Source organism: Dromaius novaehollandiae, chromosome 1, assembly GCF_036370855.1.
Source record: "Dromaius novaehollandiae isolate bDroNov1 chromosome 1, bDroNov1.hap1, whole genome shotgun sequence".
NCBI lineage: Eukaryota > Metazoa > Chordata > Aves > Casuariiformes > Dromaiidae > Dromaius > Dromaius novaehollandiae.
The window spans coordinates 52357184-52501362 of record NC_088098.1 but is presented as its reverse complement, the minus strand read 5'-3'; the positions used below and the strand labels follow the sequence as shown (position 1 = coordinate 52501362).

The window sequence follows — 144179 nt, the reverse complement described above, 5'->3', positions numbered from 1 at the left end:
ACATAGTGGGAAAAGAAAAAAAAGCAGATGGGAATATAAGCTGTTTAAGACAGCCCCACCACTAAAAGAAACGTCTGTGTAACCACATCCTCTGTTTTCAGCCTCAGTTCAGCAGTATGTCCAGCAGGAAATAATTAGATTTGTCCTTCCCAGAGTAGGTGTTTGATGGTTTCAAACTGCTGAACAGTCGCTTTTTCTGCTTCCTCTTCAACAGTTTCTCAGGAAAAGACAATGACCCTCAGGACATCTTTGATAAAATTCTTTAAAGGAAGAGTATTGTGCAACTATAATAAGATTTACTAATTGTTACCTACACAGAGGAAATTAACAGTGCTCTTCAGAAGAGATCTTATGTGTAATACTGAGCTGTCGGAATGAAAAAGATACTGAGACAGTCAGATTGCATCATCTGGAGTACAGGAAGTACAGCTGAGTACACAAAATAAAGATGGAGGACTCTTGGAATTACTATAAATTCTTCTTCTTAGGTAAAAAGTATATATGGAGACATACCACATACTAAGACAACTCATCCATTCCAAATGAGCAAACAATTTCTCTTGATAAGGTTCTGAGGTTTTGACATACATCCTAAGGATTTATCTGCTTTCTGCTCTACCATCCAAACCTTTTAAGTTTGTTCTGATCCTCCTATCCCTCCTCCCTCAAACAGCACACAATAATGTAATCATGGCTCAACAGTGAAGGAAATCTGAACTTTTTTTTTTCCTCTCTCCAATTTAGGTGTATTGTGATTGCCTGAACCCCTGGAGATTCAAGGATAAATGAGTTTGTGCAAAATGCCTCTGCTTTACCATACCAGCAGAAGCAAGTTATAAAAACAGCCACAAGCAAGCACTCCTCTCCAAGACTGCCCTACTATTTCATATTCAAAGGCAGGAAAATTTAACATTCTTTGAAACAGTACTTTTGGACAACTACCATATTCACCTAGCCCCATATCAAAACGTCTTCTATACTCCCTTTCTTTGCATTGTATTTAACAATCTGCTTGTTGCCCTAAGATTCTTTGTTTTGTTTTCAGAAGAAATGTTATTTCCCACATGATGATAAAGTGGCTGGCCTTAGCTAAATGGAAATGAAAGCTAGCTATTTCTGTAAAAGTTGGAACCAGCAAACACAGTGCTACTTACATTTTGTACATAAAAATATGATGTCCAGTAAGCAATAACTGACAATATTTCACTCTTTTTGTGAAATCCTACTTGATATCTACATTATAAATGAGGAAGGACTGAAAAGGAGGCAGTAAGTTACTATGTAGTGACTGAGAAGCAGTAAATTCTCCCACTTGTGAAAAGCTTATGGCATTTACTTTCAATTGTGAGCCTCTTTCTCCTTTCAGCAGAAAGCAGGAGTCTAAAGAACAGAAAAAGGAATTCACAGTCAGCTTCAGATCATATGCTTATTTTTAAATCTATTATTAGATTGTATTTAATCACAACTATTAGATCACTCATTTAATCACTGCAGCAAACAGGAACGAATGGGTCTCCCTCTCATTTCTCACTCAGCAAAGACTGAAGTATTTTTGGAATGGGATCCTTCCTATCCGAAGTCTCAAAGGCATCATATTTATAGCACTTCTACAGTATGGATTGTGACAGTGTTTTTACAAAATCTATTTCCCTTACTGATGTTTTAAGTGCAAGCAGCAAGCTATACTTTGAAATGAGTGCTGAAATTCATGTGTACAGTTATCTGAAACTAAAACCAACTTTCAGAATTACACTTAGAAAACTACACTTTCAATAAGTCAGCTATGGCAAGGCTAACTAACCCAGAATGTCAAATGCAAGTTTAAAATAAAGACAGAACTGTATACTGATTTTTCTCAATCCCCATGCTGATATGTTGGGGTAGATCCTCTCAGCCCAGAATAGCTACAGTTTATCTTTTCCAAATATTCAGGGCTCTGCCTTCAAACCCTACCAAGAAATGAAAGCGTGTTTTGATTACCATGATCCAGGAAAGAAACTACAGGCTTAAACAGAAACATTTTTAATGCCTTGACGATATATTTTCTGTTTAGGGTGGACTAAGATGCAGTTGATGACAGAGGCCCTGACATTGTCTATACAAATATGATACCAAAAGGAAGTGCTATGAACAGCAGCCTACCTGAAAGCGCATATCCAGCTCACTCAAGGTTCATCTTGTAAAACAGAACCAGAGCAGGAGCATGTTTAACACAAAGTTTGCACGATAGGAGTACACAAATGCAGTCACAAAGGTCTCTGGGGGATATTTTGCTGAGAAATATGTTTTACAACACTTGTGGATATTTCCACTTATACGTAAGACATGCTCACAGTTTTCATCTCTGATCAGCAGGATATACGAAGATATGGTGCTCTCTCATACAGGTTTTTACAGCCACAGGGAAGGAGGTCCCACTGGACTAGACAGACATCCAGGACAAATAGATGTCTGAGTTATCCTAAATACACATCTCACCATAGTACAGGCAAGCATCTTTTCAGGGGAAAAACTAACCCTGTGCAATACAACCTGGTACGTGCATGAAGCAGTGGGGATGCCAGGAGACTGCTGCTGCACAAACCCTATTAAACTACTGCCACCATTACCAGGCCTATAAAATGGGAAAGGGAGACCTGAAGAAAAACAACATCCGACTTACCAAGAGCCAGGAGCCCGTAACAAGAAGAGGGAAAACGATGCGCCGACCCCCCGTCCGGGGGAGAAGGCAAGGAGAGCCCGGAGCGGGGAAGAAACGAGCTGGGGCCGAAGGGGAAGCAGGCGCGGGGGTCTTCTGCGGGGGCGCAGCCGGCCCTCCGCGCGAGGGGGCGGCCCGTCCGGGCGGGCAGGGGCCCCGCGGAGCGGAGCTGTCCAGCCGCGCCGGGCACCCGCCTCGCCTCGCCCCGCGGCGACCGTTGGGGAGGGTGGGGGAGGGGGCGCGCGCTCCTCCCCCCGCACCAACCGCCGCCGCTGAGGAGGGCTGCGGGCGGCGGCGCGAGACCCAACGTCCCAGCGCCGGGGCGGGTCCCCCCGGCGCGCGCCCACCCCCCCACACACACACCTTTCCCGGCGGAGGTCGCAGCACAGCCGCCGGCCGAGCTGGCGCTCCGCACTCACCTGCTCACGGCTCCATGTCGCGCCGCCGCCCGCCCAGAACGCGCTTCCCCCAAGCGGGCGACGCGGCCTCGCCACCGCCGACCGGCGTCTCGCAACCGCGGAAGCTCCCGCCCCGCAGGTCCCTCTCTCGGCGACTCGCGTCGGGCTCCGCCAATCAGAGTGGAGAGGGGAGGATGAGTGACATCAAGACCCACCAATAGGCCTCGAGCAGCTTGGGAAGCTAACGGACCTGAGGCAGGGCGAGCGGGCGCGGGGCGGGCCGGGCGCGGAGTGCCTGACAGGGCGGGCAGCCAGTCGGAAAGCAGAAATGATGTCACCGGCGGTGGGCGGGGGTGGGGCGGTGTGTCCCGGGGGAGGCGGGGGCGGAGAGAGGGGGCGTGTCTGCGCTCTTAAAGCGACAGCGGTGCCCGGGGGGCGCTGGGTCGGGCTTGTCCCTTGGTGCGGGGAGGGTCTCGTGGGGCGGGCCAATGGGCGCCTGGCTTGATTTAATTTTGTTTTTAATTTTTTTTTTTTTTAGTTTTTATTTTATTGGGGGGAGGAAGGGCACTGTGGGCACTGCATGCGGTCCCCAGCCCGGTGTGGCCACAGGTGGGTGCCTCCCTCGGCCCCCAGGCCGTGAATTTGGGGTGGGGCCCACTGCCAGAGGCCGTTTTGGGGGGCACAGAGACGAAGGCAGCACCGCTGCGGGAGGGAAACCTACCTGCCCCTGCCCCCGCCCCCGCAGTGTTTGCCCAGAGTGGCCCCATAGCCTTAGGGCAAGCTGGGGCTGCACAAGAGATAGCTGGAGACACCCGGTGGCATTTTGCTGTAGCTGTCTGCCCTTTATTATTTTTAATTATTTTATTATTTTATCCTGGCTTTTAGTGGCTGAAATTTCCAGCTTGGTCTTGTTCACAGCACAGCTATGAGGAAGGGAAAAGTCTAAGTGTGGGGCTGGGACGCCGGGTGTGTTTGCCCATAATTACAGCTGTACTCAACGGTCGTTTTTCCATGCCAAAGGCTTTTCTTTTCTTTCTTTTTCTTTTTTTTTCTTTTTTTTTTTTTTTTTTTTGGAAAAGAGCAATGTTTCTTGATTTCAAATTAATTAATACCAGCTGGGAAAAGACGCTGCAAATCAGTGAGCTGCCCATAAGGAAAACTTGGGTTAACTGGGGAGTGAAGAAAGCCGAGGAACGATGCCATACATAAAGAATAGGATAGAATAGTTGGAATACTGTTGTATCATTATAAATAATTGATGCATTCTTACCCGCAATGCTGTTCTTACTTCTGGTTATTGTATCTCGAAAGGATGTTTTAGACATAAATCATGACAGAGGCTGTAAAAATGCCTGGTGAAGGATTGTCTTATACTGAGAAGCTGAAGAAATTAGGATCATCTTTCAAAACAAAGAAGAGGGGGCATGAGGGAGGTATAACATAATAAATGGTATAAAGAAGGCCAGACTGGGCTTTCTTTATTCTTTTCTATAATCAAAGAACTAAGGGACATGATATAACTGCAAAGAAATGTATGTGAAGTAGTTAGGAAAAAATGTTTGTGCCATGCACAATTAACCTATGAAACTCATGATAAGAAGCTTGATGATACAAGAATGTTAAGAAGCAGCAGATGGCATAGCCAGTTACTGCCAGCCAGCCAGCCACTATCTCACCCTGGTTCCCAATCCTGACATTTACAGCTCTTTGCTTTTCATTCCCAAGATCCAGTTCAGCTACGGCTACGCACATAAATCTTGATATAACATAATTCTTCTCCATGCTCTTTGACAGGGTTAGCCCTCCAGAGGTAGTTTAGTGAAAGAGAAAAGTCAAAAACGTGAAATTTTCCCATGGATGATGGTATTTCAGGGAGTTTTAGGTTTAATGGCGAGTCAGGAATATTTACCTTCCTCTCCTCCCATGCTTTCTAAAAATAGCACTTTAGGACTCTGAGAGAGTAGCTCCAAACAGATGAGAAAGCAAGGGTGTCCTTCTGTCCTACATTACTGCTCTTAGTAACACTGGTGTATAACTAGTTTTTGAAATCATTTGCTTAGGAGACTGGTTAATAGATCCATTTACAGTGGGGGAGAAAAGGTGTGTCCAAGGACGTTCAACAGTTTGGCAGCAGACCTCACAGCAACACCCAGATTTCCAATTCACACACCAGTGTCTTACACATCAGGCCCTATCCCCCTTCAAAGAGATGAACATTTGAGAGGGAGAAGTCTTTATCTTTTTTCTGTGCTTAGATTTCATCGTTTTGCTAAGGTCTCTAATGCAGTTGTAATGTGACAATACTACTGATTGTTTTCAGTATTTATCACTACATATTTCTGAAGTTCCAAAGATTTTTACAGACTCTAATAAATACACAGGCGAGATAAATAGGAAGAAAGAAATATGCTTGCCCGTAAAAGCTTACTGTCTTCAGCAGCTATAATAAAAAGTGAAGAACAGATATTACATATAAACTATATTTTTTATTTTACTTTTGAAGGCCTTTTTGTTATTTTCAGTAGCTTTCAGTTTCACTAAGATTTAAAATGAATAAATTAAATTCATGTTTTATTAACATGCATAAGAACAGTCTACAGTAATGGTGAAAGCAGCACATTATGTTACATCTTCCATTTGATTTACTGTTAGATGAAGGTTTATATTCAACAGAGAAAACATCAGAGAGATATACTGGAATATAGCAAAATTCAACCTAGTTGCAGTGGGGCTAATTCTAAGTGTATTTGAATAGTTTTTTCAAAGTTCTGAACACAACTGCATGATTACAAAATCAAGTTACTTTTGGCTACCTACCATGAGTAACTAAACTTGGACTCTTGCACAGAAATACTTAGATTTTCCAGACTTGATGTCTTAATCATCACTGACTTAGCATTTGCACTCATTTTTGCATTTGGAGTTCCCATCTTTTTAAAGAAAGGCAGGAAAAGAGGGAGGAAAAAAACACTAAAAGGTGCCCTTAAGAGTGTTTCTAAAGATAAAGTGCTTAAAATGGCTCAGCACTAAGCTCAACCTTAAAGGCTGAATGGCCTTCAGCCATTGAAGATGACTCTGCTTAAAACCATAAGCTATTGAAGAAACCTTAATGCCCCAACAACTCAGAACATGCCTAATAATGTTTACTGTCTTGGCTTTAGGTTAATGGATAGATCAAATGAAAAATAACCTGGTGGGCACAGCTAACTATTCCAGCTTGGAACATTAATTTATGTGAAAGTAATTAATTTTGCTAACTAGGCTTCTCTAACTAACTAGTTGTATGCATCTTTTCAGTTCAGTAGTTCCCAAAATTCCCAGTGGTTTGCATGGGCCACGGTAGCAGCTGCTTGTGTGTGTCTGTGAGTGTGTGTGCATGCACACACATGTGTGTGTAGGGGCTTTCCATGGCCCTGGGGAAACTCCTCCCGGAGGCAGCAGTTGAGTTTGGAGTTGCATTGTAGAACTAGGAGATGGTAGGTTCTCAGCCATGTTTAATCAAGTCATGACAAGCAAGCGCGAGAGATGATCGGGGGAAAGGACTGACATAGAGGCCAGTTGCTTGCAGATTTTTAACAGAATCAGATTCTTCACACGGATTTGTTCTTGTCTTCTGTGTCCTGCACATCAGTGTCTGGCTGCTGTCCTGCAATCCCCACAGCACAAGTGCCTCTTGAGAAGGGATTTAAGAGAGGACATGAACATCTTAGAGAGGTATTTTAGTGGCTGTGTTCAAAGCATAAGAAACAACTGTTTTTCCTGTCTTACTAAGGATTTTCTCTTTGAAGTTGGTCAGCTGTTTTAGTCTGGTGAACACTAACATTGCTCTGTCAACGTAAGCTTTGCTGGGCAAGGGATCTGCCTTCCCATCTGTCTTTTCAAGAAGAGGATTTTGTCTGCTCACCTAATCAGAGAAATAGCAACATATAGGAAAAGGAGGACAAAAGCAGTCGAAATGTAAAAAAAAAAATGTTCTTTTGGCAGACACCAAGTGCAAGAATTTCAGCTAAAGAAATTGTTTGAGGAAATGGTAAGTGCATAAAGAAAGTGACTGGACTAGTATCAAAGTTCAGGCTTAATAATCACATTGTATTCTATCAAAGAATACATAAATTATGAACTTAAGGCTGTAGTTTGCAAGTTGTGAGACACATGGGTGGATAAGTGTTTACCATCTGTCCAAAAGTGCAGTGATAAAGATACACTGTGTTTCATGAAAGAAGTTGAAAGGTGGCCATAATCTTTAGGTCTGAAAGGAGTGGACCTGACAGCCCGTCACGAACGAAATTCTGCGGTTATTGTAGTATTTTACTACTTCCCATAGATGGAGCCAAACTCATATAGTCCAGCTGCATGCGGCTTGCAAGTGATGAATGCAGCAACCCCAAATTGCAGAGTAAAACTGTAGTAGGAGAGTTTGGGTCATGTAACTCCAAGCCCCATACCCTGCTCCTTCCCCTAGACTGACTTGCTAACGCTGTCTCCGAGGTCGGTGCCCACAGTTCAGCAGCAGCAGGCAATGAGACAAGAAAGCCTAATCCAACATCAACCTTCCCACACAGCTTAAGGGGGAACGTTTTTCAGATGTTGTAAATATTACCTTCTGAACTAAATGTTATCTCAACGCTTTGGCTATTGGTCCATTCTTCTGCATAATTGAATGGATAAGGCATTAGAGGAGGGCCTAGGAAATGTGTTTTAGAGATTTCTTCCTGCCACTGCTTCATTGTGATCTTAGGCAAAATCATGATTTACCAGGTCTAACGATTCTGGCCTTTTCCTGTGAAATGTTTGGGCTCTGTAGAAGAAATACAATGACTTGTAATAGAAGATAGGAGCTTACGAGAACAGAGAGGAGGACTCTACTGTTTCTGCCACTTGTAAAGAGAGAGCTAAATTACATCTATTTGATAAAAAAAGGGTACAAGGAAAACAGGAACAACTATCAGCCAAACAAGGATAAGAGCATTACAGGGTAAGAAGTGAGTATTTCCAGCCTTCGGACTTAAAAAGTTATTGATAGCTTTCTGACAACAAATCAAAGCTCTTTGCTCACTTCAAAAGCAAAGGAAGGCATCTTACATCTTCTGTCTTCAGAACAGTGCAAAACAACTCATGTCCTAGTAATGGACAAAGTAAATATTTCCACACTGATTTTATTGATCTGGCAACAGCTCTCATTGCCTTTGACTTGAAAGTGTTGTGATGGTGTCTGAGGCAACTTACAGAGTGCCCTTTTGCTAGGCTGACTTTTTACTTTTAGCAAGACATAGACAACAAAGTAGCTAATTTTCCCCAAAGGCCTTCAAATTTAGAGGGCCAGTCTTGTTATCCTACTACTCAGTGCTCATACTGAATCACAAAAGAAGAATTGAAACATTGAGACTATGTGTCAGCAATATCCTGCTGATACAAATATGTGACCACATGGAGAAGAGGTCTGTGTCCAGTTTATGTCCTTTTGGTTTCATGCCTCCAGTTGCATTTACAGGAGTCTCTATCGTTTATCCATTGCACAGAGGCACACGGCGTGCAGCAAGAGCTGGTGGCAATCGAGCAGTTGAGGGAGTTGGGAAGGGTTTTCATGTGCCAGACCAGTCTTTGGGATGGAGCCTCCTCCCCAGTGGCTTGCTGTGAAGAAAGAAGAGGTGCTGGAGCCTGCTCTGGTTCAGTACATTATCTAAGGCCTGATGATTTTGTTTTTTTCCCAGCCGACATTCTGACTCCGAAGTCTGATCTTGAAGGATTTATGTTCTCCAAGCAAGAGAAGCCATTTCCTTGCAAGAAAAGGTGCAGCTGGAGGATTTGGAAAGAGGAGATCCGATCCCAGCGCAACCCTGGGGCTCCCCAGAGAGGTGCGTAATCAGCTTGGGGAGAGGAAGTGTGTCACTCTCGCATGTTTACTTTGTTTAGATGTCTCCGATGCAGCAGTGAGCACAAGAGGCTTTTCAGATTTCTCTTTGCAAAGCCTCTCTTTCTGATCTCGGCTGCGATGTCATCCCAAAAGAGCTGACTCATCCGCCAGGGCTGCAGTTCCAGGGAGCATATGCAGAGGCTGGGAAAGTTCAGAGTTATTTTCAGAGCTCGAGGGAGCTGCACCGTGGGGTCCCTCTTGCTGGAAGAGGTGCTGGACAGAGGACATGCCGTCCAAGAGCGTCTGAGAGGCCCGCTTAGAAACTGGAGGCTGCCATGACCCCATGGGCTTCAAAACAAGCAGACCGCGAAGGCAGAAATCAGTGCAGAACAATCACCATCCACTAGGAAAGTCTTTCTTTGGTGTTTTGGTCTTGCCTATCACCTTCAGATCACTTTGCTGCATTAAATAGTCCCTGGAGCAGCATCTGGCAGTGCCCAGACAAATACGCTTCATACAGAAGCACAAGAAACTGGGTGGCACAACTAAGGAATACAGTGAGTATGGCAGGGATTTACCAGCTTGACTGCAGGCTCACCTTCTGCCTCAGTTTATCTGTTTACATAAAATCCAACTACCCTGTCTGGTATTTCCGAAACTCTCCCTAGTCTGGGTAGGGTTTATTAGCATAATATTTAGACCTCCAGCCTTAGTACCAGGATTTACAGTTGCGAGAGTAAACATTTTAAGCTGTGATTTAAAATATATATTAAAAACAGTGGAAAGAAAAGCTCTGGAGGGAAATCTGAATATTCTGATTTGTGTCTGAGAAGAGAGAGATGAATCAAATGGAAGGAAAAAAGAAAGAGTGCACAGTAATATCTGGGGAACATAGTAGAGGCTTCTCAGACAGACCTGATTTTCCTACAAAATAACAAATACAGGAACAAGCACCCCAGAAAAAAAGAGGCAAGAACTAAGGAAGCAGGAATGAAATTCACCTCTAAAGAGAATATAAACCAACTCTTTCTCTCTGACATATCGGAGCTGCTTTCCACTTTTCTCTGCCCCTACTCAGAGCTACATTGAAATTGAGCAGATGACACCATTTGAATTTGTTTCCAAAGAAAGGTATCCTTGAGTGGCAGCATTGCCCATCAGACTCCAAAGACTCTTCCAGCTGCAGGAATGCCACAGCTGGAGCAGAGAGCAACTGGCCAGGGCTCTCTCGATGGCAGCTCCTGTGAACTGGAGAACCAACCATTTGTGGGTGGTTAGTTAATGCTGGGGACTGTTCAGCATCCCCAATGGTGATGCTCTGCAGCTCCATTTGCTTGTAGGGAGCCATTTCTTAGGGTTAGAGTTAAATGTTGAGTTAAAGGGCCCAATGATAAAGGGCTCTCTGCAGAGCTGATTTCTCCAGAAATGTGTTTGGTGCCATTATATAACGTCAGGAGGCAGCTTTGCCTGAAATATCCTGGGGATCTCATTTCAAAAAAGGATACTGGAAAAAGAGAATAGGTTTGGAACTGAATGACAGATATGATTAAAGGAATGGAGAGACTGCTACCCCTGTGACTCTTGAGTTTACAGAGAGACATGCAGAAAAGGGAACATAATAGAAAAACAGAAAATAATAAAGACTATAAAGATGCTCTACTGGCTGCTGCTTACTCCTGTACAGAATGAGGACTCAGAGGATCTGAAAGCTGACACATTTTAAAATGGATAACAGGAGATATATTTATTACGGAATAATATTATGTGTGTACAGGAGATATATTTACTACAGAATAATGTGTGTGTGAATTTTTCAGCCTATCATTGAGAACAAGAATTAGCTTAGGTCTTAAAGAGGATTAGAATAAAAGAAAAATATATGTAATTAGAGGCTGTTACTTTTATTATCTCCTTTATGTTTGAGGGATAAAATCCCACTTGCCTCAGGGCACAGAATAACCTTGGAAAGCCCAGGATTAGAAATAACTTCTTTTGTGGGCAAATTATCCTATCCTTCTCTTGAACTTTTCCTGGAGTAATCTTTTGCTGGTTTCCACCATAGGTAGGACAGTAGCCTGCAGGGGTATTTTTTCTATATGCTCCTTACTACTGCGGCGCATTAGTAGAGGCTTTGACCTATACAGTCCTTATGCCAGTTTTTCCAGTCTTTCACCCTTCATCTTGTGCTCATTGCCACTGCCTGCATGCTGATATGCCAAAAAATAAAGGCTCATGTTGCCCCACCTCAGCTGAGGGTGAAGTGAGCCACACACACTGCAGATGCTGTATGTCTGATTTTCTTTATCTGCTGGGCTATCACTTGCTGTAGCTATCACTTGCTATGCTGGATACCTATACCATCGGACCCTTACCTTCTACAGTCCCTTAAAGGTACCCATCATCCTGGACTATACAGCCAGCTGGCTCATCCCTCCATGTAGACTGTGCTTCATGAGACCTGTCACTAACACTTGGGTCTCTCAGACAAGTTAGTGGCCCAAGACTGACTGCGATTGATCACACTTTCACAAGGAGGCAGCAAGTCAAAGACTAGAAGTATTCGATATAAAGAGATATCATGTATTGGGTACAGGTGCCTCAATTCCAGGGAGACTTTAAAGGGTATTTAATTTTCCTTTGTGAATCCATGCTTTAAAATGTCTCAACTAGTCAAATATATAATTTGGTTGAATGACAACCATAGAAGAGAATGTGATGATTATTCATGAAACTTTGGAGGATATAAATGTCAAGGAAGGAGGATTGTTTATTATGCTACTTGTATGATAGTTTGGAGGACTCAAGTGTAGTTGAGAAAAGGAAAACTTTGGCTCAATACAGGGAAGAAAAATATCAGCTAAATAAAGCAACCTAAAATAAGTAACTTTACAAAGCCTAAGAAAACCAAACAAAACCTTTTCTCCAAGGTTTCCTTTTCTTCTCTCTGGTTATTTTGAAAAAGGAAAAGTACCAGATACTACATTAAGTTCTTTATGAACTTCACGCTTGTTATGAATTTTTATATGGGAGTCACTCAAAAATTATGGTGACAGTGGCTGCCTAAAATGGAAGGAGCTGACAATAATCTCTGCTTGATTTGAATAATCCCTGAAAGGGAGATGCTGAAACCCCTTAGAAGCAGTAAATTAAAACTGAACAGAAACCTGGCACATACAGTAAATGACGCATATAGTGAATGGCACAATCTTCTGTTGGGCATTGCGTGCAGAGGACAAATACATCATGATTTTCCACTTCTACAATCTGTTGAGTCTATAAAAAGTACTTCTTCCAGTTATGGAGACAAATAATTTTGACAACAGTGATTTGTCTTCTTACTGCAGAATCGATCCACTCTTTTTCTCTGTTTGTTTCCTCCTTTACCTGGTGAGCTTTAAGTGCAGAGAGAAGGTGTCTGATCTGTATAAGAGTTTGGCACAGATGAGGGATCTGAAACTGAGAAAATACCACTGCCTTTCACATCTAGGGCACTCTCTCTTCATTGGAGTGTTTCTGGGTCTTAAAGGCTGTGATAAAGCAGATTCAGTCCAAGTGGAGGAAATGTTAAAACTTCAGATAAGAACAGAAATAGATAGTCATTAAATTCATGCACTGTATTAGAAAAATGTAGCAGTAGCTAAAGAAAATGTTTAAATAATATTTAAAGTGGAAATTTAAAGTCAGCTTAATGCTCAAAAATTATTATTTGAAGGTCAAAGTTGGGCTTCCTAGGCAGACTTTCCTCTTTCCATTTTTTGTTAACAGTTTTTAAACGAAGGCTGGAAATATCTGCTTAACTGATTGCTGTGCTTTGGCAGACGGATGTGTAAGACAAGGCTTGTCACTGGATCAGCAGGACAGATGCTGTCAAGGGGAGCCTCCTCCTCAGCTTTTAATATGCGTTGGCTCCTGTGTGAGTGGGGAGGCAAAGAGCTGCTGAGCCATGTTTGCAGTACTTTAACTGCTGGTATTTTCAGTATGTACCAAAACCAAAATCAAATAATTCCACTGTTAGGTCATGCTAAAGTGATCTGCTTCCCATTTCTGTGTCACATAAAAGTTATCTGCATGCTGCAGAGGTGCTGGCCAAATCAAACACCCTACAATGCACAAAAGTTTTAAACTAAATAAATTCCTTGCCTCTTCTGGCCTTAAAACAGGCAAACAGGCAATCAATGAATACTTGTTGCTCTGTATTTAAGCTCTGATGAAAAAGCTTGGCGTTCACTTTGGAAATGACAGATGCCAGTTTTAAAACAGCACAGTGCAATAGCTGGCAGTAATCCCTGGACCACTTCAACATACCTGCTTTGCCCAAGCTCTGTGCTTCTCACCACTCGTGTGTTTTTGGTACTGAAGCCCAGCTTGCTAAGCACTAGGGCATGTGTCTCGGCAAGGCTTTGCACTGGACGCGGTCGATGGCTGCTGCAGGTCGGCAGTTGCTGGCAGAGAGGAGGTACGTGATGATAGCGCACCACATCGGGGCACTCCGTGTTCCCTTGTGTTTGTGTTTTTGAGCTTTCAGACATTTTGTTTCAAGGCCAGCGTTCTCAGGATGTTTTCATTAATATGTATTTCCAGATGTAACTGTGTGCCAAATGATGTGCCTTTTTTTATCTGGGAAAATCCTTGGGCTTTTTATGAGAAGGACATATGAGGCCGAGGGAACTACCAGCACATACTAGCGTCTGCAAGTTTACTTTGGATAAGGCTGTGGGGCCAACCCTCACCATCCAGTCTGAGATAGCACAAGGCAGGCTCAAAGCTGTGTCTGGGCTTTTTTTTCCACACGAGAGACTCCCCAGCTGGCCCCAGGCCAGAGCATGCAGCCCTGCCCCAGCCCTGTACCTTCGGCAGCGGAGGATTCATGGCTGTGGCGTCCTGCTCATTCTCTGCTTGACAGGGCAGCCCCGGGATGACATTGCTGCTGCTACATTAGCGAAGTCTCTGGACAGCTTCAACATACATAGCGCTGAGGAAATGAACTGCGGTGCCCCATGAATTGGCAAAGCACCGCAATGCCGTTAAATTATCTTTCTTGTTGCACCACTGAGTCCTGTGTCGTCCCCTCTCTCCCACACCCTGTCTTTCTCTCCCTTCAGATCTTGTTTATCCTCTTCACTCTGAATTTCTAGCCCTGATTTTTTTTCCCTGATTTTTGTTTTATCCCTTCCATCCTCCCTCCCACACACCCAGTACCTACACTTGGACACAAACACTAGGAGTCCTGACTGCACCACACAGAGTCTCTCTCAACGGAATAGTAATTATTACTATCAATATAATATGACCTAATAATTACAATAATGTCGTATAATATAGGTAACATAATACCAATAACATAACAGAATCCTGCATCTGGGAGGAACGATTTCTGGGAAAAGCTCTGCTCAGTCCAGGGATGGCGCATGCTCTGGGGACGCTGCCTGCATGTGCCAACCGAGATGTGGGCACAGAGGCGCAGGCACTCTGTGTTTTTCTTTAAAAGCTCATCACCTCTGCAGATATGAGATGGGACAGTAGGGAGACCAGCCTCAAATCTGAAGTCCCTGCTCCAAAGCACCAGCAGTGCTAGAACTTCTTAACCAAAAAGGATGTGGTTTTGTTTTTGCACTAACAAAGCTTATTTTCCTTGGTCAGGTTTGGAGAAATAGCTGAGTTGTTTAGCCGAAACTTCCCCCACACAAAACAGGCCACAGATACCCAACACGGAAACTTTCTGCCTGAACTACTTGGAAATGTTATCAGCAACTTTAAGCAGGACTTGATAAGGAAAAGGGTCAGGTAAACTCAGCTATTTATACTTTATATTTATACTCAGCTATCAGTTTGTCTTATGGCACTGCCTGTGGCTCTTATAATTAGACCCAGTCTTTTTGGCTGCCAGATCTGCAGTGATATAGCTAGGCAAGACACCGGAGCCACATGTACCTTCAGAAAGCTATACTGTATATTTAGCTACCCTTTTAGTTTTGTGGCGGAGGCAGCAACGCAAAAGGACAAAGCTAATTTAAACTGAGATATCCAATCATACAGGATGGCTTGCGGCGTGGAGCAAGAACACTTACGTCCTCTCTGAACACTCACCTGTGTTATTGCTACTAGCGATGGATCTGTAACACTGATGAATTAATTATGGGTTGTGTGCTTGCCAGTGAAAACGCGACCATGGAAGTTGCTGGATGCGGCCTACATCAGAAGCTTCTTGCACAGCAGAAATAAATGTGCCTGCACATCTTTTCTTGCTGTTTCAACAGGGTACACCCAAGGTATCCAAAGAAAAACAGGCACTGTCCAAAATAGGCAAAGTGTTCTTACGTTTGCTCGTTCAAGAGCTGGCTCACTAGCAGTATCAGCAGAGAAAACCCAAATGTCAGTGAGGTCAGGGTGTCTCAATCCATGCTTATTTGTGCTTTGGGATTTGCTGTGAGCTGGGCTACGTGATGCAGCGGTACGAGCGCCGGCAGCCCGCTCTCCGCAGGAACATCCACCACAGCTGAGCAGGGGCCGCTAGCAGCGCTGCCCGCGTGGGAGGCCTTGAGGGGAAGCTTGGCAGTGGGGACCACGAGTGGAAAAACAAGGGTGGCTGCGTTTAACATAGCTAGTCGATCAGCTCACTGCATGTGATGCTGGTGCAGATTTGCTCATGCCATCTGTGCTCTGGTGATTAAAAATGCCTGAACGTTACCGTATTTCCCAGATAATATCTCTATAAAAATAAATGTTTTCTGTCACGCTCGGTGGCTTTATTTCTGGATCTGTATGATAGTTCTCTGGACATAAATCTGAGGCCATTAGCTCCTGATTCAAGGTCCTCAGTAGCAATAACTGGCTGATGGAGTCACTGCTTCCCCCCTTACGTCTCCAACCGTTCCTTTTCTCAGCTACATCTCAGCACACCGCCACCTCTGTGGTGCCAGCGTGATAGTTTATAGAGCCAAGTGTTGCAGCAGATTAGGGATCTAAAAACAGTAAGTAGGAAGAGAACTGGTGTTGCCACAAAAAGCCCTTAATGAAAATAAAGTCCCAGAGGTTCAAACAGTTCTGCCTGGAAGCAATAGCGTAGGACTTCCATGTTCCTGCCTGCATTTCCCGAACAGAACAAGGTAGGACGCAGGCACAGCATGGTCTGTGGCTGTACTGGTGTTTCCAGATGTCCTGAAGCTGGGTCAGGGCTGCAGCTGGAAATCTCAGACAAATGCTCATAGTCCATCCAGATAACAGTTCAGGAGGGGGGACAAATGCATCAAAAGAAAACCCAGGAGCATGGTTGTCCCACTTGTTCTATTGACTAAGTATGTTCCAAGTGACGGTACATAGAGGTAATCTTCAAATGGAAAAAAAGAAAGGGGGGTGTCCACTTTTTTTGCTACTCAATAAGCAGAAGTGATCAGAAAAGTGCCCTTCCTCACCTACAGTTTTTTTCTGTGTCTGAGACTGACATCTTATCAGGTTGGTTTACTTGAAAACTTGTGGTGATGGGAGGAAGAACAGTTGTGTGAGAAACCAGCAGTAACAATATTCAAGGGAAATCTGAGGAAAGGGAAATAATTTTACCGACATTACTTGAAGACCTATATGCAACTGAGGAGCCTTATGAGCAACTGGAGAGAGTCAGTGAAAGATAATTTTTCCGAGAGCAAGACAGAAGAGAATAACAGGAAAACATTCAACGCATGGGATTTCACTGGTAATTCCTCTTTGCAAATACAAAACTCCCAGAAGCAGATGGCATTTACACTGTTACATATTAATAAAACCGTTCTCTCAAATCACAGCCACAGATCCCAACTCTAATTGCAGTTGTGCTTCCTTTTACGGAGCTTTTGGGCATCCCATCACAGACACAGCTGACAGCTATCCTTGCTTCTCACCCTTCCGCAGCCTGAGCTCTGCTTACTCAGTCAGTGAAAAGGTTGTTGAATGTGGGGGTTTTTTTTTAAAGCATGCCACCCGCTTAAACCACAGTCCTGAAAGAGCTGCCCACACATGGGCGTGGGCTGAACCCAGGGCAAAAACTGTTGCTAGAATAGCCAATGATAGTAAGCGCTCCCCACGCTAGAGTTAAAAAGCAAGGGTCATAGCAAAAGCAAGAGTGCAAGTTTTCATGATGAAAAGGAGCAGTAGATTGAGCTTTAAGCACAACATGTTTCTCTTACACTTAATTTAGCACTCGTACTGACAGCTCCTGGAGATACAGAGCTTTTATCTGCTGGCTGCAGCCTCTCCCACAGCTGTGACTCAGCTGGCCCTTGCCTACATGCCTTGTTTGAGTGGGAACATCTCCAAGCAGCCCTAATAAAGTTTAGCCCCCATGGCCCCGACCACTTCTGGCTTCTCTAGGGACAATCGGGTCAAGCAAAGCCCAGCAGGAGGTGGTCTGAGTTACTCGTTGTTTAGGAAGGGGAGACACACTCCTTCAGAGCTAGTCTCACTTGTGGCCAGGAAAGCACCTCCTGGCTGGCATTACTCTGTCCTCTCCATCCCGTTCTCACTACCTTTCTCCCAGACTGGCATTGCATTTGAAGGTCTGCATTTTTTTATTACGTCAGTACCACTCAGGGAATTGCGCTTGCTAGTACCTTCATGTTGGATGGGAGAGGCAGGGTAAAACAAAGCCATGAAGGCTTGATGGTGCTCTTGTCCATCATTCTGCAGGTAAAAAGTTTGGTTTGCAGATCAGCATATTAGCGTTTTCTTTGTAAACTGGCTTTCTGCTCATCATTATGGCCTCCCAAACTCTCCCTCTTGACGGGAGAGCTCTGCCACAGAAAGACGGTTCCCTGCATATCTCCTTTCCTGGCCATCGTGCCCCTTGTGCTGATGTTGCCACCTGCTTGATCCCATGGTGAACCAGTCTGAGTAGTTAAAATACAATAAAACAAAAAAGTTAAGCAAAACTTTAAAAAAACAAACAAAAAAGCTTTCTGTCAGGTCTGTTCCTTGGACTGACCCATTAAAGGCTTCAGTAAGGATTACACCCAGCTGAAGGGAAGAGCAGTGGTACTGCAGCCAGGCTGTGCAAGTCCAACTAAAGCAGCCCCACTGCTCCCTCTTCTGCCCCCTTGCTCGTGGCCTTGTGTCTCCCTTGTCCTGGGCCTGCACAGCCACCCACTGGGTTACACAAAGAGATGCAAAATAAACCAGGCAAAATTTTGGGGCCAGGACACTGTGAGATGTTTGACCACACAAATGCTCAGGACAGCTCGAAGGTGGGAGCAAAGGACTGGGGAAGGGGCATGACGATTAGCTTCACTCCCCAAGACCTGCCAGAGACGTTCCTGGAGCCGTGCTGGGGGACTCCTTGTGTGCCGTAAGACAACAGCGCAGCCTGCAAACCTGGGAATGGGCTCAGGGACCCTAAAGTTTGGTTGATGCTTTTTCCCGCAACTCTGTGTGTCAGTCTTATACAAGATATGATGCCTCTCCAAAATCTTGCCTGCACTCCTCTGCTGCCTAAAGCCATTAATCTCAGCTTAAAGGTCTTTTGGCAGGGAAACGAATGCGATTGCAATGGTTTGGCTGTGATGCCCTGCCTCCTCCAGCCGTTAGCATCTCCTCATTCAACTAAAGGACTGTCAGAAAGGAGAGCACCTACGGACCCTTCCAGTATCGCTGTGCCCACGACAGTACTTACTACATGCTGTGATGGACACAGAGGGATAAGTAAGGGCCAGCAGGGCCATAGCAGCACCTAAAGGACCAGACTGAAATCTAGTTGTCTGCAAACCCAGCAGACTCCCTCACCGGCCAAGGCTTCGTGCTGCCGCAGCAGGAGCCAAATATTTCAGCGTGCCTCCCCTCGTGAGCAGCACGAGGGCCCCTGGTTCGGCTCCCATGCTGCAGGCTGCCGCTCCCGCCAAGCCCATCTGCGCCGTGGGGACAGATGAATTTCGGACCGAAGGCAAATGAGGTAACGGTCTTCAGCGAGGATCTGCGCAGCCCTTGCCTAACACCACCACACCGGGGCCGACTCTCTTCATTTGCAGCCACGGACACGTCCGTATGCAGCTCAGTTCCTGACCCAGCTGGTTTGCTCCAGACAGGAAGCTAAGCAATGCGTTTACTTCTTCCGCAGAAAAAGAAAAAGAAAAAAACAGAAAAAAACAGAGCAAAAGCCTCCCCTTGTCCCTTTGGGATTAAAAGAATGAAAGCCAGGCAACAGGAAAGATGATTTCCAGTGCTGGGAAATGCAGTCGTTATGGCAACTGTTGGAGATCACGCACGGAGGTTATAAATGGGATCGGGCTCAGCGTGGTGGCCTGCACCAGCCAAACCTTAAGGGAAGGGAAAAGAGCTCATGGCTGGTTTCACTGGCATGCAAACGTGGATGGCTCCCAAGAGGATCCACCACCAGCATCACCCACGGGAGACATCTGCACTGAACCTGCCGTGACACTCACCCTCGTAGCTGGTGGCCAAAGGAGAGGCTGTCACCGCGAGCACCAGGGCCGTGACGCAGCTGGGCACCAGCCGAAATCCCCACCACCACGCCAAGTGCACGGTTTGCCCTCAGAGGGGAACAAGAGATTACCCGGGAAAACCCTTTGCATTAACCTTCTCGTTTCATACGCCACTGAGCTGACATCCTGTTCAGCCAAGCCCGCGATAGTGCCAAGGAGAAAAAAGGAAGCAAATGAACTGAAATAGGTGAGTGTCATGAAAACCATGGGCTACGGCGCTTGCACTGGCTGGTGGTTTCCCTTCACTTGACACAGATGAAGAAAAGCCACCAAGAAACCACGGAGGCTCCTCGAACAACATCCATGATGACTACTTGCCCGCTGCAGCCACTACCTCATTGACCTCTGCCGGTGACTGAAGCATAAAAACCCCAGTGGGCAGCTTTGCTCCAAACAAGTGTCATAAAAATGCCAGTTGCAACATCTTGCAGCAAAGAGAATATGCAGATGGGGACCCTGCCCAGTCACAGTGCTAACAACTGCTGATTTTTGCATCCTAGAGAAGCTGGGAGGATGATGATCTGCCTTTAAAGAAGATGATAAAATTACAATCACTGTTGAAAAACTAACCTTAAATAGCAACATCCTTGCAACAGCTTCACATACGCTAGCAGAGACCATACATGCTTGTTTTCAAGGCAGAGAAGCAACGTTTGCAGACAGGTAAACAAAAACTTTTCACAGCTTTCTTAATAAACAGGTTTCTTAATACAATAAAGAATGAGTTTGTCCATATTTGGGCTAGTTTGTTGGAAATAGATATTAAATAGTTCAGAGGTTACAGAGCATCCAGGCTGCGCTAGCTAACTGAGGCTCTGACTGCAGGAGCGAGAATTTAAGGAAGGGCAAGGATCAGCATAGGGACTTCAATGGAAACCCAAGGAGGGGCAGAGCTGTCGCAGCCCTGTGCCCACACGACCCACTGCGCACAAACTACGAACCTGCAGCTTCAGCTGCCGAGTTACGTCTGCTGAAGATCGGGCTATCGATCTGCACCGTGCACAACTCGCCGGCCCCTCTCCAAGTGCGGAGCTGTGCCACACCACAAGGCAGCCAAAGACCAAACAGCTTGAAAGCACCTCAACTCAAAATACGAACTCTGGGCCCAGCTGCTCTCCTGCTTAATTTTATCCGATCTTTTGCTTGCTCACACATCAGATGTGAAGGATTTTCAATGTACTGGAAGTAAATACGCCAGTTAGAGTGACTTTGGGACAGAGCTGACAGCTTAACTTCTTTGTCACACTCATCAAATGTGGTGGTGATGGTGTGCCTTTAAAATACAGAGACCTATTACTGTGATATTGTGTCCTTCGGCACATCCCTGTGTTCGTGAGCTCTGCTACGTGGTCTTCCCCAGGAGAGCAGGGAAAGGGCGATGCCAGCAAGTGTGGAATTATTTGGCTTTGTTCATAGTACGTATTTCTATCCTTTGCTGTAGAGCTATCATTTTGTTTTCCTACCACTAGTTAAAAATTAATACAAATTAGTTCTGTTTAAAGTGACAGGAATACTGGCATCATACGGGTTAAATCTTGGCCCTTCCCCACCCCTTATTTAGACAGATTAAGTTACTTAGAAAACTGCATATAATTAATAACAACCAAAGGGCATTTTAAGCAAGAGCATCTCAGCAAAACAAACAAAGGGAAATGTTGTGGGAAATAAGCTTCACTTTTATTGTTAAAAAGACGATTTGAACAAAAGTATTAACTTCATCAGTGATGTCATGGCTCAAACTAACAATAAAAAATGCCAACAAACTCCCTCTGCTATTGTCTAGCTGCCCTGAGGAACTTTTGTCATCCTGGCGGCCGTTGCACTGGGACGGCAGCGGTCATCAGGAGAAATTGCTTTAATCTGGCAGATGCCTTGAGCAGCCAGACGCATAGTTGCTATTAGAGGAGCGTGGGGCTTGCAACACGGGCAGGCACAGCGCAGCACTGCCCCCGGGCACCCAGTGCCCGGCAGAGCAGGGGGAGAAAAGGAGGGTCAGAGCACTCTTCCTGCTTTCTGGTGCGGCCGGTCCCATGTCATCAGATGGGACTGCATAGGCCCCTGCACCGAAAAACGGGGTGGGAAAATGAGGAGCCCACTCTCGTTTTTTCCAAGGGGAAAGCAGAGCCTGCCAAAGAATAGCAGCTCAGCCCCTAAAGCCCCCCAGCCTTGTATTTGAGGCAGTAGGAATTCATCCCAAGGTCTCCAAGCATCACTTGGCTTTATGCAGGACGCTCCCTTCCAACGTCTGGGAGATGCTAAATGAGGGGGTTCACACAGCCTTCTCCTCAGCTGCAGGCAGGAGGTCGAAAGGGAAGAGCTGGTGGGACACAAGTTCAGTGTGCAGTGGATGCCCTGGGAATGCACCTGGTAAAGCTTCTTCAGGAGAAACCTAGAAACCACCCAAAGAGAAATCAAGGTGACGGTACTCCCTTCCTTTAGACTGCAACCATTTGAAACCAAGGCCCATAGGAATTATTTAGAAGACAGACTGGGCAAAATCTGGTCAAACATAAAGACATTGAAGGCAGTCTCCCATGGAGCAATGGCATAGAAAGAGCCCGTGGAGATGAGGAGGTGAAAGTCCCAGCCTCATTGCCGATGCTCCTGGACGAGGCAGCGCGCGCTCCCCAGCCCTGCACTCCCCTCCTCCCTTCCCCACCTGCCCCTGGGCTTTTCACTCGTCTCTTGCTCCAACCTGCCGCTTCGCCCACCCTTTGCTGAGCCAGTGCTACCCTTGGTGGGTCTAAATGAGCTTGGCTTTCTTCCCCAGCCTGCTGCCCTCATCTAAGCATGTTCCCGAGCCTCAAAACAGGCTTCAGCTGCAGAGACCACAACCCTCCTCCATGCAGCGTCCAGCAAACTGGGAACGGTTCCCCGACACAGGTCCCTGGTGCAGGAACGACTGGCACGCTGCGGCACGGGTCTGACACCGCTGGGGCGGGTGGCAAGGACAGGAATCCCTCCAGCTGCGGCCAACCTCCTGCGTTAAAACGCAGATCCAGCGCCACGCCTCAGTCAATACCTCTGTGTCAGCACCAGGCCGGAGCAGGGACCACTCCTTCCCCCAGTATCAGACAGTGTGTTTCCCAGGCCTGTGAAACCTGCCTTTTTAAATTTTTATTATTTTTCCTCTCCTGCTGGGCCTTCACTCAGAGTCCCACAAGGACGGCGGTGGCAGCCAGCCCCAGAGAGAAGAAGGATTTCAAATATAGTACAGGTCTCATTGCCTCCAACTGTTTGGCTCCGGTTTCTCCACGGTCTGCTATCTGGCATTGCCTTCGCGAGTGCCCTTTTCTAACACAGCATACGAAGGACTCCCCTTTGAGGCCCAAGTGTCTGAACACCAGGGCTCAGACACCTCTACACAGCCACCTGCAACGCCGTGGGGACCCAGGTGCTCCCGCCAAGGCGACACGTGAGTTAGTCCACACAACTGGTACTGACCCAACAACGTGATTTTCCTTCTGAAGGCCTCTGCTGTTTGCCCTCCCCTCTGCCAGAGCCTGAGGATGGCTCTCAGTTTCTAAATCACTGGGAACTGCTGAAGGTCTTTTTTGAAGACCTCTCACACTTCATATTTGCCTTTGCTGAAGTAATAACAGGTCCCAGCAGCTGTTACAGCGCTGGAAAATGACAGGAGCTGTGAGCTCTCAGCTAGAAGTTGGGTTTTCCGTTGCTGATAACTGGAAATTACTGGGCAAGTTAATCCTGGAAGACAAAAAGGGGAAAAACAGCAGGGGAAAAGATCAGTGTGTTTCTGTGTCAGCACTAGCAGGCCCTGCTAAACCTGCTAAGCAGCACTCCTGTCAAGAACGGCTGAACTGGCAAAAAAATAAATGAGGGAGAGAAAATGAGAAAGGGAACAGGAAAGCAGAGGAGGGATGAGTGGGAAAAGGATGCTGCAACAGTTCCTGCAATCAGCCCCCAGAACACACCCCCTGAAGGACTCGGTAGGCTCTCTCCCGCTTGCCCTCACACACAGACTCAAAATTAAAAGTGATATAAAGATATTGTACAAAAGCATTACTTCCTTCTTTCCCATCACTCCGAACCTCAGCTAACTCCAGGCCCCATCACAGAGCTCCTGCACAGCTTAGGCTGCAGCTACTGTTGCAGCATTTTGAATATTGCCCCAAGACATTGCAGGCATGTTTGCAGGGATAGCAGGATGCCTCTCAGACGGGAGCGCAGGGAGGCGCAGATTTCCCCCGCATGCCGTAGCTCTGTCTCCCCCCAGTCACGGCCAGGCACACCGCTCTTGCACTTCCCCCTCAGCACAGTCCTTGCACGCTCCGAGCCCCAAAACTCACAAGTTTGAGTTGAGCCCCAGGGAGACCTTCCACCACCATCTTTGTACCAAGCCCCCAGCAAAGGGAGCCAGAATCAGCCCTGGCAAGGGTATGCATTAAAGACGAGCTACCCAACCGAGTCAGCAGCACGGAGAAGGGGCTGCAGTCACCTCCCGCTAGCGCTGCCCGGCTCCCCCCATGCCCTGTGCGTGGGATGGGAGGCCAGGCCCTCCTGTTCAAGCCTCCTGGTCACTTGCTTTGAAATGCCTACGGATCCCCGTTTCCCACCATGCCCTGCTTGTGATCAACAACTCCAACACGACAAGGGAAATAACAGGCAAAGGGAGTCAAAAAACATGCAGACAAGGTGCCCACCAGCTCTCATCAGCCTTCCCTGCCTCCTTTCTTGCTCTCCTTCCTCCTTAACAATGCAGCGAGTGTTTTGCAGTGAGGATGTCCAACACCTGCTGAAATAGAACTGGCCTTTTCTTTAAGCACATCCTTCTTGCCAGTTGAAGGGCTACCGGCACAGTGAGGGAATGAGTCCGCTGATTGCCCGAGAGATAAAAGAGTATCACGCTATGAAGCAGAATTAGCAAGAGAGTAGGCTGGGACAGAGGCAGGAGGAAGCAAAGTTGTATAGGTGTGAAATGTAAAGAGCGCTCAGTGATGGCTATAATAAAAACCCTTCTTCATCCATTATTAAGAATAGATAAAACGGAGAGGATATCTGCCTTTTAAATTCAGAATGCAGAAGAAGAAACTCATCCTTTCGCACCTTTCAACCATCTGTGCTTTCTGAGGCTGCTGGTGGAAGTACATGGCTGCAGTGTCGAATTCCACAATCGAAAATAACTAGTGATGACAATACCAATAATGTGCCCATCAGGTTGACACCTCCAGAAAGGCCAACAAACTCCCCTGGGAAACGGAGCGACAGATGCCATAGGCGAGGGACGAGAGGTTGCTCGAGCAGCAGAGAATTGGGGAATTCACGGTGGTCAAGCAGGCATGAGGCAGCTCGGGGAAGGAAGGGAAAGATGCTCACACGCAATCGTTCCTCCTCACTGCTTCGAAACAGCTCCTGGGATCCACCAACGCTTGTTCATCCAGCATCTGCAAATGTTACAGGAGTGGGAAACCCCACAGTTGCTTAAACCAGAGGGTCAGGCTGCCCATGGGCCCTGGCCGCCCTGCACTACACATTCGGATGTTGTAGGGGCTTGGTGGAGGGACCACAGGCAGATGGTATGCTCGTACCTGCAGCTGCTGATGCCTTTGCAGCAGGTTTTTGTTTTCAGCTGGGTTTACGTTGGCATGAGCGCCCAGTGGCAGTGCATTTTGCAAGGTGCAACAGGCAGTTGATCGGTCAAGGTTTTGAGCTCCCCCTGGGATTCTTGCTTGCTTGAGGAACTTCCATTCCTCTTTCTAGAGGTGGCCGCTTGTCTAAGTCAGTGCAAAGAAATAAATATTGACCTTGGGCAGCAACCTTATGGCTGGTTTTGACTTGTGTAGCATTTTGTGGTTTATGGCCCATTTTCTTTAATTTTTGCCATATTATATTGTTTCAGTTTCCAAGCACAACAGAGCCAGCAATGCTGGGGGTTCCCTTAAGCTACAAGAGAAGGCTGCCTTAAAAGTGTTCAACAGAAATGGCCCTTGGCAGAAAGCTAGGAGCTCCTTCTGGCCCCAAACAACTCAAATATACTGCTTTACGGGGGAAACCATGAAGCTCCTCTAGGACAAAGGGTTGTTAATGAGCCAGGTGTGGCAGAAGGCGAGGTGCAGAGGACCAGGCTTTCGCTGAAAGTTTTCTTGTTACACTACAACGCCAGTTGTATTTTAATAGTAGACACTTGGCAATACGCTTAGGTGGGCGTCAGAATCACGTGAAAGTCCTTCAAGCCATGCATTGCGCAAATGGAGCGAGCGACAATCCCTGCCTCCGCAGAGCTTCCAGGTCAACAGGCAGGACCTGGCAGGTGAAAGGAAGCAGCGAGCAGGCAAGGGGTAAGAGTACATGGCAGAAATAACTGGAGGTGTTCACACAGATTAGCTGCTTGCTCACATTACAGACAATCAAGGGGACAACTTGCCTTCTATCTAGCTTCATCTGCTGAGAGCTTTCAGCACATGGCACATTTGAGGTGAAATTTAAGGATGCAGATTCAGCCTGGCACTATTCCTACAATAAGGAGTGGGTGTAGCTGTCAATTTTCTATAGGTGGCAAATGTGCCCAGAATATTGATTGGGCAGTTTGCTTGGGTAGCATTTTACAACAAATAGGAACACCTATAACAGCCAGCAGCAAAGAACTACCACGGGCAGCGGTGCTCTGTGTGACTGGCTTGAAACCGGTGCAAACGTCCACTGCAATGAAACAATGAGGAGGCCAACACTGCGTACAGTAGTTTCCAAAAAGGCGGCTTTGGTTACCTTCACTTATTTAGTTTTTCCTACATGTTTGCACGTTTCCAGAGGGAAGGTTTGTGGGTTTTTGGCTTTTTTACAATTGGATAAATGAAGTGTGGGCTATGAAAAGGAAGGGCCTAGAAAAGGCAGAATGTATCACCTCTTTCAGGTAGTGAGAAAATCTGTCTCACCCTACCATGGGGCTGATGGTCTTTGCAGATGTGTCCATCTGCAAAAGTTTACGAGAATTAAAGACTAGTGTGAATTTAAACTAACTACTTATGTGGGCTCTGCTGTTCCTGAAGTTATGCAGCTACTCAGGAAATTAATTTTCATCAACTGCTCCTAAACAAGTCCCCATGTAAACAAAACCTAACCAGGTTTCTTTCCTCTGATATCATTTAGGAATCTCAAAGAGGACGAAACTATAACTCGCAGTCCCCTGAAGGTGCTTTGTGCAATCGCAGCAGCGTAAACGGACCTTTGCGTAAATGGGAATTGGATTCCTTCCCCTTTTATGAATTACCTTCCGCCACAGCAACCTCTCACTTACAGCTTTCCCACTTCCTCGGAGATGGAAAGGGGGAAAGGGCCATGTGTCTGTGGACTGGAAGGCACCAGATCCTTTGGAGGATCCCATCCTTGGGCTGGAGAATCAAGCCTAATTCCCGCCCACTGAAACCCAAGCTTTCGGATAGCATGTTTGGCCACATGAGAGTGTTTGCAGGAATACAAAAGGCTGCTTCTTTTGAGCATGCTTGCGCACGCCTTGCCTGGATATAGCGACAGTTTGCCTGTCTCACATGTGCTGGCTCCGTCCACCCGGTACTCCCGGCCTGGCATGCCAACACCTGTCTTAGGTGTAGATAAGCTTTAGCAAACAACCAATATACCCACAAATTAGACTTGTCAATGTTTTGACAAGTGCTTTAAGTTGTGAAAGGGGAGGAAATCATACGTATGTAACTGGCCAAGAGATTTTGGAATAATCTTACATTTAAAAAATATTTAAATTACCTGATGTGATTTTTTTTAATCAGTTTTCTACACATAATATTTAAATATGAGACTGCTGACTGCTATCTGATTTTAATCCAGAGAACTGGCAGTAAATTGATCCAGAACAAAAAGTACCTGTTTTGATTTAAAATACGTTAAAGTTGCACCTAAAAAGACTTGCTCTGGAAACAGATTAAGCTTGGAAGAGGCAGCAGTGACACCACAACTTTGCTCAAACAGCATTACAAATTACATTGGGAGCCATTCAATATTTTTCACTGAAGAGCCCAAATTTCACAAGACTAACTCCCACTCCACATCAGAGTCCCAAACTCTTCTGCATGATTTAGAAGAAGCCACAGATTTATTCTCCTTTTCTTTTCTGATGTATATATAAAGTTTTAGAAGTCAACCAACAATCCAGTGCTAAGAGTTTTCAGGCATTTCTGGCAGGGAGACCCTCCCCTTTGGGGTAAAGCTTGCCTCACTGCCATGGAAGGAGGCAGAGAAAGCAGATGGTTCCCATCTCTTCAGCTCCGGAAGCAGCTCGGCTCCTGTCTATAAGCAAACTGTTCAGCTCTAAGAAAGGCTCTGCAATTCCCCTGTCCTGGCTCAGTAGAAAGCCTGAGAGGAAGGCAAAACGGATATAATAAAGAAGCTGGATGTGAAACATTAATAGTGAGTGCAGCGAGGGGGCACACGAAAATTTTTCATGTGAGTGTGTAGGAAATAGCATGAGTTTATTAGTTAGCCCGTACTCTGCAGGGTTTTTTCTTTCCTGTCCTGGGACGGTAAGTCCTCTCTTTGTGCGAAGCAACAGAGGAACACTCCATTCTGATCAGTCTTCGCCAAAATCACCCTTAATGCATCCCAGCTGGTGTATGAAAGATCAGTCTGCAATATTGTGACTCCCTTGAGTGCTGTGATAACCCAGATAACAAAGACCACAAGAAAAACGCATAAGTATTTTTAGCTCACATCCTATTTTTGCTCTGCTCGCTGTGAAAAAGGACATGGGCAAAGATTACTCAGTAGAAAGCTTTTCTCTCCAGGGGAGAATTAGTTCAGCCAAGTGACTCCCCCTCACCCCCATCCCCTACGCTCTTTAAGAGTGAAAAGTAGAGAGCAAAATTAAACCTCTATTTTGCACAAGTAACTCCAGCCATTGAGAAATAAACTATATATATTTTGTTTCCTTTTATGCATAGTGCCAATTCTATCGAAGTGACATATGGGGGGAAAAAACAGGAACTTGACATTAACTTCACCTTTGAAAGAGTCTAAAGCTTAAAGTTTCAACTAATTAACATGGTAAAAAGGGATATGTACAGTAAGGGTAGAAAGAGGAAAGTAGGCCTTTTCTTCCTTTTCTAATAATTTTCTTAAATGAACAATATTAGAGAACAGTACTATAAAATAACGTAGAGCCTGATAGAGACTATCATCATTCCTGAAAGATCTTTTCTCAATAAAAGAGCTAGAAAGCAGATCTAAGACATCAGTCTTCTGCATAATCAGCAACCCAAAATCACCTTTGCAGAGATTAATCATGGGGAGAGACTGCTTTACTGAAAACAGTCATACAGGAGTTCAAATTACTTCCATTTCTTGCATTTATAGATATATCCTATAGCGGTAATCACTACAATGATGGACAGAAAATATGAACTTACCATAAGAGGCTGTATCACACATGGCACACTCACTAGGAGACCAGGAGGAAGGTAGCTTTCACAGTCCCTTTAGCTTTTGGCTTCCCTTCCCACACTCCTTGCAAGACAGGGCAGGAATAAATCATTACCAGTCATAACGGTGGTGGCACAGTGTAGACTCCTGTCCAGAAACGGTCAGCTGCAACTAACAACTCAGTTAACATAGGTCATCAAAGCAGCCGTCACAGGGGAACTCCTTTGGCTGCGACATCTGTGGGCAGAGTCGAGGTTGCGGAAGTCTCCTAAAGATCACTTACCAGCTGAGGAGGCTCACCACACTTTCCCAGCCAGAAGTTGCATGATGGCCAAGAGAAGAAAAATGTTAAACTGCCCTCCTCAGCTATTCAAAGCTTCTCCTGGTGCTCATGCTAGGCTTTTCCAAACACCTCCATATGTGGTTAGAAAAACAGGAAATACTCAGGTCACATCTTTCACTAAGTGTATGGTGGACAAGGGGAACAAAGAATTAGGAGTGAGTATTAAGCCAAAATTCCTGCTTTGTCTCATCAATAGTACCACCAGCTTAGACAAGGTTATGAAAGTATGCCCGTACGCTGTCAGAGATGGACTTAGTTTTCTGTAATCTGCCCTGAACTTGGTTTGGCCACATCTGTGCTAGCCGACGGTATTTTATCGTCAGTCATTGCTCCAAGTACCATTGTTGAACAATCTTACTTTTTGAGATTGAAAATAGTTCACGCTCACACGGCATTTGTGTTAACTCCAAAGCACTAAACAATGAAATTATTTTTATAAAGTCCCCTCCTCTCAGCCAGTGTGGTCAGATGCTATCCCTATTTTACTAATGATGAGACACACAAAAGGACCAGATCTGGTTGGGGAATCAAGCACTTATTCCTTTTTCTATACAAACACAACACTAAGGGATTTGCCAAAAGAGAGGAGAGAAATGGGTAACCCAGAAGATAACTATATGGACCGCATGATATCTATATGCCTCTCTGTCTTTGCCACAGAACAGTTCTCCTCCTGAAAATAAACCTGTTTTTTTTAACAATGTGACTTACTGTATGTTTTTAAAAGCTAGGCTGGCAAGCATTCCTCACTGCTGCCAAAGCTGAGGCCTTAACCAAAGGCATCTTCTGCTCCCTTCCCCCTCCCAACACTACTGTTTTTATAGACTTGTCAGGGCTGTTACTGCAAGTGTCCCTCAATCCACTGAACTTCCGCATTCCCGACTGCCTGCCAGCATGAGACACCTGGGAAAGGTTTACAACATGATCTGAACTGAAGTAAAAAGACTGTAGGATAGCAGAGCCCAAGCTGTCAAGCAGGGTAGTCCACATACCTCCCTAAGGAGACACTCAAGGTCTCTTCACATGGACTGAACCACACTGCATGTCCCCATATGCAGGAGTTTTGTATCCTATGGAACAGCCGGTGGGATGTTGGACAATGAGGGCAGTTATCATCACGTGGCTCAGCTTGTACAGGGATGCCAGTCATTTAATGGGACCAGTCATCCTCACACCACAGGTGACAGCTTCACTTCTGGTTATATATTGGGTAAGGGGCTCCAGAAAGAGGGCTGCAGAGAGGAGGCAGTTGAAATCAGTAATTCCTCCAGCCTGTGCCTCAGAGATGCCTAAGAGAGAGTGGCAGGGAGCAAACCAAGGGCAGAAGTCATTCGGGAAGGCCACGGCCAGCCCTTTGGATGTGGTTGGTGCTGCTGCTCTAGGGAAGCTGGCCGAGCAGCATCTGGGTAGGCTCTACCACGGTGGTGTTGCCGCCGCCACCTGCCAAAAGTGGTCTAAAGTTCTTCTGTGCAGCACTCTAAAACTGTGCTTCATACTCAGACATCACATCATACATCACATTAGCCACTCAAGTAGCTTGGAAAGGACAGTCAAGGTTCATTAACGCTGCTTTAACTTTAATTACATTTGTAGAGCACTGCTGCAGAGAAGCCTTTTGACAAGCACATCCTTGGCTGACATATCGAGGTCCTGGGAGGGTGAGGCTACTTTGTTTTTCCTTTCTTTGCCTACAAGAACTACATAACTGTTTTCAAGAGTGTAAATCTGTCAGGACTGAATAAAGGAGTTCACAGTCATTGTGCTGCCCAGTTAGCAGATGATTTTGATTTTTTTTCACCCATTTCTTCTAATGTATACAATAAAAGAAAACTACTGCATAAAAACTAACTAGCTTTCCTAAATCCCATTAATTTCTGAAAAGCAAATGGGTTGAACTTGAGAGATGCCTGCATGGGACTGCTCTTATTGTGAAGAATCAGTTTTCTTAACACAGGGCTTTGAAGTCTTCACCTGCTGCCACAAATGAGGGAAGTTTGGGACTGTAACGGTTCTACAAACTGCACAGGCTTTTACAGCTGAAAAAGTGTGTTTCTGCAGTTATCAGGCCATATTATTTCATTCAACTCAGACTTTTTAATGCAACTACAAAGCATATTCCTCAGAAAAAGGAAGAATCCTTAGTCAGGAGGGTAAGAGCTGCAGTGAGGTTGTAGAAGGGCAGAGAAGGGATTACTCAGGTCCAGTTCATCTCAAGAGAGTCAGAAAATAATTGCACAAACCAGAAAACAGAGATGGAAATCACTAGAGCTGGTGGCACTGTGAAATTGTCTGGTGATATCTTTAAGCCAAGTGTTAGTATGAAACTTGCCCAAAACACAAACACACAGTCACATGTAGCAACAATATATAATTTTGCCAGCCAAAGTAATTGGGTATGACTCTTGCAAAATCATGCCAAATCCATGAAACAAAGATTACACTGAAATGTGCTTACAGGTTTTGGTGGTGGTGGCACCGCTATAAAAATACCATCCCCACCACATCCCCAGACTCTCCTGAAGTCAGACACAACATTTAGCCAGAATCACCTTACAAATGCGTTGTCCTCACAACTTATTTCTTCCATTCCAGATAACCCCAGGGTCTCTGATTTTACACTCACATCTGAAACGCCATACACTGGAACCCATCACTTTGCTATTTCTTTTTCTCCCCACCAAACTGTCCCACACTGGAATCAACATATATATACACCTAACTAGAGCATTTTTTTTCAGGAGCATTCAATGCAATAGGTAAAATATTCAGTTTGTTAACATTCGGACAAGCATCTAGCAAAATTTTGCTCATATTTAAAACAAAGCTCTTAACTTCATCTAGGATTTTAATTCACTGACTGTGCTGTAATCACGTCATGGAAAAGTTTAACCCCACAAGGCTAAGGTTCATGGTTCATGAAAATCCCCAGTCAGCACAGTTTCAAGATCATAATTTGATTTCTTTCTGATCATCTTAAAGTCCCTCTGCATCAACTTTAAGGGGAAGACAACTAGTGACTCTTTTCCCTGGAAACACTGCCCACGCAACCCAGGCTGGGAAGCAGGGTTTGCCTGCCATCTGCTGGTACGAAGGGCTTTTTCCTCCTATGCACAACACCAACCCCCCCCCCCAAGTTTAATAATACATGCATCACCCTTCAGCTCAAGGGATGAAGACTCCTCTAAATCAGCAAGAATAAAGACGACTCCTCAAGGAGAACACATGCATGATGTGGTTGCCGAGCTTCAAAAGTTAGTACAGCTTTATAATCAGCCATGAAAGCTAGTGACATGCTACAGAAAGTTAGTATCTCACAGACAGGAGCTGCAAGGTCTCTGGAGTTAATTTTCATTTTTAAAAGGTAAGTCAAAAATACACCTTCTTTAAGGTGAGTCCAACACATAACTGTATTACAAAAGCAAAGGACTTCCATGAATATTTCTTCCTCAACTGTTGATAAACCCCGTATGTATTTGCTACAGAGAAAAGCAATGAGGAAATGAGAGCTTCCCCCCTCCCCATTTCTTTGTGCTCTTCCCTACTTATGAGGAAAGGAAGAAATTTTCTCACTATCATATAAGCTAAATACAATATTGCAGTTTTATTGGAACATTTATATTTTATTCCTGATAAATATTTTAAGAGTTTTGAAAGCAGCATATAAATCTTCAATCTGTATCATTTGAAGTATCAAGGAAAGAGTAAAATGCAACAGAAATAAAAAGCAGACTTCCATTGTGAAAAATTTAAAGAACCCTGTACATTGCCTACTGTGATCTGGTGAATTTTAAAACTATAACACATAGTATCAAGATATTTTTTCATGTACAATGCAAACCAAGGAGAAATAATTCAGAAGAAAGGAAGATATTTAGTTTATACACACCAGCTCACTCTGAGGCTTGAAAAGACGATGAGAAAAATCCATCAAATCAGTTTTCTCACATCAGCATTCAGGAAAGAGAGTGCTTTATAAAAATTTCACATTGGCAAGTCACCATAGGTCCTGAAGGATGTTAAAAAAAAATAAATTAAAAAAAGAAACAGCAAACTTCCCAAGAACAAGATAGGCAAGATTTTTTTGTCTGGGCCTCTCAATGTTGCATCACTCATGAGATAGGATATGTAACTAGGCCCTATCACATCTCTCTAGTCCACACAGATGTACTGAAATCTTCTAATGATCACAGGTTAGGATTAGATAGGCCAAGCCAAGAAACTTAAAGTGACAATTTTCAGTAAGGGAGCTATAATGAAATACACCAAGAGACTGGTCAGCATTTGTCTCTTAATTCCAAGTAAATCCTATTGAAAAGAAAACTGCACGCTCCATATCTGGATGTAAGCATACAGAAGAGATTAGCTGTTACCAAAAATAAAAGCAACATCCACAGTGAGGACAGCTGGATAACAAGTGCTAACGATCACCACTCTTACAGTGTAAGCGGATCACTGGGTGAGGTCAGAAAAATGTGTTTTCCTGGGATAAACCAGGACTGATCCCACAACACTTACACTAACAGGTTTTGATTCCAGGCTCTTTGTGCACAAATGTCTCAAAAGTGCAGCATACGTGTATCCAGCTGGCACTCAGCATTATAGATAAATCTATGAATGCAACATTTTGAAAAAAGATCTCTGTTGTTAAACATCTGTTCATCCAAGATGCTGTTCCCAATGCGACTAGCAACTGTGCGCTTTTAAATCATTTCAAACTCAGTTACACAGCTTAGCGTATCGTTGTTGTGGCGAGACCTTCCAAAGAACTTAATGCAACTTGGGGAGCCCAAACTCCACATGAAAATCCTGGGAATCTGGGCACACACATTACTTCCTCCAGCTACTTTGAAAATCACAGCTGAAATGTATTGAGCAACACTGTAAATGGAAAGCACAAAGTAATGAGGCATTTTGCAAGAAAAAAATCCCCATCCAAACCATTACAGCACCAAATTAAAAGGATATACATCCAGTTTTTCAGGCAGCGATTGTAAAATCTTATTAATGAAGATTTTTGCAGCTGGTACGGCTCAGATTAAGATGTGAACAGTGCAGTTCTCTACTGCTTTGATAGCATTTCTGTGAGCAGGTTCCCACTGCATAAATGCCACATCAGTATCTTTTAACATGCTGAAGTTGTACATCTGGGAACATCTTGTAAATGGTGCTTGCCCTTGCTATCGCATGCACATCGCCACTGCTGCTTAAGTGGTGGCAGACTGTTCTCTTGCTGAGCTTTCTGATCTGGACCACTGTCAAATTTTAATTCTTCCCTCTTCCTCCAACTGCAAAAATGGTACTGGTATCTCCAGGACGCACAAACAAATTTATCTTTGCACAACCTTCTGCGCCTTACCTTAAAACAATCGCACTGTACTCCCAGCCATCTTGACAGATTCATTAGTGTTAGGAACAGCAGAGAAAACCGTTGTTAGCCAAACAGGAAGGTAGACACAACTTTTATTAAAATTACTCTTTTCCAGAAAGTTCTGGAGCCTGTTTCTTTAAAACACAAACCAAAGAATAGAGCCATTAAAAGTAATACTGTATCAGGCAATTTATTACATGGTGCAGTGTGAATTCAAAATGAGCTCTATTTTGCTATTTTTATTGAATCCTAAAACTAAACCATACTTTTTTTTTTATCTAGTGCTACCAAAAAGTGTAAGCTATAGATACCATTAAGTGAATGACACCCTAATACTGTACACTAGTAAAGTTATACATTGGGTGTATGAACAACCTCATACATATTATATAGTGCAGCTTTATTGTTGTAACAAATTGATCTTAGCCCTCTCTACATCATGAAAACTTGCTTTGATGCTGCCCCTGTAGCCTTCTCTGTCTGAGCAGGCCCTAGCAGTGAGAGAGGGGCTTCTGCTATAGGAGCCAGCAACCAGAAAAGGCAAAGAAGTTTGTTTCGCACAGGCAATCCTCCACAACTTAATATTAAGCAGCCTTTCTAGACACAAAATTCAGCCTTTTAGATAAGATGATTAAAGCAATTGTAAGAAACCAACTGTTTTAGATGTCCTGCCTTCCCACCTAACACTGCAAATCATATTGAAATCACGTCTACTAAAAAAACAAAAACCAAAAACCAAAAAACACGCACGTAAGTGCCTCTTAAGAGCTTCATCTCTCCCAAGCCTCTGAACTCTCCTTCCATGTGCTCCTCAGCTGAGGAATGTTTTTCACAAGTTATGGAAAAATAATTACTTTGATGGCAACGACTGAACTTCTCAACAGACTCCTGTGCCAGGACTATCCCCATCTTGAAGATTCACCTGCTTTTCTATGAATGGATTGTATTTCTCTGCCTTCACTACAAAAGGCCTGCAAGGAGCAGGTTCAGCACTCCCCTTTCCCTTCCTCAGTGGATGAGTAATGAGATACATAATGGAAAAATTAATCTCTACTAGAAGCTTTGCAGTGCAGCACACACTATTCCTCTTGGATAGACTGGAGGTAAAGCTCGTATTTCTTCCCCCACAGCTTTCATGTTTTAATAGTTTTGTTTGGTTTAGCCAGCAAAGGCAAACTGCACAGTGGAATGACTCTTTCTTCCAGCAAATTACAAGCAGCTCTGGAACAGATACTACTATTCAGCAGCATTCAGCAATTCAACAACATTATTTAAGACAAAAAGCATACATTATACGCTCAGCTCTCAACATCTCATCTGAGGCTTACTACTGGTCTACAGAGAAATGGCCTGCAAGAACTAGCAGGTTACAGGGTACTGGTCCTTCCAGGTTGCAACTTTTGAGTAATATTAAAAGAAGCTAAAATGTATTAAACACAATCCCAGTATTATTTACCAGGCAAACAATTAATGTACTCATGAGAAACATGTGCTAGTATACAAGCAGGAACAAAATTCATCCCTGACTTCACAGATCCTACGCAGGGAAGCGGCTCCTCAGGTAAGTGCCTCAGATAGCACTAAGATGCCATAGGGGTCTCCTAACTTGAGCCAAAAGGGGGTGTGGGGGGACAGGGATTAAATTTAGATCTCCTAAACTGAGTCAAGGGCAGATCCATGATGGAACTTGGCTAAGACAAAGGACCTACTCTACTACCTCCTTTGTGACAATTGCTCCCTTTTTCCTCCCCTCAAAAATAGTAAAAAAAAGTCAGTTTTTTCACTTTGAGATTACATTATTTTCTGTAAGGTTCTCTAATAGTGAATTAACATGATTTTTTGGCCAGAACATGCAGTTATGTACCAGACACACAATGGAAATGCAGTGCGCTAGCAACAGTAATCCCAGAATCCAGGGTTTCATTGCAAGTGCTCATGGCTAGACCTTCCTGCGTCACAGTGCATCATACTCTGTGTCTGCAGCTCTGAATGCCAAAACTGCATTGATTAGCAGTCCTGTCTGCCAAAACCAACCCTTGAATGTTTTGTGCTGTTTGTCATGTAAATGATCAACTGTTCTCCTCTAGCGAAATCTTCAGCGAAATGACATAATTACAGAGCCAGATTAACAGAGCAATGACATTATAATAACAACACCCAAAGTTAGTACATTTGCTTGTCTGGTGGGACATCAGGAACTGATATTTTATCTTGGCATTTTATTTTATTATGGTGCTACTTCTGGACAGTGTATTTTTCTACCATGGGTGACCTGCAACTGTTAAGTACAAAGATTAGAAATACTGCTTTACATACTTTGTTTTCTTTGATAAATTATGCTTTTTTAATCTCAAAGATATTCACATACTCCTTTGAAGTCTGAAATGATTTTAGCAATTCTAATTCTGAATTTCATCATCAGTTCAAAGCACACATAAAAGTTTGGCAAAGGTACCACTTGAAACATGAACTTTTACCTATTGATTGAACAAATGACTGGACTATTCCTCAGCTCTCTTTGATTTTGCTCAGTCATCTGTGGTTAAGCAGCTTTTTAGTAGACTCAGTCTAATGTCTAAATCAATACTCCAAAAAGCAGAAGAAACGAAGTTTCAAATATCACGTGCACAAGGATGTATCTTGTTTTATATAATCTATCACTAAAGAGTTTAGATACATTCGCACCCTCAGTCACTTTTGCTTTCATCCCACTATGAAACTGCTTAATTAATACAATTGGTCAGGAGAGCTGAGCAGAGAGTTTAATGCAAAATTTCTCAAGCCAGTGTCTAAGAGTAACAAAGACACAGCAAGGGTGAGCACTCCACTCCACAGTTTTACTGTATCTGGCTTTTTTGCAAAAGTGTCAGGTACTGTTTTATTCCTTTGAAACCACACTGGCTGATAGGTAAGCACTTATCAGCTAGATAACAAGTATTTACTTTCTTCTTACAGGTATAGCAGCCAGAAAAAAAAATTGCTCCTTCATGCCATACAGACCAAAATATGAGACACTGAATTAAAACATCTAGCAGCCACATAGATTTCAACCAAGATGCCATCAGAACTACTTTGCATTTGAGTAAAGCTAACAGTCTTTCAGCACCTCCATAATGATTTTTTTAAGCAACAATCTCCCAAATAACATACTGAGGTAGTCTATCAGAGCAAGAGGTTATATGTTCCTCCTAGTAGCCTCGTATGTAGACTCAAAATTTGCTAGGTGGAGTCAAGAAGGCAGCATGCCCAATCACTAGTAACCTACGTTCTAGGAGTTCAGAAATCTCACCACCAGGTATTTTTGTGGCAAGGAAAGATATATCATCCCAAATATATTGGAAGTTAAATGAAAACTATGTCAAGAATCTTGTTCTTTATGAATTATTTTAATGAACCAAAATCAAGTGACATGAACACCTTGCAAGGAGAATTACATGAAACCAAGTCCCTGACAGCTGTTGATTGACAGTAAACATAGAAGAATAGTTGAGGACAGTTTGAGGGAAAACAAGAAAGTTAAGGATAGTAAGAGGTATCCATTTTTATCAAGAATGTCAACTAAATCATATAATAGTAGAAATTTCACTTCAAGTGCTTAAATAAGGTTTCCATTTTGCTTCTTAACACAGCAAATCCACAGAAAAGGAGGGAATGAGCTATCCCCAAAGGGATGGCAACAAGTCCCATAGAATTTACTTCAAATTTCTCCAAATAATGGAGATGGAGGTGACTACAAAAGAGAAATAAAGAGAAAGTGAGGACCCTGTGTTACCCAGGCTGGTCTCTAAAATGGAATGTGCCTCTCTAGACCCCATATATTCCTTCCATGCCCATTCTTTGGCACAGGTTCCCTTTTCAATGCCTCCGCGAATGCTTTAATCCCATGACTGTGAAGGTTGCAGCAGTAAGTTTCTCATACACTAGAAACATAAGTGCGGCAGTAAGGACTGTCTGCAGGAGCTTTGCTTCAAGGCCTTTGTAGAGTCCCATTAATCCAAAACGCCTAAGAAGAAAACAAAAATGACAAGTGTAGAGAGCTTTCTGTAAGTAAACAGGAACACTAGAAAGAAGTACTCAAATTGATACTTCAGGAGCCTAACTCCCCTTTTATCCTCTGAACATACTCATCAGTACAGCAAACTTCCTGCACACTTTGCCTAACCAAGATACTCTATATTTGGCAGAGAAGAATAGGAGAGACATTGTAACATTCTATTTTTGGTGTCTGCACAGAAAGTGACAGAAAGCAAATTGCAATGCAGACATGAGTTTATTACAAACTGAATTGACACATTACATAAGATTTAAACAGCCAGCTCCCTAAAACAGCAGTGATCTCCATTAACTACTAGTCAACAAACAAACCCGTAAGTTAAACTAATAAGACAATATAAAGAATCTTACAGCCCTTAATAATATTTTAAAGAGAAAATTCTGCAGAAGGTAAGTCTTTTGTGCAAAAAACAGCTTCTTTTCAAGGCCAGAGGAGAATGAACTGGTATCTGTAGATATCCTTGATAGCAATTAGCATACAGATATGAACAAGCAATTACTTGGTTTTGTGTATTCTACAATGTACTACGAAAGACAGCCTGAATCAAATAGGGAGTTCAGGCAAGAGGTGATGGAAGGCAAAAAGAAACAAGAGTTAGATTCAGCAAAGTTTTCAATGTATTACTAATACTCAGTCTTTTATATCATGTGAGAAAAAATTAAAAGCTCACCTCACTCTCTGTTGAAGAAGGTAAAGAACATTTTTAAGACTACCTAGAGTCCGGTTTTCTGGGTTCAATCTGTGTCGTCCAAACTGAAAAAAAGGAAGAAATAGCAATTCGTTGGTACTATTTCCCTGTGTTACTAAGCAGAGACCCCAATATATGGGTAAAATTTGAAGACTCTATCCTAAACCTATTTTAGTATCTTCCAGGTTGTACTATCCATCAATGAAGAAGTACAGCCAAAGCTTACACTACATTTTACTGAACCTTGTGTATCAACCATTAAAATATCATTTGCTGTAATAAGATGGGTTCTAAAAAAGTGTTACACAGAGCCAGGTTCACTCTCTTTTGACTGCTCTAGAGGAAAACAGTTTTCAGGATTCTCCAGCTACCAGACCTGCATAGTCTTAATAGGAATATAAAATTCAGAACAAGTACTTTCTGGCTTGTGCAGCCTTCATTTAACAGAGATTCAAAGCCTCATATATCTGAAAACCATTATTTCTTTGAGATTGCATAGGTGAAACCAAAATTTATATGCCCAGCAATGGTCTTTGAGGAATATATCTACATGCGAAACTTCTGCAGAAGAATCCAAAATTGTTTCGTCTACCCAGCTGGCCTAAATCATACTTTCTTTTACTCAGTATGTTTACATGTCCCCAAACTGTTTTCAAGTAGAGCTGCTGCTCTCATTTTAAGTGTTGGTGTTAAACTAGCAATTTCAGCAATTCCTTTTCTCACATCCACTGATACTCTTATATGACACAGATCAGTAGCACTGTCAGCAAACTGTAACCATAAATTATTAATATGCAAGGTTGCCACATTTGCATTTATAATGACATAGCCAAATAGCTTTTGGAGTCTGTATTATGCTACTGTGTCAAAAAGAAAGATGAAATCAAGTAACTGCTTGTAGATGAATTTCTCCCAGAATTTATTCAGGCAACCGCTGCTTCTTAGGTTTAAGAAACTACCATTGACAATAGATAGAATGTGCGAGTAGATTTAGGAAGTCCAGAAATTATAAGAAAACACCAAGATGACACTGGTCACTTTGCTAAACGCCTTAAGAGCTCAAATGAAAACAGCAGCAACTGAACACTGTTGGAAAGCTCCCTTCTTTAGGACAATGTGTGCAATACCACTCTCTAGAAGCTCACAGACCATGAGTTTCCCATCAGCAACTAAGTGATTTGACATTGACAGATCAATAATAGAGATTATTGTCAAAAACTCAGATGCACCCCCAAAAAATGCTAACTAGGTTCCAAGTTACAATGCCAATCACTGCCCAGGTTACCCAGAGATTTCCAAACTACACCAGCATCAGGCATTTCCTTCTCTCTTCTCTACCCATCAGACTATTCTGTTGTACTGTGAACAAAGGTTCATCGAAGAAAAAAAAGCTTATTTCTCCCTGGGACATCAATACTTCATTGATTAGTGTGGAAGATTTCACAATGAGACTAGGATTCTTTACACTAAAGAAAAGAGGATTGAGTTCTAAAGAGAATTTTTGCTTCCACAATCACTAAGAACACTAACAGTATTGCCATTTCTCCAGCGGGAAATTCCATTTATCCACTGCTTTCTGACACACAGGCTAAAGAAGCTGTTTCACTGCATAATGAGTAACTGCAGTGGCATGTATTTTTAATGACTGAAAAGGAGATGGACATACCAAATGGCACAGCTCGAAGCTGCTTAGCACTATCTATTACACAAGATAACTGGTCCTTTTATGCAAGCCAGGAAAAGAGCTTTGCTGGTGAGTGGCAAACAAAGGTGTAGAGACTTTATTAGGAAGAATCCTTATAACTTTCAAACAACAAGTTTCTAAGGGTTTAAGAAAAAAAGAAAGTCCTTTACGTCTACTTTGAGGGCACAACTTAATTTTGATGTATAAGTTTTCATGAATTGTGCAAAGGTTATATTAGTTTGCGAGTAAGGCTGCTAACATTGCTTCAGAAAACCCAATGACTGTATGACTTGTATGAAATATACTTTGTACAGAATCTTAGTTTTGAAAATACTAAGCCTTTATTAACTTTTGTTTTGAACATCACAGTGCGAGTGACGAACACTTCATCAAATTTAACAATGCAAGCTTTAGATCAGAAAATACACCGTAAAGCAGTGCAAACTTGAACTGCATAGCACAGATATCTGATATGCTTGAAGTCCCAGATGCATGTTTGTGCTGTTCTCACCAGAAACTTTCAGGATTTCTCCTTGTTACTTCTTTTATAGAGCAAAAGGGAAAAAGTAACCCCTAGTAACTGCAGAACTAGAGATAAGGTTCTTGTATTCTCCATCACCACAGGGCAGAAAAGGACTGGCATGGAGAAGTAGTATATCAGCCACTATTTCGCAGTGGGCCACTGAGAAGAAACCCACCATCACCAGGACACCGATGCTTAGCCTGTGCTCTAACACAAAGGCAGCCCATGACTGCTTAGGCCAGATAGCAGTGATGCTAGACGACTTAGGCTGAGGTAAGCAGTAAGCAGCAGCAGCTGGAGGAAAAGTTTGTACATTGGGTTAGCAGCACAACTTACCAGAGCTGCCCTTCTCTTAAGAAATGATACTGCCGCCAAAAGAAAGAAGAATTTTGTTCAAAGCCAAAGGGGGGTGAGGGGAATGAAGTGACAGTCACAAGATTGGAACGATTTCTATAGCAACTGTGGAAGAAAGCGAGGGTTGGAGTTACATGGGTTTTGCCCCACCAGAACCGTACTGCTGTGCAATGCTCGAGTTGAAATAGAGCACTCCACTTTCCTTCTAGTTCACCCTCATACCAGCAGAAAACATATCACAAATTAAAAACAGACTGATGTTACAACTGATCCAAACAATGTAAAATTTGCTTAGTATGCGTTTCTGTACCTGTCACTTCAGTAATAAAAGTCTGTATTACCAGTTTAACTGCTGAGACATGCCCAGGCTGTTAACATAGAATCACATGGGTTAAGACAGGGAATGAGAGGGCACTGGGTCAGCTGATAACTGACAATTGATAACTGAAAGTTATGAAAATTTCTGAAAAATGACTGCTGAAAAACTTTATGTCTATAGCATGGATGTCATTTTCTGTACCAGCAGGGCAGTGAAGTAAAAGGGAACCGAAGTTCCTTCTACATAAAAGCCATGAAAAAGTTTTACCAAACATCTTTCTAGAGTAGTAACAAACACAGTAATAAAATATATTCAGTTCCTGTTGGTTTAAAATATAGCATCCAAACTATCTTTTTACAGGCTATGAAAAATCAAAATATATCTAATCCACACCCAAATTAGAGAGAAGGAAAAAAAAAAGAATTGCAAAATTTGCATGAAAATCACTTTAATCCAGAGGAACAACAACAAAAATCCCTATTAGACAAGCCTGAAAATTGATACCTTAGCATGGAGAGCTTGCTTTCTATATATTCAATTAATTCTCCAAATTTACACAAGTTCTTAAACATATATAATGGCTTTACAGTACATCCACAATTAGAGCTTCTCCTTATTTAGCAAAAATTGCATTATGTTTCATGTGGAAACATTTATTAATGTTTTAATGGTTATTAAATCAACAAGAAAATCTATAAAAAGTAGATTAAGAAGCACAATAATTAAGTTAGAGCACTTGCTTATGTAAGGTCAGGGTTCTTTTTCCCACAGAACCACTTGGTTTCATTCCAATATTACAACTCTATTGACACACAGTGTTGACAGCAGCATTACCAAGCATGGGTACAAATTGCAAGTGAGAAAAAATGCAAGTGTTTCCATTACCACTACAATTAGCGTACACGGCTGGGCAAGTGGTTAAACACATTATTTATGAGCAAGCTCAGCTTCCCCTAATGAATCACATTCTGGCTACTGATGAGGTCAGGCAGTCATCTGAATAAAACAAAACTCATGAATAGAATTTTTTTGGATTTACCCTAGGTCATCCGGAAACAAATTGGGCTTAAAGGATTTAATTTTCATTTCCCATTTCACATATTTTCTATTTATATTCAAAGAACTGAACCTACATTTTTGCAAGGCCTTTAAGTAATATGATGCCATCAGCTCTTGGGAGACACCATGCTGATGCATTATACTGTCAATCCTACAAGCTAATTGATATTAGTTGTGTGCAATTCTTTCAAGTTTAACCACAATCCCTTAGTGTGGTATCAGAGGAAAAAGGTGTCCTTGCCCATGACCTGCATTGCTCAAAAAGGCTCCCAAAAAGAGGGGTTCATTACTTCAGGAAAAACAAGGCATGTGAACAGGCCATGCATTTTACAGAACAAGTCAGATGTAGTTACCCTGATATGGAATGAATACTTACCCGCAGAATTGACTGTACTGTCTGCAGGGGGTAAGTGAGCGTGGTGGCAACTGCTTTGGCTATTGCACCAATGACAAAAGCATCCAAAGATGTGAGCTGTTGAGTATAAAATGAAAACATTACTTCCACATAGCACTAAATCTGCCAGTTACCTATATGTGTGTTTGAGTATTCTGTACTGATACCTGCTACCGGCATATCAGTTATCTAAGCATCTTAGGCATAAAAATTCCACAGATTCTCTGGCTCTTCTTTTAAGAGTTTAATATTACAGTCCAGCTCTCTAGCTCACTTTACCACAACTAAAGGTTATATGTAACTTCTACCTGCTCACAAGCTTTTATATTTCTCACTTGTTCACTATAACTGGGTTACTGAAACACAGTGAAGATAAAGCTAAATAACTACATCAATTTAAAGCACTGCAAGTGGATAAAACAAAAGGGAAATTGCATTAAACATATCAGTCCATAAGCATTTCAGATTTTGCAATGTTTAGACTAACAAGTCACATGAAATGCTCTCACTAGAACCGTGGTGTATACTGAAAAGACTCCTTAAACATCATTCTATAATCCTGAGCTATAACCACTATGTTATCCTGCAGAATTTTAGTCTTGATGACACAGGCTAAAAATCTCATCCTCTATTAGTTCAGCACTCTTGTTAGAACCCCATCTTCACCCCCAAAACCCACAATGTTCCACAATGCATCAAATTAGTTGTAATCAACTTAGGCTATAACACTGTATTTCAGTCTAACAGATAATATGAATTAATCAGTGAAAATTAGTAGATGTCCATATCAAAATACACTCCAAATTCATAAAATAAGTCAATTCCAATCAGAAATACACATACACATGCAAGTCTTAAGGAGGTCAACCTGCCATACTTGACCATCAGGAGAAAGTTAAATGAGAAGAAAAATGTTGGCCAAAATAAGCAAGCTATGGAAAGACAGCTGTAAGGGAAAAGGTGCTCTCCCCCTCCCCTTTCCATAGACATAACATATCCCAACTTAAAGTAGTAGCAAGTTATTTAAAAGTAACATAAGCAATGAAATATGGGAATGTGGAGTAGTGCCAACAGGCAATTAAAAACGCAGAAAGTGAAAAGGGAAGCTAGCCACTCAAAAGGTACGTTGTCCATAAAGTAACTGGATAGATCCATCACACACAAATCAAGTGCTACAGCTGCAGTATTGACTAAAGATGGTAAACAACCCTATCCTTAATCATGATGCAATACCTGATTTAAAGATATTTTCACTGTCTTGAGAAAAACAGGATGGCTTGGTAAAATATTCATATGACCTGATATTTTAACATAGCCAAATACATCTAAAGTCACAAATTAACAACAAAGCATTGCAGCTTAAAGATATGTTACTACATTATCCTAGAATGCAACAACACAAATGCTTTTATTTTGCTAGAACATAAAATGAACATCAGTTCAGGTGAAATGCTTTATCTAACAGGGGAAAAAAAAGGTGAGGGGGAGGGCAACCACCAAGTGGCAACAGAATAAGTAATTCTATAAGTAGAATAAGTAATTCTACCTCTATTTTACAGAAATGGGGAAAATCATGACTGCAATGCTATGTTCAATTCTAATGCCCATCCTAAGAAAAAGGATATTGAAAAATTGAGGGTTTCAGGAAAAAGTGTTATTATAACAACAGGGTCTAGAACAAATCTGTGAGACTTCAGAAGCTCAATATACTTCATTTACTGGAGAGAAGGTTAAGAGGTGACTTCAAAACAGTCTGTAAATACCTAGTTATGAAAGAGATTTGTTAGAACTGAAACCTCAATTTAAATCAAGAACTGAAAACTATGCCTAAACAAACGTGGACTAGATAAGAGGTGCAGATTTATTTTTACAAGAAGAGAAATTCATCACAGGAATAACTTACCTAGGGACATAAAAGATTCGTGCCTCACTTGACTTCATGATTAATACATCTTTTAAAAAGATAAGTAACTCAAAAATAATCTTTAAAAAATAAACCAAAACCAAACCCATACTTCTGAATTTGCTCAAGTAACAGATGTCAAAGAACCTGTCTTACAACAGAGAATTGTCCATCATCTGTCCTCAAAACCTACTCACTTGCAGCTGCTTTTTCAAAAGCTTCCGTTTAAAGCCTTCATAAAACATGAACTGTATGGCAGGATTGAAGACCAGCAGCAGGGAGGGGAAAGTACCATTCCATAAAGCTAAGACTCCTTCATCTCGTATTATCTGATGAAAGGCATCTGAGAAGAAAAGTGGGAAAAAAAACCCACATTTTGAGTAACATTCTGACTGCAGAAGACGGGAAAAGTTACACTGTAAAGGCTGATATTCAGAGTGTATAAAAAAACACTTTTAGGCTCTGCAGTCTTATGTGATGTACACTTTTATCTTCCATCCTAATCAAGAAGTTAATGGAATAATAGTGACAGAGCAGGTTCTTGTTCACACCACCATTAACATAACTAAAGCTTATCCTTTGTGCATATGTCGCGCTCTTTTTCATAAGAGCTTAGCATCAGTACTCATCCTCTAAGCCCTCTTCAAAACCACCGGCCAAGCTGAAGGCAAATCACACTCAATACCCTATTCTTTCTAGGAGCTGACTGAGAACACTACCTCTGCCAAGCTCTGCTACCACCAGAATCGAGGGACTAAAGACACACCTAAACTCTCACTTTAAGTATGAGTTACCTTCACTTAAACAGTTTTTAAACATTCTGTACATTTCTAGTGATACAAGCTTGAAATGTACTTGTCAGGAAGCAAACCACCAGAAAACTTAAGTGATCAATTCATCCCTGTCCCCTAGCATCCAGGATTTTCAGGAGACAGTGATTTTTAGGAGACCGATTTTTCAAACAAGAGCACTGCAGTGTTTGTTACAGGGACTTTACAAGAGATTGATATGTTCTCTTTATGGACAGCAGAGACAGTGGTGCCAGCCACCAACTGGGAGTTCCACAAGTATGTCACTAAAGATCTAAAGAATGACAAAGCACAAGTACTCAACAGAAGAAGTGTTCCTGTGAATCAGCATTACGTGAAAGCCTCTGCTGGGCTTTTGTTTAAATTAGGAGATTTAAAACCAGAAATCTTGGAATTGCTCCATATGATAAGTATTTTTTTCACCCACTGGTAGAGCAAACCGTGAGAAAGGTAATGTATGTTCTTCCTCCTCCTCCATAAGAAGGGGGACAAACAGAAGAACCACTTGATAAAGTTCTCTGACCTGAAAGCTGATTTCAGAAGAAGTTGCTTTTAAAGAAAGTTCTCTAAATTAGCACTGGCCTTTCAGGAGGACTCCCTGACTCCTAGAGAACTAGTCTGCCTGTTAACAGTGCACAGATCTAGGAGAAGACTGGGAAATTGCTGAATTCTGCAAGAGTGAACTTACCTTGATTAGTATACAGTTGCCAGAAGGAAAGCTGCCAGATTCCTGAAGAAGAACTAGCTGTCTGACTTAACTAAAAGCCCCTGGAGGAATAGACTTAACAGGCTTAAGTGTCTGTATTGCATGAAAGAATTCATGGAAAAACATCCCTCCCCCCCCCAAAAAGGGGATTCTGGAATTACTCTTTTGCAATTTCCAAGAGACAAGTGAGGGCCACAGGACCACTGTGCCAGAAGAAAGCAGGCTTTGGGATGGTGCCTTGGCATAGATATGTGCTAGAATTCTCAAGAGGCATTTAAAAATTGCCTCCCATCTTATACTGCTAGCAAAACATTTACTCTGATACCCACGGAAATAAACAAAACACACTTTTTTTTTATTTAAAAGGAAGACATCTTGAAAGAGTGGGTGGTCAAGGGACTAAGATGAGTAAAGTTTTAATTTGCAAACTGTCAGTCTAAAGTTAGACTTCCAGTTACCACATTCCAGGATTATACTGTGCCAGGATTTGTGCAAGTAGACACATGCCTTTGCAAAAGGTCTTTGGGTTACAGGTGTGCATTCTACAAACTCTTAATTACTATCAAAGGTGGCAAAATGAGATTTCCTGTCAATCTCAAAAAACAATCCAATAACTGAACATGTGAAGAGGACAGTACAGCTCCTTTTTCAAAGCATGACTGCAAAGAGACAGGGAAGCATAGAGAATCTAGAGTGAAATCTATTACATGAATAGATGTCTTTGATCTTCAGAATCATCAATATGGTATTTCATGTAATGAACTTTTATTTGGCTACAGTCAACAACAGGTGCTTACCTACTATGCCTTTATAATTGGTTGGTACAATGTCTTCATTTCTAAATTTTGCTCCCTGCAGCTTCAGACGTGTGTTCACTACCCACAGAGGAGTTGTCAAGAGTACATTTACTACACCTAATGAAAACACAGCACAAAGAAAAGAAAATCAGCAAGAACCACAAGGTTTCAAATGTTTTCATATCCACTCCTATCATAATCCACACACTACAGAAATTTCTGTTAGGAAGAGGGAGAAGAAAAAAACCACAGCATACAGCAAAAGTAAACTGATAACTGGTAATAAGCTCCTTCAGGCATCCCCTTACTACTCCACCATGAATTAGTTGCCAGCAGATTACATGCAATGGGAAGGCATTTCTGCTATTCCTTCCCAAAACGTTAAAAAACCCACCAAATGTAAACATGTGGAAAGAATCTTAAGTGAGCTTGTTACTTTGCTGCATTCTACATCATTCTAGAGCCAAAAGAAACCATACACACTCATGCCCTACTTTACTCCATGACGACTTGCAGACTGCCTTCTTTCAGAAGAAAACACACAGAATGATGAGAAGGGTAGAAGGATTATTTTATGAGGAAAGATTAAAACGGATAAATGCATGTAGTTTGACTACCAGAACAGATCTCCTACGCAGCCAAAAGAATGAGAATAGTTAGTTTTTTAGAGAGATACTAAGCGACAATTAAGGTGGAAAACACAGTAATTGGGAAATATTTGAAGTAAGGCTCAAAGGTGACAAAGGCTCAAAGGTTACACAGTAACAAACCCCAACAGAAAAGTTGGGAAGTTGACCATCAGAATGGAAGGGGAGGAGGGAAAGAAAGCTGGACAAAGATATATCAGGTTGTAACAAAGAGAGGTATTACAAAACACAGTCCTAAAACAACAGGGAGAAAGATTAAGTCACATGACTTCTGCAATCACCTGTTAACAGCTCATTCCAGTTCAGTAATGGCCAGGGCTACTATTATTTTAAGATAGCTATTTAAAAACAAGCTTCTGATCTTATTCTTTCTTACAGATATTTCTGCATCACAAAAATTAGCAATTGCTATTACATTGGTCCCACTGGTAGAAGTCCCAGTGACAGACTGGATTACTCCATTATATTGGGATGAACACATTATATTGCTATCAAGAACAGTAGAACTGAAAAAAGTGAAGCTTCAGGTATTACTACCTACATTGTGCCTCTTTGTTTGTTTAAGTGGGGGAAGGGTATTCGGAAAAAGAGAAAATAAGCTTAACTATATTTCTGTATCCTTCATAAGGATTGTACTCAGCTCTCAGAAAAAAAGTTTTGAAAGAAACCAAGTACCAGAAAAGGCAAGCCACTAATCTCTTTTGACTAGAATCAGTGTGATAATATTATGCAGCAATTCAGTCTGCTAGGCCAGAGCACAATCTGCTTGTCATCTTTCACTCCAACTCAGTTAAAGGAGAAATCATATAACTTCATTTTCCAGAATGGAAAAGGGTATTTTTTTGGTATTTGTCCACTCTGTTCTTGCCACCAGTAGGAGGAATAAGAAATGGGTAAGGAGAAACACTGAACACCTAACATGGAATTTTTCAGTTCACACTAGATATTATTCCATGACAAGGATATAAGCTACTGATTTAATAGCATGTTGAGTAAGAGCTAGTCATTTAGCTGACATGCTATTAGCCAAATTCCTGTAGCTTTTGTCCTAGAATACAACTACATTAAAGTTTCTCCCATGATAAAGCCAACTTAAGAAGTTCCTTCTTACTTTCCCCCAACTACTTGCTCATCAATTGGGCCTACACTGAAAGTAAAACAGAAAAAAAAGCTAGAAGTAAAAATACTTCTATTATCCCCGCCCAAATACTTCTAATACCCCCCCTAAGATAAACCACAGGCTTTTTAAAGTTTTTTTTAAAGCTCCAATAATTTGGTTTCAGTGTGGCTGCACGAGTAATTCTTCCAGCAGAACAGCAGTAGCAAACACTGGCACAAAGTGGTAATTTCTCACCTTGAATTTGCTAGAAAAAAAAACACTAGTATCATTATCCCTTAAGAAGCTGTTGTTGCATCCACAGAGGGGAAGGGATAAGAGAGAAAGCATACTTCCCCCACACTTGCATATATCTATGAACTTAAAGTGTTACTTTCAGGTGACCCAAAAAGAAATCCCAGAACTGGCATTTGAATCCTTACATTAAAAAGTTCGTATATTCCTAAATGAAAATATTTCAGAAGTTGCATCTCTCTCTCCCTCTCCTCTCCTCCTCTCAAAAAACTATCACCTCTCCCTGCCACTGTTTTCTGCATCTAAGAGATGATGCCTGGATACCATGGTAAGAACACATGAGGCTCAGATAAAGTAACACATTGTAATAGTATTGTGTTTTGTGCCAAAATTCACAACAGTTTATAGGCAAACATATCATGAGATGATGAGGACACAGAAAGCAATCAGAGCTATAATCCAATGGACCTCCAATGGATTTCATAAAGCAAGGAGAACATTATATAGTTAAAAATCCCAATTTCATTAGAATATACTAAAAAATATATTTCTATTACCTGCAACAACCCCAAGAATCAAGTCTTTTCCAGTGGTTGAATGCTGACCTTTGACCCAGAGAGCTTTAAGACTATTAAAAGTATAAAAATAAACAAAATTGGAGCAGCAAAGACTGGAGATGACAGGGAACCATCCTCGATATGGCGCCAGTCTAACAGAGAGGAAAAAGACAAGGTAAGGATTAGCAAAGTACTGCATGTGATCTGGCTGATTTTACGTGTTGGCGGGCATGAGGTGGTGGTGGGGTCCCCAGAGACTCAATACTACAGACTACATAAAACACTAACTAGGCATGTCTTCATTATTAATGGTAACAAACCATACAAAAATCCTAACTGTATCATAATAGAAGTTAAGCAGTTATTTATAATAATAATCACGAATAATTCTATTGAAAAGGAGTTGCAAAAGTATGTTACAATATATTTACATTGAAATGCTTGGGGCTCATTCAGTCCAAGGTGGTTACTACCACCATATTTGCTCTCAACCAAGAGCCAGCAATGTCTAGGGGATGAATATATGTATCAAGCGTATATGTTAACAAACAGGCTGATACATTCATTTTAAAAGGGGAAATACTATATACTGAAACATGCACATTTTAGATTCCAAGGAATAGAATCTTCATCCTTACTGAGAAAAGGAATTGCCAGTCAGTCCAATACAAAAGATAACACCCCAGTAAACAGAGGCTTGCATCTCTAAGGAAACGAAACAATGCTTAACGCAACTGAGACAGAATCAAAGACAATTATTCTTTCAAAAGGAAACGAAAAACTAGTTTCAGGAAGAGAAATTAAATCTGTCTAGACTACCATGCAAAATTTAAATACAGAAGACTAGTTACTGAAGTTAACATACTCGCGCAAGGAGAGTTCTCCAAAGGATGCAACCTGGGGTACAAGGTACACAGGTGGAAGGAATTTCTAATAAGCGCCTTGCACTGAAGTTTACAGCAAATCAGCTAGTTAGGTGAGAAAAAGACCCTTCCTATTTAAATTTAACTAGATTAATCACAGATGAAAAAAATACCCATGCCTAACCTTATGATTCACAGCCATCTTACCTTATCGGTGCTGTGAATAATTCCTTCTGTTTGTGCATCATCTTAACCTGTCTTGATTTAAGAATGATTTCATAGCAGCTGACTAGCAAAGCTTCCTTCTCTAATAGGCTTGATTAACGTGTAAAACAGGGACGCCTCGACAACGATCCCATATCCCCGGCATGTTCTACAATATACCCTGAAAGTATAATAATATGCACCTCCATTGAAGCTGCACAGGCTAGATAGAGAGCTTACATCATGTTAGGAGAGGAAGAAATGTCCTCAATGACCAGCAGTAATCATGGAGGCTCTTTAGTATCCATGAAAACATTGGCAATTCACAAAATATAAGGGTCTCCAAGGAGACCATAAAAGATGCAAGGCTGGTAAAAGCTGTATCTGACTTCTTATGATGCAAACACTAGGTGGTCTTCTTAGATGCAACAGTGCTTCTCTCTTCCACGTAGCTGGGGATATACCAAGTTATTGGAACAGTTTCTGAAGTTATAGGCTTATCTGCCCACACAGTTACAATTACACATTAACTGACCATATAGTTACTCATGAGTAGAAGTAGAATAATTTTATGTATCACCTATCTCTTCTGCACTGGAAAAGAAAAAGGGAAACACTCTCTGTGGACCATGTCCTCTAATTGTGTTAGCTTGTGTTGTTTTGTTTATTAAGAGCTACTTCTGATGACTTTCATAAGGAACATCCATCTTGCAGTACAAAATGGGAAACTAAGACAAAAAGCACAAGTTTGTTTTAATGACTCAATTTGTCAGTGTCAGCATCTGAAATCTACATACAAATACTTCTGCACACAAAACCTAAACTTGTATTACAGTCTGCAGCCTTGAGATGAACTCAGTGTACAATAGTGAACACCTTTCGCATCTCCTAAAAGAGGAGGAAAGTGCAGGGAGGAGAGAAAGGCTGTTTGACAAAGTATTACAGAAGTGAGAAAGTCCATTAGCTAAACTTTTTTGCTTTGTTTCATTTCTAGATGAGAAAAGCAATATTTTTTAAAACCACTCTCAGAACAGTGTAATACGAACAAAACTCTACCAGCTAATGCTGGCAAGATGTTTATGATCTTACATCTAAGTGTTTGTTGGGGTTTTTGTTGTTGTTCCAGACAGCTCTGTAAAAACAGTACAGTTTACTCATTCCTTAGCCAGGCCTTCTCACTACCTGCAGAGGAAAAAACATTCCCCTCTCTCCAGAAATACCGATTTTTGTTTCACAGTAAAAGCAGGATGACCACTTTTCCAGTCTCTCCATTTCAGTTAGTTTCTTAATTCTTTTTTTTTTTAATTGAAGTTTACTTACCACCCCCATGTGAGGTGCGTAACACGGAAGTGTTAACAAAAGAGAGCACTAACAGACTGAGATGTTCTCATGTATACAATCGCCAATCGCTCAGGTTCAAGGGTGGCAAAACGCTATTGGCCACGCTAAACTTTTGTCAGCTTTAGTGGCTTGGAAACTGTAGTCTACTTAAAAGTTCCAGGGATTCATTTCAGAAAATGCTTGCTAGGAGAACACATGCACACTTGTTTTTTGCTGACGAATAGAGTAGGCAAATTCTGAGGCAGATATTACAGCATGGCATTGCTGAAAGTTAACTACTATTAAGTAGATCTTGAATCTTGTAAGCATATAGTCACTTATTGCTATCTTCCACATGGCTAGGAGAGGAAACTTCCAAATGGAAAGCATGTCGCAATTCTCCTGTTCAAAGTGGCTCAGCTGCCCGAGAGTTTCATCTTAGCTACCAGAAATCGATACACCCAAGAATCCAGGCAGACAAAGCTGGTTTATCAGGTACCTGAAGGTACGTTTGTACACAAACCTGTATTTCTGAAAAGGCATAGATAGCTACCTTGCTAAAGGAGGCACAGCTACAGCTAAACAGCTTGATTGCATAAGGTGCTCAAGAAACTTAATCCAAATTAACTAAAGATGAATACATAAAATTAAGTTGTATCACACTTCCATGAGGACATTTTAATTCAGAGTGAAAATCTGTCCACAGAGAAAAATCATGTGGGCTAAGTATTCCACTAATTCATGTGGGCTAAGTATTCCACTTTAAATGCAAATTCAAATTAGTTGTAGAGCTTGCCTACATGTGAACAAGAGGAAAATTAGTATCTACTCACAGGCCTTCTTCTTTGATTATTTCCAACAGGACTGCTGGTGTTGTCTTAGACTTCCGCTTCTCATCAACTGGAAAACAGAGAAAGCAAGCTTTTAGAATATTCTGATTCTGGTCATTTTCAAATTCTTGTCCTTCCTATTTGAACATACCCCAGAACAGTACATTTCATCTTCCTCATACAGGACAGACCTTCCCTAAGAGTGCAACAATTCCAGAAAGCGCCTCCCTATTTTCATTTGCTAGGTAAGGCTGCTTGGCTTTTTATTCTTTCCCAGACTAGCAGGTTCTTTTGGTCACCAGCATATCTGCAGTTACCAATTCCTAACCTTATAGTTGTGACATGAACTGAAGGTAGGTTCACTTTAGGTAAGAGACTAGAACTGGACCTGCCTCACTGCTTTCAAAATCATTCTTTCATCTCCAGACTAGCAGCACTAGCAAAGCCATCTTTTACAGTTATCTACAAATGGCTAAGCCTTAGCAAAAAGCTGCATTTTCCTGTGTTGAAAGCTGCTGAACAGCAATATAGTGCTAATTTCTCACCCACATATTCCTGAAGACTTGGCTGATGATCTTATTCTAGTTCTTAAAAGTGCTTTAGCCACAGTGTTAAAATGCTTGGTGATTCTGTGACTTCTGTTTAGGAGATACAGCGCTAGAGTAACAAAGGTTATGCCCAGCCTGAAGTTTGGGAAACATCAGATGTTCCTACTCCCAGTTCTATTCCTGAATTTTCCCCTTAAATCATTCTCAAGAGTAAGTTTTTCATGGTACTGCCCCTGTGGTTTGAAGTGTTCTCAGCAGCTGAAAAGAAAAACAGCACACAAATGTCATTCTGTGTAATCTCTCACCTTGATATCTCCTTTCAGTCTAAAATGACCATTTAAAAGGCATGTGTGGCTGCAGACCACACAGCCTTTTCAGCTAATTAAGAGGTTGCTCAATACTTTTGAAAGGGAGAATTTCTTTCAGCTGGAAAAATGGCATTAGGGATTAGGGATTAATGGTTAGTGTTACACAATTAAAGTTCTTGATCATGCATAAGAGGTCCCCCTACAATCACCTTTAAGAGTGCCCAAGCCAACATGAACAGAAACACCATCATACAAAGAAAGTGGAGTTTGACACTTACCCTGAAGTCTAAGCCTAGCTGTATCCAAAGGAAAAAATACAGTCATTGCAGTCATACTGCCCTGAAAAACAAAATAAACTTGCTATATAGTGTATCAATTGCTTGTACAGATGCCTGCCAGACTCCCTGTAACCCTTCATTTCTCACCCTGAAACTAGCGGGCTGAGCAATTTAAAAAGGGGATAAACTCCATTACATACCAATGTTAACCCAAAGTGATTTTTTGGTCCCATACCTATAAAGGAGTTCTTTCACTTGCAAATTATTAGATCAAGTTAAAACCATTAGAAGCTTTTTGCCCAAAGGGAAAGTTTTTTGAAGTCTGAGAGCAGATAAAGCGGGAATCAACAGAGAAACATATTGCACTGTCACTGCCTCACATTAGCCTCTGTGCCCTATCTCTGGTTTAAAAAAAAAAAAAAAAAAAAAAAAAAAAGGTGGAGGAAAGGAATATAATAAATTTTTTTACTTCAAAACAAAACAAAACCCCAAACCCCACAACACTTACGTTCATTAAAAACCCTGATAGTATGTTTTTCAGGAGTTAGTTTAGCATTGTACTAAATTCCAGTTCAGCCAATTAAGCACTGCCTACCAAGACCTCCCCCTGGAGCATGAACTACATATAATGAATTAAATCGTGGCCCAGATGTTACGAGATTTTTGTACCCTTCACTTCTCGTGCAATCCAACCATTAAAGCCTTTAAATGGAAAAGCCAGCACCCCTTTTCCTTTTTCAACAGATTTAAATACCATATTTATAAAAACCCTTATCTTCCACACAAGTAGCTGTTCCCTCTCCTTCCTCCGCCACTGAGCTTTATCATCCTTTAGTACTTTAGCATCAATACTGCACAGCTTTGGGAAAAAAATACCTAACGCAAAAAAAACCCTGCCTTGGCTGAAACTTGTTAACACGCTACAGTAGTATTAGACTAATGAAGTGTCTGCTAAAGCTGTGGCTCCACCCATAGCTCTCCCAGCAACAGCAAAGTTGAAGGACTCATCTGTTGTCCGAAAAGCAGATTTGTTGCCCGGTGTGCAATAAGCCAATAATTACACACTCAGGAGAGACATTTGCTTATTTATTTCAGAGTTGCGCAAGCCTGGGTGCTCAGTGGTTTCCCACAAATCAAGCACACCCCTCCAGCTTTTCAAGTAGCATTTATACAAACAAATTGCCAGGTTTGCAATTTTCCCTTTTACAGTGATTGGTTAGCAATTTCTTCATTCCCCGGGTCCCACCCCTGTCTCTCAAGGTCCTGATGAGAAGGAGATAGTAGTTCCAGCAATTAACACTGCCCCAGCAGGGACAGTAGGTGTTACCCCCCAAGGTCCTGACGAGGGGGAGATAGTCCAGACCCCTTAATTAACATTGTTTCAGCAGCGAGAGGAGGCTTTGTTTCCCAAGGTCCTGGCGCCCAAGCAGGCCTTATTTCAAAGCCTTGATGTCCTCCCTTTCAGAGTGTGGGGCACAGGAACGCAGACTGCTGGTAACTCCCTTATCTTTCCAGCCTGCACCAGCTCTGGGGCCCTTTCTTACTGAACTAGGAGTGCGGCCTAAGGCTTCAGCAAATTTAGCTACTCATGCTAAGCAAGTTTTATCTAAGTGACTACCTCTAGACAGCTTCAGTTCAATAATTTACAGTTCAAGTCCCAAGGTCTTCAGTTAAGGATTAGCAGTTCTAGGATGCCCTTGATTAAAGAATGCTTCTTTTTTTAGAAAATAGAGATGGAAGTTATCCTAATCTACCTAGTTCAAACATTCTTTTCTGAGCTTCCCATGGTTGTCTTGTAACAATTCCACCCTTTGAGACTTATATGATCATTTTCATATTAGTCTCACTCTTTTAAAATCTTTCCCATATTAATTTTGTACAACATCTACAAATGCATTGAATCACTACATAAACGCATACAAAAACTACTAACACCATTCCCAAAATTGTTAAACACTTTTTAACCCATGAGCTCACGTCAGGGAACCAGGAAGTCAACCATTTCCATGTTTCTTCAAATCCAAAAGAGGTATCCTCTTTCTGAACCCCATGTAAGATTTCAGTCTGCTTCCAGATTTCATTTAGATCGGTAGAAATTCTCCCGCTTTGATCCACATATACACAGCAACTAGTATTTATTACTGTACATACTCCTCCCTGAGATGCCAATAACATCTCTAGAGCCATCCTGTTTTGGGTAGTTATTTTAGCAATTTCTGAAACCTCCTCTTGTAAAGCTGCAGTGGCATCAGAGGTTTTATTCCCTATTTTTTTCAATAACTGCTGAAATATTTACTATTGCTTTTTCAAGTTCACTCACTCCCAGTTGTGGAAACAGCCACCTTACGAATGACTGCAACCTAGCAGGTCGATCTATTAAAGGATTATTGACCCTCTTTTGTCTCCTTATGAATGTTCTTAGCCAGGATTTTTGGTATTTATTACTCAATTCTTTTCTTATAGTAACATTAGGGATCATTGCCCCTAAAGTACACGTCCCTGACCAATTAGGAGGTAGCACTTTTCGTGCCTTGTTTCCACACAACCAATACCATCCACTACCTTTTGGAACACGCCACCCATTTAGTTCCTTACTTGGCCACTTATAACCTATTCAGGTATCCGAGAGCAATCTTTATAACCTCCTACCTTAATGGCTCCAGTACAGTTGATCGGTTGCTTTCCATAAAGTATAGTTTTCTCCCACCATTTATTACTATTATTACATCTTTGGATACATTGATAATAATCTCCTGTCACCCTCTGGACTTCCCATTCCTGTTTGGTTGTTTCATAGGCACTCCAATTAGTGGGAAGCCCTTGTTGGAAAGTTCAGGGAAGTGGGTACACACCCAGCAATCCCTCTGGTTAACTATCTTCATAGATTTTGTAATTACTTCCAAATGGAGATTTTGACCCCCAAATCCTTCCTGATTCCCTTGAATTGTTTGGCTCAGGTAACCTAGACAAACTAACCACCACATTTCTCCCCTGGTTGTTAAGGAGAACATCATTTTTACACAGATACCGTAACAACAATATTAACCCTATTCCTAAGAAACAGATTAAAGCAATTTTTCCCTGAATACAATCTAAATTTAAAACCAATTCGCTTCTAATACAACTCATATATCTTTATATATTTTTAACTTTAAAGGCTGAACTTGTTCAGCTTTCCACGTCTCTCGAGGTACTGCTTTCACTCGGGTGTAGTGCATCCGGGAATCAATTCCCTGCATTTTCACAGCGGTATTTGTTGTTAGTAGTACAAGATATGGTCCTCTCCATTTTTCTACCAACAGCTCATCCTTCCAGGTCTGAAGATATACTTGATCTCCCGGCTGGAATCTAAAAGTACCGGAGATCTTAACTGGATGTACCTACAGAGAGAAGTAAGAACCTTTGCCATAGACAAGAGATAATCACTTAAAATTTGATCACCCTTAATGTGCATTTGCATTTCATTTCCAGTTAAATTTACAGTGTAAGGTTTACCATACAGAATCTCAAATGGACTTTCTCCCTAACCCTTGGGGTTATTCTGATTCTTAATAATGCCAGAGGTAAAACATCAGTCCATTTCATCTGAGTCTCCTGACACAATTTCCCTTTCTGTCTCTTAATTGATTCATTCTTTCCACTTTTCCACTGGATTGTGGCCTCCAGGGGGTATGTAAGTCCCATTTAATTTGTAGAATTTTTGAGATTTGCTGTACTATTTCTGCTATAAAATGAGGTCCCCTATCTGAAGAAAATCCTTCTGGTACCCCAAATCTTGGTAACAAAAGGGGGGAATTGTTACAAGACAACCCTGGGAAGCTCAGAAAAGAATGTTTGAACTAGGTAGATTAGGATAACTTCTATCTCTATTTTCTATACACATATACACAGCAACTATTATTTATTACTGTACATACTCCTCCCTGAGATGCCAACATGATTACATACATCTTATTTTACTGAAGTGTTGTCCCTCTCCCCTAGCTTCCATAAGGCCTAAGTTTTCATCATTAACATGATGCCCAACCTCAGATATTCACATGCTAACTTTCTGAGAGAGAACACCAGCAGCTCCTATTGCCTTTTCAAGAAGCTTCAGTCGCCCAGGGTGAGAGTCAGCCTCAAGGTTTATTAAATCACACATCCAGAATTAGCAGCAAGCCAAGTCAGCATTTTGCAGACACGCTCCAGTAGGATCAGCAGCAAAGCTGAGACTAAGGTTCAGGGAATCTTCGCTTCAAACCCTTGTGACAGGAAAGGGTTTGGAGCAATGACGAGCCAGGTAGCTTCAGCGGATCCCTGAAGCACCGCAGCTAGGTTACTCCCGCCCTCCGCTGGGCCCGACCTGCTGAACTCGCCCACACATACCACCTTTCTCTCGCCACCTCTGCGAGTCCACCAAAGCCACCCTCCGGCCCAAGGCAGCCCGACGCCGTACAAAGCAGCACTTTTCAGGCTGCACCTCGGGCAACCCTGCAAACAAAGGCTCAACGCAACCCGGCGGACCTCCCGCCCGCCCCTCAAGCGCCCGGACACTGGAGGTGAACCCCCACCTCCCGGCCGCCCTCCGCCCCGCCGCGAGCGCCACGACGTCACGGCCAACGGCCGCGGGGGCACCACGCGCCGCCGAGGAGGCGGGAACCCGGGTCGCCCCCGCCGCGCGAGCCCCCGGCCCTGCTCGGTCGCTCACCACAGCCCCAGATACGGCGTGGACCAGGCTCTCGTACGAGGCGATGGACGACATGGCTCTCGCGGACTCCGCCGCCAGGTGGACCGGCTGCAAGACGGCGCCGGCAGCCGCGGGGAGACCGAAGTTAGCGCCGGCCGTCCCCAATCGCGCCATACCACCCTCCCCCCGCGCCTCTGCGGAGTCACGTGGGCTCTAGCCCCGCCCCTTCCCCCGCGGGCCCTCAGCCGCGGTCTGCGCGCGCTATCGCGCCCCAACGGCCAGGAGGAGGCGCGCGCTCCTGCCCTACCCCGCCCCCCCCGGGTCCTCTCTAACGCCTGCCAACTGCCACGGGGCCGTCGCGGCGCCGCCCCTTCCCCTGTGCGCGACCGGGGCGGGGCGCTGACAGGGAAACGAGGCGCCAGCCGCGCCTGAGGCGGGGGCCGGCCGGCGGGAACTGTTCTCGCCCCCCTTCCCGTGACGGCTGCGGGGCCGGCGAGAGCTCCCTGGGGGCCCCGCACAGGCATCGAGTAGAAACGTCCGTGAGCCTCGTGGGGGCTGGGAACGGCTGGAGTGCGTGAACCCGCTCGGTGGAGGAGGAAGGCACGTAACGGCCCCGCACTAGTGCTGGCACGACAGGCGCTGGCAGCATAGCAGGCGGCAGCTGACAATAGACGTTTGGGGGTGGCAGTGGTGGAAGCGGTACCCGCGGTGAACAGAATTATTTATAGTCAGATGAGGCTGCCTGTTAAAACAGAAAGGGTGGAGAGACAGCTTGAGAAAGCATTATGTGGAGAATTTTACCATTTAGAAATAAATAAGAGCAAGCAGGGGAAAAGCACAGTAATGGAAACCCTAAACCCAAAAAAGCAGTTAGATTGGAAAATAGAGCTGATGCATTTTTTATGTGTCTAGTTTTGTACATCATTGCTGTAACCTTAAGAAAAAATACAAAATTAGGGTAGGTACTGGGAATACTGAGGAAATCCATTGTTCCTTCCTGTGAAACTACAATAATACCTTTTCTCTCCACCACCAGCTTCCCTTTCCAAAACATCTAACATTAGTATTTAATTACTGAAAAACAATATTTCCTTCAGCATTCTTTTCCACTTTGTCTAGCTTCAGACCTTTTCATTTTCCTTCCTAATTTTCAGGCTATTTCTACAAGTCCAGTATCATCTAAAACAACATTTTTTCAAGTTAATCATTTGGTTACTCCATGTGGACTGATCATGCTTGCTGCCTTCTTTCTGAGTATTTTGTCTGCTTCTTTCCGTTACTCCTAAGCCCTTTCTTCCTTCTGTTCCTTGCTATTTCTGTATTTCATTTCTCAGTTCATGGTTTCTCCACCCTGGAACACTGTCCCTTTTATCCTTCTTTTCCTGATACAGCCCAGCACTCATGACTAAAAGACTGTCCACCACCTACAGAGATCGCAGCCATAGCATATTATTATGGAGCATCTCTAAACTTGTCACTCGCTATGCTGGCTTGGGATGGAAAGAGCAATGCTACAAAGACTGCACTATATATACTGACAGCTGGCTAAAGGACAGGGCAGCTTAGGCTCACAGGGTTTAATAAATGCACACAGTGACAAGACTAAGCTATTGAATATGCAGTTTGGAAAACTGCTAATGAGAATCCCATAGCATCCTCTTTTTATGTAGAAGAGGTTCTGCGGGACAGGGAAGAGCAGAGGAAATAAAATGGGGCATGCCACAGTTTGTAAAATCAATTACAATGATGCCGCTTTCTGTTCCCATCCCATTTTTCTCCTCATGTCATATAGTGGTTTCCAGATAGCTTCAAGCTTTGCCTATGTTACCAATGCTTCCCCTCTGCTCCACAAAAATATAATTGAAGATAGGAATGAAAATTATCCTTAGTTTTGTGTCATGTTACTCCCAGTTTCTTTGGTTTTTTTTCTCTTCTGTTTTTCCATCTTCCTTTTCATTCTCCCTTTACAAACAGGAAAAAAGAACTTTCTAAATTTTTCTCTGTGTTTGCAGTTCTTAGTTCTTCAACCACAACTCTGCAACTGCCCTCTGCTTGAACTGCAAGAGCTCCTAGCACTTACACCTGCAGTAGGAACCACTGTATCACTGTCTGAACAAGGACAGGACAGTTAACATACACGTGCTTCCCAAGAGTTTCACTATCACACAGCTGGATATGCTGCTTCCGCCTTGGAAGACATTCTTTCATCAGGTGGTCTAATAACTTTTCCCTTTTGTGAGGAAAATCCCATGGTCCTCTCGGGGTGGTGGGGTTGGGGGCTATAAAGAAAGAATGTGAGTCTGCCCCAGGCAAACGTTTTAGTTTGAGAAAATCATTCTTCCAATGAAATGCTCTAACATCCCTGCACTCAGAAGTTAAGAGATGCTGACGCTGGCAAGCTGAGAGGCCACAGCTGTCATTTGTTTTATGCAAGGTTTACACCCCAGGTAGTCCCAATAAAATGATTTTTTTTATAAGATCCCCCCACCCCCATGCAAAAGACTCAAACCTTAATTTATAACTAAGGTGTACACACTTCACTGTCTGCCTCCTGTCACGGAAGCTGCCAGGAGCAGCAAGTTCTGCAAACACAGGGCAAAAGTCATGCTAACTCAGATGCTATGAACACTTGACACAATCAAGGTAACCACACAGACTTTTAGAATAAACTGCTCAAGCAGGACCTGAGCTCACTTGCATTACTGCTGTTGTTCGTGATTCTGTCCCTAGTTGTGCTGGGGGAAGCTTCCATTAAGAATCAGTTTATGCTGTAAATTAGATATCCATTGTAAATGTAAATCCATTCTATAGTATTACGATTCTATGTAGCAGCGTTTTTAATACAAAACTAGGTCCTGCCTTTATTGCAAAACAGAACATCAACAGGTAACCAAATGATTTCACTATTCCAAAACCAGCTGAACTATTTTGGAACATACAGACCTAGTGAATTTATTCAAGGAAAACAATGGACACAATACAGATAATTAAAGTCGAGCAAGACAAATCAATGTATTCTGTAGGGAAAAACTGAAACCTACCTATGAAAAGCTTCATGAAGACACATCCTTGGGCTTTCACAGAAACACAGCACATCCAACCATACTCCAGGCAAACACGTAGCACATGCAAATGGAGCATACTGAAGGACAGAAAGCCCAGGTTGCCTCCCTTTCTTCATTCAAATTCCTCCATTCTACCAGAAAGCCCAGAAGAAATGAACCAAGTTAAACAACTACAAACACATTTGCTGTATGTGAACTGAATCTTAACATTTGCCTAAATAATTCTCCCTTTATCACCGCACACACAATGCTAGCCATGTTTGTATTGCTTCTGCATTATCAGATTGCTATACAAGAAGGTAACAGATTTTGAGCATAAATAATAGTTATTTATGATAATAAATAATATAATAATAGAGTTGACAGATTTTCTTTGGCCTGCCCACAGCTCTTCTGGCTTCTGGTTCAGGACAAAGAATGAGGACATTATTAATGACTCAAGAGGGTCAAATCTACTGCCTCTGCACTGTGTCTTACCTTAACAAATAAAGGATGAAACGCTGAACTTTAAATCTATTTTACCCTGCTACTCTCCTTGTTCTAATGCTAAAACAATTTACAAAAAAAATTAGAAATGTATGTCTCCTTTTTTGCTCAGAAATTACTGACAAGTCGTTAAGAGTGGAAACATGTTAAGACAGATTTAATTCTTTCAAAAGGACTTTTTGAATCTGTTGCAAAACTTATCTTTCAGAAAAGGCTGATGAACTGGATCAAACTGGCAGTGCATCATGGATTAAAGCTATTACATCTGAACAAATGAGACTGCAAGTGCTGACAATTGGAATTAATTAAATAGTGTGGTTTGATCATACAAATGTGGCAAGGGCAGGCTTAACTGTAAGGCCATGAGAAGACCAACCTATTCCAGAAGAAAGCATTGTAATAATAAACATATTTAAATGTTCATTTCTTAAAAAGAAAAGAAAAGAAAAACCTTAAGTGCTTTGCCTATTACAGAACTGGACAGATTTTGACTGATCTTCTGGAATGCTGCTGAGTTTTCCCTACACAATTTAGGTCAGGTGACATATCAGAGAAATGTAAACACTTTTTCAGCTTAAATTACTTGCATTTGCCATTATTAAATTATATTTCCTATCATGCTGATTGTTCAATAGCCTTATTACTTCAGCACAAAAATTCTTAACCCCTTAGTTTTATGTAGACTAGATAATTGTCAAAAAACAAATTTTGCTCCCTTGGTGTCTTTCTTTCCCAGACACTTGATAAATGCCTAACATCTGCTCTAATATCCACCTTTGTGGTCTTCTGGTTTTTTTTTTTCCTAAAAGGCCAATAATCTATATTATTTTGATTTCCTCTAGCTTGTATTTTTCTTTTATAGCCTCTTGTGGGAAAGTTTCTCAGAATGCTTTCTGAAGACTTATTTTTGTCAAGCATTTTTCCTTTATTTTAGAGTAAAAGCTAGAAAACATTTTCTTTTAGAAGAATTGTCTTCATTTTTCCTCATAAACTATGTTAACAATAATCTTTTTTTCCCAGTCAGATTTTTTTTTTCCTATTCTGAAGTAGGAAAGCGCAGATCACATTTGGAGCTTTTGTTTTTCAGATGAGGACTGGATGCTGATGGCTAACTTTCATTTCTCTTATGAGAGGAAGTGCATTTGGCAGCAACTTAGCCACTTCACTCCCAATTTAATACCTTGATATTTTCCATCTAGTTCTAAAAAGTAATTTTATTACTTTAAACACTGCAGTGGTTATAAGCTGACTGCTCCTGCTTTCTGCTATGGTATTTTTCTTTCTGACTGGAGAATGTGAACTAACTCATTTCTAGAAACTCTTATTCTCTCAAGAAACAACATTATGTTTCGGAAACTACAGGTTTTAATAATGGCATGCCTTTTCCTATTAACTGATGGAGACCACCTCCTTGTTATTTACTATACAGTTCACAAATACAGTATCTTTTCTTTCTGAGTGCATTTTTTCTATACAAATTATACTTATTGACTACTTCAGCAGCTGTACTTAGGGATGAAATTCTAAGATAAATTGCTATCCCCAGTTTTATGATCTCTTTCACACTTACTTACAGAAATAATTAAGAAATTCATATTCTTCTAGCCACTGAAATGTTTGTATATTAAAAGAACCCAGTGTTTTATTTTTTAATAAGTTAATGTACTTATATATGTGCAACCCCAGTGCTGCCCAAAGTGTCCTCCACTTATTTAAAAAAAGAGTCGTAACACATTATCCAAATGTTTATTTATTGACAAGCAGATTTCAAGCTCATCTGAGATCAGCCATCTAGAATATACATTTCAAAAGCATATTTGTACATCAGAGACAGGTACAGTAATAACATTACATTAGCAAGATCATAAGTTAACATCTTGATTTGGTTAGTCATCAAGATTCAGATTTATAGGAAAGTGCTGGGTATATATTTACATTCAATAGGACCTCCAGTCAGTGAGGGAAAAGGAAGGTTTCTGTTAGGGAGGACCATACTAGGAGATCGTAACTTAACCTAAGCTCTGGTTCACAACGTGACTCAACTGATCTTAGCCCAGGCAAAGCCACCTGAAATTTTTCATTGCTCTGTAGCATGGATCAAAGAGCCACCATCTGACCTGCTCCATTTCTTTATCACCTCAAAACTGTTATTGCTTCTCCTGTATTTACATTTGCCTATATCACACTCCTGAACTCCTGCGACTTGTCCTATAATACTCAATGCATCCAGTCTCTGCATCCAGTTGGAAGCTGCCATTTTTATTCTATTTCAGCTCTTTGGTAATCCAGATTCATTTTGTTTGTTTTTATGATGCTGCTCTCACTCCCTTATTTATGAAGTAAGGTTGAGGCCCATCTCCACAAAGCTGTTTGAGGTTTGAGAGATCTTGTCATCAGAAGAAAATACTGCTACCATTTTCCTAGTGAATCACCCACCTACTTGAGGACACCAGCCACTATCAGACTGCCCTTCAGCCCATGAGAGGAAACTCTATAGCCTCTACCACTACACTAGCAACCAACTTGCCATACAACCCTGAAAGCACTCCGATATCCCTCAGCCTAGATACCTAGATAGCCTAGGAATTTCAGACAAGGCTCTAAACACTTCCAATCAGGATCTGCAGGAAGATACATGCCAAAGGTGACCTGGCTCCAACTCATCCTGCCTAGGTCTGCAATCTCCTGTCCCTTTGTGTCAAGTATTCTGTTCAGACAGCAGTGGCTACAAGCTCCCATAATACTGTTTACTTCTACATCTCACAGAAGAGAGAGACATACAGACATATATGGGACTTAAGGCTTGGACAGGCTTTATGCAAAGGCCCTGAAGGTAACATGCAAGAAAAACGAAAATATATGTTTTAAACTGCAGCTTGTTGCAGATGGCCAGTAGTAGTAGCATCTGTTTCTACCACATACTTTCATCATTACAGGCTTTCTAACACTCATTTATTGACCCATTCTGCCCCTGGCCTATCACTGCTTAGTCCACTCTTATCCCACCAGCCTCCATCTAACTTTGAGACAGTCTGGCTTCCACCCATCTGTTTATTAGCTTCCAACATAAGACAAACCAGGCCACTTTGATAAATGGCTTTTATTCACAGCCCAGCACTTACGTAAGAGAAAGTTTGTTTCCAAAAATTAAGTTATGAGACAGGCACCAAGCCTTGAATTCTCCATACTACAGCTTAGTCGGGCTCACTGTGAAGTAGTACAGTCTGAGAAGTAGAATCTGACCTGACATTTCCTATAATCCCTTGGGGTAGCAGTTGAACCAAACAGGAAGATGGCTCACTCAAACTCATACAACACAACAGGGCTACCACTCTTTTGCTCCCCATAAACTTAAGCTGCAGGGGTATTATAACCTCTGGCCTAACAGGTCACCTCATCCATGGCATAGGATAAGCCCAAGAGCGCATTGCATAAGTTGCCTCAGATGACAGAAAAGCTCATCTGAACATGATGCAGCCCTTCAGTTGTCCCACTATGCCACCTGAGCCATTCATACACAGTGGCAGCTCAAGTACTTTTAGAGTCAAATCATCAGCTAAATTGATCACTGTCACTGTACTTTTACAAATAATCCCTACCATGTACTACAATAGAAGCACATAACCTGAAGGAGCTGGCAGTACATATTTGGAGCAAACACTGAACAAAACAGTAATTTCCTCATAGAGCTACTTATATCCTACATTAGGAACTGTTATCATCTTTGCTGGTCTCCAGTGCAAGTATACTTTCCACACTTGCACTTCTGTTCAAACCAGTTCAGCTGCTTAGATGTCCACATGGCAGCTTGGGGAAATGAGAGGAGGTCTGAAAGTGTCTTCAATTAACTTAATGGAGAGCATTAAAAACATGTCTGTCCTCCCCCCGCCCCAAACCCACCACACACCAAAGCAGTCACAGGATGTGCATTTCCACAGAGTCACAAGAATTCATCTAGATGGCTAAAACTGACACCAAAATTAAGGGAGAACATTTTTCTTGAGTCAGTGGGCTCTGAACAAGTGCAACTGATATGTAAGCAAGCAGGCAGGACACAAAGATGACCATTTATACTAGCTGGAGTTAGCGCCCTACTTTTAACCAGTCACATATAGACAGACACTAAGAGCTAAGATGGAGTAATAGGAAAGCATAGGGAATGAATCTGTATTAAGGGTACTCTAATTTATGCACAGCACATACAGACTGGCTTGAATGAAGTAGAAGTGGAGTTTCAACCTATACTGAGGGGTGACCTACTTTGAGTTTAAGCATCTCCTTACAGGAAGTGGAGATCAAAGTGTGATCAAAGAACAGGTACAAAGCAACACTTGGATCATAACTTAAATTTGTTTTGTCATGAAGACAAGCCCTTAAGCATTTGGTTCTGATTTAAATCACAAGTTTTATATACAGTTTAATCAAAGTATTCCCACATGAATGATTTAAACAGAATAGGTTTTACCAGAAAGTTACACAAACCCAAGAAATTTTATTTTTCAAAACCATACTTTATTTTTAAAGGCTCCTAGAAGTATTCAGAACTATATTTCTTAAGCAAAAAGATTCACATTTCATTCTGCAGGCTTATCAGTATGACAAAAATGCATTTGGAGATTTATTTTTTGCACTTCTTGTTGAGTTCCTATACCAATCCAGATTGAATTAAGAACAGTAACATCAATTATGGCTTAAGATACAGAATTACCAAAGGATAACACAGAAGTGTTGAGACTTAAATGGTGAACAGATAATCATAATTTCTCCATGGAAGGGTAATGTTTTAGCTAAGACAAAGAGAAGCAACAATTGTCTTTATTGGTAGTCACAAATCCATTGAACATAATCAGCACAGACATGCTGTTTCAAGGATACCCATGCTGTTAATTCACAAGTGTTAGAAGTATGTTTGTCTGCTCCAATTACTTCACCTTTTCCTCTTTATCACAATGAATCGAAATATGAAACCAGGACAACAGCTTTTTTCTTTTTCTTTTTTCTTTTTTTTTTTTTTTTAAGGGATACAAAAAAGATGGAAGACTACAGTATGCGGTGAAGGAAGAGTCATCATCTCTAAACAGACAGCAGGATATATAAAAAGAAAAAAAACAAAACAAAACACCAACAACTTTGGCCAAGGAATTTTGTCTGTAAGCATGTCAAGGACTCAAACCCATTCAGAACCCAGAGCTACAATTTTGCTGGGGACTCTCCCCTTAACTGATTTATAACTCTGCATTTACATGTTCTGGATGGCTTGCATTCAACAGGACAGAGGTAGTGATAGGAACAAGATTCCCTTCCCTAAAATTTCCAAATAGATGAAACCTGGTAAGCACAGCCCCAAGGAAAGGTAAGTGCAACCAGCTGAGGACCTGCCAACTGGGGAAGGGTAAGAGCGCAAGTACAGACAATACGCTGCTCTTCCATACCCAGCTTGATAAATAAAATGTTACATGAAGGTGCTGGACAAGAATTGAGCAAGCAACAAAACTTCTGTGGCATCTGCAATATGTATGTCATGCCAGATTGTGCAAAGGATAGGACTTCACCTTTGCTGCACAGTTGTGGTAATCAAAATAAGAATTATTTGCAGTACTGCCAGAAGTTCCAGTGTATAACTAGCTAGCATGGTTATATCAATATATATATATTTTTAATAGTTTTATAAAGTCAGTCACCCATTTAAAAAAATAAGGACTTGTATTTGCAGACAATTCCTTTATCCAGTTAATTCTTCACACTAGTCTTATTTTTGCTATTTATAACGAGATCAACTATTCTGTCCTAAGTGGGTAAGACAGACTTCATCTGTTAAAGTTCCTTCCTCTTTGCCCACTGAGAGTAATAATAAAAAAAACCCCAAAACCATAAGAGGTTGTATCTTATATCCGAGAATATTACAATTTCATACAAGAGTCTTCATTTTAAGGAAACTGTCTTTAATACTTATAATAAAAGTTTGCAAACTCTTAGGTGCCTAAGGAGGGATGGTTGAAAGTATGTGTTACTTGAATATAATTTGAGTGCTATAAACCAATCATTAGTAAGTTCAACACATGGGGCTAGAGAGCAATTCTCTTTAGAACACCCCATTTCTCTTCTTAAGAAGATCAGAGGTAAAATGGTTTGTTTTATTGCAACACTGGTTAGCCAAATCAATCCTTCCCATTCAGATATGATTTTTAAGAACCAGGGATTTTATGGTTTACTGCCAAATTTGGCAGACAATTTACTGATGAGATTCATGACCTTGGGGTTATTCTGGTACTTGGACATATTTGCTGGGTTCTGGGCAACATCTTGGAATGCAACCATAACTTCTGGATCCTGCAGGACAGAAAAAAAGCAAAAAATTAGTGCATTTATAAAGCAAGTTTACAAGAGTTAGTGGTTATGTGGTTCCAAGATGAGTCTAGTCTTGCTCAGTTGTTAACATGTCAAAACTAGGTAAGAGTTTTAGATAGGAGGTGTCTAAAGAAATCCAGTGACACAGTGCATGCTGATAACATTTCATCAGTAAACACCTGAGTCATTACTGAAATTGCTATACTAATAGCACTATGTATGAGAAGGGGGATACGATGACAATTCTTTTTCCCCAAAACAGCCGCCAGACTTGTCCACGCTTATTGGATTATTTCTATTCAAGCATCTTCAAATGCATTCTGGAGGAGGAGGCAGGAGCTCTGTGTGCAGCATTCATGACAGGATAACCCTCCACCAAGCAGGGGCCCCTAATCACCCCTTTTCCTTCCAGCAGCAAAAAACTTTAATTTGCTGGGCTGTGAGCAGATGAAGTGGAAATATTTGGCTTTTTAAAAATGCATCTGATTCTCAGGCAACCATTCCCTATCTCCTCTCATAACTCAAAGAAAACCTTGCATCTCTCATTACACTACTGTGTTGTGGCTGACAAATACATTCACATATATATTAAAGACAGTGGTCAAAAGAATACCACCTTTATCTTCCCTATTTAGTCTGAGAAATGCTAACACTTTCTTCTGTACTGCTAGTAAACCTTTGGCTTCCATTGAATTAGAACTGATTTTTTTTTAAACCCATTTTACACATGAATGTTTTGAATTATGCTTTTTAATAAATAATCTGTATAGACTGGTTGTACATCTCATCCTGAAAAGCGTTTCCATTGTAAGCAACTTATGCATAAAAGATTCAAGTTTTAACCCAGCTAAAATGTAAGCAGTTTATTATGTCCAGTACAAAGCATCTGGATTAGCTGTAGTTTTCATTTGCTGTTCCTTCTAGCACATTTAAATAGTTTCAGTGACACATACAATCTTCCCTAGACTTCTATCCCACTGCTCCCACAGATGTATTCTTTGGAAACATCAAAAACTAACCGTGTCCTCAGAGCTGTCTGCTCTGCAACACCACCCTGTATCTACTCTAGCATCAGACACAGACAAAAGCTGTTTAACAAGTCTGATCCACGACTGCATTTGGTAGGTGTGTACTCCACTGAAATCACCCGTATGGTTCAGTCATGTGTTATACATGTTGGGAACTGAAAGACTCAAGTCTTATCTTTTGTTAGAGGCATTTACAAGTGTTTTTGCTCCCCCCCAAAGGGCAATCGGCAAAGTCTATGAAAACTAGTATGCTGAAGTTCAGAAAACAGGCACTAGATTTATCGTTGCCACTTTACAGGATTCCTGTGCAAAGAACAGAAAACTTCCACAAATCCAGACCTCTCAAATTTCTGGGCATAAAACTATAAAGAAGAGTCATCTTGCTAAATCTGTCTTTCCACCTATACATGAATTCAGAATACAAAGCAGAATAAGTTCAGTCGCTGGATCCTAAGTGTCAAAGCACACCTAAATTTAATGTTAAGCCTCCAATTCCATGCTAGATGTTTTATGGTCTTATGAATGGACTGCAAGTAAGTTATTCAGCACTTGTGTAACTCTTCCTGAAAGTCAACCTTAGACTTTGTTTAAAGAAATTTAACTGATACACATACAATCAAGGTTTCAGACTCATGAACAATACTTTCAGAATAAAATTTGAGATTTTTAAGGCTACCATAACAGTTAATCTACTGAAATGTCAACATCTAACAGGGAAATTGAACCATTCCATAAACAGTATTAGTCAAACATTCAGAGTTTTCTAATGCTCTAGTCTTTAGTTGCAGAAGGATGAAAAATACTTCTAAGAGAAAATAGTCATCACTATTCTTTTTTCTAATGTATACACTTCTTTGGAAGCCTGCATCCAACATGTGACTATATGCCAAATAAGTAATCTACAGGGTCATCTTATACGTCACTCCTGTTGAAAAAGATTTATATTTAACCCATGAATGCTCTCCAAAACACAAATGTCATGTCATATCCAGAGAAAGCAGTTGCACATGCAAGATAAAGTATTACAGACCTCTCCAGACAGACAGAATAGTGAAATAAGAGAAGCATTAACCTCTCCCCCAAGGATACCCATCTCAGCAAATTCTTCTGAGGCTAAAACACTTAGGGAGAGGCTGGCTAAAATAAGATGCATTAGAAGTTATCACAAAAGATCACAACTACTATTGCCAAGAAGCCTTGGAAAGAAATATACCAACAGGTTTACCACAGTTGAGTCTTTTGCACATAAGAGACTAGCATCAGCCACGACTTGAGAAAGAAAAAAGTATGTACCCTGAAGATAAAAAAAATCTTCAGATAATGGAACCAAAAATTTTTGTCAAGAAGGAAGCTTTTATACCAGTTTGCAGAGATTCTTATCTATATGCTGATGATAAGCAGTAACTTTTATCAATTTATCCATAGGTAGCCTGCTTCTGCAGGTGACAAGGTAAAGGTGACAGTGAAACCAGTTTAATTTAGTTCATGTTCAGGCATGCACAGTTTTAAGGTTTACCAGGACGGTAACAAACTCGGGCATGTTTCAATGTTAGCTCGTGGAGAAGTCTCAAAGATGAGCAGACGATAGCCTACTAGCTGACTAGAGAATGGGAAGAAGGCCTTTACTCTCAACGTAACTCCAGTTTCAGCAGCAATTCCCTTACCGTGAAGAGACTCCGCACACGTGTCAGTTAAAATAAAGCCTTAAGAATAACTATTTGGGAGAGACTTGTGTGAATTGGTGTCTTCAGACTTTTCTGTAACACCCCATAGTTAAGCTCTGTGCTAACAGCTGCCAGCTACCATTTTCCTTCAACATATTCTGTAGTTGCACTGAGCAGAAGCAAGCCAAACAGTAACAACTACTAATGCCTTTTAAGGCCAGTGCTTACGCTCCGATACAGAATACCAGAATATAGTCAGTTGGACATTGTAGGAAAAGAAGATAGTGCAAATATAGGGTGACATGCTGAAAAGATTATGGCTAGGTTTCAAGTTTGGACAAAAAGAGATCAACAAGAGACCCAAGACTTTGTTGCACTGGTGACAGCATTTTCTTAACCTTTCAGCAGAGTACTACAGTATTTTGGGGTACATATCATCAGCATGCAATGCAGCTCAAAGGCATTTTGCAAGCACTTAACATTTAACTGCACTTCAAAGCTCTGTTTTCAGCAACTGTCATTTCAAACTCCTATATTACAGTGTAAGGTAGCCAGGTAATGAATACAAGTCTTTTTTTTTTTTTTTTTTTTTGGATGGTTTGGATGCAAGTCACCATTACAGAATGTAGCAGCTCAAGTAAAGGTGTATTTCCAAATACCAGCAAACATTAAGAAAAGTCATGTACTTTTATATGGAAAATATTGCATTCTTCACAATTTGAGGGCACATCAAGTAATGGTCCCTTGCTATGCTTTTATTTAGAAGAGGATCATAACCGTATATGCAATATAGCTATTTGACGACCTTGGAACATCACGAAACTCTAGTTTAACCAGATGAATCCAGAAAAAGTGACAAGACACTGTCATACTTGACCATATTAGTATGTAAATATAATTACATAGCTCAGATTTTGTCTAGCCCACCTATCTATAAAACTGATGTTGTCAGATATGCTCCACTGTGATCTGCTGGAATAGTGTTCTTCTGTAAAACCAGTTACGACACTGAGCAATTAATTCAACAATTAACCAACCCCACCAGGGGAGTAAGCTTTCTGAACATGAATTTTGAAAATACTAAATGTGGAAATAATCCAACACTAGCTTGCCTTTGGCAAAAAACGAACACTGGACTCTCTGAAGAGAAAGGCAATTCTCATGTCAACACAATTGTATTATATTGTGCTGCAATAATAGTAACAATCATTCTTCATTTGTGCATAATTATCTCACTACAATTTCTGTACATTCAAAAAGAAGGAAATCAATTAATACTCTGTAGAAGACAACCATCTAACAGACTCAACATGCCAAAAAGCTGAAGAACTCTATTGTACGCAAGTACACTGTTGGGGGGTGGGGGGAACGGACCTTTAATTAAGGTCCTGTCAATTTGAAAAACAGCTAGCATTGATTCCAGACAGTCTGGTGCCACACACAAGGAGAGAATTTCACAACAGAAATAAGCAAGCACTCTATTGCTATCAAAAAGGTCACATCTTCCTTCCTTCCCTTAGCTCACGGGCACTGTCTTTCCCTCATTCTCAAGTTAGCTTTGATTTTACCAAATCCTCACCTGCATGGCCGCAAGGACTTCTGGGTCACTGAGAATCTCATTGAGACCTGGCATACCTGCCATTCCTGGCATACCTCCAGGCATAGCCCCAGGAAATCCACCTGCAAATCCAAGACAACAAGAATACACAATGGAAAAAGGTTTAATTCATCTAACTATGAGCTCGTGCAGAGAGAGTAAGACATATTTCCTTTATCACACCTCCAAAGCCGTATCTTCCACAAGGCTACAGTTGCTCCATTAAACGGAAAGCTGGCATTTCACCTGCTCTTTCTGTGAAGGTCTGCATCTCATTTAATCTGTATTTTTAATCCAAGGGGACGCTTATAACAAGTGTCAGATTCTAGCACCTTGCACAGAGATACAGTTATTTTCTGGTTAACTTAACAAACCAGCTGCATGGGGTGAACAACTTGGGGCAACAGCAGATCAGTAGCTTGTCTCAGGCACACTCCACATAGGCAGGAATTTTAGGTTTGAAAAATGGTACCAAAAGGGAAACCAAAACAACCCTAAAGCAAAATGCTTGAGGTTCCAGTTTTGAATGCTTAATCAGCATATACTCCAGTTGTGCTGAGCAGGGTGAATATAATTTTTCTCCATTTGCTTCCCCTGACAAACTGATTTTGTTGGAACATGCGCCCAGCCTACCCCACCTGTCTCAGTTTTCAAGAGCACTAGCACTTATTTTTAGGTACAGCAAGTTAGAGAATCAAGAATATCATGGAAGGCCTGCTTTCCATGAAACTGTTCAAGAACAGTTCTCTGAAGAATAGCAAAGTTACAGCTTTTCTATAGGGTGGACTGTACCACCTCCTTTAAGAAACTGTTCTGTTCAACATAGCTTGCAAGACAGCACACATTTCCCTAATATTCAACTCAAATTTTCCACTTTAATACTATTGTTCTTAAGCAGAAACTGTTCAAGCCATTCTGGGTAATTTAGAAAACATTTTTATACAAGTTTTTCATCATGCATTGTTAAGCAAATACTACATCTTTGTTTTCTCAGACCTGCATCCTTTCATTCCATTAATCATAATGAATTCAGCATGAATCACATTTAAGAGAAAAAAAATCCCATCCTACTTCCTGCCACTGTGTAAAAAAAGCCATCTGTTGACAAGCTCTAAATTTCACACGTTTTTCTCTCGGCCTTGAGAAGAAAGGCTGTATAGATTGTGGTGATAATAAAAAAGGCCAGCTCCCTATGGGAAGACCAGTCACCTCCACCTCAGCTATCAGTGCTTAAAAATGAAATACCTGGGAAGCCACCTGGGAAACCACCAAATTGAGCTCCTCCTGCCTGTCGTCTTGCTTCTTCCTCCTGAAGACAAAAGGACATCATTCCAGAAAGTAACAAAATTACAGCCTTTTTCCACAGAAAGCAATAAAAGTGCAGCCCGTTTTCTACTGCTCAGTTGATTTGGGGCGGAAAAAGATAGCTGTTTCAGGCACGTAGGCTACAGCAATAAACAAGAAGCACTTGACTATATAAAGAACTACAGCCAACAGACAAGACAGCGATATCTGGAAAAAACATACTAAAATAATGGTAGGTAAGTTGAGTGTGTTTTTACTGAATATGAACCATACAATTTGTTCTAGCCTGTTAGCCCTAGAAAATTTAGGCCAACTCCCATCCCCCCACATAACTTGTAAAAATGTATCAGTTAAAGTAGGAAAAAAAGCTAGCAAACAGTGTGTCAGCATGTGAGGAAGAAAAACAATGGACTATCCTGAATTTAACAACCCCCCCACACACTCTGAGGGAAACAAGCATGCTAAGTGAAAGTTTTTCTGATACAGTTATACAATAACTGAATTATTAAAATACAGGATTAGAAGAGACCCAGAGTCTATTTTTGTCATAAGAAGCAGAAGCAGTATAAGACCCTCTTCTTCAGATTTCATTATTGGTAAAGTAACCCAGACAGAAGTCAACTCTCCAAAATTTAAAGATGCAAAATGAAAATGATTTCCTTATGTGCAATTCATTTTAACAAAAACAACTGTGGCACTCTCCAACTGATTAAGAAACACTAAAAAGTCTAAGTATTCACCCTTTGTGCTCTCTCATGCTCTTCTCGTGCTTTCTTCACTCTCTCCATTCTTTCCTTGATTTCCTTTTCTTCGCGCTTCCGCTCATATTTTCGGCGATGTTCTGCAATTTTCTGAGCCTGTTACAATACAATATCAGATTTCATGTCCATTTCTAGTATACCACATATAACATACTTCAATATTAAATATAACTAAGCTTAACTATCTGGTTTTTATAATTCTTAAAAATAAGGTTTATGATTTCACATCTTTAGAATCTCTTTGTTTTAGGAACCACTTGCAATTTACTCTCTAACCCAATCACAATCATTTATGTCTACCAGGCTCTACTTAGGTTCATTAGAACATGCACTCTAGCATGCTAGCATGCTTCCCCCCTCCACCCCCACCCCGAGCTCATGCACTTACACCATAATTAGAACTTAAGCATGTTAAACTTCCACATATCTTCCTGTCTATACATTGAAATATTAATTCCTCCAGGGCTAATACCAGCAACTGCTACTGGAACAGGGAATTTTCACTGGCTCAATAAGAAAAATAATTTTTCCCCTCCCCTTTTTAGATAGGGTTAGTGCTGTTCCAAATGTAATGCAGTACATACAGCTAGGCTCAAGCAGACCTAGGAAGAATACCTGAACCAAAGCAAGATAGGGCAGACAGGGAGAAAGTTTGCTTACTACCATCAACTTTTTCAAATGTACTGCCTCAACAGCCCCAGTGGAACAGGCTAGTTAACAGTCATGTCCCTAAGGCTCCTCACTCAGCTCATATCCTTAATAGAATACTAACTGCAGCACTGCTCTCCTGAAACCAGAATGTACCCTTATATAGTACTGCAAAAAACAGTTCATGATTTCACAAATTGCTGAGCTGTAATGGACAACATTATAGATGATGGCTACCCTGCTAGTACAGATCATGGCTAGAAACCTTTCTTACACATGGCTATTATTCTATCCTTTCAGAATACCCTTTAAAAGAAGAAATGATTTTTATAAGTAGTGAAGTCTTGATACAACTTATTTTAGCTAGCAGATATTCATTTCATACCACATGATTCTAGAGCTTTTCCCAGAAAAAGCAAGTTGCAGACAGTAGAACCAACTGATACTGTAAGCAGTACATGTTATTGGAACCTAACATTCAAAAAAGCTTCCGGCCATGAAATGGATCAATAAGAGAGGTAAGTTTCATTCATAAAAATGCTTAAGAGTCTCCAAAGTTTTAACTTTCATTCTATCTAAGTATTTCTCAAAATGAACTAAACACTTCTAGAACGTTTAACTTGAGACTTTCACCTGGATGCGCTACAGATGAGGGAGTGCTACAAAAGCTGGAAGCAAACAGATTAAGTGAACATATTATTCTCACCTGCATTAAAGATCACCCATGAAACCTCTTTCCCCCCAAGCTGCATACACATATTCCCATACAGCTGGCAAATACATATCAATGTATAATAGCCATACACTGCTCCTTCTGTGCACAGGCAGATCAGCTGGGAAATAAGTTCCACTTCAGCCAAGAATCAAGTAAACCTCTTATAAAAAAAGTCTGAGGCCTATGACCCAATTGGATTTATCACAGATAAACAGTCTCCAATATGGAAGACTTAATTTGTACGACGGGTTGAATTGCTGTTTTACAGAGAACATCTTCTACAAAGACGTGGTAGAAAAACTAACAGCTAAAGCTATTAGATACAGGAATGTTTATGCAACAGTTGCAAAGTGGTCAGTGAACCACTTCAATGGAATATGTAAGAGAGCTGAAAAAAGTCTACTATCAACAGTCTTAACATTAGTTACACAGAAGCTCTTCCTTAGAACAATGCTGGGGTCAAACACTTGAACTGAAAACCAGTTTCACACAGATTATGCTGCCCTCATGTGGTGGGCGACTGAAAGTATTAACCACAGTAAAGAATGCTTCCTTTGTACATAATGTTTAGGATGAAGCTCTGATACTCAATTCAGAAACATTGGGGGTAGGTGGGAGGGGAAGGGGAGTCCATTATCTGAGGGCTCTCTTGCTGTTCTGAATGTTTCAGTCAAGGTTATAAAATGCCAGGCTGACTTCAATCACTTGGGATTTTCTATTAAGATTTAAAGAGATTAACATATTATTTAATAATTTAGTTACACACATAGCCCCAGAGACCCAACTTCTCTACACATAACCACCAACAGCTGTGATTTAAGGCATGAAGTATTTATAAACTTAGTTTGAAGTGTCAGATGACATATGAACAATCCCACATTCCCACAACACAACATATACTGGAAGAATTGATGACAGCAATGCCTTTCAAACACAAATAAGCAAGGAACCTACTTTTTATCCCTCCCCACTTACTCTTGGTTGCACCTCCTTCAGCATCGCACTAGCATCTTCATCATAATCCAATTTACAAGCCAATGCAAGATCATGTGCAGCCTCTTCCCAGTGACCCAAAAGTCTGGAATCGAAAAGACACCAACATTCAGAAGGAGAGGGAACCGGGGGTGGGGGGGGGAAAAGCAGCAACTGAATTCTTGCTGTTCTTCAAGGTATTTACAACCATGTGGCACACAATGATATTTTCACCTGCAGCTATATGGACTTTCTGAAGTTCAAGTCTTGCTAAGAATTATGGGATTTTCTGCAACCTGTAGACTATGAAGCCATTAGAGGATACTTGCTTGCTTCATACCCTTACAATAACTTTTGCTTGAAGCAAAAAATGAGGAAAAAAAAAAAACCTAAGTCAGCTAGTGCCACTTTTTTATAAAGAAGCTGTTAAAGAGAAGGTACCCTACCCTAAACACATGAAGTAAACTGATAAATAAAACTGTATTTAAAAAATAGCAGTATTCCTCTGCTGAACCCTGTTACATGAACACTCCTTGTACATCGAGTGTTCTGTGCAAGTCTAGACCACTACGAAACCAAGCTTAAGTGGACCCTTTTTATTCAGCACTGAAACATCCCAGCTAACTGTAGGAATGCACCATGTCTTAGTTGAAGGGGTCCCAAAAGCTACTGTACAGCACTATTTAACTATTCATTTAGACAAACTTATGTTAATGAAAAATTTAAGTAAATGAGGTATTGCCAATGGGTCAAAGCACTTTTGCTTACAGATATAGCTGTTAAACCAAACTATGCAACTATGCTCTAGTCTTCTCACTCTTAGGTTCCATGCCATATATTAAAATTGTAGACATTAATAAACCACTCTTTGAACACTGTTTAAAATACAGCAGGGTTTTGGTTTTTTTTTTTTTTTTTAAAGTTCTATTAATGGTCACTCCTTCCACTTTTACAGTCTGGAAGAAGCGTCATCATATTATTTTTGGCTGATTTATTATCATTTTAGAAAAAACTTTAAGTACAGTTGAAGGGGGTACACTGGCTAATTCCATTTTAGGTAATTACCCTGTTTGCTTATTAGAACTCTCCAACTGAAACACACAGTTCCCTAAATACATAGGCAGTTGAATTTACTACTTAAGTGCTCTAGTATTCTATGGAATAAGGGCAGCTAAGCAATGTTTAGAATTATAGGTTAGTAAATAAAACTAAAAAGCAAAAGATACCAAGCAAACAAACCCCACAGCCCTAGATCTCAGTCTTTAGCAAACAGTTAGAAGATGTTATACAGAATGGCAATAAGCCTTGAGAAGACAGTTTATTAAAAAAAAAAAAAAAAAAATGCAGTGCCAGAAGGATTATTCCCAAATCATCATCCCTTCCTTCTTGTAATCCATCAATACATACACTTAACATAATGGTTTCTTGGCTCATGCCTATGGCTCTTAGGTACAAGATACACAAATCACATATCACAAAAAAATATAGGACAGAAGGCATAAATAAAGTTCTTCCCCACAAGTAAGTGAAGAGGATATGAAGTACAGTTGCAGTTCATCACCTATGCGCTTTTCCCCTCCATTTGTAGGTCTGTGCTGAGTCAGGATTAATCTTGATGGCTCTGTCACAGTCTCTAATGGCAGCATTTGGCTTCTGTAGTTTCACAAAAACACTGTGGGAATGAGAACATTTATTGTATATATTCAAATACCAAGTTACTAACTTAAGTTGGAAATAATTTTAGATGACTAACAAGCAAGTGAGCTACAAAGATGCATTCGAAGACTTGAATTCCAGAAGATTTTGTTGTAATAAGCAATGTGTTACCAAAATTTACAGTTTTTGCCCATGGTAGGTGAATCATTAGCCAGAAGTCCACCTGTTAGGAGTCAAGCCTCACCAGCAAGAACAACTTTGGTGCATTAGGAGAGGATAAATAAATGCAAAGGAGAGTTCAATTTCATGGTCTACGCAGTCTCTAACAAATGGCGATGAAACAGCTGAACAAAATATAGATAGTATTATGCATTCCATATTACGAAGTCTTTAAAACAACGAAAGGAGAAATCAAGCATGAGTTTCCATACATGCTACAAGGATCAACGGTTAGAACCATCAGGAACTATAAGAGCATATCTGTTTTAAATCACCTGTACAGAACAAAAGCAACTGCTTAATCATCTAGTCTGATAAGCCACAAAACCAAGTTCCTCTCTTTAAGCTGCTCACCCTGAAGTCTCTCATGGCCTATTTAGTGCCTTCCTTCTAATGCTTCTCCCCAACTCATCCTGCCATTCCTTGAACTTGCATGATATCCTTTTCCTCCTTATCTTGCAGCCTGCTCCTTAAGCTCCTCAATACACACAGGCCAACATGCGGAAAAAAAAAATCAAAGGTTAGCAATCCAGAAAGACAATAAAATATAACACCATCCTGCCACTGTATAAATCCACAATGGGCCTCAGCTTGAAGACTGTGTGAAATTTTGGTCCCAGCCCTTCACCTCAAAGAAGTGGGTAGTAGAACTGAGAAGTATCCCAAGAAAGGCAACGAAACCTCAACTACAGAACAGAACCTGCCCATAGAGGGAAACAGGTTAGGACCCTATAGACTGGAACAGACAATGTATGAAGAAAGAGATACAACTGGAGTCTATAAAGAACCTTTAAAGATTGTCAAACAACACAAAAAGCAAGAAAGAGGTATTTAGCAGACAAAGGCTTAATTTAGGTTTGATACTATGAGTAGTCAAACTGGCTTTACTACCACACATTGTTAGGAAAAGAAGCCACAGTCTGTTACAATTAAGCATCTGTTTGTGAATTAATGATTAGCTACAATCTTCATATTCTATGTAAAGCATTATTTTTGTTCTTCATCGCTGTTTTCAAAAGCAAATGCCTCGATACCAGATGTGTCATCAAGGTTTACAGAAGGTAGCCCTGTTCCCTTCTCAGTTAAGGGAAGTAATTGCAAGTTTTACAATATTTGAGCAAATCCAACTAACTATTAGGAAAAAATGCTTAAGACGTTCAGGTGTTTGGCACAATCATCTCGCACTGAACAAAAACCTCTGCAGGAAACACTAAAAAAAAAAAAATTCCTGAATTGACAAAGTACTCAAATTTCAAAATCCACAAGATCCAAGATACTCCGGGTTAGAACTTCTGTCCTTCTACATCTACTTGAAAGAAATGTATCAGCAACTAGACTACCTTTAAGTTATCTCATCATTAAGGCTACTTAAGCAAGCATAAATTCACACCTTTTCTTCTAGAAATAAATAGGTGAACAATATGTCAGTAAGCTGTCCCAAAACTATACCTCACCAATGACAGTTCCAATGCTGCTGGCTGTCTTAGGACATGAAAAGTATTTTAAACCACGTCCACCAGGGAGAGGAGGATTACTCACAGCACTTGATCAGTACTGCTGTGACACCGTAGGTTTTACAACTTGTACTATGTATTTTTGTTCATTTCTACAATAGATGAAATTGAGACTTTTTCAACTTCTCTTGATGCTCTTCTATTTGCTAAAACATCCTGGTCCTGAGAACATATGGCACTACAAGAGGTAGTTTAAAAAACTACTATGATGGCCCAAAAAAAGAGTTATTATAAGGTACAAAGGGTGTTACATACAAGAACTTTGATATGGAAAGGAAAAAAGAGCCAGGCCTGTACCAGTAAGATGCAGCAGAACCAAAGAGTTAACAGACACCAATTAATCCAGTATGATTGAGTACACATGAAACCCATCAAAAGCTCAACATTTCTTTGGGTTTTATCTTACTACAGAGAAGATCCACACAGCTATCAAATGTGCATGATCAGTAGGCTTATTTTGTGTTCGGAAAAAAAATCTGTAGGATCTTGGGCTTTGACAGCCCACTGGTTTGTCTACCACTTGCCTGCCTTCTTCAAGGATCAGAAAGATAAGTGTTTGTGTATTATGCAGCTAGGGCCACCACACATCAAATCAGACAGTATGTTCCTAATGCATTATCTGCAGTCTGGTAGCTTTAATCGGCAGTAAGGTGGGTGTTTAACGGGTTGAGAACAGGTATATCCTGTTCCTATGTAGGGCTGTTGGAACAGAAACAAGTGAAAGAAGGTATTTAGCACATACAACAGGGAGAGAATTCACATGATCCGCAATTAACTTCTTATCTGGACTGGACATTATTTCAACCATTATCTTAATCTTTAGATGTTTCAAGTGTTTGTTATTTAGCATCTTCCTCATTTAACATACCAAAAGGCATTAATTACTACAATGTATTTTAGAACATCATTCTATACTTCAACAATTAAGATTTTTAGATGGCTGCTTCAGCAAATCTAGTTCATACAATTCCTCTTATATGTAATTAAGTGTACTTTCCTCTTTCCCTAATCTGATTTAAATGTACATACAGCCTCAATTTTCCAGTATGTTTTATCTCTTTAAGGGCAATAACAGAGCAGGCAGAAACATAAATCACTAGTTTATAATGACTCACCTCGCCCTCTTGGCGTACAGGATGGCCAAACAAGGATTCAGCTTGATGGCTTCAGTGAACAAGTCGACAGCCCTCTGAAATTCACCTGAACACCAACACCAGTAAAGTTTCAGTCATTATGCAGTGAAATTAAATCCATATTGCCAAACCGACCTTGCAGAGTGTTATGCCCTTAGATGCTTCTTAAATGGAAGACTATCAACATAATCTAGAAGAAAAAAACTGAATTTGCTTATGTACTACTGAAATGCAAACAGACTCCAAAATTACTGCCTGGAAGTAAACAACTTTTTCTAGTTAAATCTGAGCATCTGACTTTGCACCCAGCCAAGCAGGAAGCCACTGCTTTACACAGCTTTTTACTGAGTTAAGACAAACCATTAAGAACGCCAATCATAATACGTAGAGAAGTCCCATAATGGACACAGTATTCAAAATTCAAAGAAAAGGTGGTCAGTTTACAGTTAAGATGCTGCAATGATTCCCCCTCCACCTTCAACTACAGGCGCATCAGGAAGACAGTGCTTAAAAAAAGCTTTCATGTCTTAGCTAGCTTTCGCTATCCAATACAACATCGCTAAGCACTTCTTGGTAAAATACAACAGAAACATCACATTCTGGTAACAAAACATTTTTCCTAACTGAGTAGTTAGGAAGTGAGCTTTCTTCTACTTGAAAGCATTCAAAAAGGTCCAAGATTTTTACTTTTTTTTTTTTTTTTTTTTATTAAAGGAGCACAAAACAATGTTATATTCTTTAATATGTACTGAAAAACAATTTATCACCTTCACTCAGAGCACTTATAGCCTCCATCTTCTTCTCATTAGCTTGATCCATCATCTCTTCAGTTACCTAAAAAAAAAGAAAAACAAACCAACCAACCCCAAAGCTATAGAGTCCAGGCCAGAAGTACCAAGCTGAGACAATGCCGAAGGAGGCAGCTCCAGTTTTCTGACTCCAGAATATTTTTTTAATTTGTATCAAAATCATAATTCAGAAAAATGTAATTTTTTGCTTTCACCTTGAAGACATAAGTCACCATTATTTTGAGCTAGAAAAAAAACTCAAAAGGTAGTTGAATAATGCCAGATTTCTATACATCTTGTTTTCTCAGATGTTTTGATAATTTTTGTGGCGTTTTCTGACTTGATTTTTCCCCCCACGGATCTCTTTGATGGACTCTAACCTTGAATAAGGAAAAAAATCAGTTTTAGGCTAGTAGTTCTTCTATTCAGGAGAAAAAGAGACAAAGCAATGATTGGCTACCTAGATCAGGTAGTCTTATTCTCCCTCTTCTTTCCCCCAGCCCTGATTACTATTCTTGACTCAGTTCAAAACCTCTGCCCCTCTTCCCTACTGCCATACTGAAAGTGTTGTGCTTACCTCCACATTTTCATCTCCCATTTCTTGAGGGTCATCACTGTCTGGTTCGATCACACCCTCATTGTCAATTTCTGGGGAAAAATGAAAAGCAAAATTAAGCTCCATCTGCAAATGGAGAGAGGACTTTCAGAATCATGTTCAAATTGGTGTACTGCGGTAACAGCATTTATCTTCCAAACCTAAGTCACTCTCTTCACTTTCTGGCTCAGGTGATTTAACTGGTTCCTCTGGCTGTTCCTCTGCTTTGCCCTGAAAGAGAAACATGTTTGTAAGCATACATTATTTCTGACTGATGCTCTATTCCCACCTTAATAAGTAATAAGGCATCAGAAAACCCAACATAAATCTTCCAAGCAAACGATCGCTCTATGCAATCTACTGCTGTAAAGAGTTTTATTTAAGACACAAATCTCCTTCCCCCCCTCTGAGCTTAAGTCTGTCAAACAGGCAAATAATTTAGAGCCCAAATCTTGACACGTGAACTTCAATTATTGGTAAAGCCTGTCCTTCAAACTGTGTAATTTAGTGACCAAAATAAAATGATCCAGTCAATACCCAATTCAGAACCAGTCTTGCAATGACTACTAACTAGCCCTTCCAATCTTCCTACCTTCCCTGACACATTCTCTGCATCAAAAATTCTCTCAATCTAATAGTATTAAGCTAGGGTCCTTTAGCAGTGAGCAATGAGCAGGTCTCAATGCTTACAATATTGTTTACATCCGTCAAGGCCAAGTGCTTAGGATGCTTCTTCAAATGTTTTCCTACCAATTTCTAACCATGTTACTACTTTCCTCTGAATCCCCTCACTTAACATAGCCTCCTTTATCACAGACAAACTGTCTTTATAGTCAGTGTCACAATTTATACCCCCTACACATACAATTCCTTAAACAGTTCTAACTAGCCAGTAATTCTAACATCCGCTGTCTTGTTAAACCCAAAACAAGAAATTTTCTCCTTTTTTTCAAAGGGATTTCAAGCCTGGGAAAATCTGTCATCAATATCTACAAGCCCATTTTATTATCCTCCTTTAAAAAACAAAAAACACCCAACCCACATTTCAAAAACGATGTTCTCCACAATATCAGCTTAGCAAGCTAACTGTTAACTATTCACTTCATTACCTGTCATGCTGGCTAGCATTTCTTGTCATGCACAGATTATAATTTGAGCTACTAATGACTAGAAAAAAGGTGTACATACAGACAGCAAGTACATAAAAATCAAGACTTTTTCTTCAGCACTTGCATTGCATGGAGCATCAGACATTCAGGATTAGGGAAATGGAGCATGACAACACTTGAAACACACTAGAAAGCAATCTATAACAAATCCTCATCCACAACATACAATGGGCAGGTTTCTGTCTTTGAACCGTCACAATCTGGTACTCATTCACCCTAGCATATTCACCCACCCTATTTGGACGAAAATTGACAGCAATTTTTCTTTCTCTCCTCCCTCTCCAACATTTTTGCATAAAGTCCAAACATTAGTTTTCCATGATAAATTTTCCATGTCTCACCTTACTTGTCTCTTCTGCGGAGGCATTGGCTGGAGCAGGTGGTATTGTGCCTCCCATGCTTTTCAGCAAAACAGGAAAAAAAAAAGAAAAGAAAGAAAGAAAGAAAAAAAAAAGATTACCAAAATATGGTCATGTCCTTCAGAAATTCAAATCCTGCTGACAATCTCAGGTTTCTGTTGTGGCAGAAAACATAATGATCCAATTCACTGTAAAAGCAGTAATAGAATCACGCATCTATCATCCTTGTCTCAATGTGACATAATGCACACTGGGTCTGTTGGCTCTTTCACCTGGAATTCCACTGTAACTTGTGCTCATACATGTCTCCCACCCATCCTTTCCCCAAATAAAAGCTGCCTCCTTGGCTAAAATTGATTTTTCCTTTAAAACAGAACTTTTGTTTCAAATCAAAACTAGATGTCATTCTTTTATTTCAACACTAGAAAAAGCAATTATTTCTCATTAGTTTGGAACATGCGTCCAATAAATTAAGAGAAGCCTAAATGCCTAAAAATGGCCAATTATCCTGGTATTTTTCTTGTATCAAACAGTTGCACAATTAAAAATAATTGCTGCCTATGAAAACAATTTCATTCCTTTTGCCTTTACTTAGCTACAACTTAAGAAGCATTCTTTTTACAGACAGCATTCCTTCAGTACAGGATAAACTTCTGTATTATATGGACTTTGGTCAGCAGCCAGAAATAAGCACAGGCTAAACTCTAGCTCTGTTTCATTTAACATCTAATCCTATCTAATGGCAGGCTGCCACAAAGATGACCATCCCCATCCATCCTGTGCCCTGCATTCTCATCTACTGAGAGTTTTCCATTGTTTTGGCCATGTAAAGTCTACATGGGAGAAAAAATTGTTTCTATCAGCTCAGGCTGAACCAACTCATTTGGGGACCACACAACTGGTTAGACATGATGCAGGGAGGAGGAGAAAGAAGTGGGCAAACAGGCAGGATGACCTGGCAGGGAGCAGGACTACCTGCTTTCAGCAATGCCAACATTTGTGCAACACAAGACTAAACCCTAAGGATGAAATCACACAGCAACTTAAGCCAGGCTGCTGTAGTTCCACTCTCCTGCCCTCCTTCCTCTCTCCTGCCACCAGCAGCACCTCACAGCCAAGCCCTAAACTGGTTAAAAACCTGGAGGGGAAGGGGGAGGGGGGAGCGAAGGAGGACAGGAAGAAGGGGAGGTGGCAGGATTGACAGGACCTGACACCATAAAGGGGAAAAAGGATACTGCAACCAAGGGCAGGAGAGCAGCACTACACTACCTCTAAATTACATCAGGATAAGTTGTCAGGAAAACACATCCTAAATTACAGAAAAAAAAAAAGGCATCTTCTGAAGTTACTAAAAAAATCTACACGTGCCACTGGTATTTTGACATTACTTAATCTATGCTATATTTCAAGGATCGAACAACTGCAGTTTGATTAAATCACTATAGAACTAGGCAAAAAATACAGTACAGGTAGTAACTATTCCTCCTAAGTTTTTATCTTTGCAGGCTGACAATAAGCATATAATACAATACTGTAATATAAATTCCAGAGCTTTCATCCTAGCTTTCCTAACAAGCAATTCAAGAAAAGGTCAGACGTAACAACTAAAAGAATGGCATTATAGGGACAAGAGTAGGTAAGCCTAGGAATATCTGTTCTTCTGCACATCCAATGAGAACTGTAATTATTCAAGTATTTTAGAAGCATTAATAGCTATTATTCATGTTGGCACAATGCTCAGAAATTAAGATACATCCATCCATCCACTGCTTGTTGAAAAATATTGTAACATTCTTTTTAAATAACAAGACCTTTTCAAAGCCTGGCTCACTGAGAACCCTCTAATTCAAAAGAGGTCAGAAATGATTCCTATCTTCCAGTCATATATTTAAGAACAGCTCAAGCTAAAAATGCACGATTAAAATTCCAGAGCAATTCCAAGTTACCAGTCTCAATATCAGCTGTTTTCAAGTCTGAAACCTTGAAACATCTCAAGGCTGGTACAACTTGATTAGTCTCTCTTCTGCCCTCTTCACCTCCCCTGATCCCCTACCTAGGGCTTTATGAAAGAATTGTTAAAACAGTCCATGAGAGGTGTTTAACTACCATTGATGCACTTCTGAATACAGTATTTCACAAACTGCACAAACTGCTTTCACACACACAGTTTTATTCCCAGTCCTTAAAAATATTTTCACTATCCATTTATCTTCTACTGAATCTAGATTTGCAATTCCAGAACAACCCCAAAGCAAGTTACTCCAAAACCATTCCTTAAAGCAGTATTTGATTACAATGATTAAATGTGCAGCAAGGATGCACTGTATTTAAACTCAATAGCTACACATAGAGCATAAGAGTTACACTTGTATGACAACTCAGTTACTGAGCAATATAAATAATGCACAAAAAAGAAATATTTTAAAATAAGCCTTTGTGCTGAGACCTGGTGAAAAGAGTTGGCCAGTTCAGGTAACTACGCTTGAGAATCTGTCAGGACTCCATTGTAATAATGACTCCACATTTCCACTGATCACAGTGATGTGAAGTGCTGCTTTTCTGACTTTTTAGAATTGCAACCATCATTTCTGCATCCATTTTCCTCACAGTGAAGCTATCTTTACAGATGAACTGGATTATAGAAAATTCAAAAGGTCACAATCTTCCTGAAAAACAACAAAAAGGCAAAAAAAACCTGTTTACGAATTGAGTTTTGTGCCTTACTTTTAAGGACTGCTTTTGTTTTCTTTGCTCGACTGCAGGTTTTCAAAACACAACCCCTATAATGACTCCTTTCACAATGATTCATACTAAAATATTTATATATTTATGCAGTTATGAAAGAAACAGGCTTGAACAAATGAGACATCAAAACCCTTTCCAAATATAATCATACACTAATATATTCTCTACAAGTATCTATAAAGAAATGGAATGTATCAGTTATGCAGATAGATAATAAGTATGTGAAAACATGAAAGAAGACTTAAGATTTCTGATGCAACACTGAGTCAGAAATCAAGCACCATGCTCAGGCATCCCAAGCTACTAGCATCATTCTCAGCTTTAAGAAAAGGTCAGACCAATTATTAGAACTTTATCTGAAAAACTGTGTGATGAATTTCAGTATCATTTAGTCACTACTGTGTAAATCACTCGCAACATTACCCTCATAACCAAACCTAAATCTTTTAAATTAATATAGGTGAGCCTGACAAAAATACGATAAAACTGATCAAGTATATTTCCACTGAACCTGGGCCATTATGAGTTTCAAGGGGTTTCCAAATAATGAGAAAACCCTAAAAAAGCATGTCATTGTCCTACTGCAAACAGCGCTATTATGGAAGGGAGCAGGGGAACCCAGCAAACTTCCAGACAGTTTGACATGAGAAGGAGTCTGGCTACTACTTTAAATATTCAGTTGTATAATTTATCCAAATATTTAGCTCAAATATGTGACGGAAACAATAAACACTAGGAGAGTTATATGAGATTCTATTTTGAGTTAGGTTTTTAACTTCTGAAACAAAGAAATCCAACAAAGTTTTTCCATAGGAAAAAAAAAACACTCCACATTTCAAAAACCTAAATTTTATACTTACAATACACGCAAGAAAATACACACCCCAGTATTAAGCAAACATAAACACTAAAAATGAACCTGCAAGTTAGAGCCTTCCACATTAACACAGAGAAAATTTGAAATCAGAGGCTCACCTTTCACTTTCCTAACACTTTTTTTGGCCAAAAGAAGTTAGTGTCTCCCCCTCTCCCCAATAGTCTGTTCACACCTTCAGAATTACACAATGGAACAATGGAAGTTTGGGTGAGTGGCTGAGGTCTTTTATACATTAGCAAAGGGTCTGAGGACCTGCAGTAGGATAAAACACAAGTGCATCTCCCTCCTAAGCGTAAGTACAGCTGCAATCATTACTGTAAAACCAAGCGAAGTTAAATAGGAGTGCTTTCACAATCACATGAGTATTCAGATGTTTAAAAAAGTTTAAACATCAGTTTATAAAACAGAGCCAATAAATAGCTTAAAACAATTTTCATTACACAGGATACTGTTAAGTATCAGCACTTATAGCTCTACTAGTTTTCCAGCTAATTACAATAGGACACAAAATACCATTAGAATACTTTCAGATGCATTTTAAAGCAAGAATTTTTAGAGTAAATTCAAATTTGACACAAAATAAAAGCTTCTCCTCCTGTAAGAGTGGTACCTGCAAGGACTTCCCTCAGTGCTCTGAGTTCTTCAGAGCAGGAGGGATGTGGCTAGCAGAGCCAAACAGATGTTCCCTAGCTGAACACACAGGCTCTGTGGGGTTTCTACAAGTAGTAGACTTGAACTCTTCAAATTTGGAGTTTTGGGGGAACTTAGGGGAGATATAGGGTCGTTTTCATATTGGGAAGAGTCTGCCATGACAGGCTTCAATTGCACAAAAAAGCATCTATAGCCTTAAATAGCATGCATATGAAACACCTCACAAGAGAGCAAGATTTCAACTACACAATATGCAAAACCCCCAGCGATTAAGCAAATTTTGGACACGAACCATTCCATGCTCTAAGCTGTGAGATGTTTAATGATGCTTAACGTAAGTGCCAGCATGTAACTCAGCCCGGATCCTTTAAAGCCTGGCTAGCCAACTCCGCTGAATAATGCGAGAATTAGCTCGGTAAGTATCACTCCGGGGCCTTCCAGCCTGCAAAGCTAAGCCACTGAAATGGCCGGGAGGGAGGGCGGCAAGATTTGCAATAAGAAGAGCAAGTTTAAGACAAATAAATAAATAAAGTCTTCCTAACGCACGAGCCGTAACGGCTGCAGGGCAGGAGGGCGGGAGCACGGCGCAGCCGCCCCCCGCCGCCCCCCAACAGCGGCAGGGGACGGGGGCCCCCCCGCCGCCCCTCCTCCCGGGCACGCGGCGGGGCCGCCCGCCGCCGCGGTCCCCTCCCCTCCCCCCCCCCCCCCCCAGCGGGACACGCCCCCTCCCCCCCACCGTCCCGCGCGAGACCACCCCAACGGCTGCCTCAACGCCTCCGCCGCCGCGGCGCGGCCCGTGACCGACCTCTCCACCCACTCGCGCAGGAAGGCCAGCTCCTCGGTGTGCAGCAGGCCCGGGTTCTGCTTGCAGAGCCTCACGAAGGCCCGCAGCTCGCTCAGCTTGCGTGAGTCCATGGCGGAACGGCACGGAGGCCACAGCTGCTGCTCACCCGCTTCCCTGCCCAACCGCCGCGCGGCGCCGTGGAAGTTTCCAGCCCGCGCCACGCCCACCCCGAGGCCACGCCCACGCCCGCCGCGCCACGCCCACGCCCCGCCGCCGCGCAGCGGCCGGAACTTTCTAGAAGCAGAGGTGGCCCTTAAACGGCCGACTGCCGGGCGCCACTAAGCACCGTTCTCCTCAGCAGCGTTACCCCCTTTCCCCCGCTGCTACAGCCGCGCCGTCCCGCAGCCACCCCCCGCGCGTCCCGCACGGGCGCGGACGGCACGGGGCAGGCGGTCGGCGCGGGCACCTAAGGCAGCACCGCGCCGCTTATTGGCGGGGCGGCGGCGTCTGGTGATGGCGTCAGGCGCTGGTGGCGGCGCGGCGCGGCGGCGGTGGAAGGCCCCGCAATGTGCGCGCCGCGCTGGCGTGGGGGGCCTGGAGGGGCGCGCAGCCCCGCGCTAGTGGCCATGTCGCGCTTTGCGGCGCAGAGGCTCGTCCCGGCGGTGAGGGGCTGGCGCGGCTTCTCAGGTCAGAGACTCCTTTCCTTCCACCTCGCTTCAGCTCAGCGGCTCGGTGCTCCGGGCCGTGTCCCCTCGGCCGGGACTGCCTCTGTCGCTAGGGCTCCGGTGACCCGCTCGGGGCGAGCCAGGGGGGCTGCCGTTGTGTTAAGCGTTACCACCGTTCAGAGCCCGTTCCCGACCCGCGCTGGCGGCACGGCGGCGGTCAGGGCCGGGCGAGCTGTGAGGCGCCCTTGCGTCGTGCTTGTTGCGGTGGGCGAGAGGGACAGGTGACTGCGCAGCGAAGTGGTGGCTCCGGTCGAGGATAAAGCTGAGGAAAGAGTGACTTCTTATTTGAAAAATAAAGTAACAGTCTGGAAAGCTTCCCGCTGTGTTCAAAACATTGCTTTATTTGATGCCTGTTGTGTTCTCTTGTCTCATCGTGAGATGTCCTGTTTGTCTTCTCTGTAGGTAGGTAGACACAGTGAAAACTGTCTCAGTTCAGACTGCACAAAAAGCAGTAATTATACTTCATTACTTAAATTTTCAGACTCTTATGCCAGTCAGACATCACATACTGAAACAGATGGTATGCTTTAAGCTATGGTAATCAGTTATCCTGCGTAAATAATCTTTGTTTAGTAGATAGCCATGTTGGTTCTCTCAGAAAATCCAGTCTATGCATTCTAGTATAAATCTCTGTCTCAGGTTCCTGAAAGGTAGGCAGCTGTTCTGCTTGTGCCCATGTGCTACAGCTTTACACTTGCTTATGCCATCGAAGAGCTGATTATCACTTTTGCTGAGAATCCACTACTGTGCCAGAGCAGCATAAATTGATTTTATAGTAGGCACATGGCGAGTGACATAAAAGAGAATCAGTTTCCAAAGCATCAGCTCTTAGATGTTAGGAAACTGATTAGCATCTCCTTCCATGTGTTTGATAATTTGTAGCTAGAAACAAGCAATACTACAGTTGCAAATGTGGCTGAGAAATCCAGAGCTGGTAAGGTTTGTGAGGGCCAGCAGACAGAGACATATTAAATGGTATTTAATTTTGTCTTATGTCTTATTGTGCCCTCCCCCTGCTCCCCAATACACACTTGTTAATTCTCATGTAAAACTGTCTGCTTTGGCAGTATAAATGGTTTGTGGGATCGGAAATGGGATACATAACTCTCTTAAGCTCCTAAGGAACTGTTTCCTATTTGGCTAATGCTGCTGCCAAGTAAGCTAGATGCCTAACAAAAGAAGAATCTTGAGCATCTTCCCTCCAAAAAAAAAAACCTTTTACGCTGCTGTAAAAGCAGTGGTATTTGATGGCTTCTTTGTGGCATTTTTATTTTTTTTAAAAAAAGGGAAAGGCCTTAAACTCTGATTGTTACATAGGAGATGTTTTTTGAGGGTGTAATCAAGACATGCTGATATGCAAGTGACCGGGGCAATTGCGGTCTTTCAAACCCTGCAGTGTCTGAGGGGAGCAAGGGAGGGAGAATGCTGAGCACATCGTGAACCCGAAGTGTTGAAATTGAGCACCTACAAACTGGCCTAGCTTTCTGGGTTTCCTTGCTGGGTTTATCAGTATTAAAGTATGTTGATTTCCTTTAATGTATTTTATGGATAATTGATCATTAGTTGAGTTGTGTATAATGACAGTTTTATGAGCAAATGTGCATGCAACAAGTTGAAAAGTTAAGGAGAGATATTGTGATAGGGGTTAAATAAATGTTATTAAGAGTCAGATGACTGCAGTGTAATTCTGAGGTTTGATATTTGGAAAGGTCTTTTACCTTGATGTGATAACATTTCTTTTCCTCTAGTTTGCAAGTCATGGGCTCTCCGGAGATTTTCCCTCCAGCCTGCCCAGCAGAAGAAGATTCCAAACCGGTATTTGGGTCAGCCCAGCCCCTTCACACACCCACACCTTCTCAAACCAGGTTAGGTTTCAGGCCCTGTATGAGCCAGTCATTGGTATTCTTTCTTTCCTCTATTTTTCTGAGATGATGTCTAGGACAGAGTGTTGATTTGCAGCATCATACAGGTGTCCATGATTTCAGCTGGTTATGATTAGCTTCATTAGGTAGTAATTGTATTTAGTAGTTACTTTCCCTGTCTGAGATGATACTGATTCCAAAACAGGCTTACATGTTGGCTTTTTACCCTTTCCCAAGGAGTGTTCTATGTCACTGATTAAAGTACTGTAGATGTTTTGTGGCAGTGGCATCTTGTAAGCTAATTGTCCTGCAAGTACAGTATGATTTGTATTAGGGAAGACTCTTTTGCATACGCTGAACTCCCAGAATGCTTCATGTACGTCATGTGAGTTGGAGAAGTGCAATTCAGAAAAAGTTTGGAGAGGTGACAGTGATAAAATCTAAGAAAAAAAAAAGGAAGTAAAAAATATATGCAAGAATTAGTCCAGAAAAATACTCTGTGTTCTTTTTCTGCAGATATATATACGGGGAGAATAGATGTGTGTGTATGTATGTATACACACACATGTATATACATATATATACATATATATGTATATTCATATATATGTGTGTGTGTATATATTAAAATCGTAGAATAATTCAGGTCAGGAGAAACCTCAAGGAGTCATCAGATCTACCCCTGTGCTCACACCTTGGCTAACTTCAATATTAGATCATGTTGCTCAAGGCCCTGCTTAAAGTCTCGTGGTAAATGAGACTGATGCTTAAAAACTACTCACAACTGAAATAGTGGAGATTAATTATAGCTGCCTGCAGTAATTTTATATTTAATAGCTATTTAACTCTATTTAATAGTGTTGTTTTCTTTAAAACAGTAAGGTATTGTCTTACTGCAATTACTGTTTAAAAAGAAACTGCCCTTAAGGCAAAGAGAGTTTACATGTCTCACAGCTGGAAGGCAAACGGGATTCCTATATTCTACTCTATTACAACTTCTAAACACCGCTGGACTGTTTGCAGTGGTTAGAAATCTGACTTGAATGGAGTGAAGTGTAGGAAATTTGCAGTGTACTATGGCAGAACTGTGGAGCCAGATTGCATTAAAACAATTTCTATGTTCTATGTAATTTCTAGATCTACAGCTTACAACAAATAAGACTTTTAGGCCAAATAGGTCCTGCGGATGTATGTTGTTGAAAAGATGTAAAGTTTAAAGCAAATACAACGATTTTTACAAATACAACAATTTTTTGAATTCTCTTTTGTCAGGGAAAAAATTCTGGATAGAACCCCCCTCCCATGCAAATATTTTCATTTAAAAAGCAGTTATTTAATGAATCCACTTACAGTATAAATGAAATTTCAATTTTAATCCTAGAATTGTTGCTGTGTAATACATTAAATAGGAAGAAAAGATTGTGAAAGTACAAGTTAACAATAAGAAAAAACAATTACATCAAAATAGGACATTAGCCACAGTAGAGATTAAGGCATTAATTTAGATCATAGTTTAAAGGAGTGTCATACTTTTTAAAGTACATACTCAGACTGTAGTTGGCTGTTCTTTCAACTTCATTCCAGTTTCTGTCGGCTTCTTGATCTCTGTACCTCTTGTTCTTTGTGACTGGAGCAATAGAAAACAAACTTTCATCTAAGAGTATTTGTTCAGTTAGAGTCCTTAGGAAATACAGTATTTAACTTCAGAAAATTCCTAATTGTTAGTTATTGAGAGCAGCTAAGTCTGCCCTGGAGAAGATTCCTTATCTTAATCAGAGAGTGACGCCAGCCTGGAAGTTGTGACTTCTTGCTACCTGGAATCCCATGATTGGTTAGGCCCTGCAAGGACAACCTCTGTGTCTCTGACTGATCTCCCACAGTATCTGTAACACTCAATCCACCCCTTATGCTTTAGACCTAGCTACTTTATGAGTTGACTTAGTGTCTATTTGAAGGGACATTCCAGCTTTATCTGATGAAATTAATGCTAAACCTGCAGAGGCAATCTTCTGTTCAATGTCCAGATGCCATAAAAAACCTCACCAATTTCCATCAGAGTCAAAGTTCAGTTTGCCTAGCCCCTTCCCCTTTTTTTCCGTGCCTTTCTGAAAATCATACCTGCCAGAATTTTGTTCCCTCAGTGCTTGGGATGTTTGTTTAAATGTGCCTGGTCAGTTTGTGGTTTCTGCCTTTGCCCAGAAATACAAAGCAGAAAGACTGGATTGATTTAAAGTAGAATTTCTTCCTTTGCGTGACAGAGGGAGCAGACTGAGTGAGGATGTATACAGGGATGGGAGCTAAAGAGGTGTATGAGAGAGCAAAGGTAAAGTTAAGGAGGGACTATAGTTAAGCCATGCGTATGAAAGGCAGCAGGGAGCAGGCAGGAATCAGGCATGAGGTTAGTAAAACATCATAAGTACATTGAATTTCTCTATCTGATTTGATTTGCACTCATAGGGGAGGTAACCTCAGGATTGTCACAGGTGGAATATGCTCTTCGCCGACACAAACTGATGGCGCTGATCCAGAAGGAGGCCCACGGCCAGGATGGACTGGACCATACAGTGATTCTGCTATCCAACCCTACGTACTACATGAGCAATGACATCCCCTACGTTTTCCACCAGGACACTAACTTTCTGTACCTCTGCGGGTTTCAGGAGCCTGACAGCATCCTGGTGCTACAGAGCCTTCCTGGCAAAGCGCTGCCCTCTCACAAGGCCATCCTTTTTGTGCCCAGGAGAGATCCAAGCCGAGAGTTGTGGGATGGGCCCCGATCAGGCACAGATGGGGCAGTTGCTCTCACAGGAGTAGATGAAGCTTACACTATTGAGGAATTCAGGCACTTGGTAACCAAACTGAAAGGTAATAGAAAACAGAGGGGAGGGAATGAGATGAGACATGGAATGTAGGGTCTTTTAGAGTTTGGAAAGTGGCCTGTGACTCCAGCTCAAACCTGGAAATGAACCTGGGGAGATGCCAAGGAGTGGGAAAGGATGGCACAGGCAGTTGAAAGTTTTCTCCTTTATACTAGCTGTTGCTGTTTGGCCTCAGAGATGGATTTTTTTTTTCCTCTTCCAAGCATGTTAATGCTCTGGGAAGCAATTGTGCTGCCTGGCTGTAGGCGTCTACCTTAAATGCCTGATTTAGGAGCCTCTGCTGATGGTAGCATCAGTGGAGAGAAGGAAGGTCTTATTTAGGTGCTCTGAATTGCCCTTATGAGAGGAAACCCATTGTTATTGACTGACTGTAGAAAAGATCTAGGCTCTTAAGTTAGGCATCTAACTTAGGCACCTAAAGCTAGCCAGTAGGACTTCCCCATCACACAATCTTAATGAGAATAATTATTAATTTTTTAGAAACTTATTAGAAAACAAAGTATTCTTGTTAGCTTCATGAGGGGTACCAATGGAAATAATATGTTTCAATATATTAGGTTTTTTCCTCTGCTCTGAATCCCTTGTGTGCTCATGCATATGCCAGTGTGCACATCTGTGAAATTTAAGGAATAGAATAAACAAGAGAGGTTGATAAACCTTGTTACTGTTTTTGTCATATCTTTTTTTGCTGACAGAGCTAGAACAAAATGAAGCACAGAAAACTTGCAGGAACTTCAAAATAGACTTGATAATGACCTACACAGGGAAGTTGTTAGTCCTTCACCTTTGTCAGCTAAATACTGACTTACTGCCTAAAATATGAAGATTACTATCCTTTAGGTTTGTTCTGTTGCATCTAACATCACCTTAGGGCCTCAATATTTATAAATCAGAGTGAACTTAAATGCATTATAAAATGAATATGATAAATTATTAGCTGAAAGCTTACGATAAAGAGGGCAAGTGCTTGGGGAATTACACAGATAAATAGAGTAAATGCTGTAGTCTTAAACACTATGCCTGCTTCTGTTTTTTTAATTTCAAAAAGGATATATTGAAAATAGAAAAGGCACAGAAAGGGCAACAAGGATGATGAAATTATGGAAAAGCTGTTATTTGAGGAGACACAAGGTAAACAAAAGTGTTCTATTTGAAAAAGAAAACAGGGTGAGGTATGAGAGAGATGAATATGCTTATGGAAGGCATGCAGAGGATGAATAGGAATGATTAGTCACTATTTTTCATAATTTACAAATAAGGAGAGCACTGAATAAAAGGATCAGGGGGCAGGTTTAAAATAAATGAAATGAATTACTTTTAAAGTAAGTTTTAAGTTGTGGAACATGCATGATGTTTGCAATGTCAAAAGCATAAATGGAGTCAAAGGTTGTTATTTCTATGGGAGAGGGAGCCATGAAGAGCAGTTAATCTTGATGATGCAGCCTTGAAAAGAAACCTGGAAGTGGGGAAGGATTGCCAAGGGGCATAAATGCCCAATCTTTTACAGGCTTTTTGTGACCTTTTGCTAATGGCTACTGTCACCACAAAAAGAGGGACTAGATGGACCTTTGCTGTGACTCAGCATGGGTCTTCTACTTGTTCCCATTAAAGACCCTTCTGCGGGGAAAATGTGGGTGCTAACCATGGTGGTCTGAAGAAATTTCAACATAGGTAAATATGTTTGTCTTCAGTGAGTTCATCTCATCTGAGTGGCTGAAATAAGCAGTTCTTCCCCAAAGATGCTCTGAAGCACAATTGATAATGCCCCCCTTTCCACGTTGTGGGTGAAAAGCAAATTGCCTTGCAGCATCAGAGAGGGCAGGCTAGGGAGCGATTCAGAACACGCACCATTGCAATGCAACTGTTTGCCTGTCTTATACAAGTTCAGCTTTCTGCATGATACACAAACTCAGAATATATCTATGCAAGATCAGTGATGACCATAAAAAAAAAAAAGCAGTATTTTTTCATACAAGTGGAGATTTGTCAAATCTACTTGTCATCATGCATTACTTATCTTCCAGGTTTTGAAGGGATAATTAATATCCTGTGATAGTGACAGTGCATATCTGGTCTGTGACCACACTGCGGATTCAGAAGAAATTAACTTTTCAAATGTAGCAGCAGCAACAGATCTAGTTTAGGAGGAGTGAGTTTGTTCAGTATCAGGAGATTTCTACTTTTATCTTTGTGTCAGCTTTGTTTTGTGTTCCAGGTGAGTCAAGTGTGATTTGGTATGACTTGACCAAGCCAGCGCATGCACAGCTGCACTCTGACTACCTGCAGCCCTTGGCTGAGATAAAAGCTCGGAGCAAAAACCACATCCAGGGCATCCGACACCTAGTGCAAAACCTTCGTCTGATCAAATCTCCTGCAGAGATTGAAAGGATGAAGATTGCTGGACAGGTGACAGCAGAGGTATGGGGTCGTGTGCTCGCATAATGAACCAATGCATTCCCTTAATCAAGGGGATGGGTGCGATGGGGTGATCTATGTTGGAGCAGTAACTTTGGTCAAGTCTATTAGTTACTTAACTGCTTGCTGTCAAACATCAGCCAGTCTCAGCTCCCTCCACATCACAAGAAGAAACAAGATGACTGCTTGCACTACCCGGTTCTCTCATTTAGCATAATTTCAGCCAAACCAAGTCAGTAACTGGTTGACTTTGCTTAAAAACAGTATCTATTCATGAACAGGGGTGTCCTCTTGTACTCCTTCCCCAGCTCCCCCTCTCCTTTTGCATGCTGTTTTCTTCCCCATTTATCTTGTTGTTTCCAAGGAAACTGGATTTTTGTGAACGTGTCATCTGCACATATCTGTCAATTGCACCTCCCTCCTCAAGTACCTCTGGAACTCATTGGCCAATTAAAAAAAAAAAAAAACCTGACAGAGATCTCCAAGGCAATTATGGTATTTTTTTAAATATTAAAATAGGTAGCCAAGTAGCAAAAAGAGACAGAGCTGGTGATTCTCTGAAGGACAAGCTGCACAGTGTGCTCCTGTTAGACAAGAGATTTCACAGGTGAGAGAACTTGTAAAATGCTAATCCTTGAGATCAGCCTCAATTATCTAATCTTCTTTTTAAAAAAAAAAAAAAAAGAAAGCAGAGTCAGTTAGCTCCTAAGTACAGTTCCATGGGATACAGAGCTTTGTTGGTTCTAGTCTTTACAGCACACTGTATTTTCAGCTTTCTCTGATTCTTGCGTTCTGGGCCAGCTGATTTTAGGCTTTACTCAAAAGATTGGGGTTTAAAGAAAAAGAGCTCTTTCTCTCAGATTCAGGCTCCTATGCTAACTGAAAGGCTTTTCTTTATTTTTCTTTTTTTTTTCCTTAGGCTTTCATAGAGACAATGTTTGCCAGCAAATCCCCAGTGGATGAAGCCTTTCTGTATGCAAAGGTGAGTATTTTGTGGTTGGAGGTGAGATAGAAGATCTGGATGTTGTTTCTCCTTCCAGAAAGCTAGGAGTGTCAGATGTCCCATAATGTGTTGGCCACTGTAGCACATTTCTGCTTCACCAATTCTTGTGGTTCCTTGGATGTGCCCTTAGCACTCCTCAGCCAAGAACTGCAGCCTTGTTTGGACAACTCCTTTGAATTAAGTCAGTGTTGCAGTAGATTGTTTTGCAGTAGGCTTAGAAAAGTCAACAGATCTTGAAGCAAGGACTTTTAATTAAAAAAAACACTTTTCTACCCCTGGAGTTAAAGGAATGTATCTTCTAACTGGTAGCTGTATTAAACTCTTACTCTCATGTAGGGGCTGGCCACAAGGTTCAGTGTTCTGCCACTGAGGATCAAATGCCTTTTCTGGAGATTTTTTGTTTGTTGCCTTTTCCTCCAAGGAGCAATACAGATGAAGCCAAAGGTCCAGGAAAGGTTATTGTGCATTTAAAGGAACGTTTTAAAAAAAAAGAAAAAAAAGAGGAGTAACCAAAAAGTAATCCTGTTTTCTAAGCCCTCTTTGAGCATGCTAGCCCGATTCTTTCAGAGAACCCTGAGTGTTGCAGCAAGTAATCCCATCAGTGATAGCGGGAAACTAAGTGAAGACTTGCAATAAGAGAGTATACAACTTAGCTGAAGGAAGTAGCAATCTGGGAGAAAAAGGGAAGAGAGAACATGGTGGTGTCGGAGAATGAGGAGGACAGAAGAGAATAAGGGGCAAAGAGAGACAAAAATGGCTAGTTTCAGAAATGCTAGAAAGAGAGAAATTTGCTGCATCTGTGTTTGGGTGAGCTGGGAGTGTGCCTCCTGGGCAAGAATTCGGTATGCCTTATCTAAGCAGATTGAGAACTCTGGAGGAGTATCAGCCCACCAGGCAGAAAATCGTGAACCGCGTGTAAGCTTTCAGTAGAGGTTTTCTACCATTTCCCCCCATCCTGTATAAGAATCCAGGGGGCATTTGGGTCTTTGTATCTTTGGGCATACAAAGACCTTATATATATCTGCAGTAAGTGTAACTTAGAATAGATGATAGAATTACAATTGATAAGAATTGATGAAAGTGATAAATTACCATTATGTTGCATTTATCTACTGTTTGCTTAATACAGTGTTATGAGATTCAAGAAGTTGATTCTTGTAAGGTGTGAGAAATTGTTAACTGTTAAAATAAAATTCAGCCTGTTTTCTACTAGCTATCTTACAAGCTATCAGCAAGTTAAATGACAAGAAAAAAAAGCTGGAAGTATAGAAGAATTGGGAAAAAAGCAAATTTTTCATTAGTAAAGGGGGTCATTTGTCTCTTCCTGTCACTCTTTTAGCAACATTTCCTACTTCTGTACATGAAAGACTTTTGCCTTGCATATCTAATTCATGTATACCTTGCCAGCACCTCTGGGATCTGCTTTCTAAGAACTTTTGCAGTTTTCACAGTAAAATCAGCCTAGGGAATTCTTAAGCTATACTTCCCCCACCGTTATTGCAGGGATGTAGTGGTTGGCTAGTTTATCTGCTACTGCAGTGTTGTTCTGTATTTAAATACAGAACCTGGTAGACAATCAGAGATACAGTTTTTAACTTATTCTATAATACAGTTTTATTATACAGAATTAATTTAAATTAGTTATAACACCTATTTGTAAAGCCTACTTCTCTGGCTAGCTTCTTAGTACATGTCAGAGTACCATAACTGTCTTGAAGCAGAACATATTTACTGAAGTTTGTGCAGACACCTCTCAGTTACAAAATAAGGACAAACTTTGGCTGGTCAGCATGTTCTGTAAGGAATTCTATAAGGAACTGCAGTGAGATGCCTGCTTGAATGACATCAGCAGGATTTGACTCTCTGTTTTGACACAGATGGCACTGAGCAGCAGTACTAACTTGTAAATAAATTGATTTTAATTAAAATACATTTTACAGCTCAATTTTTCACTCCAAATCAGGATCGTAAATCGTTTAGTAAACATGGGCATCCTGGGGTGTTCTGTCCCACATGATTTTGCTAACTATAGAAAAAACATGTTAGATACTGAGGATATAGAGTGGCTTTATAGGTATAAGTTTATTCATTTTCATGCTTTCATCTGTTTCATTGCTGAAGAAATGTAAATATCTTGGATTTTTGTTATCACTTTAGTATAGTGGCAAGACAGATTTGCTTTCATTGGCTCTTTTTTTTTCTCTGATATCAAGGTAGAGCATACTTTCAAACCTTACTGCCAGTTGGACAGGGTCATAAAAAATAGATAGTGGTCTAAATATGCTAGTACTTTATAATTTTAAACAACAAAGCACAACTGATACTGTGCTGACATTCAGAATCTTTGAAAACTTGCAAAGATATATGGGAACTGAGAGCATTACTTTATATAAGCACAAATCATCACATGAATGTATTATGACCCAATGAACGCTCGACACGGTATTTCCCAGCTTGTACCAGAGAGAACTTCCATGAGACTGGATGTGGATTTAAAAGGCCCTTTTGAAAAGTGGGTAGTTCTATATTTTTTCCTTCAGTGTTCTTGGAAATTCCCTTGGCTGCTTTCATTTAATGAACCCACTGTCCAGTTTTGCTTTGTGTTGTAAAAATTAAGATGATGGTTGTAGGGCATAAGTTGCAATAGCCCCAGGGCAGTACATCACCTGAATCAGCACTCCTCCCTGAACTGGTGTTTCAGTTTGAATTTGAGTGCCGGGCTCGTGGTGCTGACATCTTGGCCTACCCTCCTGTTGTTGCTGGTGGCAATAGATCCAACACCTTGCACTACGTGAAGAACAATCAGCTCATCAAGGTAAGCCATATGCTGTCCCGTTACTTAAAAAGCAGTGCAGTGACGCACTGTCCCCATATGTGTCCCTTAGTGGCTCCCTGTTTTGACTGAACACATCAAAACACTTTAATGGATGCTTTCATGTGAGCAAGGGACAGGAATGCTGCCTTGGTTAGCTTTATTGTCAGTAACAGCAACTTGGCAAATTCCAGTCTCTTTCTCTCCTCTTTGCACTTGCTGCTGTGCTTTTCTGAAGAGTGGAAGGGCTTGCAGACAAGCTTGCAAACACTCCATTTAACAAGCGTATCTGCCTACACCATGTGTTTCTGCTGTCCCTGTTGTGCAGCAAGCATGCAGCACTGGATGGATTGCTAACCTCAGAGAAGAGAGGGGCAGCTGCAGCAGGCAGGCTGAAGGCACTCTGGGGGCCTTCTGCTGTCCCTGGCGTTGCTTGGTCTTGCTTTGCAATGTAAGGTGCAGTAACACATTTCCTCTCTGGCTAAGCTGAAAAGCATTTCAGACTTGGTGTAGCCTAGCAAAGCAGGGAGGCGGATTAAGGAGGGAAAGGAACAGAATTAACTGTTGAGAGAGGCAGATTAAATGGTAGGTAAGTTAACATATCTGCCTTATTTTCAGAAGTCTGTATTACTGATTTTGAATCTACATCCAGCTTTCCTGACAAAAAAATCTTTAGATTCACATAGGTATTTTGAGGAGCAGTGTTGCCCCATTGCTGTATTCATGATTCACTTTTCAGTGGAGCATGTTTTTCCTCTGCATTAATGCAGGATGAAGCTTTCCCGCTAGCACTATCTTTTCTTGAAGCTGGTGTGCTAGCAGACCTTGAAATGATCTGCACAGACGCATGTACAAAAGATATGACAGGCTGCTTTTGGCAGAAAGAAGCCTCATTCGTTGTACTGTCGTCCAAGGTCAAGCATGCTCATGTAACTCCAGTTGCTTCCGTTAAAGTTGCATTAAATCACTCTTAGTTTTTCAGAAACTGGTAGGTAGGAGGTTAAACCCACAAACTTGACTTTTGCTTTTTTCTTCCTTTGTGTGCTGCCTCCTACAGATTTTGTTGTCAACTGGCATAACAAAGTATCTAATTTGGAAGGTGTCTCTAAGAGAGACTTTTAAGATTTTCTGTAGCAGTGGGTGCACTGTGATTTTAAATGTGCATGATCTCAAAAGTATTGAGTGTCGTCATGGTAGTAGGGTGTCCAACTCTGCTTGGCCCCATTGTGCTGTCGCATCTTCTTGCAAAAGCTGAAGCAATGCTACCTTTAGGCCTCCTCTACTCTAGTAGAGGAGTACAGGAGTCTCTGGTGTAGCTTGCTGCAGTAGGAGATCGAATAGGGCTAGTTTTTCAGAGCCCCGAACAGCTCAAGGGAAATGTCGTGTGGCTTTTTGGTGGTTTCTTTTTTTTTTTTTTTGAGTGAAAGGGTTCGAACATCAGCTTATTAGAGTTCAGACTTTCTAGATAATCATAATAGTTAGAGACTACCTTGCAGAGAAACAATCCAACTGGAAGAGCTTGTTTATAAACAGTAGCACTTAGAATGATGCTCTGCAAGAGGAATATATGTCTCTGCAGTTACTCTGAAAAAATAAATACATAATCTTCTTGCCTGATCTCAGACAGAGAAATCAACTTGATAGCTGGACTGACCCACAGGGCCTTTTTTCGTATTCTCCAGGATGGTGAACTGGTCTTGCTAGATGGTGGATGTGAGTCTTCCTGCTATGTAAGTGACATCACACGTACCTGGCCCATCAATGGAAGGTAGGCTGACACAACGTGGTCTTGAAATACTGTGAGAAGCTCTTAAATGATTGGTGGTTCGTAACAAGAGCATGTGTGTGTGTAGTCTGTGTGTGAATAGTTTTAATATGTCCCAATCTATGGTTCTTCAGAGTAATCAAATTATATAAATCAATCTTTCAGCGCAAGAAGTTATATTCCCTACTACCTCATTAATCACTGCATGAATATGTGTGATTACTGCTATTTTAAGCTGTTAAGGTATGCTTAAAGTGCAGAGAAGGCTCTCGTAATTCTTCATTCAACTGTTGCTAAGTCTGGTTGTGCGTAAGGGAACAGGAGTTTAGCTGACCTATACGTGACTGTGGCAGTTGTGAATAAGCTGGTATAGTGTCCTTGTGGTTGTATGTTTGATTCCTGTGTTTTTGCTCAAGTGCATCCCTTTTCCAGTGATAGGCTTGCCCTGCTCTGCTTCAGGATTAGGATGTCAGCCAAGTAATCCTGCCTCTTCCCAGTGTATGGAAGGGCATGTTTCACTGATGTCTTGTCTGGCATTTCATATAAGGAGCCAGTTGCTTTTTTTTTTCTCTTTTACTGCTCCAGCATTGAACTGAGTCTGTCTCCAGAACAGCTTCTGGGTAGAGGGGTTGATTGTGAAAAATGCCTTTTGTTCCTTTTCTTGCTGGTTTTCAGATTCACTGAACCCCAAGCAGAACTATACCAGGCTGTCCTGGATATCCAAAAGTCTTGCCTGAGCCTCTGCTCCCCAGGCGTCAGTCTAGAGAATATCTACAGCCTCATGCTGAGCCTTATTGGACAGAAACTGAAAGAGCTGGGAATCCTAAAGAGCAGCATCACTGAGAGCTACTTCTTCAAGGTACTTAAGTATTTTTACTCCAGCTTTCCTCACTGGGACTGACTGTTGCCTCTTTAGGTTACATTAGTGGTTTACTTTTTATCAGGATCATGTTCCTAAAGTGAATCTTCTAGTTGTCTCCACTTACTATGCTTTAATTTGTGTCGTGGGCTGGTCTCAGCACAGAAGCTCGATTTCTTTTAGATGAAGCTAAACTGGAAGGTATGTTCCAACCCCTGTGGGCATTCAGTCCACAAACTGATCTGAAGTAACCCCCCAAGTCCTATATGCATGTAGTATGGATGCTGGTCCCTCAGAACCTGCTATTTCACTCTGCAGATCCATTCCCATTAATCTGTGCTACTTGTTATTGTAGATACAGCTTTAGAATACAGACAGCCTGAAGGGACCTATAGGGAAACTGCCGCTAATGCAAAAGTCCAGGTTCTGGGCCGACTGCAGGCAATCAGTCCTAGTTGTGTGATCTGTTTAACACAGCATAAATCCGCACCGTCACCAAAAAGTGCAGCCTTGTCTTCTGTCTTTCCTCCCGCTGCCTCTTTTGCACTTCTTTGCGCCAGCATTGGGATTCACAGAGCTACTTGATGAACAGCTGGGGGAAGTGGTCTGCCTCAAAGCTGAACCTGCAAATAAAACAGTGCTAGTTTGCAGTTAGAGAAGTTGCTCTGGTCCCGCTCACTGCAAACTTGCATGATTGCTGATGCCAATGCAGGAAGGATGGCAGGAACCAGGTGACAGAACTACGCTTTGGTAGCAGCACAGATTTCTGCCAGATTTAATTGTCCTGCAGCACTGGTACAATAACAGCACACGTCCCCGCTTGTGAACAGAAGCCATTCCAGTTTTTCTCGGCAGGTGGCAGCACAGCCAGATGAGACCAGCATCTGCAGTTCAGTCCGCAGTGAATGTGAGGGACATGGGGGCAGAGGGAGGGATTAGCTCTTGTGATTCCTGCTGACAAGGGGCTCCTTTCTGGAGAGAGAGGATTAAGATGGTGCAGGGGAGTCAGTGCCCAGGAGAGGTGGATTCAAATTCTGCAGCTTCTGAGTAAAATCAACGCAGCATCCTCTCTGTAATGCACAAGACACCTCTTGGCCACATTATATAGCAGCTGTGTCAGCTGCTGCTGTTTGTCAGAGACTGCTGATGGGAGCAATGTGGGGCTGGGATGTTTAAGGGATGAAGAGGTTTGAGGCAGCAAAGTTCAGTGAGCCAAAAGCTGAAGCCTTGCCTGGCATGTTGAGGGACTGATGTGCTTGGGCTGTTCTTTTCAGTAAGGGGGAAAGTTAATCTGCAATCGACTCAGAAGAGGCAGCTGGTATGGTTGGGTTTTGAGGGCCCTCTAGTTCTGGTAAATGGAAAGCAGCCCCTGGTGACCTTCTAGTAACGGCAGTGAGACTGCTAAGCATATTCCTCTGCTCTCTCTTTTGTATTGGAATAACAGGTTGGACTGTGCTTAACTACCTCAGTGACACTTGTTTTGTCTTCTGCCAGGCTGTTCGAAAGTACTGCCCACATCATGTGGGCCATTACTTGGGCATGGATGTACATGATACCCCAGATATGTCCCGATCGCTCCCACTCCAGCCAGGCATGGTGATAACCATTGAACCAGGTAAAAAGATAAGCAGTCAGTGCTGGACTAAAAACCTGTAACACTAAGGGTAACAGTATCTGTTTGAGTAGTTGGTTGATCCTCAGACCAAAGCATTCAAGTCCTTTCTTATGAAATCGAAAATGATTACAGCATTGAAAAGCCTTTAGGTATCTCCCTCTCAAATGCATTACAATATTGGAAAATGTTATTTCCCACCCAAATACAGCCAAGGTTACAAATTGGGAGAGTAAGCTCTCAAAACGTGTCTGTACAGCAGAAAGCAGACTGGCATACAGATCTCTCACTGCTAATGCTTGACCCGCAGGAGCCCAGGCCAACTGCAGTGCAGAGAAGCAGAGTAAATTCACTTGTGCTGTGATCTGTGTTACTGTGACTAAACCACTATCAGTCACTGGTAGTGTAAGTCCCTCCTGAGTGCTGCAGTCTGCAATTATAGGCATTAACAACTTCTTTTTGCAAATTTGGCCTTTCACGACGAATCTTTCTTTCTGCTTGTCACTCGCTTTGGAGCTGTCAGCTGAAAACTGATATTTAATGCTTGGATCTTCTCTCTTCCTATTCAGATCATTGTTAAAATCATCTTTGTGAACACAGCATTGAGAGCAAGAAGTGCAGAAAGGCCAGCTGTAATTGTGAAACTCTTTATTAACATGCTAGCGTTTGTACACACTGAGAAACTTTCCTTTCTTTGTGCACCAACTGCCATGATTGTAGGGAAAGAGGGCAGCTTTCCCTGTTAAACTTTCTCTGGGTCAGTGTCTGTTAGGTTGCTGAAAATCCAACCCTGCTCTCATGGCTGTGCAATAAGGCAGAGGCGTTGCTCTGAAGAGTGTTGAGAGGGTTTTAATTCCTTCCCTTCTTTCAGGCATTTACATCCCTGAGGATGATGTGAGCGCCCCAGAGAGGTTCCGTGGCATCGGTGTGCGCATTGAGGATGACGTTGTGATAACGGAGGATGCGCCGCTCATCCTGTCTGCTGACTGTCCCAAAGAGATTGACCACATTGAGCAGATCTGTGGCCGCAGCTCGTGATATCCCTTCTTGCCTCTTGCACCCTCCTCAGGAGGCACAGCCCTCCAGGAATGCAGCCCCCTGCAACTGACTGTAGTAGTCAAGCGATGGGTGGTGTGGACTGTTGATGGCTGCTTTGAGACTGTGGGGCTGGGAGGTGGAATGGAAATAGCTCAGGCAGTGAGGGCTGAAAAGCAAAGTAACCTTTTGTGTGTGTTTCTCCCCTCTGATTTGGTTAGGGCTGGTGTTGAGCTGTTGTAGAAGGTGGGGGTGGATTCATCACCCTTCTGTGTGGCTCCCCATGTTTCAGTGCCTTTGGAGGGATGAGTTTTGTCAGTGCTACCAGCAGAGCTTCTGCCTGGTCCCTTTACGCATGCATGGGTGCTGCTGCTGAGAGCCAGGGCCCTGTTGTTTACCCTTTAGCAATAGTTTCACAATGGTCAAATTTTAAAAGTGAAACTTTGAAAAATGCTATTTTGGAGGAATAAGCTGTGTCAGACAGCTTTGGTTTCTATAGAACCTTGGAAGGAAGAGACTTGACAGTCAGGAAGATTGGTCCTGGGAGGGGGTAGTTTTAACTGAAGTCTCTTTAGAGAAGAAAATTTCTGGCATTCTGAGGGTAAGGATGTGTTTGGGCCTTGTTCAAGCAGATGCCAAATAGGCCAACAGCAGGAGAAAAAAGCCTCATCTGGTCTTTCAGCATACAATTACCAAGAGGGCTTGGTAATTGTAGAAGGGACCGATAGAGCTCAGGAGGGTTGGACATACCCGTTCTCGCTGCCTTCCACATTCCTTCATTTTTGTTCCAAATCTCCATTGCAGTCTGCTGTTCTGAGCCTGCCTCTACCCTGGGAAGCAGGGCCGTGCTGGGCTTCACTCGTGAGCTCCTGGTTGTTGCCTACATATGAGTTTTCCTGTAAGGGCAAAACAGTGTGTGGGGCACTCACAGCACCTTTCTGGTTTTACTGTAGCCACCAATAGTTTCAGCAATGCATTTCTGAAGAGTCTGCAGTATGGTGAGTTGGAGGTCTTTATAGGGCTTTTGTGGAGTAATTTTCCTTTTCAAAACACTGTAGGCATGATCACAGCTGCCTTTTGGTTTGTGCCAAGTGTAGTCAATAACTAATGCTCTGTGATAATATTTCTGAGGAAGCTGCAAATATAATTAGTGGCTGGGATGGATTAGGAGTAAAGAGTTGAGTCCTTTCTCAGCATCAGCCTACTACCCAAGCCACTGTATGCAGTAGTAAATATACTTACTAGAGGCAAACATGATGTTTGTTATTTACTGAAGGTATTTTGACAATCAACTTTTTATTTAACATATGTGAAAAATGCCTCTAATTACTGCATCTCTTGTTATTTATGCTTGCTTTTGCTTCACATCATCTTTTTTCCTCTCCAGTTATAAATTTCAGGCTTTTCCTCAGTTATTGCCAGTTTTCCTTCTCATTATCTTGCTATATTGTCTCTTTTTGGCCCACCATAATGTCAGTGCTTCCTAATCCCTGATCTTCTTGCTAATCAGTGTCATTGCCTCTCTCCTTGTCTGCCCTCGGTCCTCACAGTGGATGTTGTCAGAAGCACGTGGGGAAGGTAGTCAGGGTTCCTGAGTTCCACTTCTGGTTCTGGTGCTGACCGTGTAACCTCTAGCAAAATCTGCTTTATTTTTTACTCAGTGTTTCATTTTTCTTAGTGAATGCCACTCTGGGTGTTGTGCATGTCCCATTGCTTTTCATGGGAGATGGGTGCATGCACCAGGGTGTGAATTTGGCACTTGAAAGGCAGCCAAGACATGCTAATATTTTATTTTTTAAGCATAATAGAAAGTAAATGCTTTTATGTATCAGTTTATGCCTAGTTAAGAGAACCTGCTGATTTTTGATGGAAGTCTTTGTTAGATGCTCATGTGTTACTGTACCAAGTACACTGTAAACCGTTGGAAGGAAGGCTCATTAAGTATGAACACACAGGAATGATTATTTTTGATGTTCTTTGGGTCTGTAACACATTGTTTGTTGTTCCAATTACACATATTAGAGCCGCATCAACCAGAACAAATCTTGAATTTTGGAACTATGTAAGCAGCTAAAAATAACGTTATCCTGAGAGCTACACGCGTGTGCTGAACTGGATATCTGCTTCTGTACCTAATTGCAGAGGTAATGATTGTACTTAATGTAAATAAGCCTTTGAAATACATACAAAAAGTTGTTTTTAAAATAAAACAATTTGTAGAAAGTCATTTCTTGGGCCATCAAGTTGCATGCCTGTTGAGCAGATATAAGCACTTCCAGGAAGAGCATTATTTTTCAGGGAGATTTATAAATTATGTGTAATTTATCTTTGACTTGAAATAACATTATCAAATGCAGGCACATACTAATTACTGAACACTCAGGAAAACCCTGCAACATGCAAACACCAATAGATCTTAGGAATATTGAGGATGAATGTTTCTGTCAGGAAAGAAGTATTTGTGATTCTGCTGAGCGTGGAGTAATGGATCTGCTAGGGCTGCTGTGCCCCCCATACTGTTAAGTGTGTCTGATTTAGGTTTGGAATTGCTCTGTATTCTGTATTTCTTCCACAGTGTTTAGCCATTTCTTCAGCATAAACTCCTGCTAATGTTTTGAATGTGTTGTTCCATGTAAAGAAGAGTGCATTTTGCAGAACATATTAAATTTGAGTTTTATCAACTTAAATATTTGAAGGTTTTTTCTCAATTGCCACAGGTGGATAATCAGAGTACCACCTGGGACCTATATAGATGTGACAGTGTCCCTTGAATAAAATCCAGTTCATGAATATTTTACATGTCCTTCATCAAGAAAGTGTAAAGAGTCCCTTCTCAGGCTGCCCATAACAGTGACGTACCTCCCTAATCAGCAGTCCTGTACTGCCAGATTTACAGACTCTCTCTACCATTGAAGAGATACCTTGCTCCAACCACCTGGGTGCAGGAGCAGCTCTCACTGGCCACACAAGTTGTCAGCTGCTTGGGAGGATCCCTGGAAGTGAATCCCCTTCCTGATCCTAGCTCTGGAATCCACTTGGTTTGTAAGAGCTTGAGTATGTATAACCTTAAGGCATCTCTTCTTGGGGCTTCTTGGTTGAAAGGAAATTGAGGTATATGCAAGCGCTTTTGAGGAGAGATTTTGTTGGAACTGTGGCAAAAGTCTTAGGGGAATCAGAGTATGAGGCAAAATTTTCAGATCAAAGCCAGCCATCCCTGCAAAGAAGCTGCTTGGTGTTCAGAGGAAGCCCAGGAGCCTTTGCTTTGCTTTCCCATTTTACAGTCTACCAGACCACCTGCTCTGTTTGCAGAGGACTTGTTGGTAGTGGAAGTCCTGTTGTTAAAGCACAGTCTGAGCAGAGGCGCTAATTTGTAGATTTGCTTCCAGTGTCAAAGTTGAGAGAAATCTGGTATTTAACACAATTTGGCATTCAATCTCTGTTATCTGTGAAAAATACAGTATGTTTTTTCTAGAATTGCATCTATTATTTTGTGAAGGGATCTGATGGCGTAGGAAGGATCTGCAAATTGAGGGAGCATTCAGAAAAGAATGAAGATGGAGAAATTTGGAATGTACAATGCAATATAGAAGATTCACGAGAAAGGCACAATTTGGAGCTGTGGGGATGTGTGCAGGTGGAGCTGAGAGCAAGGAGAGAACAACAGAGTATAAAATGGCTGTTTTCAGGGCGGTGCAATAGCTGTAAAACTAGTTTCACTAGCCAGGAGACCCTGATTGATTTGCCCTACTCAGGAGGGAGAACAAAGGAGGCAGATTGTATTGATGAACTTGCTCTTAACAGTTTAATTATTTGAAAAAAAAATCAATAGAATTATCATATGAGAAAGTTTTTTGCAGTTTTATGTTATTGCTCATGTGTCAGATTTTAAATAATGTGAAGGGGAAAAAGTACATTTCTAGACAAAACCTTCATTATGATGGAGGGAGCAAGGCTGAGGTTACATACTCTTATGCTACCCAAATTACTTCTATGGAAATTTAGTAATTACTCCCAAGAGAATTATTATAAAGCAAAAAGAGTTAGGGTTAAACTTAGAAAAAATCCGTAAGAGATAAATGACCAAAATGCTTTAGTCATGTTGAGATGCTTAATACTTTGTGTAATTGGATAACAAAACTCTGCATTGCAATAGATTGACATTTTTTGATTTCTTTTAAACTGAGTTGTCTAGAAGCCTATGGAGGCATCTTTTCATTAGTATGCAGATCTAAGCCTTTAAATTTACGTCTCTGAGATCATTTCAACATCTCTGTTATGCATGCTACCTACATATATGTTTAGCTTCAACCTGATTAGAAATAGTCATTTGGGCACTGTCACAGGGCTGGCTGTGGCAGTGCCTCTGGCTTATAAAATTCATTGTATTTCAGAGGTGTAACAATATGTAACTTTAAAGCAGAATTTGTAATAGAAATTGATAGCAAGGCATGGCAGGCTCAGTGATGCTCAATTTCTCCCCTCAACTCACTTGGCCTTCTCGGAGTTTGTCTTTTTGTCCTCTCTTAACTGGCTGCTAGCTGTGCGCCTTTCTCACTAGCAGCAACTGGAGCAATGCCTGTCTTCCTGGGACAAGTCATGCCACAGTCCACTGGGTTGTTTCTCAAAAGCACCACCCAGTATTTTGCTAACCAGTAACAGACTCTTCTGAAGACAGGCAGAAAGGAAGATGGAAAACCTTCCAGGTCTGTGTGTATTACCTTCTTTTACTGACTCATACCATGTAGGGCTTTCTTTAAACTACCTTGACAGAATTGTCCATTAACAAAGGTAAAGAAGTAATTAATTCCTATCTAGGTAAGCCTGATGCTTGCATTTGAGCAATCAAAAAGTAAATAAGGAAGTTGGTAGTAGATCCAGGAGGGAGAATGGTTACCGTAGGGTTCAAAATGTTCTTTTCTTTGGACATCGAGGAAACAAGGTGTTGCAGAAGGGATGCGCAGGCTCGATTTGGGAACTTCTTGGGAATGCCGGTGTCAGACACGCTGCGGTGGGACAGAGCTGACTGACAATAGTTGAAACTTTTAAAGGAATCTCTTTTTTTGTGATCCAAGAGAAGAATCACTGCAGAAGAGGCTGGGAATGCTCAGCCTGAGGTTTGATGGTCAGGCTCGAGGTGAAGCTGGGAGTCCAGCAAAAACTGCTTGAAACGCAATTCCTGCCGGGGCAATAGGCTCACTTCAGCTATGAGAGTGTCTGCTGCAGTTTGTGTCAGTAAACTAGGCCAGTGTGAGGGAGAGGCTCGGCCTCTCTGTGTGCTGGGCAGAACAAGGCTTCTGCCTTTGTGTGCACTTCTGAGAGAGTAATACAAAATGGGACTGGCCACTGATCCAAGTTTATGCAGTCTTACCCTCCTAGTAGGAAATAGCAGACCTCATGTAACTTCTTATCATGTGAATCCTTTACTCAGAGAGGAAGTGAAAGTTTGGGGATAGTATGTTTTGCTTTTCCAGTCTAACGTGCACACATCAAATCAGTTTTATTTGTAGGAGCTGCTACCATTACCTCTGTAACTAATGGTATTACATCTCAGCTGTGGACATGCAGCAGACATGACAGTCATTCAGAATAGGCAGGGCTGTTAATGCTGTAGCTAGCAGGGACGGGTTTTTAAGCTTTGTCTGTGCATGCCTCATTCCAGACAACAAAAATGGGTGGTTTTGATGCTACTGCTGAATACCCTTTCTTACCTTCTCTTGACAGACTGTGGTCATTTCTGTGTAGAAGCCTTAATGAAGTTTGTCATTTGTGTTGGCCTCCCTATGCTGTGGTCATGATGTGCCATCAGGCTCCCACTTTGATCTGGTAGCTACTTAGTACCATTGTGTCCCAGATAGACAAGGTCTGATACTGGTGTATCTGGGATTAGGAGAGTTCCCATCATGGGATTGAAACTGCTGTGGAGTCAAGTCTGGTTGTTTCTTCCCTGCACTGTGTGTATGTTCTCTCAGCCCAGTTGCACTCATCATCTTGTCCTTAGAGCAGGAGAGACTTGATCCTACAGACAGCTCAGAAATGTCCAGTCCTTTCGTTCCCAGGCAGCTGCACCATGTTACAGAGGCTTTAAATCTCCAACTGCCTTTCCAGCTGTTTCTCCTCCGGACTTGTAAAGATACTAGTCAGCAGGCAAAAAAGCAGCAGCCTTCAGTACGCTTGTCGCACTGACCTATTACTTGTCAGATTCCATAAGGTACCGCTGAGATTCCTGTGATGCATTGCAGATATCTGGTATGTATATTGCTTTCTAATTTATGCTTTACCCCATTCTTTTTTCCAGGAGATGAGCTTTTTAACAGCTACATGGGTGTTACTGTGGCGACTGTAACCAGGCAAAAACATACAGTTCATATTGAGATAGTCTACATTTGTGAACTCAGATATGATTAAAAGATTTTTGAAGGCACACTATACTTTTTTCTGCCTTCCCCTGCACAACAGAGAAAGCTTTCTAATGAACTTTCAGTTACAAAGTATAAAGTGGAAATGTATCATTCATCTTCAAAAGCATGTGTGTATTTTTATATATATATATGTATACAAAAATATAAATATAAAAACACACACATATATTATGCACACAAATGTTGTGACTTCTTGCTAGTTAGAGACTTAAAAGAGCTTTTCACCAAGCTTAATTAGGATTGTTTACATGCTTTGACTCTGCATTTCTTTATACTTTATTTGGATTTTTTGTTGAGCTTAATTTTAACTTTGAGTTTCTAGGGTGTATATTCTTGGGATTTTGGATAATTATGCTATCTCTGTAATATATTTCACTGAGATGTAGTCTTAACTTTGCCTCCATCTTAAGATTTTTCTTCTATTGTATGTCATTTCCCTGCCATATGAGGCTTTTGAGGAGACAGCATTCGGTGAATCTCCTGCCCAGTGCTATCTGAATCTATCTGAAAGATATCTGCTATCTGAAAGATGAGATCATTACTCTGGAAACGCCGAAACTGTTTACAGTTTCATGTAACGTGAGTTGTGAACCCAAATTTATCACTCGCACCTTTTTTTTAAAAGAAGTTAAGTTAAAGAATTAACTAAAAGGAGGATTGTAGTGCAAATTTAAATACCTAATATAATCATCATGATAATCAACATAATAATCTCAGCTATTAGATATAGAGCTGCTAATTTCTTCCAGTGTGCAACTTTCTCTCCCAAATTTCAGTGAATGTTAACAATGTATTAGAAACCTGATAATCTGTTTCTCTAAGTTCATTTAAGACAAGAAATGCACCAAATGCTACATTTCTTAAGGAATCAATTTTTAATGACTCATAAGCTAATAAAGGCCTGACTTGAAAATCCTCTAGAATATCACCTGTCTTCAGTTAATAGATTCACAGAATTAAAGGGTAGGAGGCACCCTTTGATCATGCAGTTTGAGCACCTTCCTGTAACAGCCATTGCATTTTACCTGCCTAATTTAGCACTGAACCCAGTAGCTTGCCTGTGACAGCAACAGATCCCCCAGTAAGGTATCAAGCCTTGATATGAAGATGGGGGAGGGTGAGGGAAGAGATGGAGAATTGCTTATTTCAGTAATTTGCTCTAGCTCTTAATCACCCCTACTGTTAAAAATATATCTCCCCCCTCCCCCTCGAAAAGGCTTTATAAGGATAAATATAAAGATAAGGAAAATTTTTATTTCTGTGATGAAGAGCTTGGATACCTGCTCTGGGTTCAGTTTAGCCTTCACAGGTGAACTGTGATTGTACTTCCATTAAAAAAAAGTCTGTAACCCTGACCTTCATCTTCCTCTTCTAATCACTTTTGTTAGATCAGTGCTAAAAGAACAACTGCTTCTAGTGGCTGTTGTTACTTTCACTTAAAAAAAAAAAAAACTAATACAAAAAAAGAGCTTTGTTGATCCACCCTGATGATACAGAATTAGAATTCCTAGAGCTGCACAATGGGACCCTTCACAGTGAAGCAAGGAAGGAAAACCCGGAAGGACAAAGAACCAGGGAGAAAAGGAAAAAAATAAGCAGTGAAGACACATGCATGTTGTATGACATTTCTCTGGCAGAAAAAATGGCTGCACAAAAAACAAACAAACAACAAATCAAGTCTTCCAGTAAACAGTGCCACCCCCTTTCTATTCTATTTCCTAGTATTTAACGTAATCTTTGCGCATTTAAAAAATTAAATGTGAACTTGCAGGAGTGGCTGCAAAGAGGCTCTGCTGGAGCTGGATCCATCCAAATCGGGGCCTGCTCCTCTTTTTGCAAATCATGAGTTTGTCCCAGTAAAATAGCAAGCAATTGTGCAGGACACAAGCATAGCCCAGGCCTTAGCTGCATCTCCCATCCCCCTTAGCAGGGTCCACTGACCCTGCTTTGCAGCTATCTGATTTAGACTACGTGTGCCAATGCAAAGTAGAAGAACAAGCCCAAATCCTGAAGTGTAACAAGGAAGAGAACTGAATAAGCCTATGAACTGATGGTGTCTTTTAGGTTGTATTCTGAACTCGGGAATTGCTGGTTCAGAAAAGACCTCTCCTTGAATTGTCTGTGTTTTGTTAAATTAACACTTTAACTTCCTCAACAGCAAAGCTCTTTCCTTGAAATGCACAATATCTATTTGTTATTCTCAGTTCACATTTAATGTTCAAGAGTTCCAGTACAAATTTCACCTACCTCCAACTTCTTTCCGTCCTGCTCATTAAATTTGTACTGATTCAGCTAATATAGCTAGGAGGAATCATACTGTGACAAGAGAAGTTGTCATCCTGTTACCTGATATTTTCAGCATGTGCCCATTTCCATTTGGAAAGCTTGCTTGAAGTTGCATGCTGGAAGATATGTATGCTGTTGACAGAGTGTAGTTAAAAGGAGGAATGACCTCTTATAGAGCGTCGCTAACCTGGATTTGCTTTGAAAAAAGTCTAGGCAGAGCCTGAGGCAGACTGACTCAGGCAGCCGTTCCCAGCCTGGAGCGCTGCCTGGGAAGATGTCTTCATGAGACCTTTATTCCATACCTGGATGGGAAGGGGTGTGAGCCTGTGTACACCCAGTTTTATACGGCAGTGTGTGCTTTTCTGCAGACTTCCTTTTCAGTTCAAATAGGATGAGGTAGAAACATACCTATTTTCCTCTTTTCAGGAATTAATCGAAGAGAAGTGACCATCCATATGGTGCAGCAGTTGCAAGCCAAGCCACACAGTGGGGGTACGTTTCTATTGCCGATTTTGATATCGTTATCATTTCCTGTATCTTTTCAAGTCAGTCATACAGTTATTTTGCTCTTTGCCTTACTTCACTATGAGTTTTGCTCTGTTCAGACTCTTCCATTCAATCTCTCATAACCTGCCTGTGCCACAGAGGATTATTTTGTTTTATCTGGAGGTAGCTGGACTGACAATGCGCTTAATCTGTTTCTGGAAGTTTTGAGAGGTCAGCAGTGTCAAGGAACAGCAATTTGCATGATCTCCTCTATTATATGTATTCTTCCAAAGAACGTTATTTAACTTGACACACACCAAATAGAAGCATTCTTAAAATACGCGCTTGTTGCAGATGTCATATCCTCTTCCCCGACCTCTGAATTGTTACATAATTTAGAAGATAAAAAACACTTTTGGATTATAAAAATCTGAGCAAGGCTGAAGTCGATTCCTTATTTCTAGCTTTTGTATTCAAGGAACACATTTATAAAAATAAATAAAATTATAAGTAGGAGATGAACCAATTTAGAAATGTTATCAATAAAAATTGGATTTAATTTTATAACCATTTAACAGAAAAAAGTTTTTAAAGTATCCCTTTCAATGGTCTCAGGTATAATTACTCCTGAGTAAAAAACTGGGATTAGACTGGAGTTTAAGTAACTGGCGTGTTCCAGTCTCTGACTTGAAGTATGATTTCTGTACAGTATGCTATTACATGTCATACCCTCAACTGATCTTCATAGAAAGGCCAACCGATGTATTGCTGAGCTTATGGAAATATGAACAAGTGTTTCCCATGTTATCCCAGCAATGTTTAGTTGTTAGGATAGGACCTTTGCTTCTATGAATTCCAGTCTTGATGGAAGTGACTGATGTTCTCTGTCATATTCTAATCAGTATGTGAAATACGAAATATTAATGATGCATTCAAATTATAAAAAAGTCCTCCCAACTGATCTGGCCACTCCTTTACTTGAAAGACTGTTCTCTCTGTGGCTGCTCCTATATTAACTAGATACAGCAAGACTACAAGCTATATGAGCTTACATACAGAGCCAGAAAGAAACTCCCATTCTGTGTGAAAGTAGGTTCTTTTCATGCAAATCTTTGTGTTAGCATGAATGGCAGAAGCCACAATTCTCCTTTTAATTAAAATACTCAGTGTTTTAATAAAAGGCTGTTTTCTTCACTTATTTTGACACTAAAATCGCAAAATAAACTAGCACAATGGTTTTAGCCTGATGCACGCATTGTTCATGGAAAAATACTTCATTTGCTCTTTACTTTGGCAGCTTGCATCTTGCTGGAAAAAAGGCATCAAAGATTTGACCCATGATTGCTTTCCAGCAGTTTTCTGTGCATCATAACAACTAAATCAAAAAACACTGAGTTGCCTCTTTTTCACTGTCTTTCACTGACCATTTAGAGAATGTAAAAAACCAACATGTACGTGCATGTTATGCCATGTGCACCTAGTTCCTTCTGTGTAATTTGAATGAAGCATGAGTATTCAATATACTCTTACAAGTATCTGTGCAAAAGTAACATAAATACTATTATTCACAACAATTCTAAAGCAGCTCTTTAGTCAAAGGCAGGATGGGAGACTATCACACGCAGCCCACTGCAGAGCCATAAATGTTTGGAGAATGGAAAGACAATTGTACCACTCACCTGTGGTCAGGTTGCAGTGACGTGGTTAAACTCAGAGGCATTTTATACCAGGGGGGATGGAGGACTTGCTTTCATTTCAGAGAAACACATCCATCCAAATCTGTATGTATAGTCTGGTGATATTAAAAAAAAAAAAAAAATGTATACAGTCACTGGGAACTTTCTTCTAATATGAGGCTGTGAATCAGGAACAGAGAACATATTTTAACCTTGTAAATTTGTATACAAGTGTTTTTTTTTTTAATGTAGTTTTGGATTTGCAGAGGGAGGGTTTCTACAGAATTCCCTGGTGTTAGTTACATTAGCATTTTATAGGCTGCTTATGTAAACTCTTGAGCTTTCACGGCTCTCTGTATTAGATTTTTAATATAACATAGTTCATATCGGCTTTTATTGCTGTTTAATTTAGGTTGATTTTTTTAATGTGGCTTCTCAGCTGCAAGGAATGTGGCCTACATTTGTTTGAAACTTTTCTTGTCTGTGTTTGAAACCACTTCTTTCTTGCATATTGTAACACTTTCTAAGAGGTAAACTTGCCTGTGTTTGCCATACAGATCAATTAGTCTGCATAGCAAACCCAGATCTCATATTGCAGATGGAAACCAAGAAGTTTTAGATAGTAACTAGAAATCTTTTCTACCTTTGTACCATATTTTAGTTGTACCATAGATATGGAAGTTCATAGGTGAACTGTCTAAATAAATCATTCTTAGCAAATAATGCTTCTTATTCAAGGGACACATGCAAACAGTTCCCAGCCAAATGTTAGTTATTGGCTCCTCAGTTCATGTGGGGTTTGGGGGGGGGGGGGGGGATTTTTTTTTTTTTAAGTTATCCCAATATCAGTCTTCTCTTTTGCAGCATCTGAAATTGTTTAAAGCAACATGTGGTTTCTAACTCCTCCATAAGAAAAATGGCATTTCTAACTAGAGTGAAGAAAAATATAATTTACATAAAAGTATATTTTATCTAGGATAGTATATTCATGTCTATTACAGCAGCTTTACTCAACAGAGAATTTTCTATATAAAAAGATCTTTCTTGATCTTCATAGTTATTCTAGATAAATTTGTATGGAAAATTCAGACAGCTTAAAAAGCTGCTGTATAAGAAGTGCAAAGCTTACATTTTCACAAGTCTTGTGAAGAAAGGATATTCTTTCTTGTGCATCAGTGTGTCTCACCATAATTTCTGGGAAGCTGGCCAGCTATACATAGTAAATATTTCACATACCAATATAGTGATTCCTCTGCAATTCAACCACTCAGCACAAATGAGATTTGATTTATGGTGAATATCTGCACCTGTTAAACAGTGAAATAAGTTCCTGACATAAACGATACTTTCATGCAGTTATTTATCCAAATTTTAAAAAGCTTCTAACAGATTATAGTCTTTTAAAGATTAGAATTTCAAAAATATCCCCAGGTTTGGATTTTGAACTTCCATACTGAAAGGGAATGCATGTGATTTTGAGCAAAAATATATGTGAGGCTAAGATAAACACCATCAAGGGAAGGCATAAAATATGCCTATTACTGAATTAGGTATTTGTTTTGTATACCTAATGATAAAATCAATAAATGGTTCCATCAGACGAGAGTTCCATCAACCTCTATCTTTCTAGCATTCAATCAAGAGATTGAATTTGGCAGCTTTGAGGAGGAGAAACGTTTGTCCATTTTTTGACAATCCATATTATACTGATTCAAACAGCTTCTTTACGCAGAGCTGCACCAGTTTACTCAAGCGTTGCTTTCAATATCATTTCATTATATCAATGCAAAAGGTTGTGTTGACCTTTTAAATATATATTTAAATCTGATCAGTGGAGCTTAAATCGATTAGGAACTGATTTTAAGCCAACTCTTAAGGCAAATAAGTGTGTCCACACAAGGTTCCTCAGCTGTTCAACGAATTGATGTAAAATCCAATTTAAATTAAGCTGCTGCTAACAGACCATTGTTGTGTTGTACGCAAGTCTCAAATGTGCCCGGAAAGTTCTTTGAGAACTTTCTTTTTAATTTCAACAGAAAACTCAAGAAAGGTATTAATTAACTGAGTGAAATCCATTCATCCTGGTCAGGAAAGGAGGAGTCACTATGAAATTCTGAAAGAAACTTCTCAGTAAACATCCAGCTTTCAACTGAAAGCTGAGTATTTAAACCTTCTGTTTATTGTCAAATGACCAGCCATTTTTCACTTGGCAGCTCTAACTGCGGTGAACAAGACTGGTGGCACCAGGAGCACCACCACTCACCAGCCTCTGGCAGGAGGAGGCCAGCCTCCAAATCCCAGAGGCTAAGAAGATCTAAAGTGAGTTTAAGGAAACTCCTGTTGGGACAGGTAACTGAGTAACCTCACAGCAAAATGATATTACTAAAAAGTGGAGCAGCCCTTTGTTAGTCCTTCTCCTTTCCCATTACAACCAGTTCATGTTTTTTAGGGATGGGGCACCTGAGATTTCTGACCTCTAGTTTGACTTCACAGCAGCTCTGGAGTTTTCACAAAGTAGATTATTCCTCCTCACTAAAATGTCCCTGAAGACCTTTGCAGGACTGTTGAGAAGCCCCTTTATCTTCACAACCTGTAAGTCTACAGGAGAATTTCAGACATTTTGACCTTGCACCAAAGAAATGGGAGATGCAAAATGAATTGCACTTCATATTGGTTCTCAATGCAGATAAGATGAAATGAAACAAGTATGTTTGTAGAAGGGAAAGAATACCTGATAATTTTTATACGCTAACAAACCTGTAACTTGGATTCTAAGCACTGAATTTAAAAATACAGTAAAGTACAAAAATACAATAAAATACAGTAACAGAAAGCAAAGGTGAAAGGAGTAAATAGAAGGAAATAGTAAGGTGAAGTGAGAGAAAACTGGTTTAGCATAAAAGACTACCTTAATTATTAATCAGATAACATGAGAGTACAAGTTACGCTCATGTGCTGTTGGGGGCTAATTGTCCTTCAACCTCTTATTCTCCTCTCTTACCCAAATAAATTGTCATCCCCTCAATTTTCCCCTGTCCTAGAAACTTGGATAAGAAAGAGAAACTGGACAGTTTTTCTTATACTCTCCATATTGTTTTAATTAACCAACAGTTTTGCTCAATGGAAGAAGAGTTTTAAGGGCTCTCAGCATCAGGCGCCTTTCTAACCAAAGACTTTGTTTAGATAGGCATTTGCAGGGGCTGTGTTTGCCATTCAGCCCCCCAGCAGTAGCAATCAATGTATGTAAATGCAAAGGGTAGGTACTTTGTCACACTTTGTATTAACAAAGGAAGGTAAGAGAATGGGGCATTTTTTTTCCCTCTAGGGAATGAAAAGGGTCTGGTAACTGCTGATGGTTTGTATGTGTGTGGAATTGTCAGACCTCTGGCCTCTCTCTTCCCAGCCTTCCTGCTTCCTCAGAACTGCTTATAATATTCCCCGTTCAGACTTGTACAACCAGCTGTCTCAAAGCAACCAGCAACTCACAAAAGGTTATGGGATGTGAGTGAATTTGAACATAAGGATCTTCCATGCAAAACCCTGTAACTTAAGGTAAAGGAGTTAACTCCTTGGTAGTTGTAGTAAACTCTCACCCTGTTATAGAACTTCCTTTGTATCTTGGTAAAAGCATGCTGAAGCTGTTGCCTCCTGTCCTGTTCTTTTAAGTTGTACTGATACAGCAGTTGAGTGGGAGAGTATTCCTCATGCTAGATGTGGCTCTTTCCCCTTCCTTCTAGCACAGATAGGAATCAGTGAATCCTGAAGCTGGGGTGAGAAATATGATTCATGAATGTGGTGAGCAGAAGGAGAAAGAAAAAAAACAAAAACAACAAAAAGAAACACAGGGAGGGGGAGAGAAAGGAATTCATCACTTTGCAGTGGTATTTCCTAGAGAAGATTACCACAGTATTGGGCCCTGCACCTTACAGTTCTCTCTCTGCTCATTCCCATTTCCTGAAGCTGTCAGGATTGGGGAGCTCTTGCTTTCTGATCAGTGAAAGCTCGCTGCTTCAAATGGCCCCATTCTTTTCATTGGCGTTCTGGAGATCCAATTGTGTTGAGCTTTTAAATAAAAGGAAAGGATGTTTGATGTAGTGAGATACTTTTAAGGTATTTGAACCCACTCAGCAAAGAAATCCAATCATTTATTTATTTTATTATTCAGTACAGAAGTGGCAGGCAGGCCATCTCTTGTGGGATAAATTCACAGACCTCGATGACTTAATGAAGTTTACAGTGGAGTCCAAAGTAAGGCTAAACCAGGTATGTTGTCTTTATCTGGGCATCAATAATAGAAAGAGCAGTTAAATACCAGAAATATCTGAAATTCTGTTTCCTGAGAACTACCTGGGTTAGGTATCGCAATGTTTCTTTCCTGTTTATGCTGGGTTAGGTATCGCAATGTTTCTTTCCTGTTTATGCTGGGATGGCAGGCAGGAGACTGCTGGCTGGCTCCCTAGCTCTTGTCTTCTGTGGTAATATCCATGTATTTTTGCATCTTTGTTTGTCATGTCTTGGGGCCATCTAATTTCTCTCTCCCATGTCTGTGTGTTTTGGCAAGATGAAACAATGTAACATCAGCTCTTTTTTTGCCCCTGAATCACATCTTAACTCCATCTTCACTAACGAAAAAAAAAATCTTGGATTTGGATTTTTACAGTCTTCAACTGCCAAATAGTGTCTTTGTCATGACTACCACTCTGCTCGTCAGGGGCTTCAACAAAATGTCTTTAGTAATAGCAGCATCTCTCTTACTGAGCCAGAGGAGGAAGCTAAAGGCTAATGAATTTTGTCTAGTACATGGCCTGCAGTTAGGAACTTCATTCAGTTAGAAGGGATCTTTGGAGGAATACCTTTGGGTTGCTATATTTTTCAAAAAAAAAGGACAAAGAATTCATGAGGGAAGACAAATTCAAAGCTGTAGCTTCATGGTTCTCACCTTCTTTCAAACAGGATCAAAACCTTTGACTCAGCTGATGTAGTTTCCAGACCTCACTTGTAGATTTTGTTTTTCTGATTCAGTGCTTATTCCCTCCCTGTGGCTCTGCCACATTCAAGACTATCAGAGAGAAGTTGTAGAGATAAGAATATCTGTAAACAGTGTTTTAGTGTCTCCCACACACCAGTCTGGAACTGCCTCTCCCCGTGTTATTGAATGTACATGGATTTCCCAAATCAGTAGGAGTTCATTGATTCACATGCAGGCAAGCTTGTGTTACTACTTTGGTTATTCCTGTGTTTTTTTCCTAGCTACTGTTAATTAGCCTGGCAAATTTTCTAGTGTTGCTTATATGCAATAGTAGAAGCATATAACTACTTGTTTTGAGCTCTCGTAACATTCTCCTTTTTCACATCCTTCTTAAAAGGATAAAAGGCACTTTGAAAACTTTGTACAAGCAAGGAGAAGATCCAGAATGTGATCTGGTAATCAAATGATGCCTTGAGTGCAGTTAGTGGTGCTGTCTCCTGCCCTTAGGCTATCCCATAGCCTCTTGTCACCACACGCATGTCTTCTGGGATGTCAGCTGTCTGTTTTCAGGTTAAAAAACAATCGCTCCCCTGCTATCATTTTCCTGTTATTCTCTACAAAAGACTTGCCATCTTCTCTCCAAGTCGCTATCTCAGTCCTTCTCTCTGACATCTCTTCAGGATCTCATCTCAGGTTAAAGCAGGACTCTTCTTTCTCTCTCAAGCCTTCACTCTCCCACACATGCATTTTTCTTGGTTGCTGTAGACGGTTTCATACTCCTGCCACTTCTTCAGCCTTGTGAATAAAAGAGGAGGCCATGCTGCAGCTGGTCACTCTTGGGCCCACCACCTCTTGTACCCTCAGGCTGTGGGCAGCTTGGAGAGATCTGGGTCCTCTGGACCTCAGCACAGGCTGTAAGTCTGGCTGCAGAACATGTCCTCTCTGAGTGGAGGCCATGATGCTTGTTTCTCTCAGGAGGTGGCAGCACAGCCAGATGAGACCAGCATCTGCAGCTCTGTGCCTAAGACTATGAGAGGCGAGATGGGATTACTTGTTTGATTTCTGCTTAGGTGGAGCACCTTAGGGGGAGAGGATTAGGATAGGGGTGGAGAGGAGTGTTAACACATAGATAAGATGGATTCAAACCCTCTTTTGAAGCAAAGTGAAATCAGCCCAACATCTTGACTGTAATGCACTGGGAACCTTCTATCCTAATCACATTTCTCAGTATCAGCTGCTACTGATAGTTAGGCATGGTGTGGGGCTCCACTGTGTGGACAGCATTATTTCTTGAGCCTACAACTGTGCTCCCAGATGGTATGTTACAAAAGATGACTGTGCTGCTCCTCTGTGTGTGGGGAAAGGCTGTCTGCAGTAGATTGGGTATAGCCATTAAGTATCATGGTTTCTGCAAGCACCTAATTCATCTGCAGGCTTGTTTTGGGTCATGGTTGTGTGTTATTTTATCTGCCAGTTATTAAGCAGCTCTAGGTGAAATGCCAGGGGAATGGGAGAGCAACAGTTAGTCACCATCCCATGAAATGCTAGAACCTGCTTCTCTCTCAGAATCTCATCTGGGTTATTTGGGGCAGGAGGCCCCATCTCTCCCATGAAGTTTCAGTGATGGATTGCAAAGCAGTGATACTATATGGGGCATCATGTACCCATCACCTGGAAAATATGCATAGCAGCAAGGCATATGGGTTTATACAGAAACCAAGCATAGTCTGGTCCCAAAATATATGCTATATGTTGCTTAATCTACCCCTCTGGCTCTGTTCTTTGAATTCAGCTTTACTATGCCAAGCACTCTGGATGAGCTGGGGGGTGCTGCAGAGCCTTGATGGGAGGTTTTCTGCTTACTTTGTGAACTTTGAGAAATTTTGTGGCGATGCAGAAAGACCACAGATCCAGTTTTACCCCAATTATGAACTTACGAAAGCTGTTTGGTGGTTTGGGCATCCAAAAAAGCAAAGGGTGCTGGAAATCCAGACTTAGCCAATTCAGATGTTTTCAGTGGCATCAGCAAATAGAGTGCCACTAGCCCTGCAATTCTTAAAAAGCAACAAAACATGCCTGATTTTTACTTGTTGGTTTGCAACCACTGAACGGGAACTAGTCTCACATACCAGGTAATTCCTACTTGCTGCTGCTTAGACACCATTGAAATCATACCTTATGTGAGCAGCACTGAGAGGGCAAAGCACAGAAAGACAGCAGCAAGACTTCTATAGCTGTATACTTGAGGTTTGTAAGCACTTAGAAAAGGAACACCCCCTGCTTCTTTTTCTTTTCCTCTCTGCTCCTGACAGCCTTGGAAGGCCAAGCCCTCCTCTCATGACTGTGCAGTAATGGAAAGGTGTTGCTCTGAAGTGTCTTTGAGAGGGTTTTAATTCCCCCCTTTCTTTCAGACATTTACAGACCCGACAATGACAGAGAGAGATCCCCTGGCATCAGTGTGTGCATTGAGGATGACGTTTTAACAGAGGATGCACTGCTCATCTTGTCCGTTGACTGCCTCAAGGAGCTTTATCACCATGAGCAGATCTGTAGCTGTAGCACATGACACCCCTTCTTGCCTCTTGTATTCTCCACAGAAGATGCAGCCTCCTGTAACTGGCTGTAGTTGTCAAGCAGTGGGGGGTGTGGACTGTTGATGGTTGTTTCGAGATGGTGGGGTGGGAGATGGAATGGAAATAGCTCAGGCAGTGAGGACTGAAAAGTAAAGCAGCTTTTTGTGTGTGCATCTTCTATCTGATCTGTTTAGTTCTGGCGGATTCCTCTACCTGACACGTGGGTCTTTCTGTTCTGGTGCCTTCGGAGGGATGAGTTTGTGAGTGCCATCACCAGGCCTTCTGCCTGGTCCCTGTATGGGTCAGAGCCAGGGCTACAAGCAGCTGCCCCTCACTAATAGTTGCAGAACAGTCCAGTCAGTCATATATTTTCAAAGTGGGGGGAACAAATCATTTGGGGGATAAACCTCACAGGGGCTGCAGAAAAAAATGACAGCAGGAAGCTTGTAAAGGACGAAGACGATGACCAATTAGTTTTGGAAGGTAACTGTCCTGGAGCCACCGGATTGTTGGCAACTACCTTTTTGGAACAGTTTTTGATAACTGGGAGAGGGAGTTTCTCATTTTAATTGAGACTAACCATATTCAGAGCAGTTGTCTGTGTCACCTAGTGTGTCCATCTCTCTGCCTTTTCAGCTTGGCAGTCTCCTTTATTTTTCCCCTGCATGTTCTGGTGATTTGAAAAATGATCCATTCTTCAAAGCATCCCTGGTAATTTGGACCAGTGTTGTATTTCTTCGGAGGTTGATGCTTTTCAAAGCTGCAGCCTGTCTTTCTGCAGCAGCTATTGCCACCTCTCTATAACATATAGCCTTAACAGGGAGAAAACAGGTCTGAGGGGCTGCACTTTTCCTAGGTGCAAAGAAATTTGAGATGACACCACAATCAACAGAAAACACTTATTTTTTTCAGGTGGAGTACAGATGAAGTGAGTAATCAGACCTTTTATGAAATGAAGGATTATTAGGGAATGGCAGCACTAATTTCACTTTGTGAAGCACACTGGAGATCTCTAAATGCTGTTCCCATTATTGGTATATTGGTATATGTATATCTATATGTACACATATATCAGTAAATATTTATTAAATAAGCATGCATGTATGCATTCTACTCCACACCAAAAGAGACTCCGCAATTTTGTTTGTTATCTTAGCAGTTAGTGGGTTCAAAAAAACCCCACAACCTTTTTAGCAAGACTTAAGATCTGCATGAGTTTAGTTTAGATCTACTGAGTTAAGGGAAATATTGCAATACTGATTTAGGGCAAAAACTTATGTTTTTATTTTAAAAAAAATCTTGCAAATTCTGCTATGAAAACAGCTATATTGTTTCAGGTGAAAAATGAATTTTTCCTCAAGCATCCACCTCCTGTTTCCAAACATTCCTTTGCAGTGGCCATCACACTATAGCCTTAAATAAGGGGCAACAGGACCAGAAGCTGAATGTATTCAGCTTGATTTTATTGTCACCAATAACAGATACGCTGTAGGTGAGCAGCATCTGGGGAACAAGGCAGTTAAATGAAATCAAATCTTTTCATGTTGACAACTAGAGGTGTTAAAGTGTGTGTAAATGAGAGCAGGCATTCTTCAAACTTACCTTGATCATATGTTTGGCTTTGGCCCTGATCCTGCAAGTGTTTAAGTACATGCTTAACTCAAGGCACATGTGTCACATGTCTTTCAAATCTGATTCCCATTGAAAATGGGACATGCGACACATTGAATGACAGCATCATCTTGTCCTTTCTGCAGGCCTCTACTTTAGTTTAAATTTTACCTGAAGACTTTCAGACATTCCATCCCAGCAGCCACTGGATTTCAGGTAAAAGCTGTATGAATATTTGGCTGAACAGGGAAGGCAGTATTCTGCATAGATTGCTATAAAGTCAGAAATACTCCAAGATGCAGTGTGATATCTGTATTATATAATCAGCTGAAATTCAGTCCTAAGCCCAGATTTCTTACATCTGTACCATGGGGACTAAGCCAAGACTTAGAATAGGTGTAAGGCATGATAGGGGAGAAATTCAAGTCTGCACCTACCCTGAATGTAGGTTTACCTGTCTGCTTACCTATCTATAGTGTGTATGGCTCAGCCACTTGAAGTCTCCCATTTGCTCTAACAAGTTATGTAGCCAGCTCCACAGAGATGATTGTGGATCTTTCCTGGGCCTTCAGCTCTAGTGTTGCCACCTGCAAAGATGTAAGGTAGAACAGATTGACTGTCAGCTTGGACTCCTACTTCAGGCTGTCCCAACAACTCTGGGGCCAAGCCATAGATAGCAAGACAGACATAGAGAGAGCCAGACTGGGACAGTACTATTTGGCCCAAATGCCTGTGGTAGGTACAGCACATATGTAGCTTGCCTGTATGCAAGTAAGGGAATGTTCTTTCTGGGCCTCTACTACCTCCTCCTCCTCCTCCTTCCTCTATCCACACAGCAACATAGTGTACAGATCAATTAGAAAACAGCTGACTCTTTGTAGAGAGCGTAGTCTACAGAGTGCTTGCAAATCTGGGTGACATTCCAAGATCTGCTGTGAGCCTGCTGGGGGACTTTCAGGGAGTGTTTTCCCCTCAGTTTCCACATCTTGAGGAGTAATACTGACCTTCTCTGAGAAGCACTTTGAGCTATACTGATGAAGTTTCCAGCACCAGCTCCCATGGCTGTTGTCTCCATCTTTTGCAGTGGAGTAGGCAGGGCTTAGGCAATGCTGGCACCATAAGTTAGACCTGTGTTGAATAACTATTTTTAACCTAATTTGTGTGCTGAGAGAGTAGTCTGAGCAATGCTGACTTGTCTCTAGCAATTATGATGATTTATTAAAAAAAAATATTGCTAATAAATGAATGGACTGTGGTAATGACATCGATGACTCTACCTGGTTCTGCAAGTGCAGGACCTCAGCTAGGATGGCAGAAAACAAGCAAAAAAAAGCCTATTAAGGGCTGAAGCCCCAATTTTGCAGTAGGGTGCAGAGACAAATCCCAAGGGATTTCAGTGATGCCCTACACAAAAAAACAGACCTGAATATGCAAAGCGCCTCGGGTCACGCTTAAAAGCAATCCAAACTTTCCGTCAAATACGTGACCTCATCGGATGGGGGTCTTTGTCGTTTTGGGGCAGCAGCGAGCGCTACCCGCCCTTGAAAGCGGCGGCACCTCACGCCCGCAACGAACTGATGCCGCTTCTAGCGCGGAGCTGGGCGGAGGCCGGCCTTCCCGGGCCGCGGGCGAGGCCGGGCCCGCGGCACCTGCTTCCCCCGCCCGCCGCGGAGCGGAGCGGCCGCCAGGAGGCGACAGAGGCGCCGGCAGCGCCGCGCCCCCTCCCCCCGCGCCGCCCCGTCCCGCGCCGGCCACGCGGCCCCACCCTTCGAGGGCCCCGCCCCTCCCCTCCCCTCCCCTCCCCCACCGCCTCCCCGCCGGTTGTGCAACCCCGCGGGGGGAGGGGCGAGGAGCAGGATGAGGTAACGGCGGGAGGGGGCGCGCAGCCCGGGCTCCGCCCTGAGCGGCGCCTTTAAGAGCCCGCCTCACGTGACCGCCCGCCCCGCCCTCCGCTCAGCGCCGCGCTCCCGCTGCCCCCCTCCCCGCACCTGTTGGCTGACGGGCGAGGCGCACGGAGGGGCGGGGCGCGGACAGGGCCCCGCCCACAGCTTCCGCTCCCCGTCGCCGCACCCCTCCCCCCTCTTCTCCGCGGCGCATGCGCACGGAGCAGGACGGGCGATTCACGCATCCAAAATGGCGGCCGCGATGGATGTGGATACCCCTAGCGGCACTAACAGCGGCGCCGGCAAGAAGCGCTTCGAAGTGAAGAAAGTGAGGCCCGCTGGCGCGCTCTTTCCGCCAGCCTCGGTGGGAGGAAAGGGGTGGCCGGGGCCGGCGTGCTGGCGGCGAGCGAGGGGGAGGGCGGGTTCCCGCTCACCTCGAGGCGCCGAGCGCCCGGTTCCGCACCGGCGCGGCCGGGCGGGGCTTGCGGGGGTCGTGACGTGTGTCGGGGCCAACGGCCGAGGCGGGCCGCCGCATGTGGAGCGCCCGCCGACCAATCAGCGGGCGCGGCTGGCGCCTGCCGCGCGGGGGAAGGGGCCGCCCCGTGAGGGGGCTCCGCCGCCCCGGCGCCGCCCGCCCTGTCCGGGCCTCGACGCCACTGCGCACCTCAGGCCGGCGAAAGGGGAGTGGAGAGCTGTGCCCGCCCCCCTGCAGCCCGGGTGCCAGGGAGCCCCGAGTACGCAGGCTGCTGCGTACAAAGATTTGCGCAAATTTGCGCACCCACTTTCCCCCCCCCCCCTTTTAAATCGGGCAGTAACGATGCGTGTTTATTCAGCAAACGCTCTCGTGTCACGCTGGTTTCTTCTCTGCTTCCCCAAACAGTCATAGCATAGGTCTTCTGCCAAGTGCCTCCCATGGGTTTGTCAGGTGGATCGTGGTAAATAAACATCTGTGTCTGTTACACAAGGGCCCAGGTGAGGTAGGGAGGTTGGGTGGGGTTGTACAATGCTGGAATCTGTGAAAGAAGAAACTCTAGACTGGTTATCAGCAAAACACCTCCATATAGTGATTCATACATATATATATATATATACACATATATATATGTACATATATATATGTATAGTGATTACTGTTTGTAGGATGGTTTCTAGGCTAGTTTGTTTGACATACAGCTGTCATTTGTGATGATGGAAACTCCTAGCTCTATGCTGGGCTGCTGGGCTATGCAGAAGCAGGTGCTTGAATAACATGACTGCCTGCTCTTTGGAAGTAGAGGTAGGGAATATATTGATGCCACAGTATTGTGTATTACTGCAGTTCTGAATAACTGTGCCATTAGGTGCCAATGCAACAGCAGTATGTGCAAGAGTTGCCCTGCAGTATGTTCGTTATAGCTGTCATGTGTATTGCGTGGCACTTTCTTCCCTTCCCAGAGCTATTACAGTGGTCCCTTTACAGCTGTGCTGCTCCAGCACATGATAAGAGTAGGAAGTGGCACCTCTTATCTATTGGTGGTATTCCTTCTCCCCAACAATGTACCAGGGCACATCTGTCATGTGGGGGGCCTCAGTATAGGCCTGTGGGTCCCAACAGTGGTGTATGCTGAGGCATGTGATTAAGTACCTGAGAGCATGGAATAGATGAGGGCACTGAGAACTTACCTTGCTAGATGCCTTAATGAGGAAGTTCTTGGAAGATAAGTACCTCAGTCAGTAGGCTGGAAAGAAACAAAATGTCTAGATCTCTTAATTTATTAGTAAATGAAGATTATCCTGGCTGCCTATATGCTGTCAGACTGCCCTGAATATTGAAGGCAAGCCCATCTATTTAGTCATTCAGGAGTCAGGGGAAGGTAGCATAAGAGATGATTCCAGTGGTTTCCAACTGTTTTGGGGGAAGATTATTTCTTAGAACAGCTGCAAATAATGGAAATTCCTCTTAACAAAATGGCATCTGGATTGGCCTTTCTCCAAGGCAGTGTCCTTTCCATCAGAATTGAGGATGTGGCTTGAGATGCATTCTTGCCTAGGAATCTTGAATAGAAATGCAGATGATTACATTTGTTTGACAAAAAAGGGGACTAAGGGAAGTAGCTCTTGTTTCTGAAGTAGGAAGGAGCATTAGGTCTGAGAGATACGTGATGAAAACCTACTATTGCTTTCCTCTAGCACTTTTGAACTCATGAGAAGGAATGGCTCTGGATTTCTAGGTTTTTTTTGTGAAATATCCCTGCTTTTACATTTCAAAAATACATGGGATCTTGAGGGGGAAAACAAGGATTTCTGTGTGCTGTAAACTGAGTTAAAACTATGTTTTTCTTTTTTTCTCTCTAGTGGAATGCAGTAGCTCTGTGGGCATGGGACATTGTGGTTGATAACTGTGCCATTTGCAGAAACCATATTATGGATCTATGTAAGTAAATGGTGGGAAAGGCATTTGACAGTTTTGTCACAGGCATAGTGCACAGCTGAAATATACCCTGTTCAGGGTATGTTACTGCAAATATAGCTTTCAGTTAGGAAATAACTTTTCTCAATGCCTATAATGCTATGCTCTATCTTGTGTAATGCTAAAGTTCTATATTTTTGTGACTTCTGTCACCATACTGCTTTCCCCACACCCTTTTCTTGTAAGGGATAGAATCACTTCTTATCACGTCTACAGAAGACACGATGTTGCTGAGTATATTTTGGATGGAACTATGAGGAAAGGGAGTAATAATAATAAAGAGCTGGAAGGAGGTAAAATTATTCAGAGTTGACAGGTAATGTTCACAAAGAGAAGTGACGGAGTTTGAGATATAGGTATTAAGTTTTGGAAGAAGCCCGTTAGTATGAAATCTTATAACACTCTTTGTATCTGGCTGGCCAGGAATGGCTCAGACCAGTGACCTCACTTGATTCCTTGCTCTGCAAAAGCTATTTTGCATTAGTCAGTTAACGCTGTGATATGGGGAATTGTGTGGTCGCCCAGAGAACTGACTGTTTTTTTATGAATAGAATAATTAAATGTTGAAAGTAAACACAAAGCAGTGTTAATATTGATGTGAGTTTTTGCAGTATAATCTTGATGGTTCAACTAACAAATATGCTTGCTACATAGGAAAATAAAGGATAATGGAATTAAGTACAAAAATTTCTACTCTGAGATGGATGTATGCTGGTTTCAGTCATAATGAGTACAAAACCAAATTTTTTTCTCAACACTGACAAGCTATTTTTGACACAGTCCACCTTCTCTCAGTAATGGGAGACAGAAGACCTTTTAATTTACCTAGATAGAAATTTGCTTTATTTGCATGTAGTGCTGAAGTGTTAAGATCGTAGAACCCCCAAAAGCAAAGGCAGATACAACTACAGTGTCTGAAAATGGCAGTCAGGATTCCATCATGATAGTTTTGTTTCCCTTCATTTTTATGCAGTAGCCCTTGGAATTACTGGTAATGATAACTTACTGTCAATAAGCCTATATGACAACAAAACCTGTTTCAGACAAATGAGACCTCCTGTTTATAATAACAACTAGTGAGAGATGCACCTGATTTCACCTTGTATTTAATTATAAAATCCTTCTGAAAGTAGTTTTGGAATTATTAAAGAGAAGACACTATAACACACAGGACTGAAACTGGGTTAAGTGAGTTCATTTCTTTGCTTTCATACAGACATGTCTGTATTTTGAGCCAGGTACTGCCTATTCATGCCTCAATTTATTCTTGGTTACTAGAAAGGGAATGATAGCAGTAAGACAAGCAAGTGAGAACAGTGGTTGTGAAATATGCTGAGGTCCTTTAACATAAGGATTTACTTTTGATGACCCTCTAACCTGTGCCATCTTGAAAAGAAATTGAGGTGGGCGCTGGAGATGCAACTCAGTCTCTCATGATTATGATATATTACAGAGGAAAACATGCAGCTGACAAGTACATGGAATTTTAAAGGTCTGTTGGAACATAAGTTTTATTTATAGAATTAAAAAAATATAGAATAAATGTATAAAATCATGTAAGTCAGTATAATTTTTCAAAATAAGTGGGATATATTGGGTGTTTCATTCTGCCTCAGAATGTGAATCTGCCTCAAAATTAATGCCACTTCCCTTAAAAGGCCAAATACAATCTTGTCTATTTGCCATTTTTGATAAGTGGCAAATAGGAAATATGATGAAGGGGAGATGTGGAGGAGCTGGAAGGGGAGCAGATGTGTTACTTTCCAGTAGCGAATTTCTTGTGTCAGTTCTCAAAAATATAAAGTCCTACCTAAATGACCTTTTGAGACTGTATAGGCAGAATACGAAAAACAGTGAGCGAAGAGGACGTGACTTTCTTTCTTTTTTGAGTTGCTTAAGCATAAGAGACATTAGTTTGGGTGTAAGCAATGTTATGAAAAGCCTGTACTGCAGATGAAGGACCAGAATTGACAGTATACAGAGTACAAGAAGTATATAAACTGGTGTTCCAAGATCAATGTTGGGTCTGGCTTTACTTACTTCCTTGTTAAAGTTCATTAATGACGTTAAAAAAACACTTTAATTAGATTTTCAGACATAAGATGTGAAGTGATGGGAAATTGAGAAAAATTAATAGAATGTGCAGGGAAGGACAACACAATATTCAATTTGATAAAATGCCGGATGCAAATGATGCCTCCGTCCTCCAGTGATGAAAAGAAGCCTTGAAAGGGGAAACATTAAAAGAGTGATAAGTACACCAGCTACACTAATGGGAAGATTGTTAACATTATAAAGGCAAGCATCCAAAAGCTAGGATGTAACAAAGTTAAGGTTTCATGTACTTCTTCCACTGCATGTACATCATGACTCATATGGTCAAAGGATTCCCCCCTGCTCTCAGTATGATTCGTTTTCAGTGTACAGAATGAATGAACAATTTTTCAGTGTTTTGTTTTCTTTTCATTGTTCTCTGGAAACTAAAATTTAGGTCCTATTTAGATTTTACGTAAGCAGCATTCTTGATTTCTTCAAGGGTTTGCTCTTTGGAGCTATTGCTGCAGCATGGTAAGTGGGGAGTGTTAGGAAACACTGTGGATAGTATAGTGGGTTACCTGCTGGTCTAAGATGTGGAATATAAAATGGTAGCAAAAGTGACCCATATGCTTTCGAAGTAAGTAAAATATGCTATTGAAATACTGACCCCTTCCTTTGATAATAAGGTACAAAGTACGAAATTAGGTATTGCAGTTGCACAAAGATGGACAAATTGGATAGAATCCGAAGAAGAATCTCAGAGTGATTAGCAGGTTGAATGGTTTTGGATTCATGGGAAGAATGAAAGAACAGAACTGAGTATAGATAGACTGCTAAGTCATAAGTAAGAGTGGAACATAACTGTGTACAAATATTTTTGAGAGTCTGATACCAAGAGGAGATACGGAGCATCGTAGAAGGGATCATATGACAATACAGTGAGGGTGGAACTGAGGGTAACTACTGGGTAGAAACTGTGGATAATTTATAAGAAACAGGAGTAAATTGCAAGGGGGAAGCAGTAGAATCCCTCTGAAGTTTTGAAAACTAAATTGGAGAGTTCATGCTGCATCTTGTGGGTAACAAATGTACTCCAAGGTTATTAGCCTGGTTATTTGTTTTTTCCATCTCTTTCTGACTGAATACAGCATATGCTATGTTAGCCATTCATATTTAGTTCTGTTCTTCCAACTAAATCAGTCCCTTCATGACTAAAAAAAAAAGTCCCTTCATGTTTAAAAAAAGAAAATACAGAAGGCAGCATGTAAAGAGAAAGGGGAACCCATTTAGTGGTTACCCCTGTTCGAGCAGGAGCCATTTTGAAGAGCTCTACCATCTAGTTACCAGTGCAGCAGCCTGTAACTGCAGCTGCAGAGGGAAGATATGTACTTTACTTTTGTTAAGTACCACTGTGGAGCTACTTTTCTTATATAACTATACAGAAGATTTGTGCAGTAGGAAATGAAGGGGAAGAGGGATGGTTCTTAAGAGATGACAAGATTCAAAAGTTATATTATATAATATGCATTTCTGTAGCTGCCTGAGTTGAAACACTTGTACTGCATCTTTCACAGTTATTACAGGTAGTTCAGGTTTTAGCTGTATTTTTCTGCCCTCGCTCCAGATGCTCTGCCAGAGGCAAGGCAAAAGAAGAGTATTTCAGTATTCCTCCTCTGGTACCTGTTCCTTTCCATCTCTTATCACTTACTTTGGGTCAGTAGCCAGTAAGTAGCTGTTCTTTATTTCAGTGGCTAGAATCATCAGTTTTCATTCTCTGACTGAGACTGTTCATTTGTTTTATTCTATTTTGTTGATATATTGTCCTTTTTTGAAATTGGGCAAGTGGGAGACCAAGAAGTGATTTTTGTGAGGCCTTTTTTTTTCTGTCAGTCAAAGATGATTGTGCCAGTGGTAGTCTCCAGCCTGTTTGACGGGGGAGTTAAATCTGGATGTCTTGTTGGGAGGGCCTTGCATCACCACCAGAGAACTCCTGCTCAGCTATTTCTGCAAAAGCTTATCTGTCCTCTTGAGCTTTTGTACTGTCATTTGTTTTAGACGGTACTTGCTGATCAACATATACATGAGTAATGCTAAAATCAATTTCAGTGCTGCTTCTCTCCCTTACCTAAGCCACCTTTCTTCCCCTCTCCCTCACACTCAAAATACAGTCTTAAAAGCCTGAAAAAGTTTTAGGATTGTGTTCCAAAGCATACAGCTCACAGATTGGGGCCATTGCGGGGGCAAGGACCAAATGACATAAGAATGGGCTCGATGGACTTCAGATCTAATATGCCCAATATCCTGTTCCCAGCAGGGGAAGAGGAGAAGAAACAAGATAAGCATACTGTGTGCTGGAATATTTTCCTTGCTTTTAGTGGTCAGGGACTTCCTGAGTTAGTTTGCTTACCAGTTGACCTTTCTTCCTCCAAATACATTTCCTCTGCTTCTCCCGCTGCTGCTCTTCTCAGCATTCAAAATATTTAAGACTAACCATATATGCCCCATGATAACCAGTAAGACCGTGAGTCTGTACTGTTGTAACAGGAAAACTTTTGCAGCAGTAAAGTAGTACATTTCTTTGAGTATACTTTGAGTAGTACACTTTCAGCAAAGGTGCACTTTTCACCAAAGTACCTGAAGCTCTTAGGTTCTTGAGCATCTTCCACTTACTTAGATATAGTTCTATTGCTGTAAGTGTTGAAGGGTTAAGGAATTAAGAAATTTGACGTTTTACCTGCACTGGAATTTGTACTCTTCTATGGACAGGTCAAAGATTGAGCTTTGGACTTCCTGCTGTTGTATATCATATGCTGATATAAACTGTATCATAAATATAGGTTCATCCAAACCTTGCAGAACACTTTGCTGGAACTGAGTTTCTTGGAATTGCAGTAAATTTCTTGTTTTAGGTAGTTCTCATGTCTGAGGTCAAATGATCTTTCTCACATCTCATGAAAAATGGGCCTCTTATTTTGTTCATCTCCACACCTGAGAGTGGAAAATGGAGGAAGGGATGAATAGGACAGAACAAATGAAGATCACATTTTTCAGCTAAACCTATGGGTCTTTATAACATTTTAAAATCCTTAATTGGTGAATCAAATTCCTTTTCCTCTAAGCATATTCAGGCACACGAAAAGTGCACAGAGAATTGGAGCTCATTCAGACATTTTCTTTGCCAAGGAAAAATACTTGCAAAAAAAGAAAGTAACCAATCCATGTATCAAATTCTAAGCTGGTCATCTATCAGCACTTCTTTTTAAACCTTTTGGGCTTGACTTTCACTGTTTTGAAGAAGCATCCTTTAGCAGGAAGTAGAATGTTGGCCTTAAAATAGGTTTGTGTTGCTGATTGTAGAAAAGTTGGAAATGTCTTTTTCTCCTTAGGTTTCTTCTTCAGGTGGAGCAGAACTGAATTGTTCAGGGTGTAGAATGGAGAGCCAGGTTGCTGGATTTGTTTTCTCAGTGCTGTTCTTCCTTATTCACTCACTCACTTCATCTATGCCTCCTGACATTAAAAAAAAAAAGAAAAAGAAATCTTAAATAATCTTTGTCCTTTTCAGGCTTATCCTAGGTACTCTGCTCTAGGGTGTTAAAAGCTCAAAACATACAGTTTAAACTGTATTTTCCATTAGTATTTTGGAGGCATGCTCATCTGTCACAAGGCTATAGAGAGGAGACAGACAAACTTCAGCTTTGCATGAGTAAATCATTTTGTAAATATAATTTATGGTACAAAATGTCCGACAAGACAGTGAATTTAAATTTAGAGAATTCAGAGTAAGAAATTTAAACTTTTCTTCACAGTTCTGCTATGGTAACCAATCATCAGAAAAAGTGTATTAAAACACAACAGACCAAATTAGAAATATTTATCATTAAAATTTGGAAAGCAGACACACATTACTGGTAGATGAGCTAAGTACTCTTGCCCTCTGGTTCTTTGGGATACTAAAATTTAGAGGAAAAGGCAAAGTGGGATGAATTATCTTTTGATCTAATATTTTTGGGGGAAAAAACTACACTTTAAACCAACAGCTCTTGACACTTTCCAATATAATGAATTCAACAAAACGAAGAGCTTTTTTTCCCACTTGCTATAATAAAGAAATCTGCCAGTTGGTGTTACATGTAGATCTTCTGCATATACATGTTTAATCTTTGTTTTCACAGGCATAGAATGTCAAGCAAACCAAGCATCAGCTACCTCTGAAGAGTGCACAGTTGCATGGGGCGTCTGCAATGTAAGGGAAACTGTTCTATTAATGAGCTCAATGTATGATGATGTCCCTTTCTTCACGAAGTTAGTTCTAAAAAAGGCTTCAAGTAATCCCCCAGAAAAAAAAAAAACTTCAGAATGCCATTTGTTTAGCAGAGGAGAAAGAAGAGGAGACAGTAGAAAGGAAAATGGAAGAATGAAAGTTGGAGAGGTGTAATGGGGAAACAGAGAAGAGGAGGGAGGAAGATAGGTCTTGTCCTTATTTTTTGAAATCGTAGTAGATCTTTAATTTTGAGCATAATTTTCATGGTCAAGGTTTTGCTTAGGAGTTGCACCTTTTTTCTGATGATAGGGTTACTTGGATGTCAGCATGCTTGATTTGTCTTTGTGCAGGCTGATTTGAGGAGTCAATATGGGGTGACTGGGTGATTTGCTTTCCCTTTTGGAAGAAGATCAAGTCAGTTTTAGTATCTAATCTCCAGCTCTTCCATTTTGTTGCTGTATGCCCTCCTTCATATGTGGTCCCATTAGCATGTGAACTCAAACTGGCATACTATCTCTTAGCTAGCCTGGACCTGGACTGGAAGATAAAGTTTTCCATAATGGAATAGCTATTTGTCCCTCAGTCCCAACCTTGTTATGCTATGGGATCGAGTTACAATGTGATAATCCCTAAACAGGATTATGAATGTTATGATTCTGTCTGTAAAAGACGAGAGCAATTTTTTTTTAACCATGTCAGCATAGTCTAGTGTCAAAATTATGACTTTCCGTGCAATAGTTATCACAAATGGAACCTTGTTTTTTTAAGGAGCTGTATGGGGCATGGAAGAATGTGTCTGCAGTAAATGTGTGATAGAGAATTTTTTTCTTTCTGGCCTTGCAAGCTCATTTTTATTCAAGCTTGAGTTTGTCCAGAGATCTTGCAGAAAGCTTCAGCCTGTCTACATACATATCACCCTGCTGCTCATTATGAAATCCTCTTCCTTGCCTCTCTGATTATGCTTCTTATCAGCATCTGCTCTGCCAATTTTAGCAGCTGCTAAACTCTGCGTTCTCTCTTCATCAGAAGTCAGTCGCTTGCCACTGTGTCTACTGTGGAACAGGCTGCCTGCTGCCATTTCACTAATGTTCCCTTTCTCTATTGAACTTGGATCAGTTCCTTGGTGCTTACCAGTGAGCTGGCTGATGAGTCCTCACCACCTTTGTCTGCATACACTTGCTACTCGCTTCTTACCATGATGCTTTCGATGTATTAGCTTTCATGTTGAGGCATGTTTATGAATACTGTGTTCTGAAATGATGTGATTTGAACTTTTTCTTCCAGCATGCTTTCCACTTCCACTGCATCTCTCGCTGGCTCAAAACTCGCCAAGTATGTCCGTTGGACAACAGGGAATGGGAGTTTCAAAAGTAGGTATCCTGCACAGTTTTCAACATCAAAAATGCAATTGTCCTTCTGCTAGCAGAAATGATTAATGTCAGATATGGGTCTGACAGCATAGTTGCTGTTGGGAAAGGATTTTACTTTACCTTGCTGTATAGTGACCTTTCCTTAGTCACCTGGTGGCTCTGAAGGAAGACCAAATAGCTGTGGATAAATGAGCATTGTTATAAAGTAGCAATTTCTATTGACATTCTCTCTAAAGAGTGGAGAACAGAGAGAAATTGAATTCACTGAAAGCAGAGCCTCAGGTGAATACTGCACTGCCGCATGAGCAATTTGAGTTTGGAAACTGAGCTGAATTGAGCTGCTCTTCTTCCAGAGCATTTATACTGAGGTGCCAGAAGTTTTATTGGGTCCATCTGTGTTTTGGTGATTTGTCTTATAATTCTAATAAGATTAGAGGTTAATACAGCTCACTTCTTAGTATCTTGAAAGCAAGTGTCCATGTAACCATTGCTACTGTTGGCCCATTTATTCAGAATTTCTGCGTTCTTTTTTGTTTTGTTTTCTTCAAAGGTCTGTTGTTAAAATAATCAGTAGATACATGGTTGGGTTTTTGAGGATTAACTGTACATGGACAGTAGTTGGGAAGTGTGCCTGTCACTTGCTTCGTTCTGCTCTGTTTGTCCGTTAATCTCTCTTTGCACAGCTATGGATTCACCCTCTTTTTTCTTTTTTCTTTTTTTAAGACCATTAAGAGTCCAAATTAAAACAAAGCAAAACAAATACTGTAGCTATTTAGGATTGTCTTTGGAATCTGGTTCACATTCAGTTGTATAAATGGTCATTGACATGATAACTTGAGTACCATAATTTTTGTCTTAAGATATTTTAATGAACAGTTAATGAAAATTGAGCCCAAGGTGCAGCTATTCTGTCTGGCTAGAGACTAATGTTGCCTGGGCAGCATTATGGGTGATTGAAACATGCATGAGTATCTTCTTATGCATGCCTAATAATACGTCTAGGGGTATGATAGGTTTTGGCCTTGTTTTCACTCGGGGTATAACTGAAGTGGGATTCAGGGCAGATGATGAGGATACTGAGAGTCTCTCGCATATGAAATACTGGACTGCTTTGTCTCCCACCTAAGTAAAGACTGGATAGACTTGAGGGAAGTGAAATGTGGAGAACTTCCTAAGGTTTCCATAGCATAGCATTTCATCTACATCTGTGTTGCATGTTAATTAGATTGTGTTAGAATGAGAATAAATCTGCCCAAATCAGCACTGGTATCAAATACAAATTGTCAAAAAGCATTAATGTAACATATTATATATTTTCAGGTATGGACATTAGAGAGATGGTCATCAAGCTTCTTGTTATGTCGTCAGCCTGAATTGTTCATGTCACTATGGGTTTGTTTTAGCAATTTGAGAAATATGTATACTATTCTGCTTCAATCTGAGTATCTCTCTATTGTACACCGTTGAATAAAATCTTGCTGGAGCTTCCTCTCTACATTTTTGTCTTGTGTTTGTGAGTGGGAAGTTGGTGAATGAGAAAGCAGAAGAATTTTCTGAAGACTGGGGAGTTCAGGTACACTTTTGTTCATTAATATCATCAACACTTTGGGAGGCAAATGTCCTGTTTTCATAGGAGAACTTCCTGGGCAAGTACGCTTATCACTGCCCCAGTCTTTGACTGAGGGTTTGGTCTTACTCCCTAACAATTTAAGAACCACACCTCTGGCTCACTGAAGCCAGCATTAGGCTCCATCATGTAGTACAATGGGAGCAAGACATGGCCTGGCTAAGTGTCATTTATGCAAATAGTGTTCTCGGATGGACACGCTTTCTTGCAGTGGAGTTGAAATGATGACCTATGTAATTAGGGATTGTGTCATTATTAGAAAGTACTTTCTATTGCTTCTACTCTTGAGTTTGACTAGACCAGCTCCCCTACAGAGGAAAAAGTCGTTAACTATTCTCAGTTCTATCTATTTAGCTTGGGAAACTTTAACTGAATGCCAGTTTCTGTCAGTGCTCATAAAGCACTTTTGTGTGTCAGGTGAAAGGAGGCTCAGGTAACTCCCATGCTAAATTGACTGCAGAGCTAAAAATAAGTGGTGCATGAAAAAACTAATTCTTGGTTGGCTTTCTACTGGTATTTCCCCAGTTCAAGCCAAGACACAGTTCTTACAGGCCAAAAGTTGTTACTGTGAAAAGTACGTAATGCTTTGTTTGGTACCTCCCGTGCCAAATGGCATGGTCTCCTTATCGTTACATCAAATTTTAGCCCTTGTTGACAGCCTCAGCAGACGCCTGTAATTCAAACAAGGTAAAAGAATTTCTTCCTACTACAAAAGGTTGTGTCCTTCATGTCACCAGTGGCATGTACAGTAAATTTCTTTCAGTAGTTGTTCATGATGCAACCTTTGGGTGAGCACGTTTTTGCTAGTTATTGAGGATGGGAAATTTGTTACCTAATGCTAAGCATTAGTGTGGGGAGTAGAGATGGTCATCAACAGAACCAAAGCTTGCAAGCTTCTCAGTAGTTGCTGGGGCTTTTTTTAATCTGCAGCAAGCAAATGTCAGGATTATTTTATCAGCAGGTGTCAGTGCTCTGCAAAGATATGGTTTGCTATTTTCCGCCCTCAAGAAGAAAAAAGGGACAACTAAAGTCAGGAGAGTTCATAGCTAAACAGTTTTTTTTTACCAAAAATTTGGAGTTGAATTTGTTCAAAGCTCATCAAGGTAATTTTGATGATGAGAGCAGGGGGGAAAATGACCTTCTCAGCTAATGTAGTGGTCAAAGCGTTCATCCAGGCAATGGGAGATGCAGGTTAAATACCATTCTCTGGAATTTGCACTTCCTGTCGAATGTCCTGTCCACCTGACCAAAATGTCAGCTCCTCCTGTTGATAACAGCCTGTTTGTACACAGTGTTTGAATATTCAGGACCTGGAGCGCAGATGCTCCAGGTGCTCAGTGATCAGGGCATGTAGTTCCTCTAGAACTTTGTTTTGGGTCCAGCTACATCAGTCTGGTTTGTTTCCCTTTAGTCTGTGCATATTGTGCTGAGCGTATTTTTTCGGCTGAGGACACATCAGCGCAGGCATTTCCCTCTCCTTCGTGGCTTTGTGTGTTTTTGCTCGAGGCTGTGCCTGCAAGCGGATTCTTTTTGTATCACTTTTTTTTAATGGATTCTTCCAACTGGCAATTTACAGGCACTCTCCCCCCACACCCCTTGAACTCTGTTCTGGTACAGTATGTAAACTGTTAAATTTGATTTCACTTTGCTCTTCTAGAGTCTGTCCCAAACCTGGTTTCCCTAAGTCGGAGGGGGAAGAGAGACTGTAAAGCAGCAATTGTTTACAGACCCAGGAAAGAAAATCTGTTTTCAGCTGCTGCCAGTTGAAATGGTTCTGCTGCCCTGTTCCCTCTGCCGCAAAAGGCCTGAAATCTGCTGTGACAAACCGAGGCAACTCCAGCATACGGCTGCTGGCAGCCCAGTTTTCTGTAGCGCACACTAAGGATTGCGTTTGGGGGAGGGGGAAGAGCTTCCGTAAGTGATCCGAGAGAGCAGCGCTGCAGCACAGGGAGCGTAAAGTGAAGGGACGAGGGCTCTGTTTTAGCCAAAGAGACAAAGGCTCCTATTTCCCTGGGGTATGGTTGCTCACTCAGACTAGCATCGCTCTGTCCTGACTTTTACAGTGTGACCTCCATCTGGATGTCGTGGTGATGGGAGGGGGAAGGAGCATTAGTTTCCACTGTCATCTTTTTTTTCTTTCCTGAAGCAACAATCATTTTTAGCTAAAGCTTTTCATTCTTGCAAAATACAGACAGCTTTTTGGGGGTGGGAGGAAGGAGTTGGACACATTTTTAAGTCTTTGGTGTGCTGGGGGGAAGGTAGGTGTGCAGGGGAAAAAAGATGACCGTGTTAGTGCCCTTTGCCACTTCTGTAAATGGAGAATGAATCTGAACTGCAGACCCCAGAATAACAAAACCGGAAAGAGACAATAGTTAGAACTGCACAGAGTGCATATCCCACAGCTGGGCTGCTTAGAGAGAAGCAAATTGGTGGTGGACCTGCTGCAGAGCAGAAGGCAATTTTGACGTAACTGATGATTTCCACAACTTTGTCCGCTAAGTCAAGCTGAACAGACCCTAGTGCTTGGAGCCAGCCAACCTGACCAGAGAGCAGCTTTCTTTTCTTCCTTGTGGAAAGGAGGCAATAAAAGTTCAGATGCTGGGTGGCATCAGCTGTGCCTTGCATGCCAAATCCTTCACTGCTATTTCATAAAAATGTCAGAATCAGGGCTATGTGGTGCAGAGATAGCATGTTCTACTGTATTTCTAAATACCTGCAAAAGCAAGAGGTGGTGGACTGGCACCAAAGAGCAAAATATATGTGTTACAGTGCATTGGTCGAGCAGCAGTTCATAGGTGAGAATATAGGTACTAAGTACTTTTCCCTTGCCTTCAGCAGTGCTCTGGGCAAAAAGCATCTGTGTCTGAGAGGAATGGTTAAAGCGTCAGACAATTTGCCAGGCTTGTAGCAACAGGTCATGGACTAAACACGGCTGTGCCTTCCTATCTTGACTGTTGCCTCAGCTTGGTTGAGAGGGAGTATCTGCAGAGATGCAGATGCTTTATTTGGGATGAGGAAGCTTTGCAACTGCTTTGAGTGATCCTGTTGATGTCCTCCTTATGGGGAGAGCCCTGGGAGCTGCTCCGGGTGCTGTAGTGTCGGGTGTGATG

General features: G+C 41.6%; 4 protein-coding genes and 1 long non-coding RNA gene across 9 annotated transcripts; 2 read left to right on the top strand and 3 right to left on the bottom strand.

Annotated features, from left to right (window-relative positions):
• Positions 1 to 37876: 37876 nt before the first annotated feature.
• SLC25A17 (solute carrier family 25 member 17) lies at positions 37877 to 59608 on the bottom strand. Its single transcript, XM_026101666.2, has 9 exons — positions 59398 to 59608; positions 54708 to 54768; positions 53577 to 53643; positions 50357 to 50508; positions 47802 to 47918; positions 45687 to 45832; positions 43569 to 43664; positions 39236 to 39318; positions 37877 to 38514 (listed from the first exon to the last, which is right to left on the bottom strand). Exons 1-9 carry the CDS (start codon positions 59548 to 59550, stop codon positions 38367 to 38369), a joined length of 1023 nt encoding a protein of 340 aa, XP_025957451.1. The 5' UTR covers positions 59551 to 59608; the 3' UTR covers positions 37877 to 38366.
• A 5051-nt stretch (positions 59609 to 64659) lies between these two features.
• On the bottom strand, positions 64660 to 90698 carry ST13 (ST13 Hsp70 interacting protein). 2 transcript variants are annotated; one of them, XM_026101626.2, is made up of 12 exons: positions 90477 to 90698; positions 85381 to 85438; positions 84032 to 84101; positions 83853 to 83923; positions 83255 to 83321; positions 82470 to 82554; positions 79527 to 79637; positions 77969 to 78071; positions 75610 to 75726; positions 74810 to 74873; positions 73547 to 73647; positions 64660 to 69257 (listed from the first exon to the last, which is right to left on the bottom strand). In XM_026101626.2, the coding sequence occupies exons 1-12, from the start codon at positions 90584 to 90586 to the stop codon at positions 69129 to 69131; spliced, it is 1086 nt and encodes a 361-aa protein (XP_025957411.1). In that variant the 5' UTR covers positions 90587 to 90698; the 3' UTR covers positions 64660 to 69128. The 2 variants fall into 2 exon arrangements, with proteins under 2 accessions (XP_025957411.1, XP_025957421.1); XM_026101636.2 differs by lacking the exon at positions 90477 to 90698 and adding an exon at positions 89964 to 89986.
• Positions 90699 to 90809: 111 nt separating this feature from the next.
• Positions 90810 to 110109, top strand: XPNPEP3 (X-prolyl aminopeptidase 3). Its single transcript, XM_026101605.2, has 10 exons — positions 90810 to 91142; positions 92929 to 93045; positions 95500 to 95907; positions 98137 to 98339; positions 99256 to 99318; positions 102041 to 102154; positions 103834 to 103919; positions 104592 to 104775; positions 106270 to 106390; positions 107259 to 110109. Exons 1-10 carry the CDS (start codon positions 91022 to 91024, stop codon positions 107423 to 107425), a joined length of 1584 nt encoding a protein of 527 aa, XP_025957390.1. The 5' UTR covers positions 90810 to 91021; the 3' UTR covers positions 107426 to 110109.
• Positions 93045 to 129974, bottom strand: LOC112984075 (uncharacterized). 4 transcript variants are annotated; one of them, XR_003259397.2, is made up of 6 exons: positions 129431 to 129508; positions 128447 to 128570; positions 127909 to 128029; positions 118293 to 118405; positions 94589 to 94669; positions 93045 to 93482 (listed from the first exon to the last, which is right to left on the bottom strand). It is a non-coding gene; the product is annotated as an uncharacterized LOC112984075 (long non-coding RNA). The 4 variants fall into 4 exon arrangements; XR_010389309.1 differs by lacking the exons at positions 93045 to 93482; positions 94589 to 94669; positions 118293 to 118405; positions 129431 to 129508 and adding exons at positions 122382 to 126683; positions 129760 to 129974; XR_010389307.1 differs by lacking the exons at positions 93045 to 93482; positions 94589 to 94669; positions 118293 to 118405 and adding an exon at positions 122382 to 126683.
• RBX1 (ring-box 1) lies at positions 129523 to 140937 on the top strand. Its single transcript, XM_026101651.2, has 5 exons — positions 129523 to 129653; positions 131660 to 131738; positions 137984 to 138054; positions 139357 to 139442; positions 140763 to 140937. The coding sequence occupies exons 1-5, from the start codon at positions 129576 to 129578 to the stop codon at positions 140773 to 140775; spliced, it is 327 nt and encodes a 108-aa protein (XP_025957436.1). The 5' UTR covers positions 129523 to 129575; the 3' UTR covers positions 140776 to 140937.
• The last annotated feature ends 3242 nt before the right edge of the window (positions 140938 to 144179 follow it).

Coding starts and splice junctions, on each gene's coding strand:
- SLC25A17 (XM_026101666.2), bottom strand. CDS start 59,550: ATGGCGCGATTGGGGACGGCCGGCGCTAACTTCGGTCTCCCCGCGGCT. Junction 54,769..59,397: donor ACGCCGTATCTGGGGCTGTG/GTGAGCGACCGA, acceptor TTTGTTTTTCAG/GGCAGTATGACTGCAATGAC. Junction 43,665..45,686: donor TTTTGAAAAAGCAGCTGCAA/GTGAGTAGGTTT, acceptor TATACTCAACAG/CTCACATCTTTGGATGCTTT.
- ST13 (XM_026101626.2), bottom strand. CDS start 90,586: ATGGACTCACGCAAGCTGAGCGAGCTGCGGGCCTTCGTGAGGCTCTGC. Junction 79,638..82,469: donor CTGTACGCCAAGAGGGCGAG/GTGAGTCATTAT, acceptor TCATTCCCACAG/TGTTTTTGTGAAACTACAGA. Junction 69,258..73,546: donor AAGTCCTTGCGGCCATGCAG/GTGAGGATTTGG, acceptor TCTGTCCTGCAG/GATCCAGAAGTTATGGTTGC.
- XPNPEP3 (XM_026101605.2), top strand. CDS start 91,022: ATGTGCGCGCCGCGCTGGCGTGGGGGGCCTGGAGGGGCGCGCAGCCCC. Junction 91,143..92,928: donor GGGCTGGCGCGGCTTCTCAG/GTCAGAGACTCC, acceptor CTTTTCCTCTAG/TTTGCAAGTCATGGGCTCTC. Junction 104,776..106,269: donor CTGAGAGCTACTTCTTCAAG/GTACTTAAGTAT, acceptor GTCTTCTGCCAG/GCTGTTCGAAAGTACTGCCC.
- RBX1 (XM_026101651.2), top strand. CDS start 129,576: ATGGCGGCCGCGATGGATGTGGATACCCCTAGCGGCACTAACAGCGGC. Junction 129,654..131,659: donor AGCGCTTCGAAGTGAAGAAA/GTGAGGCCCGCT, acceptor TTTTCTCTCTAG/TGGAATGCAGTAGCTCTGTG. Junction 131,739..137,983: donor AAACCATATTATGGATCTAT/GTAAGTAAATGG, acceptor TTGTTTTCACAG/GCATAGAATGTCAAGCAAAC.